The sequence below is a fragment of the Phyllostomus discolor genome, chromosome 5 (assembly GCF_004126475.2).
Source record: "Phyllostomus discolor isolate MPI-MPIP mPhyDis1 chromosome 5, mPhyDis1.pri.v3, whole genome shotgun sequence".
Lineage (NCBI taxonomy): Eukaryota > Metazoa > Chordata > Mammalia > Chiroptera > Phyllostomidae > Phyllostomus > Phyllostomus discolor.
The window spans coordinates 168481649-168623820 of NC_040907.2; the positions used below are offsets into that span (position 1 = coordinate 168481649).

A 142172-nucleotide genomic window follows, 5' to 3' on the forward strand; every position below is an offset into this window, starting at 1 on the left:
TGTGGACCAGGGTGGGGTGGCTTGGGAGTTTTGATGCTCCTTGTCCAACCTCCAACCCCTCCAGCGCAACAACACAGCCACAAAACCATGGACTTACATAAAAGCCGTGGGTTTGCTGTGCAAAAGCTGCTCCAAGCCAATTCCCCAATTCCCAGACCCCTTTCCAGGCCAACTTCAGACCCTCGACTCCCACTCTGAAGAAATTCTGGAACCATCCATGCCCACGCCCTTCCTTCTTTCTTAATAGTTAACATGCTCCTCTGTAGCCGCGGAGCTGGCTGGAACTCTCCTCCCAAGCCTGCTTAGACCACGAGAGATCTGAAATAACCAAGAGGCCCTGTGTCACGGGGCCACCAGAACCCTAAATGTTTTGATTGTTCTGGGGAGCTGCGAAAAGCCCAGTCCACAATGGTGTGTGTGCAGACACACACGTGCAACCACAAACACCTGGCCCGCCGCCGCCGCCGCCCCAGGCCCCTTCTCAGGTTCTCCGTGGCCCACAGGTGCCGCGTAAGTCAGGGCAGGCCAACAATGTGCACCTTTCAAGGGGCACCACTCACACCCCTGCCTTCTCCCTCGCGCCCTCCCCAGCCTTTGAAAGGCTCTAGGCTTTCACTCTGGGCATCTGCCAGAGGCTCCGCTTCCCCAGAGCAGCTACGCACGCCTGGCTGCCTTTCCCAGGAGTCCCCTGCCTCTCACATCTCCTGCACTTGACCAGGCTCTCCTGCGTGCGGGTCAGAAAAATAAGGGCTTAGTGCTTGACTGGCTTTCAACCTTGTTTAGAAGACAAGGGAAACGCTGAAACCGGATCCAAGCATTTTTATTACCAGTCTCCATTACCTGTACACAGTTATTGCCTACGGAGATTTTTTTTTCCCCCTCCCGGATCTGTTTACGCGGGGAAGTTGCGTGCTGATTTATGGAGCAAGCGGTTGTCATGTCCAGCCTGCGGCCATGTGACCTTTAGCGATGATTTTCGCTCCGGTTATCGGGAAGCAAATAGAAGTCACACTGAGCTGTGTGTCTAGGTGAACTAAGGTGGCCCCAGCGGGAGCTGCCCTGGGACTGACCGCCTTTGTGTGCCCAGAAGGGTTCCCAGAAGGATGTGTGCCTGCTCTCTCGTCCGTGAAAGTCTTCATGCGTGCAAGAACACCGGAGCGGTGGAAAGTGAAACCGGGCGCAGACGGCTGGGAAGCGAGGCCCCCGCCCCTGCCCCCGAGCGCGGCGTGCCAGCCCCACCCAGGCACACTGGGCGCCGCTGCGCTGCAAAGGGGCTCCTTGGCTGGAAGAGATCAGATTCACTTCCTGCCAAACGAGCATCCTTCAGCTCCCAATGTCAACCTCTTCCCTTCCCTCCTTCTGGAAGAACCACATTGTTTATTTAGCCTTTGGTTTGCGGATCTCTGTGGCAACTCTGTTTGGAAGGGCACCGGGCGTGTTGCTACACGGCGCTCTGGGGGAGAAACGGCGCCAGGCAGGCCCGTTGAGACACATCGCATCGGCCACTAACTGTCTCCAAAGGATTTGAAAACATCCCGCCTGGCCAAAGGGTATTATCTTTTATGACTTTCAGCCCAGAACGCTCTTTCAGGTGGACCCCAATCTTGAAAGCCTCACCCAGTTTCAGGAGCTTGCTACCTGCTGCTGTGCTTGCCCACAAGTCACCTGCATGGGCCTGGTCCAACTGGGACATCGTTACCTAAGCCAGCGGTCGCCAACTTTTTCATGAAAAGCAATAGATTGTAGTATTTGCAGCCTTTGTGGGCCACGCGGTCTCTGTCGTAACTACTTAACACAATACCTGATACACACACAATGCATGTGTGAGCGCTCGGATGTGTGCCAATAAACCTCACTTACAGGCTCTGAAATTTGAGTTTTATATAATTTTCACATGTCACCAGCTGTATCTTTTTTCTTTTCTTTCAACCATTTACAAATGTAACAGCCTTTCTCAGCTCACAGTAGTAGAGGAGCAGGCGCCGGGCTTCCGGGCACGTGGGTCTTAGCTCTCCCGCCCCCAGTCCACGTACCCCAAAGCAGGACAGGCCCCCGCCCCAACCACAGACCCAGCCCAGTGGCATAACTGCCCTTTCTGTGGTTTAATGTTCAGACTTGGCCTTTTTCTTTCACGGCTCTGGCTACTGCTGGGTGGCAGCCAGCGACAAACCAGGACTTTCCGTGCTCTGATCGAATCCAAACCCACTGCACGGCACCCAGAGGGTGAGTCTCGTGTGGAGTCAAGACGGTGCCAGGGAGGCATCAAGGTGTCTGGTTTCCTCTCCTGCTGTGTTAGTGCATACAAAGATACACTTCACCATCTTCCAGAAGGGCAGCGAGTCAAGGCACCAAGCAACGATAAAGGGCGGCCCACTGCCTTCTCCCAGATACACCCATGCAGGGCACGCTCAGGAATGAGAGAGACAGACAGACAGACAGACACACCCCTGTGGTCGACCAGAACCCCTATCGACCTTGCCCGTGGAAGGGACAACGTTTATTCCAACCTCCCCACCCTGTCCGGTAATGCGGCAATTTCACAGCGTCTGCAGATCCTGTGGGACCGCCCCTGCACAGCCCTCAATCACAGCCCTTGCAAACTCCGCGTCAGGCCTCCTCGGGTTTTTCCATGTGGCATTTCCTTTTGTCACGGTACCCATTTCGATTTGCTTGGAACAACAGCCCCTGCGGAGCCAGAGAGGAGCTTCCCCGCTCGGGTCTGCTCTTCCTGCTGTGGCTGGTAGGCACTGGGCTTAAAGGGGCACGTAGGCCACTTGCCAGCTGGGTGGGTGCAGTCCTGCGAGTGCAGCTTCGTCCTTGAAAGCTCATACTGGCACTGCCTGGCAGTGTGCATAGAGCAAATCCTTGTTTAGAAATGAAAAAGGGGCCCTGGCTGGTGTGGCTCAGTGGATTGAGTGCTGGACTGTGAACCAAAAGGATCGTTGGTTAGATTCCCTGTCAAGGCACAGGCCTGGGTTGCTGACCAGGTCCCCAGTAAGGGGCACACGAGAGGCAACCACACATTAATGTTTCTCTCCCTTTCTCCCTCCCTTCGCCTCTCTCTAAAAAATAATTATTTTTCTAAAAAAAAAGAAAAAAAAACTCTGGCTGGCGTAGCTCAGTGGATTGAGCATGGGCAGCGAACCCAAGTGTCACAGGTTCGATTCCCAGCCAGAGCACACGCCTGGGTTGCAGGCCATAACCCCCAGCAACCGCACATTGATGTTTCTCTCTCTCTCTATCTCCCTCCCTTCTCTCTCTAAAAATAAATAAATAAAATCTTTTTTTAAAAAAGGATTGTAACAGGTTAAATGTTGTAAACACCATTGCTTGAGTTTTAAATATTTTGATCATTATTTTTCCTGACTTAAAATGTATCATTTTTTTTATAAAAAGAGGGGCAGACATGACCCTCAAGAAATTCACAACTGACTCACAATTTCATAAATTTCTTCAGTAATGACAATTATAAATTGCACGCGCACCCATTTTTCTTTCAGTGTCTCTATCTCCACAACCGTGTGCATGTCTGTATCGGTCCACAGGGAGGCAAACCGGCCGCTTGCGTCTGCGTGCTTGGAGCGGGCCCTGCGTTCGGGCCTCCCCAGGTGAGGTCTCAGGTAAGCCAACATGGCGGATGTTGTTGCTGCTGCTCCGTATCAGCTGCAGGTGTACAGCACGGGGGTCAGACAAGCAGAGACTTTCCAGAGTGTTCCCCTGCTAGTCCCAGTGCCCACCTGGCACCATGCAGAGTTATTCTGATGACTCCATCAGGGTCCTCTGCCCCTTTCCAAGTACGCCTTGCTGAGGATTTTGGCACAGGCGAGATGCAGGACCAGTGCCCTCAACCGAGGAATTAGGAGAAGGGAGATGAGAAAGACCAGCCCGGAAGCAGCCGGTGTTTGGAGCCACAGAAAGGGGCTCTCTACCTGCGCATGCACTTCCAGCCCAATCCTGTCCCTGAACCGCCGCACGCTCCCGGAGGCGGCCGTGCGCCAGAAAAGAAACCCACCACCTTTCAAGTCAAAGGTCCTCAGAGGATGGCCAGGCCTGCAGGAGCCCCTAAACGGCTGCCGCTGACCGTCCCACGTGCTGTCCTCTACAGCCCCCGCTCCTGTGACCCCTGAGACAGGACTTGGAGGCCATCCGCAGGGGCCCGTCCAGCTCCCTGGCAACCCCTAGGGAAAGAGGACACGAGAAGGGCCCCATTCCAGAATGTCACTTAAGACTGGACGGCCTCGCAGTCCCTGCCAGCCAAGTCATTTCCAGGCTTCCTGGGCATGAAACGTGAGAGAAGATAAACTTTGCCTTCATCTTCAAAAACATCAGAAAATAAATAACATCCCAACGCAGCCTGCACGAGGAGAGCTCTAAAGTGCATGCATAAGCAATGGTGCATTAAGGGTCCTGGTGGGTTGCTCGCTAGACTTTGTTTGGAATAAAGCTGGGACACAGGGTCGCGGTGCCCTCTGGAATTCCAGCCAGGAAGAATCGCTCACCCTTTGCCTCACGGGGCACGGCTTCCTTTTCTCAGCCAGGAGGAAGGAGATGGGACGGATCCCCTTCTCCACCCCTCCGCTCCGTGAGGCTCCACTGAGCCCTGTTTGTTCTCGTGGCCACTTTATAAGTATGACAAAGCCAGGCCACGTAACTGAAGTACACCTTCTCCTAGGAAACCCAGGAAGGTATTGTGTATCTTTGATCCGGGATCTGAATGCATGACATCTCAACTATTAAATTAGGAGGACATTTCACACCCACTGGGAAGGTTATAATAAAAAATACGGACACATAACAAGCACTGGCAAGGACGTAGAAAAATTGGAGCCCTCCTACATTGCTAAGGGAGGATGTGGAATCGTGCAAGCACTTTGGAAAACAGCCTGGCGGTTCCTCAAAAGGTTAAACAGCTACCCCGTGACCGAGCAGTTCCCCTGTTAGGTAGACAGACGCCCAAAAAAAAAAGAATAAAAACACGTGTCTGCACAAAACCTGTACATAAACCTTCATAGCAGCACTATCCCTGACAGGCAAAAAGTGGATGCAACCCAAACATTCAACAGCTGACTAGTGGATAAGCAAAACGTGTATACGGCCACACAGTGGGATATGATTCGGCCACAAAAAAGGAATGAAGTGGTGGGGCAGGCTGGGACGCGGACGAGTCTTTAAATCGAGCTAAGTGAAGGAAACCAGACACAAAACGCCGTCTACTGCACGATCCCGTTTACATGAAATGGCTAGAGCAGGCAAATCCACAGACGGGAGGCAGACGGGCGGTTGCCAGGGGCGAGAGGAGGGGAAAGTGGGGAGTGCTTGCTCATTGGTGTAGAACTTCTTGTTGGGGGTGGTGGTGAGCGTTGTGCAACCTTGTAAGTACACTTTAAAAAAAATCACAAATGTACTCATTCTTAAGGAGAAAAAACTATGGAGCACCATCTGCCAGAGCTGCAAAGAGCTCCCCCAGGTAACCCTCGGGGTAAGGCCAGGAGGCTGGTGGTCCCCAGTTTCACAGTTGATAAATGAAGGTCCAGGTAGAACCCACAGTGTGTCCAGTATCGTCCAGCCATAAGACATCAACAAATCGAATTCTGTCTCAATCCACCACCCACTCTTTCTCCTACTACCGTGGAAGGTTGCAGTCTTGTTGATGAGTTTTAGACCGTTTCCCAGCCACGCAACCCTCGGGAACCTCAAGGTTCTAATCTGTCATAGCAGAGACCTCTCTGCTCACCCCACCCCACCCCCGCCTTTTCCAGAACCTCAATGATAACTTCAAGCTGGCAGCCCGCCTTCTTGTTTCCAGAACCGGTGGTTGGACATGGGTGGCTTCCATCCACGGCTGTGAAGTCTCTGCAACATGTTTTCCTGCCACTGCACGTTTTTGTTTCCTGGCTGGGATCCAAGACCTGCCCACAGACTCTGGGGGAGGGAGGTTCCCTGAGGGCAGGTGGGACGAGTCGTGGGTCAGGTACCTGGTCCCTAGGGACCACCGAGAACTCTCCTGAATGCCCTTCCTCTCTGCCCTCCTCATCCTGCCCGTGGTCGCCACCAGATGAACTCCCCAAGGCGGCCCCTCGAGGGCACCCTTCCCATCTGTGGACGGCAGGGCCAGGCACTGCCCCTCCCCCACCAGGACACCCCCAACTCGTTCCTTGCGCTTGAACTAAACTCACGTTAGTGTCAAACGAAAATTCCCATGGCTGTCTTAGGTCTGGGAATGGGAAGGGCGTGGGCATACCCTCCAGGATTCTTATCATGCCTCGCTTCTGTTTATTTGGGGAAGTCTCAGGAACAAAGGGAGTACCTGTCCCACCTTTCTCGTGGACCACTCCGCCTCCTTCCCCTTGATGGCAAATCTGTCTCTCCATAGAATTCTAAAACTGAGGAGGCCAACAGTTAGTGGAAGATTATAATCCACATGGTCTGCTAACAAGTCATAACCTACCCCTTCAGTCTCAAAAGCATGGACTCCACACTACTGATCTCCAAAGAAGAATGAACATGGGCGTGAAACCCTGCTTTAAACACACCTGCGGGCCCGGCCAGTCCATCCTCCACCCTGGGCAAGGGGGTCCCACAGGGGAGAACGCCCAGGGGCCGCACAGTGACCATCCTGTATGCACGTGATGGAATGCTGCATTCACTGACGACATCCCACACTGTGGGGTGGGGTCCGAACCCTGCTCCAGGGAGAGGAAGTGCCAGGCAGCACAGGGGACTGGTAAATGCAGAACCAAGACGCAAGACTACTCTCAGATGGCTGCCAAGGCTCTCCCTCTAGTAACAGCCCCCACCCCACAAAGACCCCGAAGGTGACCCATTTTGATCCCTGACGCCCCCGTGAGGTTCTCAGAGCGTGGGTGGCGTCCAGGAGAAGCCAGGCTGCTTCCGCCTGCCTGTGCTGGTGCGGAGACCGGCAAGCAGATATAACCAAGCCTTAAGACAGTCATAGATTCGCCTTTGTTAACAGGCAAAACACTGCTTCTCTCTTCAGAGTCTCAGTGGCATGGACACAAGTAATTACTTTAGAATTTGTTGAAGTTGTACGTTTGAAATTTGGAAGTGAATTCTCTCTGTACATTATGAGGAAGCCCATTGAAAGGATTCGAGGTCCCCCGGGTCAGGGTCTTCTGAGCATCTCCCCTCTGCAGACCCCCACCCTTCTACAATGCCTGTGGGGTGTAGAACCTCTCCCCCCCACACACACAGCCCTTCTCCCCTGTTCCCCGGGACCAGCGGGGGCCCCTGCAGCCCCCCAAAGCAACCGAGCCAGGGCCTGAACCAACCCCCTCCGACTCCCCATGGGGCCCGCCCGTCCTAGGCACTGCGGGCCCCCGCCAGCCCCTCTGGCAAAGTCACCCGTCTGTTCCAAATGTGCGCTCCCCAGCGCTGCCTTCCCTGCAGCCACACTGAGCAGCACCGAGGCCACACCCCCGAGCCCAGGAAACCATTGGGTGAGACACGAGTGTTAAAAAAATAAGCTGCGTGACATTTATTTTGTGTTGTTAACATTAATATCTGTAGAAACATCTTTATTGTCAGTATAAAAATTAACAGGTTTTATTAAATACTTTCTCCAAATTTCATTGACACGTAAAATCAGTGTATTCTGCATTCGTGGGGCGCGGGTACAGCAAAGTGAGCGATGTTTCGGAAGCGAGACGCGGTCCCTTCGGACAGAACGGGCGGGCGCGGCCCTGCTCTGTCCGGCACCGGCGGCGTCCGGCAGGGTCTGCCGGGGAGGTCCTGCCAGCAGCCGGCGGAAGCAATCCTTTAAAAGGATGGACGTATCCCCGGAACCATCAGCAGAAGGACTCAGTGTTTCAATTTTCTATGATGAGTCGTGAAGATGCTAAAAGGCTTCTCCAACGCCAATAAATCTGGAAGCCATTATCAAGACGCAGTGGAGGGAACAGGCTAATCTGATTACTGTGCAACTCCAGGGCGCAAGGCCAGCTGCCGGGGAGTACATTCCGCGATCCTCTCAACTGAGGTCCATCCTGGCGGGATGGATTAAGGCATCTTTTTAAGAGAGCGCCGGTCCCATTTGTCTTGGGAAGTCCAGTTCAAGGTCACAAGGGCCCCATGACAGAGCTGCACATGGAAACAGAACACCGGGTGAGCCAGTTCCTTTGACGTGGGCGTGGAGGTGGTTTCAGAACAATCGTAACAGCAGAGTTTAAGCACAATTCAAAGCCTCCGTTTCCCCAAATGAGTCATCTTCCGTAAATATTTCTCTCTTCAAAGGATCTGATAACTAGTTAAGTCCGAGCAGCAGATTAACTAGTCCGATACTACCTGCATAGAAATGCACTTAAATTACCAAAAAAAAAAAAACACCCCCCACAAAACTATAAATGATTAATTGTTTTGTATATTACCAATCCATTAATAAATTAATGTTATACCATTTTCCCTGAAAGCAAAAGTACTCTCCACCTCTGCCTGGTGAAAATTAAGAAACTCTGTGTAAGAACAGCATTTAGCAAATAGCTATATTTAAAAAAAAAAAAAAAGGGAGAGAGAGACCAATTTTCTAGGTGCATTGGGACATCCATTTAAAATCAATACAAAAAATAATTCCTTGTAAATATATAATATATATTTATACATAATTTGAATATATTTACATACATCCAGCACCTATATACTGCAACTGTGCTCTGTAAGTGTGTGCCGACATATATTTTTCTCCAATTCTTACAAAATTCACAAGGAAGGCAAAGCACAGGTTTGCCTCGAGTCCGGCTGGTCCACAGCCAGCACCCACAGTGGGTCACGGGCGTGTGTGGTGGCCCGTGGCCGCCCCTCGCCCCAGGGACAGTCCTCTTCTCCTCATGAAGGTGACACTTTTCCCTCTACATAAACTCTTTACATGTGTGGCGCTTACTTTTCCAATTATTTACTCCTCTGAGCCATATATACAAGCGGGGACAAGGAGCTCCTGGACGCACTGGCCTCCCTGCTCCCTAGTGTGGCTAGGTCCCTGCTGCCGCCCGCTTGGGGACGGGGGGAGGGGAGGGGCGGGCGGGGGACAAGCTCGCTCAAGTTTTAACAGTGCCATTTATATGTGGGAACTGAGCGAGGCATGGCTCGTAAGGCATGGGGTCCGGAGAGAAGACGGAATCGTCTCCTGAAGAACAAGAGCTCCTTGTGTCAGGGTAACTAGGTGAGTACTGTTCAAGAGGCTGGCTGAGGTCCAAGTATTCCTGAAAGAAGGGAAGAGAGACGTTTTATTTCATCTTGGGTCAGGATAACAAGGTGAATACGGTTCGAGAGGCTGACTGAGGTCCAAGTATTCCTGAAAGAAGGGAAGAGAGACGTTTTATTTCAAACACAGGCTCCTGAGACGCCGGGGTGGGAGGTGGGGCGGGCGGGGGCACCCCTGGAGGGTGGAGAGACCCAGCCCACCCTGGCTGCACCGCGCCCTCCTGGACACCCCAGCCCCGTCTACTCCAGGCTGCCCTTCCCTTCACAACCCGTCAAGGATGAACTACGGACAAGCAGGCACCTGGCTGACCTGCAGGTGCCCCCCGGCTGGAGCACAGGGTCCACATTCGAGCCCCAGCACAATGGAAAAGCCTATGATCGGGTTCCCAGGACCCTTTAAATAGTTTAGACCCCAAATATTTATTTTATGAGTTACGTTTTACTATTGCAGTTTTCTAGGATAATTTAAGGGGAATATGTCTTCATTCAGCGGGTAATTTCGCAGCTGTCATTCATTACTCTCAGAAGCTCTCTGAGTTCGAAATGTAAACAGGTTCACGAAAACCTTGGATACACTCTTGTCTATTAAAGCCACAGAGGACGGTTAATAAAAGTTGAGGAAAACAGAGGATGGCCCATGAGCTAAGAGTGGGTTTTAACATTTTTAAGTGGTCGGGGGAAAAAAAAAAATCTAAAGAAGATGCATATCTCATGGCATTTAAAATTATATGAAATGACAAAACCCCCATAAAATGTAAACACGAGGGCCCATCACGCCCTCGCCGGAACACAGGCATTCGTTTACACGCCGGCTGGGGCGGCTTTCTCGACGCAAAGCAGTCGACTTGTTGCGACACAGACCATATGGCCCCTCGGAGCTGAAAGTATTTACTGTCTGGCCCTTCGCGGAAAAGGTCTGCAGACCCTCGCTGTGAAGCTACGGAAAGATTTCGACATCAGGGAGCTTTGGGGGTCTCCCTGCCTCATCGGGGTGAGCGCCCCGGGGGGGGGGGTCTTCGGCTCCCACCCCTCCCAGGACGCCGACAGCCGCCCTGGGACGCACGGCTTTGCCAACAGCGGGGGCAGAAAGTGGCAGAGCGCAGCCTGGCCGGCCGCAGCGCGATCAGGAAGGAGCCCACAGAATGTTGGCCCCCGCGCGTTTTGGGAAGACAAAAAACCCCACTATAATTTATCACCAGGGCTGGCAAGGGAGAGAGTCCCCCTCGGAGAGTGGGGGAGGTGTCAGCTCCAACAACATCAGCAGGAACCACACAACTGGAAACAAGCAGGCCCGCCACATCAAAGGACACTTTTTGCTTACAATGATAAAAATGAAATTTCGTCCTAAATGGAACCACTTTTCTGGAGCATATGGTAATGATTTTCAGAAGGAAAGAAACTTCGATTTTTATATCCGTTAGACAATACGGGCATTCTGCTTTTTTATTTGAGGGGCGCTGGATGTAAATTTCAGGACGAATGGGCCCACTTCAAATGTAAACATATAAATATGGAGCATTGAGCATGGACATAAGATCATTAAAAGGGAACTGGAGTGCTTTCCCTGTCTCTAAATGAAGCCATAAATGTTTGGATCGGATAGAAAAAAAAATAGGAATATCAGTGAATTCCAAGTCTGGGGTTAAAGGAACTTATACTAGAAACAACAATTTTGGCAGGAGAATAAAGTTGATTTTTTTTTCTCTCCCCCTTGAACTGTTCCTTTCCTTTCAACTTGGGAAGGTCAGCTGTATTCATTTAAACGCAATCTCTCCCTTTATCAGCCACGGTCAGGCTCACAGGCTAATGCTGCTGGCTTATGGCTTTGTATCACAACAGTTGATTATCTTTTTTAAATCCCTCTACAACTGTTAAAGGTCTTAGTCAGAAAGAAATCAAATGTGTTGCTGTCCTCCTAAAATATTCAGGCAACGTGGCCTTTGCTGTTGTTCGGGACAACGGTGGTTGGTCTGGGCCTTTTCCTGTTCAAAGGGACATGCCTCAGCGACCTCACTGCACGTCTCAGAGTCCCTCACCACCACCTCCTCTCTGTCACAGGGTCTCCCTGGCCTACGTGGGCTCATCATCATCCCTCCTGCTCTGGTCACACGTGCTCGCCTCAGTCACAGAATCTACTCGATGTGCACCCGGCTGAATTCAGACGGTGAGTGACAGCTGATATAGATTATGCTTATTTTCTAGAAAATTAATATTGTAGCAAAAGGCACGCGTTTTCCCTGAAAAGCCACAGACGTGGCTCACTGTAAGAAACGGTGCCCATGCACGTGCCCACGGAGGGAGGCTGCCCGGGCCGCGTGGTGCAGGGATGCTGGACGGGGCGGACCTCGGTGCAGCCAAATTCATCGGTGCCTGGACATCCGCGGCTCCCCCACCGATGACCGGAATCCGCCCCAGCTCCCTCCCACGCACACCCCAAGCCCACAGCTGGACATTTCTTTCGCCTCCCTGCTCGCCTACACATGTCCTCGCGCTGGAGCGGGCCCACCCAAAAGCCACGGTGAGGGGCCGCCTCACGTAGGGCCCTGGGTGTCTGGTTCCGTGAGTCAGAACTCTCGAAACGCAGTTCCGAGAAAAACCAGGATTTGGGAGGAACACACAGCTTAACTCTGTCTGACCCCCGTAAAAAAACAAAAAACAAAAAACGATAAACCGCCCCGCAGACTCCAGCGGGGGAGTTTGCATGTATCGAGTCGGCCTGCTCCCGGAGCAAGGGCCCTGGGCTTCTGGGAGGAGCCTCTTACCTCGTTGGTCGTGAGAGTGAGGATTCGATCCAAGTCTTCGACCAGCTGCTTGAACGTCGGTCTCTGGGAGGGCACCGCGTGCCAACAGTCCCGCATCATCATGTACCTGGGAAAAAACAGATCCCCTCGGTGAGTTCATCTCCTGAGCCCAGGCTCGTGGCTATCACCCAGCCTTAACAGGCAATCTGGAGATGTGCTCTCAATGATGAATATGTATCAGAACTTTCAGGCAAGCCAATTAGAAAGGGGGTTATGCGCTTTCCTAAAATAGTCACTGCTTGGTTCCTCTCAAAGGCAATTTGATGCAGGAAAACACCTCCGCCTGAAATGTTCGAGGCAGGTGCCCAGACCACCGAGAAAGGCACGCACGCCTGCTCTGTGTTTTCAGTATCTCGGGCATTTCTAGGGTCTGGGCCTAACGCTTTGGGCTTTCTGTTCACAATTCTAGTGGACAAAGCTTCCTCAGTTGTTTTTTTTTTTTAAAATGAAGGTTGAAAACCACAACTTTAAGGTAAGGTTCTTCTGAACTAATCTGCCATCACGGGGCTGCCCATTAACTTCCTGATTAACTCTCGGAGAGACCCGGGTTCCCAGGCCTTATCTTGATTGCGGGTTTCGACAGACCTCCCATATGAGAAAGAAGGCGGCAGGAATGACAAGGAGCACAATCAATGCCTTTATGTAACGCGCTGTAAAGCGTGGCCATTCATCAGACGCCCACCGCACCCCAAGGAGCCCTGCTGGGATTACAGACACAAAATCCCCGTGCAACGGCACACGGCAGACAGCGGGCTCCAGGACAGTCTCTCTTCCTAGTGAATCTCGGTGGGGAGGGAGGACAGGGTCCTTTTCAAAGCGTTTATTTTGCGGCATGAGACACATGTCACCGACACAACAGAACTCCACTGACAGCGCAGGGTAGGTTTTTCTGGAAACCGGCCCACAGTTTAATAGTCAGATCTGGCCTTCTAAGGACGGCACCTGGACAAATTTTTGAGTCTCTGCATTAGAATGTGGGCCAAACCATAGGTCACTGGACACTTGTGCACTGGCTTCTGAGGAACTGCGGTCAATGTGGTCACACTATAAGAGCAGTTCCCACTGGTCACAAAGAGGCTGCAGAAGCGCCCGCTCTCAACGTGCTGTGACGGGAGGCGGTGCCAGTTCTTTGATCCCACTCTCTGGTGGGCAGCCCCACGGCTCTCTGGCCTGTGTGTGAGGGAGGGCCAGGGGTACATTCCTGTCACCCTGAGGCGAGCCAACAGCAAGGCACAGCACAGCGGTCCAGGCAGGTCACCCGGACCTCACTGTGAAGTTGGGGCCCTGGCCAGGCAGCTGGACACCCTCTGGAATTTAAAGCCCGCTGCATACACCTCAGAATGATGTCCCTCCTCCTTAGAATGGGTGCCATGACTGTCAATGTAGCTATCTGTCTATCTATCTATCTATCTCAGTTCTGGGGCTGAGCGCAGAAAGCTTCAGCGACTCTCTCTATAACACGCTCCGAACATTGGAGCCCTAGAAATCGGACAGAAGTCGGAAGCGCGACGGGCGTGGGGGGCCCATGGCGTCCCGGGACGGACGACGGCCCTTACAGTTCGTTGGTGCAGTTGGCAGGCTTGTCCATCCGGTGTCCTTCCTTAAGCAGCTTAAAAAGTTCCTCCACGGGAATCCCTGGGTAGGGCGAGCCCCCGAGAGTGAAGATCTCCCACATTAACACCCCGAAGGACCAGCTGCGACGAAGAAGGGAGAGAACAGAGCGTTACTAACCCACAGGGATTCCCGAAAGCCAGGTGCGCCCCGCTAATCAGAAAACGCCCGTTACTCCATGTGTTCAAAGGCCTGGGACCTGTGCCCACCCCCCTGCAGGGCACCCTAGGTGCCCCTGCCACCCCCACAGAGCATCTCCAAAACACGACGACGCTGGAGACCTTCCGATGGAATTTTCCATCGACAGACAACAGACAAGTGATGGTAAACTGTCCCGGTTTTTTTTTTCTCTTTTTGGTGGAGGTTTGGGACAGTTGGGTTTTTTTTCTCCCATCCCTCTCAGCTGTTCGTTGAAAATGTGGTGTTAGCAACATGCAAGTCTCAACTCCTGAGCTGCTGTCCGGCTCTTCCACTGTCCTGTGTGCCTGACCCCAGGGCTGCGCCCTCCCAGGAGGGACGAAACTGAGCCAGCGAGCTAACTCCGTGAGGTAGCAGATGCCCAGCGGAGCGCCTGCGGGCATGAAAGCTCTGGACTTCCCAAGGTCAGGCAGGGAGTCGGCCCCAGGGAGCTGGGACGGAGGAGCCCTGGGCCCCAGGGAAGTTCCCTCCAACAGGAAGGAAAACGTCTCCCAGGGCGCGATGTGCACCTGACCCCCGCAGGGAGCCACCGCTGGACTCCCTGAGCCTCGCTCGGGAGGCTGAAATCCTGGGGCGCTCAGGCTGAGAATCCTGCATCTATCTACGCCATTGTGGCTCAGAAACACACCCTCACCAACTCGAGTCGGAGAGGTTTCTGGAACAGAACCGTCTCCAGCTTGTGTAGAACCAAAGCAGGGACCCGGCACACGCGGGGGCGTGCTCGCTGCAAGGACTCGAGCACCCGGTCACCCCCTCCCTCCAGAGACTGCCGGAGGGGCCCCATGCTGAGCCCCAGAGTCCTGCTCACTCAGAAGACAGCTCCACTGATTTTAACTTTTTATTTTGGAGCAAGCACAGGCCCGTGGAAACTTGCAAACACAGTACAGAGGGAGCCTCCGTACCTTTCACCCGGCTTCCCGCCCCGGGAACACCTTTCAACCCAACTTCCGGATGGACCACCCCAAAACACCAGTTGGAGCCCGAGCCCGACCCTGACCCTGACAGCACGCTTCAGGGTATCCCAGTAGCAACAATGTATCGTTTTCACTGCAGTTCTGTAAGGGTCCAGGATGCTAAGGCAAGATCAGAGTGTCTTCCAAGGACGCACCGAGTGAGCAGGCCCTGCAGAGACCACCTGAGCAGCACCGTGCCCCACTGAGCCATCCCCCACTCCCCGAGGCCAAGCCCAGGGTGGGGGACGGTTTTACAAACCACCTCCTGGGGGGAAAGTGTCAGGAACCCTTCATGAGGGGAGTGAGGAACATGCCAACAGCCTGGCAACTTAGACGACAGCTGTGTAGCTGCACGTCATCAACAAGTTCAAGGGGCAGGACTTCCGCTCAGACAGGAGGAGCTGAGCGGTTTCACGTCCCATGCGCTTTGAGGCCGGGCAGACTAGTAACCCAGCACGGGTTTCCCCACCTACCACAAAACCCGCCCTTTCCACGGCAGCTCCCACACCGTCTGTGGACGTGGGGAATGCAGCAGGCACCCAAGAAGGCAAAGAAGGAACCCCACTTCTGCAACTCGACCCAGCGCAGGAGCCGGGGGCCGGGGGCCGGGGAGGTACTCACACGTCGCTCTGGTGTGTGTACACTCTGTCGAAAAGGGCCTCTGGAGCCATCCACTTGACGGGCAGTCGCCCCTGCAGACGTGGAAGAAATGAAACAAACCAACGGCATGTTGAGATCCGTTGACCTGGGCAGGCTCCACCCGCCTGCGCCCTGTTTTAAAGGCTGACGTTCATCATCTTCCCCGGTCAGCAGTCAGAGCAGCAATGAGCTCCAACGCGTCATCTGTGAGACGCCCAGGCTTGGGCACATTTTTAAAATGTCATTCATGGCCGCGGATCCTCAGTGCCATCATGGATCTCCCTGGCACGCAGACACACTCTGACCAACTTCCGGACCAAAACTGGCCCAGGAACCCTCAAGCTCTAACCTTCCCTGGGGAAGCTCCTGACAGCCTGACGCAGGTCCCAGAGGCTGCCGATTATTCTGTACATATGAGTTTGGCAGACACAGAAAGTTTCTTAAATACAGCCTGACTCTGCTTACTGGGAAGAGTAAGGGCGAAAGGACAGACAGGAAGGGCAGAGGAAGGAGCCCTCGTCAGTGCTTCCAGCTCTGAACAGCCGCCATCTTTCTTCTGGAACGTTCCGTGCCCCCCCTTCCCCCCTTCCCACCATATCACTGCCACGGACTTACGTTGGTGGTCTTTTTGTAATAGTCTATATTGTTGATGTCCCTGGCCAGTCCAAAGTCTGCTATCTTCATCACGTTGTTTTCCGTGACCAAAACGTTTCTGGCTGCTAAATCCCGATGGATACACTGAAACGGAGCGGGGGGGAAAAACCCATTTTAAACTGCTTCAAAAATAAAAAAGAACAGTATTCATTTCTCATACCATCTTAAGTCAAAAACTCCTATTTCTTTTATAATTAAAAATAAATTAAAAAAAAAACCCACCAAGGCCTCAATCCTTTCAAAGAGCACAGGCCAGCTAACCACATTCTCTTATCAGTAGCCGACCCCCGCCACGGGCGCCCCTCCTATGAGAGCTCGATCAGGTTCCCATCTTAGAACCTTTCATCCGACACTCGCTCTCCCGCCCTCTGCGGCCAAGCCTTGCGAAGAGCGGGCCGAAGCCCAGCGTCACGTGGTCTTCCCCTCCTGGCCGCTCCTCTACCAGCCCACCTGGGCCCACCCCCGTCCCTCCCTGAGCTGAGGAAGCGCTTCCGGGTCAGGCCCCAGCATCCTCGTCTCCCTCGACCTTGCCCTCTCTGCAGCCTCAGACCCTACTGACTTCTCGCTCATTTCTAAAAACTGTCCCCGGCCCCCGAGTTCCACCCCAGCCCTCTTCTCTCCCCACCTTCTCCAATTCCTTGGCCACCTCCTCGCTTCCTCTGTCCTCGGAGACAGAAGAACTGTCCCGTCAATTTCATGTTATTTCCACGTGTCCCCGAGGCTTCAATGCTTAGACACGTACGAAAAGATACGCAAATCCCTCTCTCAATCGTGACCGCTCTCCTGGGACCCAGGCCATGGGGACACTGCCCCATCGCTGTCCCTTTGGCACCTCAAATTCAAGGTCTCCACAACCCTAATTCTCACCCTCTTGGCCTCTCTCGGTCGGAGACGTATACACCAGGATCCTGTACACATTCCTCCCACGTGCTGCTGACGCCCACCACAAATACTGCTCCGATCCATCCATGCCACTGCATCCCTACTGCTGACCCCCGGCCATGGTCACTGCCAGTCCCTCACACCCACAGACGGCCACCCTGCCCACCAAACAGGCCCCCCTGCGCCCGAACTCAGCTCCACTGTACCTCCGGGCTGCCTGCAAGGGGCGTTTCTGAAAGAATCAACCACGTCCTGTCCTGGCTTGTGCCACGGCCGAGGACTGTCTGTCCACATCCTCACGACGCCTGGCCCCCACGAAGGGCCCGACCCGTGCATGCTGCACAGGTGGGGGCCAAAAGGCGGGAAGGCCCGCTCCGGGACAGCTGAGTTACAGTCCTGACACCCACTCTTCGGCCTCAGAAAGGTCTGGTTTTATAGCTTTGTTTTTCCTTTCTGCAAACGATATGCTTTGAAAGCTTTCTACGCATTTTAGTGGCACTGCAATTCAGGTACCAAGATTTTATCAGATGTGTGGTGACCAGGGGCCCCAATCATTGCCCCCACCTTCTTTGGAAAAGGTACGATCAGGGGAACGAACATCCCTAGCAAGCGCTTGTGTACACAGGCCCCCGGAAAAAGGCAATGATCCTACACAGGGGAGTCCCCTAGATTGCGCGAAGTGGGGCTGATTGTTTCGATGGGCACTCCGGGAAACGGCCAATTAAAGGAGGAGCAAGCCCGACCCTCTCTGAAACAGAAATCAGGCATTTTTTTCCTGCCCACCCCACCCCACCCCACATTTCCTCGTCACATATGCATCCATGGCCCCTGCATGGTGGGCTAGGATCAGAAAAGGGAAAGCTGAAAGCCCCACCAGCACACTGTGCCCAACCAGAACGGAAGCAGGAAACATGCGAGCCCCCAGCCGCCGCTGGGGAACCCCATTCCTGCTTGTGGAGGCCTCTTCACACTGAACCTCCAAGCCCCGCGCCAAACTCTCCGGGCAGGGAGCTCCCTGCCGACACCAGCTCTGTGTGCTTGGCAGGCGTGTGGTCGGTAGCATCCAGCCTCCAACGCGCTGGACTCCGACCACACACTAGGACTCCACTCAGACTCACCACAATGACAGCGACCTGCACCCTCTGTTCATCGAGGACCAATCTAGCACCCACCTCCCGCATCCCAGGGTGCTAGGAAACACCAAAGCCCACCCCCGGGGCTGAGCAAGGGAGGACTGGGAACCAAACCCAAGGAAAGGAAAATAGAGTCAAGCCGAATTCCCATCCCATGCAGAAATCTGAGTTGCTTTCTCTCCATTACAGAGCTGACTGATTGAGCTGAATTCCCAGTCACGCTCCCCCAGGAAGGAGCCAGAGAGCTCGCTCACCAGGTTTATCCTGTTGTTATTTTCTGCCCTTCCCTTTCAGATGCGGGCCTCTATCAGGCTTTATCACCACCCACCGGGAGGCGACTGGTGTGCAGAGGGAGGACTCCTTCCTGCCTCTGCACCCTCCACCTCCAGGAATGAGCCCTCCCCCTCCCTCTGTTTGTGGAAGCTGGTTCCCTGTGCAGGACCATCAAGATCTTCACCCAGCACTTCAAACCTGTTCTAGGTCCTTAAGTTGCAGGCAGCCATCAGCCAGGGGCTTTGGAACCCTGCAGAGCCCTAAGTACACAAGACTGGCCCTTCTTCCCATCCCCCTCCCATGAGTGAGCAAAGCCGGACCCAAGGCATCTCAGGGGTCCTCCCCTCAGACTAGAGAGAGCCAGGTAGGGATTACCTGAGAGCGGGATTGGTGGTGGGAAGAAGGGTGGTGGATGGAGGACCAAAGGCCAGGTATGCGACCCGTCACTTTGTAGACCTAAAGTCCCCATCTCCCTGCCCTGCCCCCTTCAAACAACTTCCTCCATTCCCAGGGCTCAAAACTCCAACTTCCTCCACTGGTTCCCTACACGCGGCCTGGAGCTTCTTGGTCGACACCTGCCCTTGAACAATTCTCAGACGCGTTCTAAACACACAACCACATTCCCAAAACCTTCTCTCCTGGCCATCCGCCCCCGACCACCCGCCATCTCTTCCTCATCCTGACAAGCTGCACCACCACCCAATCTCTCCAGCTGGAAATGCAAGAGTCATCCTTAACCATTTCTCTCCCTGTCCTACCTAAGCAATCCATGAACCATCCTGAGAAAAAAATGCTTCCCAAATCAATGCATTTCTCCAGCGTCTCTGGCGCCACGGCCCTGGCCCACGCCACCATCCCCAAGGAGCTTCCAACCGGCCGTGCACAGTGAGCTCTACAGCGCCACCCCTCAGAGGCTTCCCACGGTGCAAAGGGGGCCGTCCAGAGCCCTGGCCTGCGCCTCTAACACCCTCAGGGAGCTGGGCCTGCCTGTCTCCTGCCACATCGCATACCCTCCCCTGCTCCCCTGTCCCAGCACACGGGTCCCTCTGCGGGAGCGCCCACCAGCCACCTTCCCTCCCAACCCACCTGCCTCCCCACTGCTCCCAAGCCCGTGTCATTGGCTTCCTCCACAGAACTTTTCTCAGCTTCTTACACTCTGATTTTATCCCCACCTTTATGGTTGATCTCTCCTGCTGGCACCCACGGCCCCTGCTCTATGAGGTCAAGGCCACGGTCCATCCCGGCCACTTCACATATGACGGCCTGACCTAGGGCCCGAGGCGTCCGAATCAGGAAGCTCAGGGATATTCGCCGAGGGCTACTAAAACGGTCAGGCCAGGCCCCTGCCTGTTTGCATCCGTAACAGCACCTTCCTCCTCCTCCCCCCGCAGAGAAGGGCCGGGGTGCCGGAGACCAGAGGGCCCGGACAGGCAGCTACACAGAGGCCGCCCTCCCCCGGGATTTACTTGGGAATATTTCAAAGCGACAGAAAGGGTGAAATGGAACAAGGAAGATTCACGTCTGTCACTCGCCTGGTATGCTTACTGGCTCTCTCTCTCTCTCTCCCCACCCAACCCCTATACTCACACACACACACATACACACACATAATTTCTTCTATAGTGAACCACCAAAAGGGAGCTTGCAGACCTCGCTGATGCTTCACACCCACATACCTGAGCGTGTGTCTCCTACTTTCACACGACACCACTGTCTCCACGCCCCGGATTTAACACTGGCAGTGACATCACCGAACGCACGGTCCGTGTTCCGATCTCCCTTGTTTAAACGTCATTCGTAAAAGCTGTTCCCCCGCCTCCACCCCACGCAGGACCAAGTCTGGGATCACACACGGACACGCGGTTGTCTTTGCATCCAGAACTGCCTCCCCAGCACGTTTTGTCTTTCGTGACGCTGACATGTGAAGCCACGTCTCGTCACCCGTCCCACGTTCTGGATCTGATTGTTCCCTCGTGCCAAAGGCCCTTCCGGTGGCAAATGCCCCCGCCCCGGGGCACCTGCGAGCGCTCCCCGCTGCGGGGCACAGACCCGCGCCTGCGCTCCCTAATGTCTACGCACTGAGAGACTTTACGGGGAAAACTCTGAACAGGTCTTCAACTCTGGACTCCCTTGAGAGTGAAAAAACCAACACGACACAGGACCCAGAACATGTGGCCAGTCTGGCCGTGTCCCTATGAAGCCGCAGGCAGCAGGGACTGAGGCCCCGGCCCCCGCCCCCACCCTATGTGCACCGTGTGATCTGGCCAGGGCTGCCTTGCTCCCTCGTGACTGCCATGGCCATGACCCAGCCTGGCCCCCAGGTGACGGCAGGTCCACGCCCGCTCTCTTCTTTGGGGACCTGAGGAATTCCTGAGGCTGCAGTGCAGTTAGGAGGGGACCCCAGCTGTGCCCAAGGAGGCGGCTGGGCAACCCCCCACCCACCCCAGGGAGGGCTGACCACGAGTCTCGAGTCTTCCTAAATGCCCCTGGGGACATCTGGGCACCTGGCTCCCTGCTCTCGGAATAACTCAGATGTTTGGAGTTCCATTGCAAGCGGCATTCCTGGAATGCAAGGGGTTCACCTCAGGGGACCCGGCCCACTTCTGCCCGCAGAGGGTCATCCTGCTAAATCAGACAAAATAAACCCAGCTAATACCCGGGACTCAGTGTTCCTAAAATATCCCTTCTCTTGATCTTTATTTTTAGTGTATTTTAGACTCCAAGCCGTAAGCACAACACCAGACTTCTATAGCCAAAATCTCAGTCACCATGAGACAAGTAACGCCCCCAAACCAGAAGAATTAAAGGCAGCGTGCCCTAAACCAGCTGTTTTCTACCTGGAGGGCTGACTCCTGGGACGGTCACGCCCGGCCCTGTCTCAGCGAAGAGGCATCTACTCAGCTCCGCAGTGCCACTAAAGGACTGCACGGCTGCCCTGGCTTTTAACCCCGATGTGAGTAACGCAAGCAATGCTTTCCAGGCTGCACAAGACAGGCAAGGGCTTGATTTCTGCAAACGAGCACGTCCAAATCGCCTGTTTTCTTCAAAGACATTTCACACTGGCATCCACCCAACTGAGGAGAATGTGAAGAACTCACTTTCTGGGAAGCCAGGTACTCCATGCCCCTGGCCAGCTGGTAGGTGCAGGACACCAGATCCTTGAAGGTCATCTGCTCCTCGGGCACGCGGTTGATGTCATAGGAGTACTCCATCCCGGGCGGCCTCCGGGCTCGGAGGTACTCGCGGAGGTTGCCCTTCGAGGCATATTCGACTATGACGTACAGTGGCCCTGTGGCGGGGGGAGGGGGTGTGGGTATGAGACAAGCTCCCCAAGGCAGCGAACCCAGAATCTGCCCTCGGCCAGCTCAGCAAAGCAGTTTTACAGTCACTACCACCTAGGACAGTTTTGTTTCTGTCTTTTGGTTTGTTTCCATTTAAACACACAGCAAAGCACACACTAATAGACCATCTGCTTTCTAATCTCCCCAAAACGATGGCCAGTAACTGACCAAGAGAAATTAACCAGAGACACTGAGCATCCTTCCCGGGTCACTCCCGTTCTCATACCTGTGTGTCTTCTGGAAGGCACTGGCTCGAGTACATTTGCCCCTTGTAGCTCCTTTTAACTACTGTACATGCATATATGTGTCAATAATAAACAGTGTACCATTTTAATCTCATAAATGAACAATAAAGGTATGTAGCTCTACAACACCTTCCCCGGCACGTTATCCCTCTGCAGCCTGGTTAGGGCTGAATCCGCACCATTCCTCTGAGGCTACGCAGAGGCGCCCCCCATTTTTTACGGAGCTGCCCCTGACGGCACCTCACAGACACTGCGCTTTTCCGCAGACGGAACTCGGTGCAACCCTGCGTGGGGCAGGGCTGTCAGTACCGTTTCTCCGACAAATTGGCTCCCTCTGCCCCACATGTTGGTGATCCTCGCCATTTTCAGATGTTTCGTTACGGTGACACTTGTCGTGGTGATCTGTGAGCGGTGATCTTTGATGTTGCCAGTATGATGGTTGGGGGCGCCACACCGACAGAAGATGGCACAGTCACTAAGTGCTGTGTGTGTTCTAATGGCTCCACTAATGGCTCCGGTCACGCCCCCAACTCCCTCCCCGCTCCCCAGGCCTCCATTTTCCATGAGACACAACAATATGGAAATTAGGCCAATTCATAGCCCTACTATGGCTTCTGAGCGTTCAGGTGAAAGGAAGAGTCCATCCGTGAGGCCAAGTTCATTACTATCTGATGTTAAGAAAAAGTCACAGCCACCCCCGCCTTCCGCCACCAGCAAAACAATTACAACTCACTGGAGGCTCAAAGGATGGCTGGCCTTTTTTGGCAATAAAATGTTCTGCAATTAACATACGTACAATTGTGTGCTACTGCCCACGTAACAGGCTACCTTGTAGTGTGAACAGAGTGTTTATATGCACTGGGAAACCAAAATATTCACGTTGCTCACTTTACTGTGGTAGCCTGGAACCAAACCTGCAGCACCTCTGATTGATGCATGCCTGTCCATCCCATCTCTCACACACACACACACACCCTTAGCTCATCCCCCCTACAGGCTGCTTCCAGATTTGGCCATCCCAACCAGTGCACAAGGAGCCTTCCCGCGCACAGTGCCTTGCGCACCCAGGTGCGTCCACTTCTCCATCCACGCCCCAGACCAGGGGCTGGCACACTACCGCCCGCAGGCCAGATCCTGCCCGCCGCCTGTTTTTGTAATTAGATTGCTTTGGCTCACGGCCAGGCCCACTCATTTCTGTGGCTGCTTTCACGCTACAGCAGCGGCCACAGAGCCGAAAATATTTACAATCGCCTTCCACAGAGAAACTCCCCCGACCCAGGCACAGACCTCAAAGAGAACCTGCTGGGGCGAAGGGAGGCGCTTTTGAGTTGATTCACGATGGCCAAACGGGTTCCCAAAGCGCCAATTAGCCCTTCGATGAGAGGAGCGGGGGCTCTCCAAGCCGGAGGAAGACAATGTGTCCCTTTATCCCTCTCCCCTCTTCTCCTCGGTCCCGGGGAGCCCCGGCCTCTGCTGCCCACGGCAGGACCGGGCTCCCTCAGTCCCCGGTTTAAGAGAATGTGTCAACAAAAACATAGGACCTGGTTTTGAGAAATTCCTCCCAGCACTCACCACACAGAAACCTCAGGAGACTGCCTTTTCCCAGCACCTTCTGGGTTGCGCCCTGTGCAGAGCGGAACCCTGCGGGCCCCTCATCCAAAGTCACCAAACACCCACCTCTCCCCTGCCCCCCAGGTATGGTCCCAAAGTCCCCTTTGTGTCCAGGGCCAGGGGCACCTTCCTAGAAAGAGCTGGAAGAGAATTGGGTTGGCCAAAAAGTTTGTTCAGTATTTTTTTCCCCTACAATGGCTCTAGCAGTTCTGAGTTGTCTTTAACTTCATTTGAAATAATTTTGTTAGATTGTATCCTGACGGCTGTTGTATCAGCGTGCATTTTTTTAAAAAAACTTATCAAAACTGGTGATTGGGGGGGCAGCCACTTTAACATTGAATATGGAAGAAAACACTCAACATATTTGGCATATTATACTTTATTAATTTCAAAAAGAGTAAAAGTGCAACTGAAATGCAAAAAAGGATTTGTGCAGTGTATGGAGAAGGTGTCTGACGTGATCGAGCGTGTCAAAAGTGATTTGCGAAGTTTTCTCGATCCTACTGACATTTTGGCCGAACAATTAATTCTCTGCCGTGGGGCTGGCTGTCTTGTGCACTTGGGAGGAGGTGGGCAGCCCCCTGGCCTCCACCCACTAGAAGTCAATAGCGGGAGACAGATATTTCGACATATTCAAAACATCCAAATCAACACAGCTACTGGTAAAAATGAAAAATGTGTCTTTTGTTTTACAGAAAAAGACTAAACAGACGTTTTGGCCGACCCAGCAGATGCACTTGAGATGCCCTAGGAGCAACCCCGGAAGTCCAGCCGTTCCCCAGATGACGTCAACCCTGACTCGGAGGATTCCCAACAGAGAACTGGGACGAGGGCCTCTTCCCTCCTACTCACCGTCCTGAGTGCAGGCTCCGAGGAGGTTTATGATATTTTTGTGTTTCCCAATCATCTTCATCATCTCCATCTCGGACACCAGATCCGAAAGGTCCTTCTCCGTGGCATCATCTGCGGGCACCGGGCACACGAAACATCAGTGCGTGTCCCCTACCCCACCGGCCACCGGCCACCGCCGCTAGCTGCCCAGCACTCGGCTGAAACAGCATGAAATTGAATGTTAGAACCAGAAGACTTTCCAAACCATTTCCCCTCCTTTCACGGGTCGGGTGCAAAGGCCCAGACGGGGAAGTGCCCTGACCCGTGTCAAGCCGCTAATTTGGGGTCAGCGGGGTCAAAAGTCAGAACTGGAATGAATACAGGCCTCTGATGTTAAGGCCAATTCTTTCCCAGCAAATCTCACAAATGGGGAGCATTTTAACGGCAACGTGAAATGATTCCATCCTCCCGCAGACCTGAGATGCCTCAGAAAACCATGTTGAACTTCCCGGGGCCCGAAAGCAGCGGTGAGAACATCCGGAGAGGGAGACGAGGTATCTCACGTCACTACAGAGCTTCCCAGACCAAGGGCCACTGACTCCGGCCTGCACGGCCCTCAGGGCATTCACAGATGGGTGTGGGGGTGGGGGCAACCCCACAACTGTGTACAAAAGTGTGTGTGTGTGCACAGCACACACAGGCACATCCTGAGTGGGTGAAGGTCCATGCTGTCCATCTCCAAAATACTCACGCTTTATAAACCTCAGCTCTACTATCTCCAGCAAGAGTGGCTGCGGCCCTGAGTCCCTGAGCTCACATCGAGCTTCTAAAAGGTAACGAGACTCTTCCCAAGTGCCTCCCTTAGAGCTAATTCAACACAAAAAATTCTGGGCTGCCTTGAACGGTGAGATACGGGCACGGCTACGAGCCACGTGGCAGCAAGCTTCCGAGGGTCACACACGGCAGAGCAGCACGGCTGACTGGAGGCCGAGGGGAGACCCAAGCGCCTGCCGGGCGTGGGGGCGGCCCACCTGCACTCACAACGCTCAGCTCAGGGTGTTTTCTCCTCCAGGCTCCAGGGCCAATGTCCTCCTCCATCCTAACAGGGAGGGCTGACCCGGGCGGAACAGGAAAAAAAGGAACTCCCAGACCTCCCTTTCTGCTCAGGTAGCGCTAAGTTCCACAACCCAGATCAGAAGTCCTGCTGAGAAAGACAGGAAGCCTGGGCCACCCCCTGCTCAATCCTGGTTCACGGCCAGGCGCTACAGCTCCCTGGACGTGCAGACAGTGCAGGGTTGGATGGATGAATTCAGAACTGTGCAGATTCCCATGAATGCCACGAGACGGGGCAACTTGTTTCCACGTCCCAGAAGGCTCTGTACCATCGCCAATCCTATTGGTCCCCCTCCCAGACCAGCTCCTCCCACAAACGAGAAAGGAAGGTGTGATCTCTTCTTCCCTAGGCCTCCTTGCTCCCTCCAAAAAAAGCCAAGTGTCCTCAGCTTGTCCATGAACATTTGGGTCCAGAAACCCACATACCAACACTCATCTCCATGAACCAATTATATGTGAGCTGGTATTTTCTAAACACATGCAAATACAGGGTGGGGGAAAGCAGGGCTACAGTTGTGCGTGCGTGAAACACAGAGTTTGTTCTTGCATTACTATTTATTAAGTGTTGTTGCATTTTCCATACACAGGACTGTAGCCTACTCCTGCCCCACCCTTGTAGGGAGGGAAGGAAGAATCACAAGGAGCTGAAGAACAGCAATTGAGGCAGCTACCCTGTTGGCAAAAGCGGATTTTCTTTCTTAAAAGTGCACCCAGCTCAAGATAAATAGTCTGTCCGAGATGCTGATTTATACCGCAAACCCCTCCACCCCTGGGTCAGCTATGTGCTCTCTGACCCCCAGCCACGACAGAGTTCACATGCCACAAAAGGAACATTCTTGATAAGGCTTTCCCGCCCGTGCCCCACCCCCCTCGGTCCCCGCCCCCCCGGTCCCCACCCCCTCCCCACTCACCTTTCAACATCTTCACCGCCACGGTGATGGCCTCCTTGGGCTTCTCTTTGTCGATTCCCACTGCCTCAGCCATGACCACTTGCCCGAAGCAACCTTCCCCCAGGGGTTTGCCCAGCGTCAGCCTGGATGTGTAAATAGGAGGTTAGCGCGCGGCCTCTGCTGAAGGGCGCAGCGAGGGAAATTCCAGAGCCAAATACAAAAATCTCTCGGCGGCCTGCAGAGCACGGGGCATCTGTCATATGGAACTAATGAGACGCGGGGTGCACGCGCGCCCGAGTCCTTTTTCTCAGTGACGTTTCGGAGCGTGTCAATTACCGGCGGGGCCGCTATTACATTTCACACTCGTAGCCTGGATTTATTTTCTTTACGGGAGGGGTCCTTGCCGACGAGGGAGTCGGCTTTCCGAAGGGCTAACAAGGAGGAGCTTGTTATAGTGAATACTCGTCGTTCAGAATGTCTCAAGGAAAACCTTCAAGCTGCTCTTACTTTTCCGTCTTTCTCTAAAATCGCTGTCACTCAGACACCAGTGGGTTTTATGGTCACGTTCTGCAGCCAAGATACATGATATGAATCTTAAACGCATTCCAGGGAATCTCTCATTTTTCATTAATGGCAAAAAAAAAAAATCTGAAAAATTGGGGGAATTTTTTTTTTTTGGCAAAGCAATCCAGACATCCTTCTGACTACCCAAAATTAATACTAAAGAAAATCCAAAGGGAACACAACAAACTAAATTTCTAAAATCAGGAGCTCCACATGCATCCTGTTAATGGCCATATCTTGTCCTTGGGCATTACGGAAACCAGAAGAATGAGGCCGTCTTTGAAATACGTATGAATGTGGTTTTTCACTTAAGCAAAGCACTAAGCTGACCTCAGTGTAAACAGTATTTATGGTAAGTACACCAGCATTTGCAAAAGCTGAGCAGAAAAAAAAACTGAGGGCAACGTTTGCTATACGCTGAGGTCATTCCGTTTCTCCACTGAACTAAAATTAAATTTAATGTCTTGGCAGAAAACAAACATTTGCATTGGAAAAATGGCTAATTTATGTCCTAGTGCCCTGCTACTACAAGCGTAACAATCCTTCCTTTGTGTAACTTCTGCCTCCGATCTAATAAACTGCTCCTAAATAGCCTTCATTCATTGGAAACCTGCTCCACCTACGTTTGCGCTAAGCACTGTTTTGAAATGCTTCGCGCTCAGATTTTCCACACTCGGGGTCCCCTCGAGTGGGAGCGCACGGTTCAGCACACACAAGACTCCCACTGTTGACGGCCCTGTCACAGGTGGCAAAGGCTACGTACGGGCTGAGCCCGAGAGCGGCAGTTTCTTACGGAATGGTCCCAGCTCTCCAGCCCAGCCTTATACACACAGGAACGTGCATACGAACCTGCCTGCTTGTGTAATCACACCAGGGAGCCAGGAGGTCTCACGAGAGACACCCCCTTTCTCTCTCCCTCCACAGTCTACAGGTAAAGAAACCATTCCTTATGTTTTCCTCTGGTGCCTCCCTTGCAAATGTTCAGTACACAAGTCCTGGATGGATGGATGGATGGATGGATGATTGGTGTTTTCACTACAGTACACAAATAAACTGGGAATTACCTCCACCAACACTCTAACAGCATGCTATCTGTGCGATGACTTGGTTCCCGCTTACGGTGCACATCAATTAACGTCCCTACTTTGGCTGCTGGGGAACAAACACCGGTGTGGAGACCAGTGAATCAAAGTGACAGGGGCCGTAGACGCTACCTCTCCTTCCAGAGCTCATCAGCCAGTCTCTAGAAAAGCTTATCTCTGTAGGATTTCCAGATTCGTGCGTGAGTTCGTCTACAGTAATTAATTAAACACTCGGACAGAATCTCGGGGCCCTCCCACGGACCCCAGCGAATCAGGAGCTCATTCCAGTGGATTGGACGCAGCTGCGGAGTCAGCAGCCACCTTCCGTCACCCACAAGCTGCTCGGACCCTAATTACCACCAGAGGCCTCCCCCCCAAGACAGAACGGACAACTGACCCTCCCGTGGCCAGGGGACTCCATTTCAGAAGGTGGGTCTGGGAGTGGGTCCCTGCCTAGAAGACAGGGGCTGGGAGCCCGAGACCTTCCCCCCTGACCCTATGCCCAGCACCGCCACCTCGCTGTGCTTTGCGGTTCAGAGCTCGCAGCTCACCGACACACAAAGGGGTGCAACAGGAGACGCACACTCCCGGGGCCGAGAACTACGCTCAGTCCTGGGAGGGCTGTGCCGTGACCTTCCCTTTACAGTATGGCAGGCCACCGCATCAGGTGACGTGAGCCCAAAGCACAGGAACTTAAAGCCGGACCAAGAGAGAAGCCATTCCCTCCGGTGCCTTCATCGGCAGAGCCCAGGTGGCCACGCTTGGACTGGGCATGATCGGGACACCCCTGTCCTGTACCATCCAGTAAGGAAAACGTTATGGGTCACAGGAAACTCCATGTCAGATTCCGTGTCAGAAGCTTTTCAGCCCGATGCTACATTAATAACCTCTGAAAACAGCACACCGGATGCAGATTCGCAAGGTGACTTTCTTCGCCTAATTTCTCCAAAGAAACGAACGACAGAACAGTCGTGTCCGCAGTGACCTGAAGGCGGAATCCCAGAACTTTTTAATGAATGGGATAACCCTACGTGACTGGGTCTGACTCACCTAGAAAGTTAGAAAGAACAAAATGCTAATTAAGGTGCCATCCCATTGGGGGACCAGCCACACCTTAGAAGCTCCCATTTTAAAAACTATTTAAAAAAAGAGAGAATCAGTTCTTTCCTGGGAGTCAGTTACTTGGCAATACAACCTCACTCTTTTCTGACATCCTCACAGCAAGCCCTCGGCAGCTGGGGGTCGTAAGAAGGAAACGTCACCCCGATACCCCCATGCACACCTGAGTCCCCACGCACTCGGGGAGGTGCCCACAGCAGAACTCACTTATCTCTCGGAAACTCCCACTTCGGGTCCTCCGGGAGCTCGTACTCAGAGACCCCCGCCAGCATGGGGGTGTCTGCGGTGGAGGAGAGGCGTGTGGTTATCCTCACCAGCGGGGTGTTGGAGTTCATGGAGGAGCTGGACTCAGCAGAAACCTGGATACAAAACGCAAACACGCAGATGTAATTCTGGCTCCACCTGGGAAGGCTGGACGCCGGCCAGAGCCCAGCCAGACGGTCAGCTCTCAGGAAGGAAGATACGGGGGGGGGGGGGGGACCAGAAGCACCGGATTCCAACTCTTCTGCCCTCCCGTCTACACGGGACAAACTTTCATCCAAATGACGTGTTTCTAAGACCGGGCTTTCAAATACCTGTACACAGAGTTGGGCCAAAACGTGCCTGCTTTCCGTCCTGATTCTGCAAGACATCACCTGAGGACTCGAGACAGCCCCCAAGGGCTTCCCTGTTGCTCCTGGTACTCCCTGTGTTGAAGCCCCAATTAGTCCCCCTGGGGACCACTGACCATGAAATCCCATAAGAACCTTTGGACAGTGTATCTCCAAGAACCAACTCCAGGCAGGATTTGCATGTGAAAGGCACCCCAGTAGCTCCCAGGGCCTCTTTGTTCAAGGTTCCCAGGCACAGGGCACCGGCCCTGCCTCTCCACAGGCCTTCTGGGGACTGGTGGATATCCGGGCCATTCAGTGAAAAATCGACGGCCTCTTGGCAACTTTGGTTTTGGAAACAAGTGGGTTGGACACGTGGGACGAAGAGTCAGGGAAAGAAAAGTACGTCATTGTTCACAACCACCTGGGAAAGCTCCTCTCCCGCCCGGCGGCTTGAGGGGGCTTTGCTGAGGGGTCTCCCTCACCCTCGCCCATCTTACTTAGTCTGCACCTGAGAACATGGTCATTTCTCAAATACGCCGTTCCCCCCCCGGGCGGGTTCCCATGACGGGTCATGTGTGCAGAGCCCACCATGAGGAGGGCCACCTCTGAGGGTCCCTGCACAGTCTGGGCCAATCTCGGGCCGCCTGCACACCACCCTACTTGAAACCATGAACAGGACTTTGGCCCAAGACAGTTGGAGCATGGGGTTGACCATGACCCATCCAACCAGCTCACCTGCCCGCCTCGGGTCTGCGCCCTGCAGGATGGCTAAGGTTGACGGGCCTCCCCAGCTGTGCCTGCAAACCCGTTTAAAGCAAGGAGCAAAGACTGAGTGCAGACAAGCAAACCAATGATGGACCTTCCTGAGGGGGAGGAGCCTGGACCACCCCCACCTCCCCGCCAGAACACCTGTACTTCCCGGAGAATGTCGCCCTATCCGGAAAACCTCGCTTCTCTCCCTTGCAAACCCGGGCTGCCGTTTCCAATGGAAACCTGAAACCATGACCGAGAATACACGAGGGGAGATCATTTTACAAATAGGAGGACACTGGTTTCGGCATTAAAATCGAGAAGTAGCAAAATCAAGAGTTGAGGGAGAGGTTAGAATATGTCTATTTCAGAACTCTGTGGGCCCTTCGCATTTTTTAGTACCATGCATACAACTCTTTTACGTTTTTTAAAAAGTAGTTTTTTGACAAAAATGTTTTTTAGACTAATAAAGATCCGAACCGAGGCATGTCTCCAGGGCGGGGGGTGGGGGGGCAGAAAACGAGGAGCATATGCTTAAAATATACTGGATTCTCCAGTGGGTTAAAAACGGCGAGATGAGACTGTTTTCGTCTCTGTCCTGTGTGCCAGGAGGGGCTCGGTGGCACCTCTGATCCCTGCCTGGGGGCACCCGGTGACGGCCCCCATCTGAGCCGCCAGCCCCGACACGAGTTTCCTCTGGTAACTCTTTGTGAGTGGGACCCCGCGTGGGGTGGCGGCACCCTGACCACCTGCACCCATGGGTCTGTCGGGGACCCCACCCCAGGTCTGACGCTCGGTAACTTGAGACCAGCCCTTCAGGAAGTCTCTCGGCCATCCTAAAGCTGGAGCTTCCTTACCTGTCCGCAGGAAAGCGGAGCCGTTTTCCCCACACCGCGACTGTGGGGTGAAACTCGGTCACCCCGCCTGGTGGTTAGTGCTGAGCCTGGCTCTGCCTAAGAGCTCCGTTAGTATTTGCTACCAACGTCACAATCCCTTTCCTTAGCACCTTTGTAGAAGCACACGCTGCCCAGATTCAAGGGTCCGTATGACGGCACCTCCCTCTGGGGACCCGGAGCGCCCAGAGCCCAGGCCTGCTCTGCACGAGAGATGCTGCTACACCGTGCACCACGGGGAAGAGGGAAGACCCGCTGGCCTGCCAGGTGGCTGCAGAACAGGCCACGCCTTGCTGGGCTGGGAGCTGAGGGCCTCGGCTCTCAGCCAGGGAGGGCAGGGGCTGCAGCAAATGTTAGAGCAAACCCAGGAGCCACACAGGACCTGGGAGCGGCCCCAGGACAGGAGCTAAGCTGCAGCAACAGGACGTCCTGGTAACAGACGTGGCTTGGAGGCAGCACAGAGGAACTGAACATGCGGTGACAAGGTTACTGCTCTGCAGCCGGCCTGGGACCCCAGAGGGGTCCTCTTCGCCCACCACCCCCTGGCAAGAGTTCCCACACGTGTATCTCTTCCCCCAAACGGACGGTCTCAACAAGGCTTTTCCGCGGAAGCTGGTAATGGAAAACCTTTACAAACGCGGTTGCCGTCATTGTTACTGAAATTTAAAAATCGTGTTTAGGAGAAGGACTACTGATGGAGATTTTGTTCAAAGTATAGAGGTTTACATCCAATGGATAAATCTGGAAAAAACTTCTGTAACACACACACACACACACACACACACACACAGAAACAAGCGGGGGAAGAGGTAAGAAAATGCCCAAAGTATCAGGAACGACAGAATTCAATCGCCCTGTCTACGGAGGTGGACCTTCATTTCACCTCCATGCATTCTGACTGGGCCTGTAAAACCCCTCCGGGGCTGCAGAGCACAACTGGCTTCCTCCTCACTCGTGTTACCCGGGGCGCGCACGCAGGCCCGGCCGGCGGCAGGACCTCTCGCAGGAGGGAGATCCTTCCGAGGCTCGGGCGCCGCATCTCGCCGCAGCGTCTCCGCTCCACACCAGGGCCCCTCGAGGAGTCCCCGGATCCTGCGACTAATTCAGCACTATCCGACTATTACTTTCTTCTTTCTTTTTTTTTTGCACAAAGTCATCATCTTCCCTGTCAGATACTCTTTTTCCGCCCCAGGGTTTCCTGTTTATCCAATTTAAAAATATTCCATTGATGGTGATAACGAAGTTATTCATACACAACCAACGCGAACGCTCTAAAGTAAACTGTCTCCCCGCTCCCAGACCCTGGCTGGCGCTGGCCCAGCGCGCACTGCAGGCTCCACTCGGCCCCCTCGCTCTCCGGAACCCCTTCACCCTGCGCCGTAAATCAGGCTTTTAACTAAATGTGCTTTTTGTGTATTTCCATGGCACATATGGGAGATTAAGCAAGGAAGTGGTTCTCTTTTTTTTTTCTTTTCTTTTTTAAAGGGCCACCAAGAAACTGTGTTACCTCTCTGCACTAGACGGGATCGAACAGCCAGCGGGGACCCCGCCGAGAACACGGCCGGCAGAGGCGGAGATGCCAGGGCGAGGGGTGAGGAGCGTTTGTGTATTTACTCCTGAGGACTGACCCACGTCCCCAGGCCCCCGCTGGCCGCAGAAACTCAACTCAGGCTGGGGATCCACGTTCCCAAGCCGGAACGCAAGGCTCTGGACTTACCATGTGTCTCCCCTGAGCCCTGCCCACCACTCCCCTCCAGCCGAACCAAAGGCTCTCCCCCCCACCTCAGCCAGGTGGCTAACACAAAGGCTCAAGGGGCTGCCGGGCTTGGATCTGTCTCCCTGCCCTCACACAATGCAGGTAATGAGGTAGTTTGCCACATACTGGCTGTCCTCCCTTCGCAAGTCTCTGCCTCACCCAGGACTCGCAGCGAACCTATCAGAGCGATGGCTCCCACGTGCCGGACAGACTGGCTGTTTCTAGAAGGTCACATCAGCCGAACTCCAGGTCAGTTCTTCGTCAAGTTCTGCCCGAGGCCGAGAGAACGGCCAGCTGGGGGCCAGGCAGGGCGAGGCACCCACAGGAAAGGGCAGGTTCCCGGTGAAGCCACCCATGACCACGCTCATTACCCGAACGCTTTCTGGGGCCAGCGAGCTCCCATTAGACCGTCTGACCGACCGAAACACGGGACACGGTCGGAGATCACGATGCCCGGCTGCTAGGTCGTAAACGAGCTTCTAGAAGGAAAACGGCCCGTCACGGGACTTGGTGCATTTAACAACCACTCATGCCCAACCCCGAGAACTGGCTCCTGAGTCACCCACGCTGACCCCGCTTCACCTTGGTCCTGTCTGTGACGCCCTTGGGAACAGACTCCCGGCCTCAAATGATCTGTCATAAAACACGACCTTGATTGCTCTCGATTCTTCTCTGGTTTTTAACCTACTGTATCAGCGACCAAAAGGGGACACTGAAGTCTGAGGGGAAACTAAAATACCGAGAGCCCCGTCTGAGACACCAACGCCCTGCACGCATGTGCGTGTCTTCTCCCCCGGCAGGTGGGCTCCTCTGCCCGTGGGGACAGCCCAGTCTCTACCCTGCCCCACGGAAACCTCTGGCCCCAGAGTGAGACCCTGATGCACTCACTGAAAAGCCGACACGATGGACCCAGCCCGCCCACCTCGTGCCTCCTGCACAAACGCCTTCAGGTCCCTCCGCACCTCTCCCCCACCCACCCACCCGATTCGTGGGAAGCACGGAAAGGGAAGCCTTGTCTTAAACCCGTGGGTGTGCGGGGGCTGCCTTGCAAGGTCCACGCTGCCCACGCGCAGCCCGCTCTGGGCTGGGCCCCTTTCCACGGCGGTGGCAAAGGGGGGCGGGTGGAGGAGCGAGTGGCTGGCGTGGTGTCCGAGCCCCGGGCACTGAGTGCGGGTTCACAGAAAGATGCCACGTGACCCCCTTCCACCAAAAAGTTGTTTCTTTCTCCAAGGGCCACAGGCCATGGAGAGTCTCAAGAAGCCCACGGTGACCGGGAAAGGATCACACGGAATCTCTTCTTCAGCCACGGAGAAAAAGACTTTTGACAAAGAATAAACTGACACGTCTTCACCGGTGGATTCAGCACGGATTCGTAAATGTCACGAAGGAAACACTCACCACGGAGTCAAGAAAAAAAAGAAACTTCTCTTGTCCTAAAAACAATTAATTGACTGAGTTGAGTGACATGCTGTCTGGTGCGTGTCAGGGAGGGGTGAGGGTCAGGGCCGAGAGGACGGAATTCGAACTCCGCCCCAAACGCCCAGATCGCAGCCTGTGTGACAGAAGGGGCTGGGCCGACGCGGCGACACACCAGCATCCTCGACGATGCCTGGGGACGAGCCATCCCCAAGGCATCCGATTACGGGCTCACTTGTCGCCAGGTAAAGGCACGCTTGGCATCCCTGTGGTATTTTCTCTTTCATCAACCTATCTGCCGGCCTTTCTGGGGATTCCATTCCAGCCACAGTCCAATGACCTCTTTTATCCAGATACCCGATAGGCATCTCTCTCTCCACCAGCGGGACCGTGGTGCTCACTGATCAAGTGCTCTTTGTGAGGAGTCTCGCATCCCATGGGGACACTCAGGAGGGGCTGAGATGTGCCCCCCCCCACCCCAACGAACGGACCTCCCAGAGACGTGCTCCTCTGGGGGCTGGAACTTGCCCACCCTCCTCTGCTTTGCGTATGCACCCTGATCCCCCGGAAACACGGGCAAACGAACCCCCCACCGCCCCGTAGCCCCGGGGCCCTTGGCGGAGGTCCCCCAGGCCACGTCTCACACGGAGCCTGGGGAGACCAAGCACTCAGGAAGCTGTGACACAAGGAGGCAGGAGGGAGGGAGAAAGCAGGAAGAGGAACCCTCAAGGTCCCTGGGGGGTGGGTAGGAAAGTGACCAACGGAGGTGGAGGCAGATGTGACACAAGGCCCAGGGCCGGGTCAAGGGCATTTTAAGGGCATCTGCCTCTTTTATAGTAAGCAAAAAGAAGAGCATGTTGACAGCGGCAGGGAACAAACGGTAAAATAATTCTGAGACGATGGTCTGGCTGCGCGGCTCACAGGTGCCCTCCCGAAGGCAGCCGTGCTCCCTGTGAGGAGCCGACACTGGTACAGGTGGGCCGCCACTCCCCGTTCTACCCCAAGGCCGGGGCTCATGACGATGGCTGTAAGAATGGCCCAGTGGCCACCGGAAAGGGGAGGGTGGACAGGAAACTGCTGCCAAACCTGCTGCCGCCCACCTGGTCCCTAATCCTTCCTGACGCCTTGTCCGGAAGATGGCACGGCCACCTCAAGGCCCAGGAGGGGCAGGGCCAGGGCTAACCCAGGTTCTCCGAGGCCACAGCAGAATCACCTGTGGTCTCGCATAAAATGCAGATTCCTGGCTCTGGGGCTGAGACGAAAGACCCTACAATCTTAACAAGTGCCCTGTAAGTTCTACCGATATAAACCACTGGATCAGAGCCAGTGCATTAGCCATTTTACTTGCTGTTTCTTAAAAAAAAAAAGAAAAAGAAAACACCTTTATTGGAACCAAGTTCCAAGTTATTTTGGAAACACTTTGCTTTCACATCTGTCTTTTGCTCCCACCCCCCTGGGCAGAGGGCAGAGACATTTCCTGTCCCATCGGCTTCGCAGGGCTTGGTCTCAGGCTCTGCATCTTCCTCCGTCTCCCCACAGCAAAGTCGGACCAATCTGGAGGCACGCACCAGCGAAAAGGAACCACCAAAGCCCACGCACAAGGCTGACGACAAATCTGCTGCCTATTCCACACAGAAATCGCCCCGGCACCGAACTGCAGCCACGCTCGCGGACAACCAGCAACAACGCAGTACATGCACACAGTTGCATTTTACACATCGGAGCAGTGGAGCCAAGGTTCAGTCTGGGGCACAGGTTTCTGACCTTGACTTAAAAGAAATAAGTAAATACAAACACACAAACAAAACCTAGAGTCCCTCCCTTTCCAACAAGTGGCATAAGCCTGTTCCAGAAACAAACAAACAAACAAAAAAGCACTAGATCCCAGGGGACAGAAGTGGCCCATGCGTCAAAGAGACTGCCGCTCCTGAGGTCGTCACACACACGAGGCCCTGCCTGCCTGTGCTGTTTCCAGCCCTGCGGATCCGCCCTCTGAGTCTCACGCCCTTGTGCTTTCCTGCCCGGGCACCTGGACCCCACTGACCCCACTGAAGCGTCAGCGCCCAACTCTCCCAGCTCTGACCGAACACTCATCGGATGGTCACAAGAAAGCACGCTGGAACCGCTCGCTCGGTGAGGCTCACAGAAGCGGGGGCATCGAAGCAGGGGGACAGACCAGAGAGCTGGCTGGGGCGTGCGGGAAGAGTAAATTTCTTCAAACTCTTTATCTACTTTCTGTTACCTGTCTCCGCAAGGGGATGCGCTTGGTGAGCTTGTGCACGGCCGGCTGGCTGCTGAAGTCCGGCTTCTTGGTGGTGGTCTTCATCCGGCACACGATGACGATCACCACCATGCAGGCGATTAAGAAGACCCCTATGCAGTAAATGGCTATCTCCAGGTAGTCTGGGGAGGCCGGGATCTCCTTTTCTCTGACGGGCGCTACATTGCAGGTCACAGGGGTGGGACAGAGAAGCAGGCCAGAGTTAGGACACCGGCTGGGCGCATCCCGGCACAACCGAAGGAATCAGGCAGTAATGAGCATCCCCAAGGATGGGTTTCCCAATGACTCGGTGCCGCGGAGTGGCACGGGCCCGGGCCGGCTGTGCGCCTCTCCCAAGTGAAGGGGGAGGGCCCGGGGCTCCTCGCTCCACCCCCGGGGCCCAGGCGGCCACTGTCTACAGCCTCGGTGCGCCTTGCACCCCAGTGATAGTGACAGGCCGGCTGCCATCTGGCACAAAGGGCAGGCGGGGAGGCCACAGACATTTGGGCAGAATAGGACAGCCGGCCACACCCACAGTAACGGGACTGTGTTCCACGCTGGTCTCCGAGCAGGCCACGTTCTTAAACGTGAACAATGCCCACTCTGTCCCCCAAGGGACAGTGCCTCCACCTTATGTGGGGTAAGCATTTCCGCAGGAAGATGGGACAGGCTGGTTTACCAGAGGCGAACACAGTTCCACATGAAATAAAATATTCATCTAGTAGGTTGGCCCAAAAAAGTGTCCAATTCTTTAATAATAAACAAATGCATTCATTTAACATGAAGACAGAATTGCTTATACTATAGAATCATTACGTTTGCATCATAAGTGGTAATATTTCTTAATAACTACTAAAATGTTTGTGCATCTGGTTATACGGATACATCACAACTTTTAAAGAAAAAATAGAAATGGTTTTACGTGTGAGTAAAATTATTCAAGTTAGAACATTCTCACATCAACTTCCAATCAAGTCTGCTCCCTCCTTAGTCCTCAATGGTCAACCTATAAGCAGTGAATTTCCAAACAGTATTTTTCTCAAACTGCATTCTTAGTTAATGGGCTGGTGCTGTCAGGCACCCTGGTTACGGAGTGCCCAGCAGCCACCTGCAGAATGCAGTACGGCCAGTAGCAGCAAGCTCAATATAAGAGGCATCTCACTGTTCCGAAGCAGATATTGACATGGCAGATTCACGACAAAAGAAAAAAAAAAAAGATGCAATGGTATTATTTAAAGCTTACACATTTTAATCAGAAAAAAAATGCTTGCAAGACAGTCAAAACTCTCGGCAGCACAGCACAAAATAAAAGGATCAATTCACTTTTACGACATATACAATAAGCATGCAGGTAGGTACTGTACTCTAAAAATAAGGCATTCATGGCTGGGGGGGAACACAGTCTATGCGGTCTCACAATAGCAATGACAAAGCGGCAGATGCATCGAAGGAGACAGTGATTTTCAAGAACATTTGACCAGGATAGAGATATCGGTTAAAGATTCAAGGCAGCAGCAATATTTAGGCAACGGGGCTTCCCTGATGCTGATTTCTCTGTAGGGCGGAAATCACATCAAGCCCACGAAGGCGAGAGCATGCTTTGCAGCAAAAGCAAACTGACAGCCCGTTCTATTGCCACATGCAGCAAGCCACCGATTCCCAAGGTAGGTACCACACTGCTTCTGTACACCCTACACGTGGGGGCCTCTCCCCGGGCACCCCGACATCCATCCATCTATTGACATCTCATTAAAAATGGGAAGTGGAGTAAAAATACATAGGGCAGTTGAGCACAATGGAATTTGAAATGAGCAAAAAATTACTTTGAAGTTTACAAAGTAATTTCAACTTCTCAAGAGAGCCGGGGATGGGTGAATTGAAACATTGACTCGGGGACTCGCTGAACACACGAGATCCCTTTGGGTTTCCAGGGTGACATGTCACTCGATCATCAATGGGAGTACGGGATCACACTGTAACTGAATTTCCAAGGCAACATTTCGATCCCCGGGGGATGGCTTTAAACATTTTTTAAAAATCTTTATGCAAGGCTAAAAGGGGCCATTTCTGAGAACAGAAGCTGTGTTCATTTTAGGGCAATCAACCAAGAAAAGGAAAAAAAAAAACCCACGGAGAGAAAGAGCAGTATATACCTGGCAGGACTGTCAACCATGCAGAGTGAAAGGATATCCCAATAGAATTACCCGCCAAGCACGTATATTCCCCAGCATCCTCAAAAGTTACATTCCGAATATAGAGAACCTCAATCTCTTTGTCCGTGGTATTAACACCGGCGGCCTAGAAAACAAGGGGAGCGAGAGACACGGCTAGAGGACACAGGAACGATTGCGGAGGGGGCCACGGAACCACGGGGCGTCGCACCGGGGGCTCCGGCGGGTGCCGGCCGCGGGCAGGTTCCGGTCGCAGCCCATCCACGAAGCCCACAACCGAGAGACACGGAGCGACACGGAGCAGCTCACCTCCACAGGCCCGTCACCACACCAGCTTGCACCACCTAGACAGGCATGCAATCACACACATGGAAAAACAGACCCACAGACGTCCACTCGCTGGGCCACGGCTTTGCTCTGCTTTGGATTCAGGGGGGCTTTCCAAAAGTAGGGCACCCCCCCCCCAAAGGCCAAGTTGGGTCCTGGCTCTGTGGGCTGCAGACTCCCACCCTGAGAAAAGGGTGGGTGTGTTGCAGTTAACTGCGTTGTCAAAATCCTGCAGGTGAGTCCAGGGGGACCCCCCCACACCCCTCTGGCCCTGTGGGCACCGGCCAGGGTAGGAGGCCACCTTGGTTACCAGGCTCTGGTTACTTTTATTCCTACGTAACCACCGCGGCAGGTGTTGCATTGAAACAAAATGCAAGAAGGCTTGATCTTGGTGGCCAAGGAACTGGGCATTTTCCTTTTTTTTTTTTGGAACATCAGCATTTGAACACGAGTCATGACAAACTCAGAAAGTCAACCTGCTGCCTTCCATACCTTCCGGCCGTACGTCCATTAAGTGGACAACCCCCAAATCTGAAATAGCAAGGTCAGAGACGGCGTCTGATGAGTTATCAGTCACACGGCCAAGGAAACAATGCCTCAGCGGACCACGCCAGCATTTCTCTAAAAACTGGGGGGCGCGGGGCCACATGAGTCCTGCTGATCCGAAACACCGCAGACTCAAGAGGCGTGCAGGTTGAGTGTTTCAAATGGCATTTACGGGCAGTAACGACGGGAACGGTGCAGCCCAAACAAGACGTACTGGAAGAAATGACTTAAACACCGGGTGGGGGTGGGCTGGGGGGGGACCACCTCGAGAAGAAACGAGAGCAAGCGTTTGGAACATCGTGGGCATTTTTCCATGGCGGCCGGCCTCACACCGGCTGCGTCACCGAAGGAAGAGTATGATGAATATACCGAGTCCACAGAGTTATCCTACAAGCTGCCTGCAGTCTCCCAAAGCACCAAGTCTTTCCAGCTTCTATATCCAGCCTTCTTATTTAAAAAAAAAAACAAAAACAAAAAACAAAAAAAAACAAAAACCAAAAACGTTGTTACCTTGCTGTTTGGGCAGGACAGTGAGCCAGGCAGACTGGTTGGCCTGCCCTATATAATTGGAGACCTTACATATATACTCCCCAGCGTCGGCCTCAGTCACATTGAACAGAGCCAGCACTTCTGCATTGGAACTATTTATCCCCGAGTGCTGGAACAGACACAGAGAACAATGTAACGGCCAACCGGGAAGGACTTCGCCCTGTCTAGGGTCCCACCACCAACACACCACAAGAGAACAATTTCCGTTGTATGTGTACAGCGGCAGGGAAGGGCTACGGGTTTCGGAAGGACGGTGTAAGTTAACGGTGGACAACGGAAGCAACCCGGTGGACAGGGGTGAGAGGTTGTGATCCACACCTAGAAGGGGTGAGCCGTTCCCCGGGTTAGCCGCCCTTCCCCCGCTCTTTGCACCCTGCGTGTTCTCGGCTGCGGAGAACACCTTTACAAGTGGAAAAGTTGTTAGTTGAACCACCTATGGTCTTATTGGAAGGCTGTTCTTTCTAGGGCCTTCTCAATGAGCAAGTCAGTGTGGGAGGCAAGCGTGGGGGTGGGCTAAGACGTGGCCCAGGCTTAGCTTGCCATCACCATCCTCAACAGCAAGACAGATCTACAAAATAAAGAGGCTGATGCTGTTAAAACAGGGACTTGCAAGAAACAAGTAAGAAATGCGAGGAGACATTCTCCTTGTCTGACGTTCCGTAGGTTCATAACCACCTTCTCAAGTTTATTGTCTAAATCGCACGTGAGTGAGTTTCAGTGGCTAAGGGGTTTCTTTGAAAAGGAGAATCTACACTGTTTCTAAAAGGTGGCTATGACAGTTTGACCTTCATGTCATACGAAGGTTAAAACAACATCAGCGCTTACAATAAATGTCGGTCCTACGCCTGGAGTTTACAAAGTTCTTTCCGGCCACTCCCTCCCATCTGCCCGGCCCGACTGGCCCTGGAGGGGAGATGACTGCACGACCCCCACTTCTATAGATGGGCAGCTGAGCCCACCCATCTCCCCAAAGCTCTCAGGGCTGATCAACAACTGAACTGTTCTGCCCCCAACCCCAGCAGTCCCCTCCGCCACCCTGAAGTCCCCTTCTGAATTTTCACTAGCAAGCCTCCTGATCTCCCACTGCCCCAACACCCTCTATGCTGGCCCATCCAATAAACGGATCGTCTTCTCCCAAATCCAACAGGGAATCCAGGAACCCAGGGCCCAACCCATCTGGGAGACCCCCCCCCCCCCCCCCCGCCCCGGTCGGCATTCTGAAGCCAGCACCGACGGCTTCGGGAAGCGCTCACCTTCAGAACCTTGAGATAGGGCAGCCCATCGGGCCCATATTTACTGCCGTTCTTTTCCACGTGTTTGATCCACTGGATGTGGGGCTGGGCATCGCTGTAGACTTTGCAGACGAACTCCACGTCTCCTCCGACCACGGTGGAGGCGTTGGCGGGCAGTCCGGCTTGGAGGATGGGCCGGTGTGGCGATCGCTCTGAGGGAGAGAGGGGAGAGAGGGAAAGGGGGGGGGGGGGGAATAAATAAGTTGTGTTGTCCAGAAGGCTGGTTGTCAACTGGAGCCAAAAAGGTCTCGAGCCTGCTGGCTGACTCCTTTGAAATAACATGGCCACCCGACGCATAACAAAGAAAATGACTTCAAAGGCGACAGAGAGAGAGAGAGAGAGAGAGAGAGAGAGGGAGAGCAACCCTCGTAAAAAGAGTCCTTATTCAGAAAACTGAGGAAAGAATGTATTAAGTCTCAAGTGGTTGGTAGTCCAAGGCCACCTCATGAGCAAGGGAAAAAGCTTTAGTCTGACAACCTGAAAAAAAAATGGCAGGGGTATGGGTACCTCTCCATGTACACTGCTGGGGGGGAACATCGGAAACTCACCTTGACCATAAGCCAAACACCACCAGCGAGAGGCAAGACTTCCTTGCACGTCGCCCCGAATACCAACAGTGGCTCCTGCATGCACAGTGTCTCCCACTACATTTCTAAGATGCCCTGAGATGACGTTTATCACGTGTGTTAAAGGAAAATAAACTAAAAGCTAAAGCCCAAGGTTATGAACGGACCAAACGAACAAACGGGTTTCTCTCTCTGCTATGGAATTGACTCTATTCATTCTCTTTTCTCCCCCCCAAGTCATTTCCTTGATAAATATTAAGCGCTGCCGTGTGCCAAGCGCTGGCTGCACGAGGAAGCGGCCCGTGGTTTGTTCAGATGTGGCACCGAATGAAACTCACGAAGAGACAGCAGTGCCCGAATCCGGCGGCGTTTCAGGCGGCCTTGAAGGAGGCCCCGTGCGGGGTGGGCTGGCCACTGTGTCCCACCCTCAGCCGCCGCCTGACCCCTCTCTCTCTCCCTTTCTCTCTCTCTCTCTCTCTCGGGAGAAGGCTTCTCTACAAAGGCACATCCTTTCTAGCCTCACGTCTGCAAGGGTCCCTCTTCAATGCACAGGTGGCCTCTGCGGAAATACTGGTGCCGGGTCCTGGAGTGAGAGCCCCTGAAACCAGGGCTCCCAGGGACCAACTCCCAGCAGACCAGCCAGCTGAGTGACCTGGCCCACCAGGCACCCGCACTGCAAACCAACAGGAAGCTTCCTGCGTGGCAGCGGGGCCAGCAGCCAGCCAACCCACCCAACTGACCATCCACATTCACACACATCAGCCCATCCCCACCCCCCTGCGGGGACCAGCCACCCTCCTCCTCTCCCTTCCCAGGGAGTGGGTCCCACTGCCTTGAACCTCCCCTTCAAAAACTGCCCGGGGACAGGAAGAGCTCCGCGCCCCCCCCCCCCCCCCCGCGAACACACCAAGGATGTCTCCCTGCTGCACCTGGCCTCCCCGTGCACTGGCCCGGGAACAGCCACTCAGAATGACAGATATCCAAGTCTTTCTACATCGGAGCCTTTCAGCTTAAAATGTCACTTAGTGGAATGTGTTGGACAAGAGCCAGACCATATGCAAATTGATTTGACTGCATAAGCCTGTTGCTGGTCTTTAAAAACTAAAAAAAAAAAAAAAAAAAAAAATGAAGCAGCAAAAGAAAAGGTTCTTGCATTCCAGAATCTCCCATCACTTCGCAGAGACGCCTACCTACATTTTCACATTAAAAAGATAAGGATGGCAGAGCCCTACAAAAGTCACTCATTTGCCCCAATATCATCACCTGGACAGGCTGAACGGAGAACCTAGAAGAAGGTGGGACTCCTGAGTTTTGTAGGCAGCAGGTCGCAGAGCTGGGATCCCTTCAAACATCGCCAGAAACCCTCACGCTCTGGTGAACACAGCACCCCAGGACCACTGTGAGCCTCCCACTCAGGCCCGGAGAGACCGGCCGGCTTGGGGCTGGCAGGGCTGGAGGTCTGCTTCCCCCGCCCCCCAGCCCGCCCCGTCCACAGGAGAAGCACGGGGGTCAAGTCCGTACTCCCCCTCCTCCTCCCAAGAAACTCAGCAACACGAGGGGCTGTCCCCGGGGCTGGACACTGCCAGCCACGCTGACCAACTACGCCTCTGTAGCTGTGACACAGGGGTGTGGCTTATTCCTCCCCGCAGAGAAGGGGATTTGAGGTCCCCATCCGCCCTCTGGCCCCGTTTCCCACTTTCGTGCCACGTGTTTGCGTGTTCAAATACAAATATTTACAGTGGACCTAAATATTTATCCTTAGAGACAAAGGTACTATAAAATCTTAAATGTCACCAGCCAGATCGACGGAATTTCAAACCACATCGCCTTTCTTAAACACGCTTGTTTCGAACAGAGCTTTGCACAAGCAAACACTGTGCATGTAATACCGAGTCACGGTGCCCCGCGAACAATGGGCGCTTTCATCCGGCCCCACGTCCCGGCCCGCGCCAGCCCTCAGCAGGGCGTGGAGTCGCTGGGGCGGCCCTGTGAGGGCCGGCCCGCTACAGGGCCACAGTCTTGTTTCACTAGTGCTCAACGTGTCGCTGAGCTCCAGTTCTTCAGTTACTGCTATTCAGACTATTTGAAGAGGGGGAAAAAAAAAAGAACTTTGCAATGGTCTAATGCTATTGCATTTGCAAATTACGGCATGCCGAACTTGGCGGCTTGCAGTCTTGAATTCACCCTCTCAAACAGTCTCACCTGCTACAAAGTAACCTCTGAACCACTGCCCTCCCCCCCTCAGCCCATTCTCACTTCGGGTACAGAAACCGTAAGGGGGATCCCTCTGTAATCGAAACCTTACACCATCTTCCAAAACTTATTACAGCTGCCTTTGGTATAAACGAAACCTTAGAGAATGTTATTTAAAATGTTTTTAAAAAGTCAGTAGGCCTCATGTTTCGTTTCTCCACATCAGGCTTTGATTTCCGTTGCAACCTTATTCTCTGCCCCGAACATCTTGGAAAAGGTCCCAGGTGCCAGCTTCTGCGGAGCAGGGCGCTCCTCTTCCCAGCTCCTCCAGCGAGCACGCTTCCTCAGTGTCCGTCAGCAGCAGGGGATGACAGCACCTGGACTCCCGTTTCAGCTTCCAGAAAACCGGGGGGAACTCGGGGTGCAGCCGGTGGCTGGGGGAGCTGGCTGGGCGGCAGGTCCTGCGGAGGTGGGCATAGCAGGCAGCCCCCCGGGGCTGGGGGCGTGGAGGTCCTCCAGCAGCTCACGTGCCCCCCAGAACCTCACAAGGGCGTGGGCGAACCGAGCCCCTCAGGCCTGCAGTGCCTGGGGGCAGCGGGCTGATAGAGAAAGACTGGTCAATGCATTGTATCTCTGGGTGGGAGAATCCCACCCGGCGCCTGCTCCTCTCTGCTCCTTCCTTGTGATTAACAAAACCCCCATCTTCTCCACCGGGATTCACAGTTTCGGGCAAGGTTCTCCTGCAGCACGTGTACCTCTCAGCTGTTCCGGAAAACAGACTTTTCTTTTTACGGGGGAGCGAAAGAAATACACGGCAAACAGAGAAGCCGACGAGCACCTCACCCTGCAGTTTTTAAAAACATACACTCGGAGTCCTGCAGGTTACAGATGCACGGTCCCTGGACCTAGGAGGGTGGGAATCTTTACAGCGGCGGTTCTGCGGGCCCTGTGGTGTGGATTCCAAATTAAGACGGAGTGGAAAGCAGCCCGCAGGGTGTGGCTGCCGCCGATGGGACAGTTGGCTGCACGGCTGGAATGAGGTTCCACCGAATAGATGCATAGTAAACACAGGCTGAAGGGCTGGGAGAAAAACCCTCTCCCCCGCGCTCTCTCCCTCCCTTCTGTCAAGGGCTCCAAATGAATCCACTTTGCTAGAGCAGAGGCCCAGCTGCTTGGAGCCTAAATATCGAGACCTACTCTCTCAAGTTCTGCTCTGTGTGTGAGAGAGAGAGAGATGGAGAAAAATGCCTGAGTGACAAAGAATAAATCATTGTTAATTGACCATTGAAACTTTATGACATGCCAGTCCTCCCCTGGACATAACATGTTTGCTCATAAGAGATCTACAGCTTTTGCTCTGACACGGCCAAGGCCATAAAAAATGGCCAGCGAGCAGAGAGGCCTCATGTCCACAGGCTGGGGGGGGACTGCGGCTCCCAGGGTCGGAAGGAGAACCGGGTTCTTAAATTACACCTGTAAATTAATCAAAGCCGAGTTGCTGGTTTCCCAGCACACACTGTTCCTCTGAACTACCTCTCCCCAAACAGGTAAGCAAAGCGGTGCTGGCCACAAAGGACCGTTTCAAAGCTGTGTGTCTGGCAGGAAAACACCCAGAGTCGCTCCCAGTGCCCAGTACTGATCAGGTAACGGCGAGCCTCCTGCTCTCCATTCAAGGCGCGCAGAGAACTCTGCCTGCCCTGCCTTTAAATTAAAACCAACATTTAATTACCCTTCCGCTAAAAGGGCAGTTTCTTAGCAACTCCGAGGGGCCGCCCAGAGAAAGGACCCTGCGATCTGGAGGACGAGGGAGATCCACCAAGAATTCTTTTTCTAAAGCCCAGCCTTTTTTTTCCCCCCTTCTCCAGAGTAGGCGGCGGTTGCTTTTGTTGCCTAAAAACACACTAAACCAGTTAGCAGGAGGCAGGGCTATTAGGGGAGGCCCCTCACAGCCCTCTGAAGTCGGAGGATCCCAGGAACCCGCTCAAGACCTCCCACTAACTACAATTAGTAGAATGAGTTCACTGCTTTATCAAGCCGCTGCCCCATGCACTCAAACCAGACAGGCTAATCTAGCAGGGCTCTGGGTCCGGCTTTCCCCTGAGCCTTCCCCGGCCCCTGGACACCTGCACAAAAGGAGGTCGGAACAGAAAACCATCAGGAGAAACAGGCGAAGTTAGGACACAGGGTGAGGAGGAGGAGCACACGTTCAAAAGAGAGCCCAAGCGCCCACCCGGAGATTTCTGGGTTGTCATCTTCCAGAACAGACGGGTGGGTTGGGATGCTACGCACCTGGATTTTTTTTTTTTTTAAGAAAAAGGGCATTTTTGTAGCAACTGACTAGTTTGCTGGTCTTTCTCCATCCTAGGCTTGGTCTCATCTTCCTCCTGCCTGGACACCTGATTCGGGAAAGTCCTGTGGAATTGACCTGGGAATCCAGCTTCCCCCAAAACACTGGTGTCTCGGCACAGAGAGGAAAGTCTGAGAAATGAGCTTGTCTGGAGCACCTTGAAGTGTCCTCCCTCGGGCACTGAAGTCCCTCAGGGACTTACGGAGGCTGCACCCTGTGAAATGCTCGAAGCCAGACACCACCACCGATTCCTCTGCGCTTGCTCCAGGAGGCCGGGCACCGGGAAGGCCGCGGCCGCAAGGCAAAGCGCCTTCCCTCCTTAATGCCATAAGCAGTATTACTTGGCTGGGGGTTGAGTGGTTTCTACCAGTCGGGTGTCGATCTAGGTCTTCTTGGGCAAATCACAGGGGCACGGCTGTGTGTTATCTGCACCCCAAAGGTCTGCGATGCCCGGGGCGCCGTGCCTTCAACAAGTTCAACTGGATCTGAAGACTCTCTGGTGGCCACAAAGTTATGCCAAACGTAGGTTCAAAAATGCCTTTCCTTCTGAGACGACGGGGAGCTCTGGGGATGGAGACTGGGGACGGCCACCCAGCCACGGGGATGTCCTTCACGCCACTGAGCCGTACACTCAAAAATGGTTACAACGAAACATTTTCTATTAGGCGTATATACATTTATATTAGGTGTATTCTGCCATAAAAAAATTAAAAAAGAGAGAAAGAGAGACAGCCCTAACTGGCGTGGCTCAGTTGGTTGAGCAGGTAGAGCACTGTCCCGCACAGTGAAAGGTCACTGGTTCAATTCCCAGTCAGGGCACATGCCCTGGTCCCCATCGGGGCACAGGCGAGAGGCAACCGACCGTTGTTTCTCTCCCTATCTCCCTTCCTTCCCCGTCTCTAAGTGAAAAAAAAAACTTTTAAAAAGAGAGAGAGACCAGGCAAAGGTGACAATATGCATGACAGAGTGAGCAAGATATATTCCTGGGGTCACAGCAAACCTGCCCTCCCAAGGGGTTAAGTATATTTACGTTGTCCAGTTCACCAAATGAGAGCTTTCTCCCCGCTGACACCAGGTCCCTCCCTACATTGTGCTCGGTTTTCACTGATGTAAAACTCAGGCACTGGCGGCCCCAGGCCCCCGCCTGAGGAGATCAGGCAAACACAGCTGAGGGCGGTGACCTGGGGGGCTGCCTGCCAGAGCCTCGGAACACCCCCCCCACCTTTTGCTGCAGGAGGTGCAACATCTTTCAGGAATGCAAAATGTATCAGCTGGTGTCTGCATAGCTGGGGTTCTCCACGGGAAGAGTATCTCACACACACACACACACACACACACACAACACACAGTCCAGGCAGGAATTAAACCAACCCTCAGGTTACCAAGGCTGAACTCGGAACTAGAGTATATTCTCTCAACGATTTGCGAAGAAGCTAAAAACCAGAGCCCTGGGGAGTCCTCAAAGACAGCAGCCCAGCACGGAGTGAAGCGCTTTAGGTTGCAGAGGTTTTGCTGAGATCTATGAAAAAGGGTCCGGTTAGTCTATCTCCAGAAATCTGTCCTAGGAAAAGTATTCCCCCAGACGCCCAACAGAGGGGTGTGTACAAACTTGTCATGATGGCCTCCTTTGTAACTGGGGGACAAAAAGATGTAGCAACCCAAATACCCACCAACAGGAGAATGGTTCAACAGAGTATACTGTGTCCATGATGTAGCAGCACATGGGTCACAGATAAGAATGAAGTCCGGACAGAGAGGCACGGACATGGAGATGTCCACAGCACTACTGTAGGCGGGTTTCACCGACTTTCACCACTTACAAATAAAAAGTCTCATTTCCAGAGGAAGTTTAGAAAACTCCATCAGGCTAGTCTTGCAGAGGTTTTTTTTTTTTTTTTTTTGAGGTGTTTTTTTTCTTTGGTGCCCCTGGGGTGGTTCGAGCAGAAGCAAAAGCTTCCAGCCCATCTGAGCAAACAAAACATGCCTCCCTTTGGTTGCAACCACAGGAGAACCTGCAACAATAAAACCTCATGTGTTTTCTTAGCGGCAAACTCAGTCGCTGAAAATTAAGAGTGACTGTAGCCAGTCCCAGCACCAGGCATCACCCGAAGAGAAGCTTCCAGAGTTGCCCAGCTCGTTCTCATGGGGCCCTGACCTGAAACCCAGCCCCCACGGTCCAAGTCCACGCAAGGGAGGCCCACGCCAGCCCACACCCTGCTGAACCGTCAGCGATGCCTTCACCCACGGGGCGGGTGTCTTCGTTTTTTTTGGCCAAAATGTGAAACAAGAGGACCAAATCCTTCACCTCTCTTCTAGCTCAGCCCAGAGTGCATACTGCACCCAACGAGACAAGGACTTCCTTTTTCAAATAAGGTACAGCTTCCGAAAGATCCTTCCAGAATAACAGCCAGTGCCTGTTTCTATGATACAATCTGACCTTTTGATTTGGACACGGATTTGGGAGGGACAGAATCCCTACAGGCCTCATTTGAGAGGATCCTCTAAGGAGGAAATCCTACAAGGGAAAAAGAAAGAAAAAGGGTAATTCCTGTCAAGATCCAGGACCTCTCTGTCCCTGCTTGTCACCTTCTCATGTGGCAGTACGGGGTCTTCTGGGCTGTGACATGAGAACTCTTAAAAAGGGCAAGGCCAGCCCTGGCTGGTGTAGCTCAGTGGATTGAGCACGGGCTGCGAACCAAAGTGTCGCAGGTTCGATTCCCAGTCAGGGTACATGCCTGGGTTGCAGGCCATGACCCCCAACAACCACATATTGATGTTTCTATCTCTCTCTTTCTCCCTCCCTTCCCTCTCTAAAAATAAATAAATAAAATCTTAAAAAAAAAAAAAGGGCAAGGCCTGTGTTTTACTCAACTGACTACCATATCACCCTCCAGGCCAGGGGTGTCCAAGTCATTTTAGGACTGTATTAACGTAACTACTCCCTAACAGTTAAGCCAAATTCCACCCTCGGGCCTTGTGTTTGCCACCTGCGCTCTAGGTGATGTGCGGGGGGGGGGGGGGGGGGGGGGGGGCTGCAAAGATAAGAGAATTAGTTGTTACAATGCCGTCAACATAGCTGATTCCCGCTCTGGTGCTCTGCTCTGTTCTCTCACTCCAGACCACAGCGATGATGTTCTCACCTCCTCGAGTACCTTTTCCCAGGACAGAAACCACCCCCCGCACCCCCACACACATAGCAACACCAGCACCCTCCACTCAGCCACTGGGTTCCCCACCTCCCGCCTGCACGTGACCTCACAGCGGTGGAAGAAGATAGTGGCTCTGGAAGCCACCTTTCCAACTCGCCTGCCCTCTAAGTGGGGGCCACATCCCTATCACAACATCGGGTCATGTCTGCCCTCCCTGCTCCCTGGCGGTGGAATTAAACCAAGCGCCGAGACCGTGAGCACGGCAGCAGGGCGTCTAAGGACGGGGGACCCATAAAAGGGCGCTGCTGGACGGATCCTCTGAAAAGGCAAGAACACGACGGCATCCCGACATTGACAGCGCAAGGAGAGTGGGTACAACAGGTCCCAAAGGGGGTCTCCCACTCCATCGAGGTGACGACGGTTCACTGAAGCTGCATGAGTGAGGTTAGAGAGAAACTCTGAAGGTTTCTTGCTTCCAAATTTGCAGTATGTTAAGGACCACAATTTTCCAAGTACAAGTAACTCGCTGAACTGTTTCTCTATCGTTTCCACTCAGCACACGCTGAGAGAAATCTTACTAAGTCACAGCTCACTCCCAGGCACTGTGACGGCCGCCGGTGAAGCTCCATCTTCGCTCCAAGCTCACCTGCCCACGCCCTGAAAGCGGCGGCACTCTCTGGCCCCACCCCCACCTGCGTTATTTCCAGGTAGGGTGACGAAACCCTCTTCTTACAAAACTCTGTAAGACATTAACTTGTCTGTAACACTTCTACATCCTCTTCGCCCACACCAATGTCAACGACGAGGCAGATCTTCGCCCCTCTGCCCAGCCACCTCGGCCAGGCACCCTTCCAGAACACACAGCAATCGATAAAGCTTCCTTCCTCTCGACTGTGGGGCAGAGGGCAATGGACGCTCGGAAGAACAGAGTTGAAATGCTGACACTGCAGAGTTCTAACATGCCCCATCCCCACTGGCCAGCGTGTGCCCGCCCCAACCCCAGGGGCTGGCGCCCACACGCCCCACTGTCTCTCAGCGCCTGGGAGGGGTCTCACTTCTCCCTGGCTGCCCTGCAGGAAAGCCCTCGTTAGCCAGTCAGTGCGCTTGGGGCGACGCAGACGCCCAATGGCCAGCTTTTGCCCCCTGGAACCTCCGTTGTGAAACAGGCACGAAAAGCTGCTGCTCTGGAGCAACCAGAAGCTCATTACAACAGCAGGTACCAAAGGAAGGGCTGAAATCTCTGGAAGAATGGAGAGGAATGCGCCCTCCTTTAACCAGGGCTGAGCTATGTGCTTGCGTCTCAGCCTCAAGGTCCAAGAGGTCTGGGACCACCCAACGACAGCCACCAATGACCACGCGGTACTGTTATTGAAAAGCACTGTCCTCCCAAAAGGTCCACAAGGGAAGTGTGTCATCACTCCCATTGCACAGATGACAGACTGAGGCTCAGACATTCCGTGATTTGCAAGGCTGCAGAGCTAGGCTAGCAAAGGGTGGAAACAGAATTGGAACCGTCCTCCCACGTCACCTCCACCGGAACCTCCAGGGGGCGCTATCCAGTGCGGGTGGAGCCCCTCGAGGGCTGAGGAGGGGGCACTCGTCAGAAAGGGAAGGAGGGAGTGGAGCTGGAGCCACAGAAGCGGCACCAGGACCCAGGACTCTGCTTCCTACCCAGTCCCAGCTCCGGCTCCAGGGCGACAGGTTCGCTCCGTGGCCCCCTTTGGAGAGGCGTTCAACGTGGCCACCGTGTGGCCTGGCTGAAGTGTGGCTTTCCGTCTCCCTGCGGCTAGACTTCACAGCTCCTGCGCTGGCTTGCAGAACGAGTATCAGCATCAACCCTCGGTCTCACACGCGGAGGGAGAGGTGGAAAAGAACTATGTGGTGGCGAGATCACGAATGTGGACAACGCAAACGAGGCTGGGCCAGGAAGTCGGGAGGTCAAGGTGCTTCAAGTTCAGAGCCCCCGGGGCTCCGTGGAGCTGAGGCTGGGGGTGGGGCGGGGGGGACTCCATGGGGAACGCACGTGCACTGCAGCTCGGAAGGCGAGGGCCAGGCGGTCGGTGCGCGCCGACCTCCGGTGCACGGTGTAGTGCAGGTCACAGCTACCCGCCGGCCACCCCTCGTCGCACAGGGAAACCGCAGCTTTGTGCAGAAGCCCCGGCGGGACGGAACCCAGGACGCGGAGCGGGGTCTTCTGTAAGGAGCGAGTGAGCAGGGACAACCTAATTTCGACACCTTCGGTAGTAAACCCGCTGATGAGTTAACAAGGCCGCCGCTTCTCCATTTACTGAAACGCTACTTGGTGCCACAGCCAGGAAGGAGCCCAAAATCCCGACTGGAGAAGTGCGGCTGGAGGACCCCTCGCTGCCTGGGTCCCTCGCTTCCCCTCCGCTCGCTCGGGGATCACACTGTGGCCTCTGTCTCCCCGGGGCGGGGGCTGCCCTGAGTGGAAACAACTGACGAGACTTCTCCTTCTCCGCCCGGGGGACGGGCTGCCAGAATTGTGGTGCCAGGTGTCGAGAGCCCACAGCTGGGCTTATCAGTCAGTGCCCAGACCACTCCTCCCGAAAACACACCTGGGGGGTGTCAGCACGGGGACAGATTCCTTCGAGTGTGCAGGTTGCGTCCCATCATGTCTGGAGCTCAGTTACAGGGGGCTTATGTCCAGGGCTAGTTGATGGCGCCATTCTGGTCTGCTGCTGAGCAAGCCCGGGCTGGCGGGGAGGCCGGAGTGATCTACACACAGCCGGAGGGGATGCCTGGCCCCAGGGCGGCCGCCACCCAGCCAGAGCCGCTGTCTGCCACTCACAGCTCTCGGCCTGGGGGAGGGGCAATTTCTGGAAAGTTAGATGGATAGAAAAGAAGGCACGGCTGCCCTTGGCAAACCCAGAGGCTCTGTTTCCATCTCCACTGCACGCTGTCCCCCCAAATCTTGGTATCTGGGACCACAGAGACCTGGGCGCCCCCAAAAGGAAAAAGCTCCCAATTCAAAGCCCAAGATTCTACGAGTAAGAAGGAGCATCCAGTCTTGTGAACACTTCCATGTCCTCCACGCTTTTTTATTTTTTATTTTTTTTAGCAAAGAGCTGGACAGGGGCTAGAGGCAAGAGCAGACCTCTTTAGAGTCTGGCTGCAGCAGCGACGGGTGCTGGTCGTCAGCCCGGCCAACCGGAAACACAGACGCCAGCCTGTGGCCCACGGGGCGTCCGGCTAGGCTTTGAGGAAACCCAGACGGAGGCCCCTTCATCTGGGGCTCCTTCAAGTCCCTGGCACGCCGCTCACCAGCCATATCCCCAAACCTGAATTCCCCCAACTGCACACGGGGCGAGGGGGTGCAGGCAGAAGCCAAGTCAGCGAACGCGGAGCCCTCAAAACCTACGACCCTCCTCCGTGAGTCCAGCCGCCCCGTCCGCACTGCAAGGGCAGCCCAAAGGCGGAAACCTCCGCAGGCCACGCAAACGCTGGCCGCAGGTCGCTGCCCGCTGGCCCCACCGTGGCGTTCAGTCCAGCAAACTCTGCACCGAGTGCAAGAAAAATGAATGAAGATGCTTGGTGTCAGGTGGGCACAAGACCTACTGGGATGACCAGCCGCTTTGTGTATAAATGTCTCATCACCACGCTGCACACTCGAAACTAATATAGTAATCTGATACGTGTAGCTGAAAAATAAAAAAAAAAATCTATAAAAAAATCCCCACAGACCTCCCAAAAAAAAAAAGCATCCGGGTTTGGCAGGGAGGACGCCCGTGGCAGGCCAACTAGGTGTCCACTTGGCGTTTTCATCTGTTCAGCCAACGGAGTCCCCGTCACCGGGGTTATGGGTTGAGCTGTGGCCCCCGAATGATAAGCCCTCAACCCAAGAACGTGGCCCTGTCTAGCCAACAAGGTCCCCGTGACGAAGGATCTGCAGCTGCGTCCACGCTGGATGGAGTCGGGGTGGGCCCTGAACCCATGACAGCTGTCCCTAAAGAGAAAGATGGGGGCAGGCGTCTGTGAGCCCTACCCCGCTGGCCCCCCGACGCTGGCAGGGGCGTGTAACGAGTTCTCCCCCAGAGTCTCCAGAAGCCACCAACCCTGGGGACACCTTGACCTCAGACTTCTGGCTTCCGGAACTGAGGCAGAATCCATTTCTGTTGCTCCGAGCCACCGAGCTTGCGGTCACCTGTCACTGCCAGAGGAGCCCCAGGGCCCTGAGACAACCAGCACGGGAAAGAGGAAGTAAGTGCCGGCAGTCCAATGCTCTGGAAGGGGAAAGAGAGGCTCAGGAAAGCGAAGGAACCGTCCGATTCGCTTGCTGCCCCGGAGCGCGGGCTGCCGGACCTGCTCCCCTCTCCACGACGCACACCGGGCCGTCTTTTACTAACGTTCGTGAGTCCTTCGTGTTTGACACGCAAGGATCGTGAAGCCCAAAGTTAAGTGACTTATCCGAGGTTGCAGCCTCCGGGTGGCGGGGCCCCAGCCAGAGTCCAGTGCTTCGGCCTCCTTCCCCGACAAACCAGGGCGAAGACTTAGCGCCTCGCGGGGCCGGCTCTCCCAGGGGAGCCCGTTTCACTAGCGCCACAATTACCGACATGAGGAACTTCACGCTCGTTTTCCCCTGCGAGTAAATGGCTGAAAAGTAATGGTGTCAATTTTAATGAGGATCTCGCCAGGCCCCCACAAGGGCTCTCCCTCCAACCAAAGTGCTTCCCTCACCCACCACAATGGTGCCCTGTTTAATTCCCCAACACAAGCATGTCACTTAAATTACACGGCTTTTACATGAAAGCGCTCATGGGAATGCCTCGCCGCGGAAGAATTTCAATAAAAAGGTCTTCTCCCCCGTTTCGATGCTTCGCCGTATCTGAACCACAGGCCCAGGTATCATAGCAACAGAAATAAAACCTCGTGGAATGTGAACTCTCGCTGGTCCGGCCCGATTGTCCGCGGAACAGAGACGCAGCCGAGAAGCTGTGAGCACACAGCCATGGATTGAACTTGGGCCCGAGGGCCACCAGCGCCTCACGGCTCCAGCCGGAATCCCTTTGTTTCCACGGCCGAGTCGTGCAGAGTGACTGCCTGCCAGCCCCGGGAGTCTCTATGAGGCGCTTTCGCTGACTCAATTCTTACTTTATTGGTGCTTCTCAGAGCAATTACCGGGGTTCTGAGCACAGACGAGAGTATTTCACGCCTCCATCTTCCCTGAAACGTCTTATATTCTACTGACTTTTGGCTTCTATTTATAAAGAGGGTTCAGGGCTCGGAAAATTATTAGGGCTGAGCTTTCATGGATATTCCCAACCAGCATTGTGTCATTATTGGCCCGCGTCTCGCTGGGCGAGCTCCCAAGCCGGTGACATAATCGGGCCTCTCTCCGCATTGCTCCGTGAGCTCCGCGCTGCCTGCACACCGCCCCGCTGAATCACGCTCTCTTTTCATCAAGGCCGACTGCCCGGGGATTAGCATTCGACAGCACAACCCCATTCTTCAGCAGCCCGACTCCAATCCAGGCCTGAACGCGACGAGAGATCCCAGGGTTTGAGAGAGAGAGAGAGAGAGAGAGGGAGAGGGAGACAGAGAGAGAGAGAGGAGAGCTGCCAGACAGCTCCAAGGGGCAGTAGGGTGAGGGGCTTTTGAGCGTTCTACATAACAACTCAACCTAAAACCTGCTCTGGGCAAGAGCCCCCCAGCTGGCCGAGGCAGCCGAGCTGGGACTCCGGACTCCGGGAACGGCCTCGGCCAGCGCCCAGGAATGATCGGTGGGCCTCAAGCGAAGCCGTGATCCCCCCCAACACTGCTGCAGCACGGTTGTTTTATTCCCACAATAAATTACCTGTTTGGGGGATTAGGCATTTAGAACGGCTAGCCCCTCATTTTTCTTCCCTTGAACAGAAACGCTGTCACGTCCAATTCAGGAGGCACGAGGCCCCGGAGTGAACTCTAAGTCACGTGCTCTTTGAACGACCGACTTCTAGTGCGTCGGTGCCAAAGTGCACAGGAACTACGGGAACCAGTCCCTTCTGGTCCCGAGGGCTGCTGCTCCGCGTGTGTTCCGTGGGGTCTCTGCAGAGTGATTCCCCCCGGGAGACATCCCATAAACACCTCTGTCTTTTATGGACATCCACGGGACCTCTGTTACACTAAAACTGTCTCAATAACCCAAATAAAATGTTACAAATACTTTTTTTCACCGACTCCTTACATACTAATGGAACTAAGACCGTATTATGCTTTCTAAGACAGAGTTTCGTATGGCTTTAAGTTACTTTGGCTTGATAGGAAATCAGAATGGTTTTCTGCCTAATTTTCAGTTTACCTAGAACTTCAATTAACCACATCTATGCACTCTGGCGAAGCAGGCTTTGGGAAGGCTTTTTAATGGCTCTTCAGGCAATACAAGTATCTTGAGGTGTCTCCCTACAGACAGCCTGTGGTCTGTTGATGGAGGAAAGTCTTGTTCATAGACACACAGTGGGCGTGGGCCCAGCCCTGCAGAATCACAAAGGGAAAAGCCCTTTGGCAAAATGAGTCAAGGGGAACTCTGGGGTGAGACCTCGGCAGGAGTCAGCAGCCGCCGCATGGAAAGGGACAATCTGATTGGGTGGCCAACAGTGAGGACTCCAAGCCAGGTGACTGGAGATGGAGAGTCAGGGCAGAAGGCAAGACAGAGAAAAGCATGGCTTCTACCAAACACACACACACACACACAAAAAGATCTCAGCCCAGCATCCCTGCAACAACATTGACACGGGTCCTCCGCCTAGTTCCATATGTTATCCATCTTCGTACAAGACAGAGAAACACCCTCTCTTAATCGTTTATGACAAACCCCATTGTAATGGGCGAGGCAGGAAGAAGTCTGAGTTCCCAGGGTAGGGGTTACGTGGTCCTAAGACATTTAACTTAAAAAGCACGTTGATGAAAAGGTATGTGTGTGGAAGCCCACATACGGACCTCCCTTTCCACGGAAGCAACGGCTGCTCTGGACGGACGCTGAACTGGCGGTGCCTGATGACTTGCTCCTGATGGAGGTGAAAACTCCTCCAGCCCGCGGCAAGCTCAGTCATCGTAACTGGCGGGCTCATCTTGGCTCTCCAGCCCGCATCACACAGCTGCCCTTCCTTGCCTAACGGTGCCTCTCTTTTAACAACCAGTCCCCCTAGAGCACAGCCGTGCCCTCTCCCTGCGCACGTGAACATTTGTCAGAGCGATCTCAGCTTCCACAACGTCAGCAGGTTTCAAACCATGTCCGTTTTATACATGGCGCTCGGGAGCCAAGAGCATCACGCGGAATGCGCACAACCTGGCTTATCAGGAAACAGAACATTGTGAGATGGCAGAAGCATCCTTCTCACATGACAGCATGTATTTAGAAAGAAGGAAAACCAGCGGACCCTCCTTAAACCGAAGGAGTCGAGCGCGGCAGGCTGGTGGATAAATAGCTGCCGCTCCGGGGGACGCAGACTCACCAACGACATCGAGGTGGTAGGTGTGGTTGATGGACCCGTACTCATTCTCCACCACGCAGGTGTAGTTTCCTTTGTCGGACGGGACCACGCTTTCCATGATGAGGCTCCAGTGCTGGTTTCGCACCTGAAAGAGACCGGAGGAGAGGTGGTCACGTAACGAGCTCGGCACAGAATACGAGGTACTTTGTTTTCTTCATTTGAAAAGTTGGGGGAGACACGGATGGTAAAGAGAAGACGCTCCCCTGAATCTGAAACCTTCCTCGTCGTGGGCACTCAGGATGGTGACAAGCAGAAACGACAATCGCCATCGTGGTGCAAGTCGAGCAAGTGGACGTGGACGTGTTCAGATGCCCAAGGGGGTGTGCCGTGAGGCTGTGAGGGCCCAGGTTTGGGGGCTCCGTCCGGAGGAGCCCGGGGGCCGGGAACTGAGCGCCGCTCAGGAGCAGAGCCCAGGGAAGGCGAGCTACCGCGCTGCTCACCCGCTCAGCCCCTCGGCACCGAGGAACCGCGTGCGGCCAGCACTGGGGAGCACTTTCTGTACACCAGGTCCTGCTCGGAGCACCCCTTCCCGACTCGGCTGATTCAGTCTCCCAAAGACCCCTTGGGGGAGGTCCTGTCATTGTTTCTGGAACCTCCTTCTGGATGGAAAGCCTCTCCCCCCCCCCCCAAGGCCCCCAGATGCTGTCTGGAATTCTCAAGAAGTTTCAGCTCTCATCTCTGGCGGGAGCTGAATAGATGCTACCTCTTCCTGAGAAATACACTCAGAATTCCAAACATGGGAGCAATGGATCCTTAGGAAACTTAAGTTGTATGTCCGTCTGTTTATAAACTCCTTGAGACGTCTCGGAGATAAGCCGCACATGGGAAAATGAGGCCCTGCGATTCCTACCCACAGGTCTGTCAACACACAGACAGACGGGACTCGGACGCCACTGCCTTGCTTTTAAAATATTTTAATCGACTCAAATTCTCAAGCAAGCACGATTTTTCCTTATGAGGACCAAATGCAGATTTCATCTTTTGGGTTTAAGGTTTTAATATTTCTCTCCGATTCCAAATCATTCTTTAAAGGTATTTGGGACAAGACACTCTGGAGATATGGAAAGGGGAAAAGAAAAGAGAAAAAAAAAAAACCCAGGGCTTGCTAATTTTAACCATCGGCTCAGGAATTCCAACTGACCTTCTGAATGAGTCCCCAAGCACTGCAAGTGCTTCTGCCCTAATCACATAAAAACCGATAATGCCAGCAGAGCCTTCGCGAGCACACGAGCGACGCAAGGAGCTAAGCCGGAGAACAAAGCCGTCCCGTGAGGGCCCCGTCATCGGAGCAGCTGTCCACTTGGAGAGCAGTGTCCGCAGGGGTGTGACACTGCAGGGGCGGCCAGAGTACAGCCCTCTTCATGCCAGGCGTCAGCTCCACGCACGCACGCCGCTACTGCAGAGTGGGTGGGGCTCGAAACCACGATCGCCCTGGCCGGGCAGCTCAGTTGGTTAGAGCGTCACCCCGATACACCAAGGTTGCAGGTTCAAACCCTGGTCAGGGCACGTACAAGAAGAATCAACCAATGAATGCATAACTCAATGGAACAACAAACTGATATTTCTCTCCCTCTCTCTCTCTCTCTCTCTCTCTCTCTCCCTCCCTCCCTCCCCTTCCCTCCCTCTTCCTTCTTCTCTCTCTAAAATCAATAAATAAAAAGTTAGAAAAAATAAAAGGCAATACCAGGATGATAAAACAAAATATTAAACATAAAAAATAATAACAATAAGACCGCTGCTCTGGCCAGGTGACTCCGTGGGTTGGAGCATCGTCCCGCACACCAAAGAGCTGCGGGTTCAATCCCCAGTCAGGGCACGTACAGAAGGGAACCAACGGATGTTTTTCTCTCTCTCTAAAATCAATAAACATAGCCTCAGGTGAGGATTAAAATTAATAATAATATCATTGCTCATTGTCAACAGTCTTAGGAAGGATAATGGGTGAGGGGAAGGCTGGAGTCTTCTTAACAAGAGCACAAGCAATGAATTTAGACGGAGTTCTGCGCAGACACTCAGTCACTCCGTGTCGGCTGCTGCCTGTCACCCAGCCCTCCATGGGGATAACCACGGAGGTAGTTCCAGAGTCCAACGCCAGGGAGCTGATGGCGGACACGCCCCCTCACCGTCACAGGTGGCGTGTCTGGCGGTGAAATGAGTCTGAAGGCAGCAGACCTGCTCTCTGTTCCCGCTGGGTCGTCGGCTTGTGGCACAACCCAAACAAGAGGCACCTCCTCTCAGGAAGGGTCAGCCCCTTCTGTGCAGAAAGCATCCAAGGGGTTTCTCAAGGAGAAGACACGGGTGCTAAGTGTTCCCGCGCCATCAAGACTCTAAATCCTGGCCCCTGGGTGCTGCTGCCCCGGAGCTGTGACCTCAGTGCACGGGAGGCAGTGCTAGCTCCCTAGTTCAAGGGCAGTGGGCTACAGCGAGACCCTCCTTCTCCCCAGGCTCTCAGGAGCATCAGGAATGGGGCTCCCCTGGCCTCGGGGGGACCAGTCACATGGATGGGCAACGCGGGGGTGAAACCACAGGCCCCAACATCACCGAGCCCCATGATCCAGCCTTTAGCCCTGCTGTAAATATTCAGTTCTTTGAGCCCTTACTCAAATGTCATGCCCATAAGCCCTTAATCAGGGCTAGTGCCTGTTTCTGGACCCCATCCAAACAGTCGATGTCTTTCTCGCGCCTGGACCCAGACTTGGCACACAGAGCATTCCAAATGGAGCTGAACCTCAACGGACAGGGGCGGTGCCGTCCGCCTCTGCCCAAGACATTAAGTCTTGGCACAGGGGGCCTGCACCCAATACCACTGCCATTTTTAACCCAGGGCCTCGGGGCCGCCCAGCCTCTCCCTGGGGCTACCGCTTTCCACGTCAGAGCACTCTGCAAGGGCAGGTGCTCCCGAACAGTTACTTCCTGCAGACGCACTGCAGGCACCAATAAGTTAACATTTATAAAGTTCTTCCTCAGCCCTGGCTGGCGTAGCTCAGTGGACTGAGCTCGGGCTGCGAACCAAAGTGCCGCAGGTTCGATTCCCACTCAGGGTACATGCCTGGGTTGCAGGCCACGGCCCCCAGCAACCACACACTGATGTTTCTCTCTCTCTTTCTCCCTCCCTTCCCTTTCTAAAAATAAATAAATAAAATCTTAAAAAAAAAAAAAGAGCAAGTCCTGTTCATTAGGTATTCTGTGCAGGGAAATGGGAGCCACTTCCTGGCATGGAAAGGCATGCTTCCCTGCTTTAAAAAAAAAAAAATTATTTCTCAACGAGACACATATTTACCAAACAAGGTGTTCCTGCCCCTTCCAGAGACCTTAGTACTCAACCAATATTGCCCCACGCAGGACTGTTAATATTTATTTTTTTCCACCGCCGCTCCAGCAGGCTACCTTGACACAACCAACTGCCAATCCCCAGTTTTATGAGCTGTGGCACTTTCCCAATGGGTGGCCTCAGAGGCCAGCTACAAGGGGACTGCTTGATAACTTTGGAGGGGACATCCTCCCCCAACGGTGGTGGCTGAAGGAGAAGTGAAAGCTAGCCACAGCCACCCCATCAGGGCAGAGAGCAAAGGTGCAAAGAGTCTGGGGTCATTTCAGTAACTATTCCGTGTACACCTGCAGAAAGCACCCCGAGACTACAGTGTAAAGATCCTCTTCAATGTGTTCTGAATTCCCCAGCTTTCCAGCGCTCCGTCCTCTCTGCCCGTGGGGTCAAAGGCACACAAACCAGCTTTGCTTTCACGGAAGAGGAGCATAATACCCAACAAACACGGGAAAAGACAGGGAACCTCATTAGCATCCAGGAAATGCAAATGAAACCAATAATGAGACCCTGTTATTCACCGGCTAATTAACAAAAATTAGAAAGATCAGCGCCACCAAGGACTTGGGGAGGGTAACGGAACAGAGACTGGGACAGAGAAAGGAGCCATAAAGGGAGACAAGCCTTCCTCTAAAACCATCCGGCAGTGCCTATTAAAACTAGCAACACAGGTTTTTTTTCTGACCCAGCTCATTCTACCTGTAGACACCTAGCCTGCCGAGAAAACAGCAAGACGACTTCAAGGCACGTGGACAAGGCCGTTGCTGCGAGCACTGGGCGGAGCAGTAAAACCCAGGCATCCGACGAGGAGTCGTTCAAACGCCTCGCTCATCCTCTACGAAAGGGAGCTCATCCCGACGGAAGAGCGCACGGCCATTAAAAAGTGAGGCGGTCTTATGCCCCCACCCGGCAAGACAGCAACAGTTACGGAGAAATGGAGAAATAAGTGGGCTGCATCTACACGTGAATATTCATGCTCCCGTTTTGTAAAAACAGCACACACACACACACACACACACAGCACGATGGTGTGCATAGGCCTTAATCTATAAGCATGTCTGTACACGCACAGTTCAAATGAGAAAAAAAAAATGTATTAACATACTTTACATAATTAAGTGGTAGGATTGTATTTCTTTTTTTCTCATTTTCAATTTCAAATTCCAACAGAGACTCCATACACACACACACACACACACACACACTGCAAAAAACAGCGCCCCAGAGCTCCGCGGGCCCCCCTTCGGCAGCGGGGGAGCCCCCACAGAGCACGTGGTCCTGGCCTAGCCGGAGAGGGGAGGAGCCCCGCACCCGCCAGCACAGACACAGCCCCTCCCAGCCCCGCCCACCGCCCGTCTGGGTGGAACTCCTCCTCAGGTTCGTCTGCCAAGGAACAGAATGAGAGCATGAGGCCTCGAAACTATACTCACTAAAGGCTTTTTAAAATAACATTTCAATGCCAAAACAAAGCAGATCGCGGCGAACGGCCGAGACTCCCTGACTGGTGACACGAACACTGGATTCCTCCAACATTCCACACCCATCACCGCCAAGACAAGAGGTGGCCCAGACAGGTTTTCTTCGGAATTCTTGTGCTACCTAAACCTTCCCAGGTGCCTGTTTAACCCCCAGCTACCTTCAGGTGACAACTGGGAATGTGGATTTCATTTGTATGAAGACACCAAACCACCCAGGTGAAAGGTCCAGGTTTGGATTCCACATTGCAAAAAAAAAAATCCAGACATTTCCAAATACCCAGGTGTTCGATAACCAGGCGAATAAACATCTAGAAGCTGGAAGGGAAGTTCTGCTCCGTGCCAAGCCGATGAGCACCGTGTCCGTGTGCTGACGGGCACTGCCAAGGTCTCCCTCCACAGGTGTCAGGGCCCGGAAAGGCAGCAAACCCTTTCACCGTGGCCTTCACCGGGGTGCCCCATGGACCACAACTCGACAGAGACCAACTGCCATCACAACACATGAAACCTCCCTCTCCCGGGCCAGACCCCAGGGGCCAGCAGGTGCCTGGGGATTCCCAGCCACCCCTCCTTGGATGTACACGCCAGAACTGAGCTTACACGTGTCCAGGGCCGTGGCCCCGACGGCCGCTTATCACCACCCAGATGGGGAGGGAGCCAACACCTGTTTAATGCTTAACCGCCAAGAAGTTTGCTTTTCAGGAGGTGTCCACAGGACAGGGCGGGGCGGGCTCTGTCTGGGCAGCGGGAGAGACTCTTCCCCTCCGCTCAGCTCACCATCCATGGACCCTCCAGAGGTCACGGGAAGTGAACGGCCAAAGGCAAGGCTGTCCTGTGAGCTGTCGGCTCCCTGCAGACGCCCAGCAAGGCGCCCTGGGCGGGGCAGCGTGCGCACAGGGTGCTCGCTGCAGCTCCACCCCCGGTGCAGACCCGAAGGGGCTGACAGCAAGGACTCCAGCGGGTGTGTGGGTGCTGATGTCCAGGGCTGCGTCGTGCACAGCGGGCAAAAGGCACAAACAACCTGAGCGTCCATCCACAGGCAGATGAACCCATACACAACATGCGGTCTCCCCACGGGACGGGATGTGACTGAGCCATAAAATGGAACGGAGCTGATTCACGCCACGACCGGGCTGAACCTTGAACGTCTTCAGTGACGTAAGCCAGACACGAAAGGACAAACACCCTGTGCTCCCACCGGAGACACCTAGAGCAGAGGCGGGAAGTAAATGAGGGGTTTCTGGGGCCTGGCGTGGAGCGGGAGGAGGGACGGGACATTACGGCTTACTGGAGTTACAACAGAGGTTCTGTTGGGGGAGGTGGAAGAGTTTGAAAAATAAATGACAAGTTTTATGTTACGTATATTTTACTGTAATTAAAATAGCCCCAAGTTTGCGCGCAACAGTCCACCTTGGCCCATCTGATAGCAACACGCTCTTGGGAAATGCTTCTCATTTATCATAGCTGAGCTCGTAACACATGGACCCGCATGTGAAGAGAGCTATTTAGTAAGAGCTGGAGTACAATACGGTGCAAAACTGCCTGAGCCCAAGCAGCAGCTCCCGCAGCTAGGAGCTAGGTGACAAGGCTCATTTATTAAAAGGGGCAAAAAATGACAGCGCCCACTTCTCTGGGCTGTGCAGGGGACCACGTGCACGGAACACTGGAGGCAGGTGACATAGTCAAGACACAGGTAGGACAGTCAATCCATGCTGGCTTCCGCATCACAGACCTCATGATCTGGGACTGAAGCTGAAATGCTGAGAAAAAGCCGAACAAAATATCAAAATATCGACGAGTACGTTAACAATGATATTTCCAAATAAGCAGACTTTGGGGTTAAGCATAACATCGAATCAAAAGTCTTTCTTAAAGATGAGCCCTGGCTGGCGTAGCTCAGTGGATTGAGCACCGGCATGTGACCCAAAGAGTCAGTGGTTCAATTCCCAGTCAGGGCACATGCCTAGGTGGCAGGCCAGGTCCTGCTGAGGGGTGCACAAGAGACAACCACACACTGATGTTTCTCTCCCTCTCTTTCTCCCTCCCTTCCCTTCTGCCTAACAATAAATAAAATCTTTTTTAAACCTTTAAAATGCTATTTAAATAACCTAGACAATGTAAACCTAATGAACCTACTCACCAAAGCAACCAGTTCAGTTTTGAGTATAAGCAAGTAGTTTTTTAAGTTGTCTTTTCTCAGATCTGCAATAGACCTGGAAAATAATGGTCTCCCGAGGGGCTCCCTCGGGAGGGTCTCCCTCTGCTCTGCCGAGGGGCTCTGTGGGAACCCCCGGGTGCCCAAAGCGATGGGCTCCAGCACCAGTTCCAGGGAGAGATCTGCCCCGGCGTCCCTCTGGGTTCTCATGGGCTGAGTAATGGCGTGAAAGGCAGTTTCCGAGAATACTCTTCCCTTCTGGGTGTAAGTCATTAGCTGAGAAGGAGCTGGGAACTGAGGTGGTCTATTAGTTATCTCAGTCATCCCCTTGCTTTTCTGCATTAAATTGTAATAACTGTTCAGAGTCCCAGGAAATATCTAACGATAAAGGTAACCTCTTTATTTTAAAAAAAAATCTGTGCTGCCGTTTAGGATGAAAAATGGTCAATGCTGCACCATATCATGGTCATGATATGGGGTTGGCCAAAAAAATAAGCTTAGTTTTTTTTTCCCATACTATGGCTCTGGCAGTGCTTAGTTGTCTTTAATTTCATTCAAAACAATTTTGTTAGATTGCATTGTGACAGCTGTTCTTATGAGCATGCATTTAAAAAAAACTGGTGGCGTATCAAAATGGGTGATTTGGGGGAGCAGCCATTTTAACATCAAAGACGGAAGAAGATATGCAATATTTTTGGAGTACTGTGCTTCATTATTTCAAGAAAGGTAAAAACACAACTGAAATGCAAAAAAAGATTTGTGCCGTGTATGGAGAAGGTGCTGTGGTTGATCGAATGTGTCAGAAGGGGTTGCAGACTTTCTTGGTGCTATTGTCATTTCAACCAAATACTCTCTGCTGTGGGGCCGTCTGGTGCATGGGAAGATGGTTAGCAGCACCCCTGGCCTCCACGCACTGGAAGCCAATAGCAACATAGCGACAGCCGCCATAGTCAAAATACCCACATCAACGAAGTTCTTGGTGAAAATGAAAAATGTCTTTTATTGTATGGAAAAAAACTAAATGCACTTTCTGACCAACTCAATACGAAATCAGTCTGAGAGCCGGAAGGAATCAGGGGTTCAAGATGATCGAGCCAATCCAGTCACTTTAAGGGCAGGTGACCAGAAACATAGTCACCGAGGCCGGTGGCCGGGCGCCCTGTGGGGCTCAGGCACTAGTCCGACCAGGGAGGCACCGTTCTGCTTCGAGTCGAGCTCTATCATGCTACAAAAGGAGTAACGTCCAACCAGCCTGTGCCCACATGCTAAGAAAAACAATAATTCCACTCTTAATCGCCTAAGGACAGCACAGCGTGAGTTCTTTGATGAGCAGGACTGAACTGCAGAATCCCAAATGGCTCTATCGGTCATTTTAATTAAATAAAATGAGCTTTCTGTCCCATTCCATAATTCCCTCTGATTGTGTGTGTGTGTGTGTGTGTGTGTGTGTGCTTTTTTTCCCATTCCCTTCTGCCTTCATTGGCCACGTTCGCGTACCATTTCAAAACAAGCTGAAAGGCGATGGATGAGGGCCAAGGCGCCCAGTGCATAAACAGGTAGAAAGAACGAGGCAGGCAGCTGGGCTGCCAGAGCACCGCTGTGGTTTATGGGATGAGATGTAGGAAGAAAAAAAAAATATATCACAGAAATAACACACACTTGTTTGCAGAAACTCTCAGGTCTGGCTTTCTGGAAAAACACATCTTGGAAAACTTGACACCTTGCTCCTTCATTAACTGCAGCGGCAGCGGGCGGCAGTCACAAGTGAGAGGTATGGGGACACATCAGACCCCTGCGTGTCCACGGGGTCTTCTGACTTTGGGGGGCGTGCCGAGCAATGGAAACTACAAACTGTCCAAAACAGAACGCCCTCAGTTTAAAGGTGCAGAAGCACGGTTCTTTAAAAGTTTAGGTAGGAGGAAAAGTTTATGGCGCTCATACGGAAACACCCGAGGGGAAACTGCCCGTCGGAGGCCCTGCTCCCGCCTCTGCTCAGTGCACACACCTGGAGGAAGGGGCCCCGGGAGCCAGGCAGCACAGGCCTGAGCCTGTGGGTGGGTGGGTGTCGGTCTCTCTGGCCTCCCACGACCTCACGGACTGGGGGTCTGGGGTGGGTCTGACAGACTGTTCGTGCGGCTTAAACTTCCGGTGACTACATACTCCCAGGAGATGACAGATCTCCGTCCTGCCCTTTCAAGTCCCAGAGGCCTCTGGGCTCAATGATGTTTGTTCCCACGCACTCAAATGCCACCTGCCTGTCAACTCCAAAAATGGCTCCAACAGGAGGCAACCAGAACACTTGGGTCATCTGTGCCTCCACGAAGACGTGCTACAAGTATTCTGCTGACGGCTCCTCATTTTACTTTTAGAGCAGGGGTGCCCTTCATTCAGCGAACGTTGTCATCGGTAATTAAAACCGAGCTGCCTGCACCTGTTCAAAATCAAGCAGCGTGCTCTCATCAGGCACCCGCAGCCTCCCCGCACCTTCCCAATCACTGATTCGATTCGGAGCTGCAGAAGGCTCCTTCCCCGTAATCATGAGGTTGGTCCTGTCTGAGACCCGGAGTTTCCAGAGGCTGATCATCAGCCCTTGGTACTTATTTCCAAGGGAGGGAATACGTTGACCACTGGGATTTTGACCATCATTCTTCTCCTTAAGACGTATTTATTAATAAATCGCGGGAACTGCCTCTGTTACGCTGCCAGAGAGCATCTGGTGGTCAGAACAAGCCCAGAAACCACGACGTCTGACAGCGTAGCTCTTCCTCTACAACCAGCATCACCGAATGAAATCTTTGTCTATTCTTTCTTCGGGGCAGAAAAAAAAAAAAAAAGCCAGCCTTCCAATCTCACTGCACCTGGTCTGAGGACTGAACTCAGAACAAGGCGACACATCACCCTCCTGCTTCTTCCTCTGGGCAGGAGTCGTGGCAGGCAGCTGAGGTATGTCCCCTTTCCCAGGGTCAGGGCACCACCTGCCCCCCCCAGCAGGTGCCACACCGAAACTCCCCGACACGTGCTCTTAGAAACTTGCTCTTAGGCTTTCCCTACCAACTCCTGGATGCTGGCTTCCAGACAGCGATTTTTCAATGCTAAAACAAAAGCCAAACATTTTTGCAGAAGAGAACAATTCTTTAAAGGTGAGTAACCACGTGTGGTATTTCAGCAGAGGGCTGCAGGGCACTCTGGGTGGAGAGAAGCCCGTTTAACCACAGCTGTGGTGGGCAGGGGCTCAGGTGCCGTCGAAGGTGATTTTGGCGGAGTTAAATGCAGGTGAGAGGAGCGCCAAGAAAACCCTTCCGGGTCTCCCGCTGCCACTGGGAGCTCTCTCCTGTCTGGCTCTGCAGGGCCTGTGGTCTGGGTGGAAGCGTCCTCTATCGTACCCACTGTGCAGGTTTCTCAGATGACTCCCCCTGGGATTCCCGTGGCTCCTGATAGTCATACCCTGGGGACATTTCCTTGCCTAGCGACTTGCTTCACAGTAGCAAGCAGCGAAGTGGCGGGAGGCGCTCCCCTGCCTAGGTCCCAGAAGGCGGGCGCTGCTGTCTCCCGCACGCTCTCTCCCCGGCTCTTCCTGCCTGCTCACCCCTGGGAAGCCAGCTGCCATGGAGAGGCCCCGTGGCAAGGGCCGGGGGGCGGCCAGTGAGGAGCTGAGGGCTCCTGCACCCAACAACCTGCAAGGGAGTGTGGTCCTGGCAGCAACCACATGGGTGAGTCTGGAAGCAGATCCTCCCCACCCCACGGGATCCCACAGAGGAGAACCCAGCCTGCACGGAAACCTTGATTCCAGTCCGTGAGAGGCCTCAATGTGAAGGCCCAGTAAGACGCCCCTGCGCTCCTGGCGGCAGAAGCGTGTGATAATAAACACGGCTCTTTAAAGCCGCCACCTCTTGGGGTGATTTGTTACCCAGCAACAGGTAACTAATACGTGCATTCATGCTCCAAATGCACCCAAGAATTTCATAATAAGGTTCCTGAAGTCTTCTTTGTGTAATAAATTCTTTTTTCTCTCTCTCTTTTTAAAGAGAGGGGAAGAGAGGGAGAGAAACATCGATCTGAGACAAAACCATCCATCGGCTGCCTCTCTTACATGCCCCAACCAGGGACGGAACCCGCAACCCAAACCCGTGCCCTGACCAGGAATCAAACCGGTGACCTTCAGCTTTGCATGACAACGCCCACCCACCGAGCCACACCCGCTAGGGACAAATTCTTCAAATTCTTCCACTCTGTACTAAACAACTTGGCAGCTCCGCCTCTCTCCGTCTGAGACACCCTTCCTCCAGTCTCAGCCCGGAATCCTTCCCTTTCTCTGAGCGTCCCAAAGAGCCAACATCACCTCTCCCTGCACGTCCACAGGGCAGCTCGCGCCTCTGACTCTACCCCCATCAGTGCCCTGACCGTCAGCTTTCTTGCCTGCCTTCCCCGTTGGACAGGAGTCCCTCCGAGCTGGACAGGAGTCCCTCCGAGCTGGACCTGTGCTGGACGCCGAGCCTGGGACGGCGCCTGCCACAGCGGGTGCTCAGTCAGCACCTGCTGAACGGGTGAGCCGAGGCCTGAACGGCATCCACAGGCATCGCCAAGGAGCCGGCTGTCCGATCCCACCCCCCAATGAGCGAGCGGTGAGACTACAGTTCACCGCGGTCCCTAACGGGCTGCTGAGCACCCGTGAGGGCGGGAGACAGGGAAGGGAGGCTGCTTCCGTCGTCTCTGCGGCTGCCCTCTTCACGCGTCGCAGTTCCCTCTCCAGCCGCCAAGGCAGGCCCCTCCGCGGCTCCTGCAATCCTGCCCGAACTTACGCGGCAACCACACTTACGCTCCTCACATTCTGCTGCAGTTTTAGTTTTATAGACCATAAAGCATATAGAAAACAGACTCTCAACTTTCGACCCCTCTGTTCTCAAACGCGCCTCCTGGAAAGAACAATGCAAATGGGGATTGTACTCGAGAATTACCCGCCGGCCCAGGCTAGCTTTTTTTTAAAAGTAGCAAACATGGAAATGACCGATTACGACCATCACTGGGTTGTTTGTAGTTCCTTCTAGTCCCCGGCGAACTTCTGGGGACTTGCAAAATGAACAGATAACAACGCGTAAGACAAAGACTATTTTGAAAGCGTCACTCTTCTACCTTGTAACCTCCAATGCGATGCTCCTGTTTGAAGTCCTTGCCGTTTTTCAGCCACCGCATCGTGGGTGTCGGGTGCCCCCCGGCTGGACAGCGAAACTTGACTGTGTTGGCCGCCGGCACGGCGTGAAGCCGCTTTTCCATCTTATCCGTGTTGGTCCAGTACGGAGCTCCTGTTTGGGGAAACAACATCACGAGGTTGTTGGACAGAGAACTCCAGGCCCCACCGCTCAGCTCCTCATACGCGCGATCATTTTATTCTGTATGCAAACGATCCGATGTTTTCCAACCCTGGGGGTAAGATTTACGTCGGGAAAAATTTTCTGACATCGGATCCGGCTGGAGGCGCCTGGACATGGACCACTTGCTAGTTTAGGGTTATTAATGGGGGCGGGAAAAAGTAGCTGAGGTACCTTCTCTCCTTGCTCTTAGTGCCAGAATTTAAACGTGGATTGAATCATGTTTTAAAAGGTTACTTTATAGACTCCGTGACAACACATACAACAGCTGAGTCCTCCCGAAATGTAACATTTTAGATGGCCACACCCAGGAAATGATCGCACATACACACTAGTCAAAACAAGCTGTGCTCGAAACCCACGCCAGTGTATCCGTGGGAGCTGCACTTTCCAGGTTCGTCAACAGTGCAACAAACACCATCCTGGACAGACAGAATTCTCCAAGGCACTGTCCCTTCCCTGGTGTTTTTTTTTATGATAGCCAATAACCAAATATATTTTAACTTTCTATACGCAAAAATGTGTTTTTTTCCTCTCCAGTGGTGATGGTGAATGCCATAATTCTACCACCATGTCTAGGCAGATAGAATTAATAGGCGGCTACAGATAAAAGTTTAAGTTGTACCCTCTAAACAGCCCCAAAGTCACAGGTATGAGTGACTTTTAAACTCCAGAAAGGAGGGAAGTTTTTTAATTCATCTAATGAAGGACAGTTTGTCTACAGGAGAGCCACAACATCCACCTGAAATACTGCTGTAAATTACCCATACCTGCAACACCAGCTAATGACCACTACTGACTGAATGTCCTTCATTTGACAAACAGAGCCCTAAAAGCTCTTACACGTGTAACACATTCATCCTGACAACAGTCTGACGAGACAGACATTACTGCGATCCCTGTCTGCAGACAGGGAAACTGAGGCACAGAGACATTTTAATTAATCTGCCCAACGTGACAAAGGGAGGAAGAGATGCAGCCAGGAACTGAGCCCAGACAGTCCGACCCCAGAGCCCACGGTCTCTGCCCCCACTCCAGCCCGCCCACTGCTGGCGAGAGCCAGGGGCTCCCCGGGCTTGGAACCCACACCCTGCACCGGCCAGCCCCAGCCAAAGGCACGCAGCCGCCTGTACGCCTGCCCAGAACTCCCACTGAAATCTCACACAGCATTCAACTTCTCACGTGTATGTCTCTGCCTTAGGAAGCAGGGAACCAAAAATCCCAGTAGCCCCCTAAAAGCATCCTTTAATGAGGCCCTGGACATTCTAGAACATTCCAGAGCACTGGCCTTCTAGAAGGCAGACTCAGAACGGCTTATTTCGGATGACGATGATTAGACGGAGCAACAGCACACACACTGCCCACAAACCAGATGCAAGAAAGCTGGCCCGGGCAGGAGCGTCGTCCCTGATGTGCATTTAGACGGCTCCCGCTCTGTCCTGTGGGTGGCGCTGCTCGCTCCTGGGGTTAACGATCCCCTTCCCTCAATGGTCAGGCTTCAGCAGTAGAATCAGGAGCTGGAGTAACTGCACCCACAATTCCACCCACTACTCCCACCTGCCTCACCCCTGCCCTTGAACCTGCCATAGAGGGCAGCGCTGGGGTCTCTTCACAAGGGCACGCTGTACACCCTTTCCCTCCACTAGCGGCGGTGTCCACGTGACCCGAGACAGAGCAACGTGACGCAGAACGGGTCACCCACAAACACCAGAGGGAGAAAGGCCTCGGGGAGGGAGGGGGCGAGGCGGGCCGAGGGAAAAGGCAGGGGGCTGCACTCGTTCCTCGAACCCAGGCACCTTGGCAACTTGGTAGCCCTCTGGCTTCGGAAGGCGACGGCCCAGAAACACAGTGTATTCTTCTGCAGGGCTCCCCGGGGTGTACACGATTCCTCCGCAGCACAAGACACCCAGGGCCCGGCACAGACCGAAACAATGCCAGCCACCTTTAAGGTTACGAGGTTCTGCTTAGGAAAATCCGTCCACAGCCACAGCCACGAAAAAGAAACCATTAAGAGCACAGAATAAATAATGCGCTTTGTCGCCACACAAAGACAGTTACAAATCTGGCCTAGACGAAAAAGCGTCCCTCGGGTGTCTGCACACATGTCATTTGTTTAAGTAAACACAAAAGCCTATTCACACGAATCAGCTAAATGTTAACGTAGCGGTGCTTCCAGAGAGGATTGGTTGGTTATAGCGGATCTTGTGGAACGTCTTGTCTGTCTTACGTAAAGGAAATCAACAGGTGTGTGCTTACAGGCCATTAGGCGGGATTCTGATGTTCCCTAAAGTGTCAAAAAGTGGGAGGTAGCTGCAGGCTCTGGGAACGGTGCTCCGTGGCTCTGCCACTGGGCTGCGCCGTGCCGACAGTGTGAGGCCGCAACCCACGCACAGGATCACCCAGATGCCACGGGCCCACGCAGACCTGGCAGCCAGCACCTCTGGCTTGGCACCTGAGGAAGGACTTCAGGGCGAGGGCGAAAGGATTTTGCTGGAATCTCTGGCAGGTGGCCACTTCGCTGGGGTGAAATTTCAATCATCACCACCACACCTATAAGATCTGCTCGTGCAAAGCGGATCACACAGCCGTGCAGCAGGTGGTCTGGGCACCCAGCTGCCGGGCTACTGTCTCCGAGGTCCAGGGTGGGCGGGGCCCTCGTCTAGTCAAGAACGTAGAGACAGATCACCTACAGGGCTGTCACTCAAAACCTGAATTTAGCCCTGACTGGTGTAGCTCAATGGACTGAGCATGGGCCTGCAAATCAAAGGGCCGCTGGTTCAAATCCCAGTCAGGGCACACACCTGGGTTGCGGGCCAGGTCCCTGGTAGGGGGCACACAAAAGGCAACCACACATGGATGTTTCTCTCCCTCTAATTCTCCCTCCATTCCCATAAGTTGTGACTAAACAGAAAGGGCTGTCAAGCCACGCTGCCACGTTGTTGAGGTTCCCAGTGTGACAGTGAGGCCCCACCCTGCCTTGGGCGAGTGCTGACGTCACACAGGCATGATGCTCTTTTTTGACTAGGGCCTGCCTCTGAGAGGTGGAGCTCATGGATTTTTTTAATGGGCACGACGCTGAAGGGGAGGAATGATTTTATTATTTTACAACGGCTCTTCCTGAGATGAACCAGTGTTACGGGAAGCTTGAAGAACCTGCAAGGTGTAGAAAAATAATTACACTGTAGGAATTCTGTGCTTGTGTTTCCTTCATCAGCGGCCTCCTGTCCTCTGCAAACTCGCCATCTTCAATAGTTCCTGCTATTTCAGCAGCCTAGACGCGTGGCAATGACAGGGCTCCCCCAAAACACAAGGCAGTAGGTGAGAAACGAGGACCAGGCTTCCTGGGGAGGCAGGCCCCTGTCATACTGAGGCTGGGGATCAGCATCCATAACTGTGATCTGGAGAAGGAATGCGTGTAAATCAACCACCTACAAAGGTGGAGATCACCTTGGCACACGGGAGGTGCTTGGTACAGATGTATACTCAGCCACTTTATTTAAAAAGAACCTGCGAGCCAACGCCACATCATGTTGCTTGAAAGAAAGGTATGGCACCCACTTGGTACCCTTCCCTGGCGTAACCTCAGGGAGACAGGAGCTGAGGGGTAAAGCCAATTCACAGAGGGGGAGCGTGAGGTCACCCTCCCGTGGCAGGAGGACGAACTGTACCCAGAAGATAGGTACGGCCCCCTCTGCTCTGGCCTTCTCGGCTCTTTGGATGGAGCATGTAGCAAAAGAATGATGATGCTCTTAGTCACCATATGCTAATGAGGAGGTTAAAGGAACAGAACCCGCCAAAATAAATAAATAAATCTAGTCCTCGGGGTGGAGTACACCGAGCCACGCTCCTCTCCTGAACCGAAACTGTCCCGGTGGGTGTACCCGTCAGAGTGAAGGGCCCGACTCCAACCCAGCAGAGGTGTCCCCAAGACGCGGCTGGTTGAACGGGAGACGCATGCATAACCCAGCAGGGACTTCTTCACGCAGAGCTCCCTCGACACAGACTTTCTTCGCCAGCACCGCCCCTTCTTCGAGGGGCCGCCTCCGTGACTTACGTAAGTTTGCATCACCAGGCCGTTTCCACTCTGAGAAATACTCCTTCCGGTGTCTGCTGGCCAACAAGGGGAGAGCACCTGGGAGGCACAACTGGAGTGGACTGTAGCCTGTGGCCTATCGGGGGGGATGGGCGGGCGGGTGGATGGGTGGCTGGATGGGCCAGATGGGCAACTGTCAAAAGCTTTGGCTATAAAACGAGGCAGCTGAACCAAATGTTTTGATAAGGTCCCTCCCAGTTCTAATGCTCTTTCCAGGTATCTCTGTTCTGGGCAGATATTGATTCTGTCAACAAAAGGGCAGGAGGAGAGGATTTATTCTGACCCTGCAATTTAAACTTAATGGGAACACGTAGGCCGCTGCGCCCGCCCCTACAAAATCCCCTACACGTCTGAATGCTGACCTCCGAAGTTTATGGTCTCCCTCTCTCTCTCTCTCTCTCTGAAATCAGAAAGAGAGAACCCGGCCCAGCAGTTTAAAGGAAAACATGGAATCATATTACCACTGTACCAAAAGCGACCTCAGTGACCATCTGGCCCAACGGCTGATGGGATCAATGTCACCTAAAAGGTTAAGTGATTTGATCAAGGTCACGCGGCCAGGGGCCGGGCGGAGGCTACACCAAGTCTCCAGCTCCCTGAGCAGTGCTCTTCCCGCCGCTCCGGGCTGCCCTCTGAACTCTCCCATGGTAATTAAGTCAAAAGTTCAAGATTTACGTGAGCCGTGGGCGCTGATGACTGCCAACTGTATTTTTATTGATGCAAAAATAAAAAAAGTAAAAAAAAAAAAAACAACACAGCCTGTTTCAACTCCTAGATTAAGTCTCACAAACTCCCCAAAGCCCCACTAAGGCCTCTGTCTTAAGTCTATAATTAGGGCCTTTAAAAATATCACTAATCAGGACATTTGAATGCTCTGACCCCGGGGTGGAGGGCTGTCTCGGGGAGCCCCCGCCCCCCGCCCCTCCCTCCATCCTCACAACAGACCACAGTTCATTTGTTTTCGGGTTTTCATAAATTAAGAGAAAACAAATCTAACAAAATATGGAGACGTGAGTGAGGGTGTAATTGTGAGGGGGAGGTGCTCAGAGAAATCTCATTAAAAGAACGAACTTGCTGACCGGTGAAGCATTTGGTAGGAAAAACACGAAAACAAGCCGGGCAAGTGCAGTGCCTGAGTCCCCTGGGACACCAGTTGCCCCATGGGAGTCTCCAGGACCCGCCTTCAAAAGAAAGCCCTCCCCTTGCTGTTGATGCTGTCTGATGGAGGGCCCCCCCCTACCCCGAGAAAGAAAAGCTAATCATTCAAGACTCCCGGCCACAACCCCACGCCTGGCCTTCCCGCTGAAACACCCAACCCCATTTGTGATGAGCTTCCCATTCCATGAAGGAATTCCAAAAAAAAAAGAACTGTAAGAAGACTGTGTGCACTTTGGTTTTGTGTGTTTGTTTTTAATTCTTGGACACCTCAACATAACTAAGAAACCACCCTTTACCAACTTAGAAATAACGTCTACCAGGTGAACATCCCAAGTAGAGCAAAGGTGACTAGAAACCATTATCGGCAGATTCATCGATGAAAGGAGTTTGAAACCCCAAGGCCAAGAACCTCCATCTTCCCTCGTTACTTCCAACCAAATCTGCCTTTCTCCCCGACACACACAGGTACGGGCATCGGCTACAGGTCTCGACAGGCATGACGCCAAAATGGGAAACCGCCTCCGCTTGGTAGAAAGAACCGCTCCGGCGGCAGGAACCCCGTACAGCTGCGGCGCCACCAACCCCCTCTGGCCGAGAGGCCCCCCTGAGCTTTCTGTCAGTCACGATCGTCCCATCAGCAAAGTCTCAGGCTCTTCAGAAACATAAACCCCTTGCACCCAAGTTGGGGGCCATGAAGATCATTCCCACCGCATGAACATCCATGTCAATGTATTCCCTGCCAGATAACCCAAGAAGACACCTAGAACAAGGACTTGTTCTTGTAAATTATGCTTTCCTTGGCTAAACGTGTAGAACCGGAACCTTGTAAGCCTGCCACCAGGATGCATTTCGAAATCTGAAACGGCACGGGATTTGAACCGGCAACCTCATGTCCCGAGAAGGGCTGTGTGTCACTAAGGGGCACGTGCGGTGACGTCACTTCCTGGCAGCCTGGCCTCTAATGACATCGCGGGATTGTTCTGCTCCGGGAAGTGTCCAGCGCCAGTAAGACGTGAGGTCACCAGCTAGTCAGCTGCTGAAACATGGCCTGAGTATACCTCTCACACCTGGGATGGAAGAAGGGGGCTTAGGAGAGTGGGGCAAGTTAGACCAATGAAATCAGCACATGCGGGGGGGGGGGGCTTTCTGACCCCAGAGCAGCAGGACGGTGATGGATGATGCCGTTTGTTAAAACGGGTCTTGGGGGCCACAGTGTGGAAAACCTCGAGAGAAGACGAAATTAAACACGCTTCAACTACAGAACACTTCAGAGCCTGGATGCTGCTGACGGGGGCCGAAGTCTCCGAGAAGGGGTCCCGGCAAGAGGTGGCTTCCAAGTCCATTTCAAAACACAGCCCATTCTGGCCGCAAACTGCTGTGGACCAGCTTATTGGCTTAAAGCGGACGGCCGTTTTTAATGAGACCCCTCATCAATGATCAATGAGACGTGTGTGAGGACTGTAGCTCCACCAAGTATTTATTCTCCACCCGGGGCCGGTCCTGGCCGGCCAGAGGCAGCCCACTGGGGAGCCGGGTCTGAAACGCCACGTGACGATGCACGTGAAGAGGCAGATCCCCCAAGCCGAGAGGCCGGATCTCCTTGTGGGAATGAGGACACTTGCCACAGGAGCCTATAGGGGGCCTGGGTTTCGTCTGACTGAACTGAATATATTGCCAAACACCCCTGCTGAAACCAGGTCAGGCCTTGGCGTTAACAGACACCAGCGTCGTGGCCAACAGTCAACAATCCTGCCTCCATTGTGCCCATTGCTCCACACTTTCTGTACGTACTCTGCAGAGAATCTGCGAAGACCCCTACCTGGCAGACAGGCTTGCCTTTCGATACTTAACCACCAAAATAAGTTAAACCATCATCGAGCATACCAGCCGAGGGAATAAGCAACAAGGTATTTCCAAGCCTGACATACAGACCTGACATCGACCCACCCAGAAAGAGGAAAAAAAAATCTTCAGAAAAGCCCAGCGATGTCACTGTCAGCACGGGGTCACCGGCGCGCCGTCTGTTGAACGTCACCGAGGAGGAACTCTCAGACACGCCCCAGTGGCGTTCCCAGACCATCAGAAGGCGCCCCAGGAATCCGAGCGGACAACAGGCATTTTCCAGGTGGCTGGAAATGCCAAGAATGCGGTGCTTCTACAGTTTTCCCTGTTAATCGGGTCAAGCATTTGACATTGGAGGTGGCAAAAATCGTTGCAATGGCAACATCCCCTTCCCCGCCTTGCCAATGACCCTGGCCCTGGCATTCCTCTGTCCCCACGGGCCGCAGCTGCTTCATCTCAGCCGCCCCAGGCTGCACCTGTGAATCAGACCAGCCTAATCACGCGAACAGATGGCAGAGGCCGAGTAGCCAGCTAAGAACGCCGGCCATCGCTTTAAATCACGTCTAATGTTTCACAGGCACCATCCAGAGGCGGCTCCCGACAGCAGTATCTCCCGGGGACAGCTAACACCGGCCCTTAATCACCGCCCAGCACCCCTTTCAGGGCAGGGCCTGTGTCATCCGAGAGCTAATTACCAAGAACCCCGGTTGCAAGGTGAGGGCATGGCGAGTCACCCGATGAGGGCTGGCATTCATGAACTGGGGCATGCCGCTACCGGGCCCTTCTGCCTGGGCACTGGGCAGTCGGGGCTCAAGGTCAGGGCGCAGAGCTGCAGGTCCGAGGCAGGTCATCCTTCCGATTCATGAGTCAGGGTTCCGGTCACTCGGCCTGCTTGTTGTGTCCCCACTACCTCGCTGTCCCACGTTATCACTTCCCAAGCATTGTGTCAGGGCATCATTGACCGTCTAGTGCCGGTCCCGGCCATGGTACGGGCCGGCAGGATGGCGCAGCTCCCAGGCACGCCAACATGACCAAGCTGACGGCACCAGCCGTCTCCCAGTCAGCAGCCATGGTGCCCACGGGTGGGTCCCACTGCAGACAGCAGTGCCAGCCTCCACGCTGCACCCCCGTCGCCACCCTGGGCACTGAACGAGGGGCGCTGTGATGGGACGTGCGACAGGCCCACCAGGAACCGCAGCTGTGCTGCTTGCTCCCTGATTATGAATTCCCACTCCATCAAACAGGAATAGCTCTTCCCTCCACCCTGTTGGGGTGCTGGGGGCTGCCAACGGAGCCAGCAGCCCACAGAGAGGCTGCCCACAGCAGGACCTGGTCCTCACTGCCACGGTCATTCACTGCCTCCCCTGCCGGAGCCAAAGACCTAATAAGAAGCGAGTGATGTCTTCTGATGCACCAGGGCGTTATTATTAAAACACAACAGCCTCACTAGAAGGTAGGCACAAATCACAGTGGAAAACACCCTCACTCGCCTCATTACCCACCGTTTTATGGGCAACCGCTCGGACAGTGCACTCCTGTTTGAGGCAGATCCGTGCACGTGAACCCCAAAGCCAGGGGTCCTCCCACTTGAGGGTGCATCAGGCTCACCCCCACGGTTTCGAACTCCGTGGGCCTGGGGTGGGGCCTGAGAAGTTTCATTTCTCATAAGTTCTCAGGGACGTGTGCCAGGGAACCGAGCCCCACGCTTCCTCTTGCCAGAAGCGAAAGACCATATAAACCAAAACGTCTCCCTTCCTGACCACACTGCTCGGTCCTAGCAGACTCAGGGACAAGTCCAGTTCCCACGTAAGAAGAAACACGTGACGGCAGGTGTTTGACGAGATCGGCGTTCTCTCCTTCCCCTTAAAAACCCTGGGCCTGTGTTTAATAACTAGTTGTCTTTATTACTTAGGCCTTGTTTAAATTGATTTCATGGACTGAAATCCTTTTGAGGAAACATAGAATATAAATCTAAACAACAAACGCCAGTGGCGAGCACAGCATCGCTTTGGGACCCTGCCAGCCACGGGACTGGAAAACACAACCAATTCTCCGTATCATCTTCTTTATTGTACGCTCGCAAATCTTTTTCTGAGCGCTGTCCAAATAGGAGCGCATCTGATTTTCCTAACAACCCATCAGATGTTGTTGTTATTCCCATTTTACAGTTGAATAAACCGAGGCACAGGTGTTCCATGACTTGCCCAAGGTCACCCAACTTGCAAGCGGTGGCAGGCTTTGAACTCAGGCTCAAATCCGTAGCTGCTGCCCGTTCCGAGCAGCCATGCTTCCTCATCAAGTAAAGGCCTCCCGTGTGTCAGTGCTTGGTATTTGCCCTTAACGAAGCCAACGGCATTCATCGGCCCCCTTTTCTATGGGCCAGGGAAGGCACACTTTCCTTCTTTCTGCTCCGCATGCGACAGTATTTTAAAAGCCGTGGCTTCTCACTCTCAACACCACCCAGGCCATTCTTGGTCATGGGACCATCCTCTACATCGTAGGATTTTTAGCAACCCCTCTGGCCTCTACCCACGGGACGCCACTAGCACCCCGCCCCTGTTATGACAATCAAACATGGCCCACTGTTCCACAGGACGAACGGCCCAATGCATCCCAGAGGAGGGAGAAAAAGAAGAATCCCCTCCCACCAGCGGAGTATCCCTGGGGTGAGTATGGCACCATCGATGGTTACAGAGAAAACCAGGATGTTCTGGGGGTCTGCCGTGTCCCCAAACAGTGAGAAACCAGAGGGAAAGAGAAAACCGAGGAAAGAAAAGTCGTAACTGCGCTCACAGGAGAGCGGTTTACGGACACGACAAGAAAGGACAAACGGACAGTAGCGGAAGGTGTACAGCAACACTGGTTTATTCTCAGAATTGAAAGTCAGGGGAGTAGACACAGCGGAGAAAGGGGAGGGGAGGGTCAAGGGCGGGGCCTTGCGAAGAGTCGACAGGAAGACAGGTTAGAGGCAGGGCGTCCCACCGGGCTCTCCTCTCGCGGGGACCTCCGGGGGGACGGCTGCTACTTACTCTTGTTGTTACTGTTCTCGCCGATGAAATCCTCGAAGCCGTCTGTGTCGTCCTCATCGTCTCCGGAGGAGATGGCATCTGCGTGCAAAACAACAGACCCGTGGTTGTGTGTCTGCCGAGCAACAGGCTCCCGGCACCTACAGCTCGGTCCCTCGGGGTGGCGGCGGCCCAGAACCCACGCGTGAAGCCGGAGACCGCGTTCGGTTAGATGGTCTCCGCGGCTTCGGTTCTCTCTCCACGAAGACAGTTGGTCTGTGTTAAGATTCTCAATGGTTTTCCCTTTCTTTCTCACTAATGTAAACACTCTACAAAGCTGGATATACAGAAACTGGGTTTTAAGCTGCAAATGGCACTCAAGTCCCCAGCAAACTCTCGGGCAGAGCGCTAACCAAAGATTCTTTCCAGCGAAACCTTTCAGCGCTCAGGGGGTCTCCCTCGAGGAAGGAATTATTATTAGTCCCTAGGAAAACTCGTTCCTGTGTGGTCTTCCCACCATTTACTGAGACTGTGAAAACAAAACTTTAAACTCGGCCAGCAAGCAGGGGGCCCAGGCAGCCCCCCTTACTGCATTGAAAGGAGAATCCAGGAGAGAAATTCAGTTTTAATCAAGGAAACCCGAAACCTTCAGCACCCAAATTCCATCCTATATTCTACATGCCATGGGTGCCGGTGGCAGGGGTTGGGGCCAGAAGAGCGTTGTTCTTCTAGAAAAGCGTGCTGTCTTTCAAGTATCACTTTGCACATGAGAACCCTGTCACCTCCAATGACCGGCCTCCCTGATACACCAGGTCCCGAGGAAGAACTTCAGAAGCAGATAAAGGTAACAGACTGTGGAAGCTCTGGGCCTGGCGCCCAAGGAGCAGACCCCACTAGGACGTCACCTGCCCGGTGACATTCGACCCAGAAAACGGCTACAGAGGAGAGAGAGCAGAGGGCTGGCGGGCCGACTCACCTGTGACATTCACCATGAAGTAGACAGTCTCACTGTCTACAGTCCTAGCAGCCGTACAAGCATAGAGGCCGGAGTCTCTAGGCGTGGCGCCTTTTATCTGCAAGTACTCCCCAATAAGCACTGTCCTATTGTCGGGCCCCAAGTGTACCCCATCCTTAGTCCAACTGATCATGGCAGCGTCTCTCAACTGGCAGCGCAACTCTAGCGACTCCCCGGGCACGGCCGCGAAAACTTCCGGTTGGGAGATTTGGTATTTGGTTGGCGGCTCTGCAGAAAGGTGGGAGAGAGAAGATGGAGACAGGTGGGAAAGGAGGAGCAGGAGAGAACGTCCATCCAACACAGGTCAGTTAGAGGCCCCCGTATCCCTAGGAGAGCAGTTCTCGTTTGCAAATGGCCCCGGCAAGGCTGGCCTCTCCCCCCGAAACCACCGAGACCCCCAGGAAGCCAGGAGCAGCCCTCGTTTGGGCAGAGAGCGGAGCGTGGGAAACAGGAACCAGAGGAAGCCCCCAGCAGAAGCGGCCCCGCCGAGTGACCCCACACCGGAGGGCTTTAACCACAACCCCGGGACCCAGCAGGGAAGGCTACTGTACGGGAAAACTTTTAAGTCCCTTGACAATCCGCAGCCCGCCGGCAAGGGCCTGCCATGCGATCCTGGAGAAATTCCCTCGGTGTGGCGTTTTTTTACGTGTCAGAATGTGCGTTTTACAAACTTCTTCACTCAACATGGCTGTAGGACTGTGTCCACACACAGGTGTGTGCACGCACGCACACACCCACTTATTGTGCTACAAGTTGCCTGTAGTCACAAACCCAGGCTTCCTGAAATGCTTCCCACTCAAAACCAGTGAGTGGGTCCTTCCACAAAACCACCGCCTGGGTTTTCGTGGGCTTGCGAGCTCAGATTGGAGCGTTGCTGGACTGAAGACTGAATTTGATGCTGGGACAAGCTATTTTTCCTAACATGATAAAAGCCTAGAGCTCGTAACACCAGAAACAAAATGTAAAACGCCCCGGACAGCAAGGAGGCGGTCTCCATGGTACATAAACGGACCCTGAAACAAATCCACCAAGTGTACTGCACGCCAACACCAACCCCCCCGCCCCCCACCCTCCCAGCCATTAAAGGCTCGGTCCTGCCCACCCCCACCACACACCCTGGGTTCCAGCCCCCTCGGGCCTCTGCCTGTGTCCCTTTAGGGCTACGGCTTCCTTCCTGGCCTCCCTGCTAAACACATTTTATCCTGCAAAGCCCAAACCCCTCAGTCCCCAGTCCTGGGTGAGGCTTGTCCCCGGTCACCCTGACCTGGAGGGAAGTGGGTCACCACCTTCCTGTCTCTGAAAAGACACCAAGACCCTGGAGAGAGGGAAGGAAGGTTTAGAACAAGCAGCCATCTTTGTGCCCCGCCCCTCCCTCGGGGCTGTCCCTGGGAGATACAAGGCTCGGATTGGAGCCTTGAACACAGAACCCCAGTCCACAGGTATGCAGGGCTGGAGGGCACTGTGTACCCTCTGTGCGCAGCCAGAAGGGACCATGAACCCTTAAGGGGAACAGCCAGAGCCACGGCGGGCTGGGACCCACGCGGGTCCGTGAATCCACTGGCTCCCAGTCCTCCAGGTGAGAACTGTGAATGGCACCCCAAGTCCCAGGTCTGGGAAACATAGAGGCTTCCCGGCTCTGGGACGGCTCCAAATCTGGACGACATCACGGTCGCTTGTCCTCTGAGTGTGGTCTGCATGCATCTCCCAAATCAGGTCGCAACGAAGCTGCTTCACCTTTCAGCCCCACTGCTGAAGGGTCGGCCAGGGCTGCACGCCCCTGGCGCCGGCATCGCTCCTGACCTCCTGACCTCCTGACCACTGCCACCCACAGCCACCACGGGACGACGGCCAGGGCCCCCAGAGGGGCGCCTCCGGAGGCATGCACCCCAAGAAGGGGCAGGTGTGGCACAGAACGTGAACAGAAAACGACAGCCCCAACAAAAGGAAGAAAACAGGAGCTGAGTTTAACATGCACCCCCATGCCCCCCCAAACAAGGACGGAAAGCCCGACAGACAGGCAGGTTCAGTTTCAAGTTTGTTCCTCCTCATTCAGCAATCATTTACTGAACACCTACTACGAGCCTCACTGTATTCCGGGTGCTCAGGCAGCAACAAGGAAGAAAAACAGCCCTGGCACTTAACAGTCCCTGCAATGAAAGGGGAGGAACTCTCATTCCAGTGGGCAGCGGAGGGGAGCAGACATAAATATAAAATCTGCAAAAAATACAAGGTACGGGAGGTGGTCATATACGTGTCAGGTGGAATACAGCAAGACAGCGGCACCCCCAGAGGAGGCGGGGGAGGGCTCTTTCCAGCGACGGAGCTGGAGGACCCCCCCAACCCCCGCCCCGACGGGCACACTGCCACACTCATTTGTTTCCCCAGTGAAAATGGTCCGTGGTCATCGTGCCGGGCTGCTGTCGCTTTGCGATGGCAGAGCCGAGCAGTTGCTCACAAAGGCCTCAAACGTTTAGGGTCTTGCCCTTGACACGAAGTTTGCCAGCGTCTCCATCGGACGGTCAGGGAAGGCTTCGCCAGAGAGGAGCGAGGGGCCAAGTGCCCTTCGAAGAAAGGCGATGCTGGGAACTCAGGTGGAAGGTGCTCGGGCTGAAAGCCCCGAGGCTGCTTACGTCCTGATGCGACTGAACTGAGTGACTAATAGCTAAGGTTTCCAACTCTGCAGACTGGGCAGGAAAGGGAAAGGAAAAGAAAAACGGGGACAAAGAGCACGAGATAGAGGAGAAAATAGGGAATGACCCCAAATCTCAGACCGTCTCCCCGCATACTTGAGTCCCAGCCTCATGCAATGTCAGAAGTGACGTGGCCCGAAAGGCCACCTGGTCCAACCATTTCAGTAGCTGGTTCAAGCAAAGACCAGATGTCATTTGGGTCCCCCGTTTCCCACAGCTAATTACGGAAAAGCACCCACAGTGTTAGAATGAATTTACAGGAGTTAGCCTGGGTCATGAAATAGTATTTATTGCAACTACATCATCGTATGATTACAAGTCACTGAGAATGTTATGGCATTGGCCTTCCTCTGAGTCAGAATGGGTCATCAAGCCATCATCACTGAGCAGGGAAGCGGGTGGACGCACATGGCCACACTTCTCTCCCTGACAGGAGAGACGGGGAGCCGTTCCAGCCCTGGAGAAGGAGAAGCCACGTCCTTGTGTCATGGAGGCAGAGGAATGCGCTAAGACTGTTTAAAAAGCAGAACAGAGGCCCTGGCTGGCGTAGCTCAGTGGATTGAGCGCAGGCTGCAAACCAAAGCATTGCAGGTTCGATTCCCAGTCAGGGCACATGCCTGGGTTGCAGGCCATGGCCCCCAGCAACTGCACATTGATGTTTTTCTCTCTCTTTCTCCCTCCCTTCCCTCTCTAAAAATAAATAAATAAATCTTTTTAAAAAAGTAACTATTGCTTAAAAAAAAAAAGCAGAAGAGAGAAGCAAGACAGTTGAAATTATGGGGCAGAAAAATCTCTCCCCACAAAGGTGCGGTTGTGATTTCTCTGATTTTAAAGAAAAACATTTGACTGAGAACCCTTTCCTTCACCTGGAACAGGTAAGCCGCCAAGTCCAGCTGAAACCAGTGAGCCTGAGCCGCTGGGCCAGCATCGCCAAGGGGACACCAGCCCCTGCAGATTGAAGGAGGAGGGCAGGGACCATGTCTTTTTTTATTGTTATTATTTAAAGAATGTATTTATTTTTAGAGAGAGGAGGAGGGAGGGAGGAAGAGAGGGAGGGAAACATCGATCAGCTGCCTCTCACATGCCTCCAGCTGGGTAGCTGGCCCGAAACCCAGGCATGTGCCCTGACTGGGAATCGAACCTGTGACCTCTCGGTTTGCAGGCCAGGGTTGGGACCACATCTTGTAAGAATCCAACGAGCCAACCAACACGAACCTGATCTTCCAAACTAGAACCCACTGGGCCCAGGAGAGTCACTATCACTGTCACTCTTCCAGGCTGAACACGCTCACCATGACCTTGAGCGCCACTCCTTTCAGAGGGCAAACAGGAAATACTTGGATCTGTCCACCCATAGATACAAGTTTCCTGGCGGGCTCCCGTCACGATGGCCCGGTAAGCTGACTTGAAGCACTAAAAGTGGTTTTTATTTCCAATAAAAGCAGGTCAAAACTGTTACCTAGGTCTCCAGTTAGAAAGGTAAGCTTTCCAGCCCTGGCTGGCGTAGCTCAGTGGATTGAGCGCGGGCTGCGAACCAAAGTGTCGCAGGTTCAATTCCCAGTCAGGGTACATGCCTGGGTTGCAGGCCACAACCCCCAGCAACCACACATTGATGTTTCTCTCTCTCTCTCTCTCTCTTTCTCCCTCCCCTCCCTCTCTAAAAATAAATAAATAAAATCTTAAAAAAAAAAAAAGAAAGATAAGCTTCAAGGACAGTAAACAATTCCCCAAAACACATCGCTAAGAGAATGATGTTCCTTGGCAAAACCGAGCCAGTAACTGCTACCGCGGTCAATTCAGAAAGCGCATGCTCTCCCCTCGCCTGAGTGGCCACTTCACAAAAGGTTTATCTGGGGGTCTGCGGTGTCCTTGGGGAACCCTGCTGAAGGAACTGGGCAGCCACACCGTGCCTCTCAGGAGGACCTCAAGGGCGTCTTGGGGGGAAGACAGCCATTGAAAGCAACAGAAAGGAGGGGAAGGGAGAAGAGGCAGAGTCCGGAAGGGTGAGTGGGGTGCATGGGGGGAGGGGTAGGATGCCACCAGGGTCCCCTCCCACGCCACCCAGCCTGCAGGTTCCCGCCTCAAAGACAACTCAGGCCACAGTGCCCAGAACACAGGCCTGGCCCGGACCCCGCACAGCTCACGGAGGCAGCTTGGTCCCTGCCCCCTCCCAGGGCGGCCATTGGGAGCTCTGGCTTTTCTCCCTCACCTGCATCCTTCAGGTGACGTCCCTGCCCACCCACTCACGGCCTGTGCGGCGGGACTTCCCTGCCCTGGCGCCAAGACAAAGCGCCAGCCCCCTCTGACATCAGCAAGGCCGCATCCGCCTGACCCGGCAGCCTCCCTGACCTGCTCAAGCCGGCCCCCCCACACTGAGGCACCCCCCTTTCCCGCCGCTGTGTAACAGATGACAGTGGACACAGAGCTGAGGGTTCCCTGGGAGATTTAAATAATGCCTTTTACAGCATTAACATTGCCCAGATTCACTTTTTTCTGGTGCCACGTCATGCTTCTAACCTTTCCGATGCAGAGGAGCGCGGAGAAACCCCCAAGGAGCGCACCCTCTGACAATTTCCCCGGCCCTGCTTGCACGAGGAGGGAAGATTCCAGAAGCCACTTGGCTACACAGCAAATGCTCTTTCCAAGGCTTCCACAGACAGACAGAAAATGTTCCTACGTATCTTTCATGCTGTGAATTCAAATTTGAAAAGTAGTGAGAAAGCCAGCACACACACACACACACACACACACACAGTAGGTTTGGACATTTCTCTGTCCATTACCCGAAATGGCCAGACAAACAAGTCCCTCTGGGGATCAGGGTAGAAGAGGCCATGACCTCATGTCTTCGAGTGATGTCACACTGATGTCACCAGCCACAGGCTGCATGAATCCTCCCGTGTGGATACACACAGGGAAACAAATTCTCGCCGTGTGTGTGAGTGTGTGTGTGTGAGGTGCACTCTCGTGACATCCAGAAGGCGGTGGCTTCCTTGACTTCATCGCACACACACCTGGCTGAGCGCAAATGCCTCGCCAGGGTCACCCCGAGACCGCCGCGGCGGCGCGGGAGACGGGCTGGAACAGTAAGCTATTTCAGGTAACACGTTCCGTTGCCAAGCCAGCGATAGCAGCACTTCACACTGTCACTTTTTATAATGTTTGCCCATAAACTTTCCCCATGTGGTTTTTGAAATGGCGCCCGAGCGCAAACAGGGAACAGATGGGAACCCCGTGTCCGGCCTGTCCGATCGCTTTGCGGGGAGCGGACGGCAGATTTAAACTGTTGGGGAGACGACGGCAGGCTGTGCGAGGGGGGCAATGCTCTGCATCCCGTTCCACAAGTTAGGCCCTTTCTGGGGTTTCCTCGGGACGGTGTCCTTTCAAGTGTCAAGGTTAATCGCAGCTAAGAAACGGGGACCCCGGCTTCAAGGGTGGACTGGGGTCACCCCCAGAACGAGTCCCTGGGTGCACCTCCCTCTCAGAAAGTCAAGGGAGTTCAAACCCTCAACACATTCCTGCAGAAAGGGGAAGAAAGGAGGAAGGAAGCAATAGAAATCCAGAAAGAGATTCCTAGCCGGGGCTGGGTGGGGAGGGGGGTTGGGCGGGGGAGAGGGCGAGACGCCAGGCAGGTGCAAGTGCAGCGGAGGCTCCCCCCCCCCCCCCGGCAGGGGCGTGGGCTGCAGAGCGAGCCCGGGGCTCTTGGCACAGCCTGGAGCTCCCACGGCAGCTCTGGGGGAGCCTTTCGGGTGGGGGCTGCAAGGCAGCCTCAGTTTCCCAGCGCCACCCTCATCCTCGGCTGCCCGGTGCAACAGAAGCGGATGGCCCCGCTGTGGGGCTGCCCGTGTCCCGACAGAAGAAACACAGAAGGAAGCTGCCGATGTCCCTGCGATGTCACAGTGCGGGGAAACCCGCGGCAAGGACGTGGCAGAGGATGCTGCCGGCTCCGGGTCACCTGGAGCCACCCTCCTGTTCTTCCAGGTGGCCTGCAGCGGCCATGCCCCAGTCCTGGGAAGAACTTTTCACCTGGCCGGCACCCAGTGTCCTGTCCATGGGAGTGGAATACGGACTTCTTGTGCACATGGCACCCCTGGCATGGAGGGAGTCTGGACAGACGGACAGACAGACAACCGGCATTGCAGCAGTTTGTCAATGACTTCCAGTGTCGGGGCTCTGGGAAGAGAGGAACCCCTACTTTTCACTGGCACATTCTGGCCTCGCTGGCATCAAAACTCTCCAACAGAGAGAGAGAAAGCTACGGAGGTGCCCACCGTGAACTCGGAAGGGACAGCCCTCCAGGGCCCCAGCTCGGGGGCTCTGCAGACACGTGGGCAACGAAGACAGCGACGGAGCCGGCGGCTGCAGCTCAGCCGTCCTCAAAGCTCCCCCCCCCACCCCCGCCCTACAAGAACAGACTGGCAGGAGGAAAACACCCTCACATCAAACGGAGACCTTATAAGGCATAGGTACTACTTGTTCCTCATACTCTGCACAACATAAAAGATGAAAGGTCTCCACCTCGAGACACGCTGCCAGCAGGAGGACAGAACCCGAGAAAGTCAGAGCAATGGAACGCAGGTCAGCGAGCGGGCTGAGCGGCCGCTGCACTTGCTCCCCCCCACCCCCCCACCGGGCGTCAGGGTGCCTTGTGGACACATGTCAGGGCTTAAACACCCCCCTCGTCAGGACCACAGGGCTGTGACCGCCACTAATGGCCACCCCTGCCACGGCAGCCTGACTGTCCCAGAGAAAACTCCAGACCCACTCCCATTCCTGACAATCGGGTGGAATAATGGCTAATGCTTCGAACATGGTAACCATCACAAATTATATATTTAGGCACACCCGTCATATAATTTAGGTCTGTCTATTTCTCAAAGAAATGGGGCAAACAGCTCTCCAGGCTCGAAGGGAGAAAATACAAATGTAGAAATAGCTCAGTGCTGAAGAACACACTCATTGGGGCGGGGGGGGGGGGGGCGGTCACCAAGTAGTGAGGCCCTGTTTGGTCAGCAGCCCGCTCCCTGATCCTGACGTTTTCAGCTGGGGTGGGGGGGAGAGACAGAGGGAGAGGGAGAGGGAGGGAGGGAGGGAGGGAGGGAGGGGGGGAGAGAGAGAGAGAGAGAAAGAGAAAGAGAGAGAGAGAGAGCGAGCGAGAGAGAACAGGAGGGCAGGTTCTCTCCCCGGTCACCACACTTGCACCAAACTCTCATATTCACAAGAGCAAAATCCCCGCAGGAGCAACCGGAAGTCAGACCTCAAGAGGGTCGACGGCATAAATCCCTTGATGCTCCTCCCTTTCTTTGCTCCACTGAGAACTTCAACACTGAGCCCCTTCTTTGTTCGCAAAGCATGTCCCAACGAGCTGGGCCATGAGACGACCCGGTGCCCGGGATGCAGAACGTGGCGGCGCTGGCAGTTACATCGGAGGGGCCCGCAGCCCCAGGTCCGGTGCGCAGTGAGGGGACGAGGCGCTTGGCCGCCTGGCCCTTTGGGCCCCGGGCCTCCGGCCTTCTAGAAACACACTCGCCGGACAGGGCGGAGGAAGCTGGCAGTTCTCGGGGTCTTCAGGGCGTCCGAGGGCACAGTGTCCTAGGGGACACCGACCTCCTCATCGAAACGCCAGCCCTGCCGACCTACAGGGGCCCCTGGGAATCTCCTGTGGTACCCCCCCCCCCCCCGCCAAGCAGGGAGGGAGTTGGGGGGCGGGGTTTGAACCTCACAAGGAGTCCAAGGAAGGAAGAGGATTTGCCTTGACTTTTATCAACCCAGTCTTTAAGGTCAAGGGTGGCCTTGCAGAGGTGGCTGAATGCAGGGGATCTCCGGTTCTGAAAACCTGACCCTCAAACCTGGAGCACATTCGCGCCCATGAGCTCAGACGACAGCGCTCAGCCCCGCGCAGACGGCAGTAAGCTGCCTGTCTTGTCAGAAGCTCTTCCGACTCCCACAGCTGCTCCCCGAGTCCTCCATGGACACTGGAGTGTTAGGGCTCCAGGCTCGCTTCGGTCCCCTCCCTGCCGACCCTCCCGAAAAGGCTAGGACAGGCTGGGACGTCAGAAGCACGCACTCAGAACAGACCCGAGTCCCAAAGGGGCCACATACAAATCATGTGACCTGGGACGAGCCCCCTCGACCTTCTCACCACGTCACGGCTCTTCACCCGCAAGCTGGGGGCCGTGATGAACGAGACGGCTCACAGAAAGCGCCCGGCTCACGGGTCGGCCACCCACCGGGAGGCCTCCTTGCCGAGACCGTCCGTCCCCGGCGGCAGCAGGCTCGGCCCGGGGGAAAGCAGAGCCGTCGGCGAGGCCTTCAGCATGGGAAGATGGGGTGTCAGGCAGGAGGAACCTGCTGCTCCAATTCTAGAGTCTCATCGTGGAGTGCAGTGCCTAACTGCCCGGTGTCATTCTGCTTTCTGCGTGGGGTGTGTGTGTGTGTGTGTGTGTGTGTGCACGCGCGCATTACAAACAGGAACGAGTCACAGAGGTCTTGTTGCCCTTCCGGGAGCCTCCTTGCCCGCCCCGTATCTGTGGACACGCAGAGGACTCCACCCTGGCCGGCTCTTCCGGTCCTTCCCCTACACGTGCTGCTCTCCCCCTCCACCCCTGCAGCTCCCCTACCCCCACCGCCCTTGTCAAGGCCTCTCAAGCCCCTGCTTGCAGGTTCACATTTCTACCTGCCCCAGGGAATGCATCACCTGGATGTCTGAAGAGAGTCTTATCCAAAACAAGCAAGAGACCTTAAGCCTCCTCCCCCTCCTCCGCCTCCTTTGGCCTCTTTCTTGCTGGTGTCAGCACAAAACATCCACCCAAGCGGTTACCAGTTGGCTCTGACGCCCCCTCCTCTCCCTCTTGCCCACCATCCCGCCGGCCCCCACATCCCGGCCCCAGTTAACTCTACCTCCGAAACAGCTCTCAGGCGCGAGCCAGGGCCGGGTCTGCTGTCTGCTCCAGCCCTCCACCGTCTCGCCCAGTGACTTCCACAAGCCCCTGGCCCATCACTCACAGTTCACCCCATGGGTCCACTATGGACCACCAGAGTGGTCCACCATTCACTTCTGAAAAGTGACTCTAACCTCCCCTTTTAAAAAAAAAAAAGAAAAAAGAAAGGCCCTGGCTGGCGCAGCTCAGTGGATTGAGCACGGGCTGTGAACCAAAGTGTCGCAGGTTCGATTCCCAGTCAGGGCTCATGCCTGGGTTGCAGGCCATGGCCCCCAGCAACTGCACATTGATGTTTCTCTCTCTCTCTTTCTCCCTCCCTTCCCTCTCTAAAAATAAATAAAATCTTAAAAAAAAAAAAAGAAAGAAAAGCTTTTAAAAAAAAGAAAGAAAAGGAAAGAGGAGAAAAGGGCACAGACCCTTCCACGCGCCGGCAGGGTAAAACCCAGGAGCATCGCCCACACTGAGGCCGTGGCTGCTGCCGGCCCCAGGTCCACCCCCACGCTCCCCCCTCACACCCCGGGCTTGCCTGCCCACACAAGCACTGTTCCCTCTCCCTGCACCCCCTGTTCTGAAACTCCCCGCCTGGCAGGCTCCTACTCAGCCTTCAAAACCCAGCTCAAACATCGTCTCCTCTGTGACACTTCCCCATTCTCACCTCTAAGAAGACACTTGGGGCCCCGTCCCTCCATCGAGTACCTACACAACCAGACCCAGTCTTCTTCCCTCGCCCGCCTGTTTAGTCCAACCGAGGGCTTCCTAGGGGGGAGGGGGGGGGGGGATCAGTGCAGCGCTCTCAGACTTCATTTTGCATGAAGACCACCTGGACAGTTTGGTGACCCAGCTTCCCCCCGGCTCCACTCCTGAAGTTTCTAGGTCAGCAGGCGTGGGGTGGGGTCCGGGATGCTGGAGTTTTCACAAGTCCCCAAAAAATGCTGATGGCACCGGTTCGAGGGCCACAGTGTATGGCCGTCAGCGGCAACACCCAAGGACAGGAGTCTGGGATGAGCCCCGTCAACCTGGGCGGCCCCTTCACATCCCTGAACTTCAGCGTCCTGGTTTTATAGAACAAGGAAACGCCAACAGGCTAGCCTACGGCCAGTCAAGGTCGCCACAAGGACGAACCCACAGGCTCCCTGGGAAGGTCTTCATCAACCTTCAGGTGGAAGGCACATCTGAGGGGACACAGTCCCCTGCCTGCCCGCCTGCAGCTCGGCCCGGGTCAGGGCGGGCCCGGGTCTCCCTCCCTTCCTCTCTCTCTCTCTCTCTCTCTCTCTCTGCGGGCTGCAGATTAACACTAACTGATCGGCAGGCTGTTTTTCCCAACCACGTGGGAACCTCAATTCGCATTCCTCTGACTTTAAAACAGGGTTTTCTTCAAATGAACAAATCTGTCACTTCGAATATACGTGCATTACCTAAGCAGGGATTTCTGGAATGTTCCCAAATAGAACTAAACACCCAAGGATCTTGAGAGGCTCATCACTATCAACACCCGTGTACAGCACCTGTTTGATTTCTCCACTAAGGGAGGAGGCCCGTGGCTTGTTAAATACCATCTACTACTCACCCCGCCAGCAAATCTGATAGTATCTGTGTGGGGGGCATGTTCCCCCCCACAGCAGTCCCCTGAGAACAGGATCCCAGCAGGGCTCAGGGCTGACTTCTCACAGCCCCACGGCAAGCAGGGAATAACCCTGAACCCCGAACCCCAGAGGACGGGTGGCCAAGGGGCCTCACACAGCCCACACGCTTCAGGACCTGGGTTCCAGCGTGTGGGGCGCTCAGCCTGCTGTCCGGGGAGCATGTCCCAAACCAGCACTCTGACCACATTCCAGAAGCAAGTTTCCAGGGGCCTTCCCACACTTAGTGTCACCTGTGGCTCCTAGAAGCCGCTGCTGGGCACAGCGCACCTCCCCAGTACTGACACGAACAGTCAGCCCTGGCCAGCTGCTCAGCGGGTTGGAGCGTCACCTCGATACCCCAAGGGTGCAGGTTCAGTCTCCCTCGAGGGTGCACTCAGGAATCAACCAATGAATGCATAAATAAGCAGAACAAGAAACCGATATCCATCGGTCTCTCTCTCCCCCTTCCTCCTCCTCTCTCTCCAAAGTTAATAAATCAGCAGTCCATCAGAGATGTGTACTCAGTGGATACATTTGCCCTGCAACCCCCTCAAGGGTCAGACTGACGCCCAAATCCTATTTAACGTTTTCCCCCACCCATGGAACGGCCCCTCCTCAGTTAAGAATTTTCTGAATCAATGAGTACTTTTAAAGTAGCCCCAGGGACAAAGGAAAAGGGAAGGGGGCGGGGCTAGAGTTATGCCAAGAGGACAAGGCTGCCTCCTGCTTTTTCAGCCGGGGGGACTTCGGGGCACATTGTTCAGGGCGCGTTGCCTTCAAGGGCTCGGCCTTTCTTCTCTCCGAGGGACCCAGTGGGACCCAGTGCCGACACTCACTCGGAGCTGGCAGATGTGCCCCGACAGGTCCCCCAGCTGCCCAGCCGCATCGCAGCCATTTGCAAATGAAGGGACAGCAGCTGGATGCTGAGAAACAGATGGCCCTCCTCATTTGAATGGGTTTGATCTGGCAGCTCAGGCCTAGGCGAGTTTGGGCCTGGCCACGTGCTAGGGCTCACAGCGGCGGCACAGACGCTTGGCCCGAGGGGTCTTTAGCGAGCTGCTGCCAGAATGACCTCTGGAGAGGTCTCCCCGCGTAGAGGGCAGGCAGAGGGGGCGCCTCCCCAGCTGGCTCTGCCCCAAAGGGCCCAGAGAGGCAGGTCGAAGCCACGGGGATCTCTTGTTCTCCTGGTGACTTGCAGAGAAAAGGAAAATCCCCCCCCCACCCCCCGGGGGGGGATCCTGAGCCACAGGACTGAAACCACGTTAACTCAGGAAGTTTCAAATTAAGATAGGTGCCACCCGGACTAACCTTTCTCCCCCGCCCTGGGCCCCTTTTCTTGGCAAAGAGGTAAAAGCTCCGAAGAGGTAAAAAGCACCGAGAAACAAACAAACGTGGAAGAGCCCCTGGCTCTCAGCGGGGTGGGTCCCTATCAAAACCAGCCTGGGGGGCACCTGACCTGGGAGGGTCCCTCCGGACTCCCAAGCACCTGGGTTGCCTTCCCATGGACTGGGCGCACCTGGCCACCCTCCAGAGAGAAGAGGGTCCCCAGGAGAGGCCTCCAAGAGGCGAGCTGCATCACTGCCCAGCCCAGGTCCACCTGGGTCCCCTGGCCACCCCACCCTCAGGCCACCTCCCTGGCCTGGCAAGAAACTGCTGCCCCGGGAAAGAGACAACAGAGGAGGAGGCTGACAGGACACACGCAAGTGCGGGCTGCCCGGGACCACCTGCTCTGCTGGCACGCCTGTAAGGGCGGGCACCTCTAGTAACAAGCTGACAGCAGACGGCAGTGCCATCTCCCAGACAGGGCACGGGGCAGCCTACGGGGCTCGCCTGGCTGGTGCTGACTAGGTAGGGCCGAGGCAGCACGGTGAGTTTGCTGAAGTATTAAGGCGGGCACCCACCTCCTTGAAGAACAGCCCCCTGGGGGCGCCCATAAAAATTTTTAACGTGGCACAGACCCCCTGCCCACCCAAGCCCGGCCTACTTCTTCAGGCTCCTCTGACGCCCCGCCCTCCTCTCCAGCACACTGGCCTCTTTCTTGGGGGTTCCCCGAGCCCCTGTGAGACACGCCACGTTCTTCCTTCACAGCACCTTCGCCTGGGACTGGACCTGGCCCTCGTGTCTGCAGCTACGTGACAAATGCCTGTGTCCCCACTCAAGAGGACTGAGACTGCTCTTGGCTCGCCGCGCTACCCCCACAGGACTGGCCCCAAGGAGGGTCTCGAAAACCTCGCCTGGGGGAACACGCTCAAAGAAGCCACAGGAGTCGTTGTTGTCCTGCGGTCCGAACAGCATGCTGTACCGAAGACCTCGTGTTCCCTGCCCAACTCCGGCGGAAGCTGTCGCCGCACCAGGACCTCGAGGTTAGGAGGGAAAACTGCCCTGTCTCCTTCCAGCCAAACGTTCTACAATGGCCCGGAATGCTGGTGACCCCTGGGTGTCTTCACTCACCGTGCCAGTGACCCAGGGCCACTCAATGTGCCAGTGACCCAGGGCCACTCACCGTGCCAGTGACCCAGGGCCACTCACCGTGCCAGTGACCCAGGGCAAAGTGCAGGGACCCAACCGGCTCCCTCCCGCTCTGCAGCTAGCTGGAACCACTCAGCATTTAGCTTTTCTTAAAACCACCACACTGAACTTTGTTTGCATGAAAAATGGGCTCTTCTCCCCAGCCCCTTCTCCCCCAGGACGCCCTTCCTAGCTGAGGCTGGAGGAAGTGTGGGTGTTGCTGCCCCTCCTGCGCTCTCACGCTTGGAATTTTCCTTCCCTTCTTTTCCTTGCCCAGTCCCCGACACCAGAAAGGCCAGGCGCGCACTTGTCATCCCCGTGGCTCCAGGCTGCGGGAGCCCCAGGTGCACGAGTGTGTGCAGGCGGGCGTGGGCCCAACCGCAAACCAGAAATGCTGAGGGAAAAACTTGACACGGAATCAAAGGGACAATCAAAAAGGCTGAACCTTGGTAGGACCCAGGGCCAACCACCAGAAGCCATCGGGACAAGGAACACGTGGGGGTGGCCCGCCTGTGTTCCGCAGAGGCAGCTGACGAACCAACATCCAGAAACCTGTGGCCAGCCCTCCTGTCCTGAACCCCTGCCATGCGGCTGAGCCTGGGTCACCACCATCACCGGGGCCTCAGAGCAGGCTGCTTCCCGTCTCCTGGGAAGCAGAGAGGGCTGGCTTCTAACCAGTCAGCGGCACACCCACCGCTGCAGCCCATTCCAGGAGAACCACAGACTGGTGATAACTGGAACGCTTCTATTGCCTGTGATGTTTCTTCAAACATCTTTAGGGGAACGGGGTGGCTCTGCTGGGGGGCGGGGGGCAGGCATGACAGGTTTAGGAAAGAGGGCCACAAAAGACCCTCCAGCTCAGGAGAGAGGAGGAGTCAAATGGGAAAATTTTGTTGCACCAATAAATTCACCCAAAGGCCTGGGCCCACACACCCTCGCTAACCGTGGGGTCTTATAGGAACCACGTCATCCCCAAGAGCCTCAGTGACCTCGTCCATAAAATGGGGCTAGAAATCCCTGGGGCCGGCTGGAATGTTCAACTTAGAGATGGTACATGGTGAGGTACCTGGCACAGCATCTGACACGTGGAACACACCGTGTTTGCTGTGTAGGATACACACCCACGGCTTTCGTGTGCATTATACTCGGGGTTACTATGCCCCTTACTATACCCATGGTATGGAAACCATTGTGCCTGTGTATAATGCTCATCCTTATTTTTCCCTCAAAAACTTGGGCAAAAAAGTGCACATGATACACAGCAAACTAATGGTTATAAACAGTAAAGAGAGTTGCCGTTGCCATCGGCTTTGTCCTCTCCCAAGAGATCCCCACGGGGCACAGCATCTAAATGATTGCATAGCCCCCCACCCTCCCCCCTCCCCCAAGCACTGTGGGTCCTGGAACAATTCCCTTGACCTTCCTTCTGTGCAGACCGGGAGCCCAGTTCTCTGGTCAGCCTGGGCGGAAACAGCGGGGATGGCCGCCGCAGGCCGTGGGGCACCCCTCACTGGCCACCACCAAAGCAGAGGTCGACGCTGCACCCACCTCACCCCCAACACTCCCAGGGCCTCAGGAGAGCCCATGGGAACCCGTGGGAAGCCTCAAACAGAAAACTCTTCCCTTGCCAAAACCCCCTGCTCCTCAAGAAGGAGGATGTGCCCCGTTCCCGTTGTACAGCTGTGTAGCTGCCACGGACTTCCTTCACGGGGTTGGGGGGGCGGGGAATGAATGTCAACCCTGAACCGTGCGGACTGCAAGCAGCAAGGCATCCACACTTCTGAAGGCCAGGCTTGCAAACGCCCAAGAAGACAACAAGAGTTGAACAAATCCAGGGCCTAGAGCTTCTTTTTATTTTAATTAATGCAACTGTAGATTTATCTTTTCGTACCGTAGGGCAAACACCTTTGAAAGGTTGGCTTTAATTCCTGTATCAGGTTTTTACCTTGATGAGGAAGGGGGGTAGGGGAGAGCGGAAACTATCATTCACTGAGCACCCACCACAGGCGGGGGCTTTACATGCCATGTGCATCTAACCATTACATTCCCCCTTCAAGACGGGTGCAGTGCCAGCCCGTGTCTGATAAAGAAAGGGAGGCTCAGAGAGGTTGTCTAACTTGTCCCGGGTCACACGGCACCAGGAGAGAGTGGAGAGGCACAAACGCAACTGGCCCGGCTCCGAAGGCCACGTTCCTTCTGTGAGCTCCTGAGCCTGAAAAGCACATCACATGCCACTCAAAATGACTGTATTCATTTATATATTTTTTAAAAACTTCAGATGCAGCATTTAGGTTAATTTTATAAGGGATTCTTGGTCTTTTAAGGAGTTGAGTAATTTTGAATTTGGAACATTTATCACATTAGGGTAAACATTCCAGTTTTCTCTTTCAAGGCAAGGTGCTATATAAATCATACCGATAAATATATCCATTGTCGCCATTCCTCAATCTGTCAGCATTTTCCTTGTGAGCTGTCTTTGGACCCCCTCATATAACACGCTCACCATCACCCGAAACCCTACATATTTCTGCACTGCATTCGGACGGGACTTGGGACTCGCCATTTTCCGGCTGGAGCAGGGGTTCGAGGACAGAGCATGCCGCAGCTCGGCTCCCTGATGTGGTCACGTCCAACCCAACCCGAGGTTTTAAGTATTCAATTCCCAGGAAGTGGCGGAAGTCCGGAGTGGGGCGTGGCCCCACCCGCCATGGGAAAACGCCGTCCATCGTGGGGCAAGTTTCCCCGCAGCGAAATTACCGGAAACCTGCAAGTGTGCCTATTTCACTGGACAGGCGCTCTTCAAGGGTCTGTCCCGCGGATTAAATATCCCTTTGCATGAATACAGAAAGGGTAAAATCCTGAAGTTAACATTGGCGGGGGGGGGGGGGGTGCGGGGGAGGAGGGGGGCAGCTGAAGTCTGCAAACAGCACACACCACTGGTGTGGCTACCGCGTTAGATTTCCCATCATGCCCTAAAAAAGTGGCCTTTGTTAATTTCGGACGGAGGCACCTCCAGGACATGCTGGCCCATCATCGAGAAGAGCCCAGCAGCTCGCCCGAACAAACTTCTTTCAAGAACCTGACCTCTGGCTCCCTTCCCTACCCCATCCTCACATTCTCTCATCCACCAACTACACCTGGCTGGGTCACTCCGCGCTCACCTGGGGCAGCAGGAGGACGTGGCCAGTCCGTGGGGACTCCCAGGCTGCCAGCAAGCCTTGAGGCTTCCCGTGAAGATAAAACATTCTCCCCCAAATGGGACATGAGTTATACATAGCTTTAAAAACTCCAGTTCAAGAGCCCCTGTTCGGGTCAAAGCTGAGTCCTTAGGGGTTTGCTCATCTTGGATATAATGATCAGAAACCCACATCTCGGCTAAGGCCAAACTTCCAGCCCTTTCTACGTCAGGCTTGACGCTCAGCCCTATATAGGCTTGAACAAGTCACCGCCGGTAAAAAGGAACTACGCTGAGAAGGCAAGACAGAGAGAAGGAGGAGGGGCTCCGGTGTGACAGGCGGGGTTAGCAACGTCAAGCCTCTCCGTGCCAGGAGAGCGGGGAAAGCAGAGCCATCTATCCGTGCATCCCACGTGGACACAGCGAAAGTATAAAAACAATGCAAAACCCAAGGCCAAAGTCATCCTCCGAGGAGGACAGGGTAATAATAAAAGACCACGGGCATTTATGCCGAGCCACACAGAGGCCACCGGGTCGCAGCCGCCTGTGGGACAGTCTAAAGCATTCTCAAAAACACGACCGCTTCCCTGCCTACCAAGACGAGTCCCCTCGCTGGGAATCCAACCGGGACGGTGCCACGTGGCACGGGCGTTTCCTACCTCGTCTGACACACGGGCACCCCACGGCCGATCTCCCGCCCTTTCCTTTAAAGGCTACACTCTGATGAGAGGGGGTGGTGGCCCTTTAACAATTGCCCCTAAACACCCACACCAGACTGCAAACTGGAGGGGCTGCTAGATACATTTTATGGAGAATGTGAACATGAAACAAAACGTGTCTTGTTTCGACACCACCTCGGTTATTTCACGACCGTGTAATTACTCGTTGAGTCTAGTATTGAAAATATCTCTGATTGGATGGTGTGTGGGGGGAGGGGGGAGCGGGGAGGGGGGCACTGGTCACAGAGGAGGCGCTGGGTGTTTGAAGGGGTTAAAAACAAACAGACGGAACACACCTCATTCGGTCGGAGGGAGCCAGGACAGAAAGTATACACACATACCGGTTCCCCGGGCTTGCCAATTTTTTGCTCTAGAAGTAATATTAAACACAGCTCTTTGTCTATGAATTGTGAAATACTTTATATACTAATAAGGAATGTGTACCTCATTGTGTGTTTAACTGCGTAAGCCTGCGTTTGGTTTAATTGACCAAGAATAAGCCCTTGTCCCTAAGCTAACTATCCAGTTACAGTCAGCTCTTGAACATTAACACTCGCACTGAGGAACAAAGACGCAGATAATACAAAACAGAAGATTATTTTAAATCACTCACTCTTGGTATGCGGATATATTCTTTCTTCTTTTCTTTTAACTTGCAATTAAATGCGTATGGCTGATGTTATGGCATTTACAATACTCTTACAAAGGGCATAAACCATACTGGAATAATCTGACTTGTGGCGGGGGGCGGGGCGGGGGGACTCGGACTCCGAGTGGACCCCTCACTCAACCACTCCGCTGGTGAACTTTGGACCAGCTCAGGTTGGTGCGGGACAGCACCCCCTCCTAGAAAGCTGCCCCAAAAAACGGGTTAAAACAACAAAACAACAACAACAACAACATGCAAACTACTTTCTTCTTCCCAGGTCGTTGCTTTTCAGAATCACACTTCGTGAAGGGTGGGAAAGCAATTAAGGGTTTGGGGCTGGAAAAGCCCTTTTATTTTGGCTCCTACTGGGCTGGTGTAAACAAAGATGTCATTAATGTCAACAATGACTTAATTAACCCGGAGTAGGTGACAAAGTCAGGAAGAACGGGGAGGGGAAAGTAAGAGTTGCCTCCTCCCGGGGGCAATCAGGCTCGACTATCCTTTAAATAACTGGGCTATTAATCAATGGGAACAGGACTTGGCATTGAGGACTATCCTCCATTGCCTCAATAACCGAGTTTTCGCCCTCCAGCTGGTCCCCGACAATGAATGGCCAATTGAAAATATCCATTTTTAATTTGGAATATTAACAGTTAAAATCTTCTAGGGACTGTTTTCTTCAGACAGCTGAGTAGAACCAACCCTACTGTTACCATTTCGGAAAGTGTCCAGAAGACAGATGACATGATATGATGCTACTCGACATGACATGATGACATGTGACGCATGATACGATGATAGGTGGTATGATATGATACGTGGTATGATATGACGACACACGATACAAGCACAAAGCCGAGCTGACCAGAAAGAAGAGGGTCCGCTAGGGTAGGGCTCAGGCTCCTTCCTGGAACTTGGTCACTTTCTTCTTTGGACACATTTTTCTCTGGTGTCCGCGCCCAATCGGCATTATCTAAACCTAGCTTCCAAATTCACAAACCAAAGAGTCTTCCAAGATAAGGCCTTGTGCAATGCAAGGTCAAGGCTGAACTTGTTGTTGACCAAGGCTACAGTTACAGTACCAAGGAGGGCGTAAATGGATGGGGGGGGTCAGTGTCTCCCCCAACCCCGTCCCTACCCCCACCCCCCACCCGGGTTCCCCAGACCCAGCATGACCACGGCCTAAACTGGAAGCACCTCAGCCGCCTGCTTCCAGTTGTTACTAACGCTTTACTCATCAAAATTGATTTCCTTCCTAACCACCTCTGACACCAAAGCACAACTCCCGAGATGCAAGAACTCGTCTCGGGGCTCCTGTGGGCCGTTGCCAGTGTTGGGCTGGCAGACCGGCCCAGGGCAGACCCTGCAGGAAGCAAACACAGCTGCCTGGACACAGGGAGGGCCCCCTCCATCTCCCAGCAACTCGCCTCGTGGCCACTGACAGGGAGCTCGCTGGGGAAAATGACGAAAACATGTCCCGAGGGCTTACTGGATGCCCCGCCCTGGGCCCTGGACCGACTGCTCTTTCCGCTCCGGCAACCTTTGGAGGAAGGCGGTCAGAAGGCTTCTGAGGCTACTAATACTCGTAGCCTCAGATGATGTTGTGTGATATCAATAAACAGACCCTAAAGCTCATCTGATCAAACCCTCAGGTAACAGAGAGAGAGAGACAGAGGTCCAGGAGTTTATACACATTTCCAAAGCCTCCTCTTTGCAGGTTTTATACTTTCCACGAAACCTTTTTCTTTTTTTTTTCACCTCTCACAACCCTGATGCAAACGTCATAGAAACTAGGAACCCAGAAAAACGCACAGAGGGACCTCTGAAAACATGACCTACAATTGTAGGGGATTCCTGGGCCTTTCCCCAGCCCCAGAGGCATCCTCAGGTCCCAGGTGGGGGAGACCAGCTGTCAACCACACACTGCTGGACACAGTTTCTGCACAAAGAACCGTCCCTGCCCACCCTCTCTCCTCGCCCTGCCTCTCCTCCTCCTTCCTGCATGCACACACACACTTTAAACTTTCTTCAATAATTAAAGACGATAAAAGCAGTCCTTCAGGACCATTTTACACTTTACGCTGAAACCAGCTCCCCACAATGCTGCCCTGAAAGCCTAAATGAGAAATGACAGTTCTTTCCTAACCCGGGCCGTAGCTGGGACCACGCCGCTGGAAACCCCGGCTCAGCGGCCTCCGTGTGCACCAGACGCGCTCAGGGGAACACCAGCAATTAGGGAAACATCCATTTTAATTGTTAGCGAAACGAAAGAAGTGCAGGCACAGCGTTCGGACACCAGGCACCTCTTAAGCCCTTTGAAAATGCATCGCCGTGGCAGGTCGCCGTTGCGCCTGTGTCCCAGCAAACATCACGAGGAGGGAGTCCCGTGGGTGTCGCAACGGAGCCCGGGACGCCGACTCTTACCAGATCCACTTCCTGGAGACGGGGAAGCCACTGCGAGGTCACCACACCTGTTTGTTAAAAGCCTCCCTACCTGTGTTGTAGGAAGGGCGCCGCCGGTCCCCCTTGAGGTCACCTGACCACTCTGGGCAGTGATGTGCCTCCGTGTCAGGAGAAGATCTGTCCTGTCCTCTCACGGGACTCACGACAGGGCTCGCGTGGTGGGGGCGGGGTTCCCTCGGGACCCTCCTTCCCATCCCCTCCCGTCCTGGACGGGCTTCTCCTGTCCTCTTCCAGCCTCCCTCCCCCAGTACGTTTCCAGAACAGCCAAGCTGACCCCCGACCACTCAGGACCCCGGCGGGCGCCCAGAACGGAGCAGGCACCAGGTGGGCTCTCAGCACTCAGGTTCATTAAGCGGCGATGAGTGCTGAGATCTGCCGCTTTATTCTCGGATTACCACTCGAAAAATAACGCGGCCACCAATATTCTCTGCTGATGACAGATTTCCACGCTGCGCCGAGTAGGGGCCCGGCTGCTGGCGGCCCGCAAGGACCTGGGAAAGAGGGTCCGGTCTGCCCAGTTAAGTGACTCGGCCCCAGTCTGTGCTCACAGCCGCCCTGAGGCCCTGCAGATTAAACCCCCAACGCCGGCCGACCCACCCAGTGCGTGCCCTGCCGGAGCCGGGAGTTCTCACAGGTGTGGGAGACACCCAGGCACGCTCGCTCTCATATTCACCTAAAATAGAATTCGCCGCTCTGTGACGTATTGCTTAAGTGTGGTGAATCACAAGGCCCCCCCCCTCAAAAAAAAAAAAAACCTAACATGTCAAGGATCTCTGGGGCTGAACTTCAAAAGCTCGTGTTTGTCCGGAGACAATGAAATGAAAACGTCAGCATTTCAGCTGTTGGCAGTTTCCCTCCGTGGCTCCTCGGGTCGGGAAATGGCAATTCTTCACAGCGTAAGCGAGACCCTCCCTGCGGGAAGGCCTCTCGACCACCGCAGGGAGCTCCAGCTGGCCCTGATCACACGCGCCCTTCCTTCCACAGCTCGCCTGGGCGCTGGAGAAGGGCGAACGGCCGGCCTCCCCCTCCCAGCACAGAGAAGCACGCACCCCGAGAAAGCACCAAACCCAACACTCTGCCTGCAGTCTGACATCCAGAACCTTCTCTCCCAACTCCTGACTTGGGGCGGGAGGAGCGACCCCTCTCCCTCGCTCCGAGAAGACTCCTCTCCGACCCAAGGGCAGCTGGTTCTAAACCAGGCCCGGACCTAAGTGCCACTTCCCCAGACAAATCCCAAAACCCACATGGTACTTGCAGAGTGACATTAAAGAACTTACCTTCCGGCTCTAACGTGGTATCCTTAACTAAACTGGAGGGCCGGGCCAGGGACAACGTTGCCATGGTGACCACAACCAGGCAGACGCAGCGGCCCCAGCTGACCATGGTTACAGTGCCAACGCCCCGTCCTCTTCCATATCTCCATGTGGACGTTAATCCCATCTGCACACTTCCCCTGTGCGCATGGACCGCCAGCAACGCCTTCAGCCTGCGGTGGGCTCAGGGACCACGGTGCTGCCGCCGATGGTCCTGCCGCGGCTTCTGCTGCAGCCTCTAGAGGAAAGAGATGCGGCAAGTCAGTGTGGTCCTCCCCAATGCCTGCTCATCAAACCCAGGGGGGCTCGAACCGGCTTCTCCATTATCTGTGAGTGCCCTCCTTCCTGGCCTCCAAGTCCCAGGTGTTTTTTCCATCGCACAGGTCCATGAAACGAGTGAGGCTGGTCTTGGCAAAAGCATACTGTTTAGGAACCAAGGCAGGAAGCATAGCTACAGGACAGAGGACGCAGGCCACAGATCCGTGTGGCCACTTCAGCTAAGGCGGAGGGCGCTCTGTCCTACCCCACGTCACCTTCGCCGCCCTCCGAGAGCAGAAGCCGCGTGACCTTCGTTTCAAGGGCAACGAGAAAAGCGAGTTAACGGGGCTCGGGTTGGCATCACCAGCCTCGTTCACGTCCCCTGGGCCACGTGGGCTTTGGAAGGCTGAACCGCAGGGCAGGGAGGCGGCTTCCAGAATTATTTCTGCGGGCTGGAGCTGAGCAGAGCGCCCCACCCGCACTGGAGCACGAAAAGAAAGGAGGACAGGAAAATGTAAAGAATCCCAGGAAAGCTACCAAAAATTCCCACCAGTTTACACTTGTCAGGATTCATTTTCAAGTGCAGAAACACTCTGCAGTCTTTCACCACGCGGCCACTTGCGGGGTACGCACGGAACCTCGGTGCATTGGAAGGGGCTGATCTACGGAGAGACGTGAAGCCCCAAATCCCCCTCCACGGTGGCCGAGGGCAGCCCGGGCCCTGGGGTCTTCAACCTACACAGAGCGGGTTAAAAACGGAGCCCCGGCGAACTCTGGTAAACAACGTGGGGAGTTACCCGTGACGATGCCATGCCAGTGGCTGGCGTAGTGTGCGATTGGGCCAGAGACTTGCACTGTGCTGACCCATTGGCTAAAATCTCAGAGTGGAAATTTTACAAGGGGGCGCTCAACCCAGCCTTCTGTTCACCCGTGCAATCCCAAGGCAAAGAGAATTTTCCAAGCTTAGCGTAGTCAAAGAACTTTTGCATTTGTTCAGTATCAATTACTAAGGGTAGAGCTGAAACACACAGACTTGAACGAATTTGATTAAAACAATCAGGTTCTGTGAATGCTATGAATGAACCACATTTTCTAAGACGGGGGATGGGAGGGGATGAGACCTTTCATATAAAAAACTCCTCAACCCGTGCTTTTTGCATGCCAGCTTGATGTTTCAAATTATGACAGGGGATGTCAACACTGCCTGCACCCCCCAAAAGCTTCGTAAGAGAAACGGCTGCTTTTAGCCACAGCTAGAGGTTAAAATGCGTGGGGAGAAAGAGGGTGCCGCACCATCTCCAGGGAGAAAAAAACCCTCTGCTTCAAAAGACAGCACACGTGAAATGGTGTGCTTCCTAGCAAAAGAGAGTGTGTGTGTGTGTGTGTGTGTGTGTATACACACCCTGTGTTTTCAGATATAGCTGGAAGGGTTGCTTTTTTTCCCTCCCAACTTTTCTTTCCTCTTAAAGCAAAAAGCCTCAAAAGATAATTCCGCATCTATTTCCACATACACGTGGGAGGTAAGTACACAAACATTCTCACTGATTGACGAAGCATTTCCAGAATGCATGGGAATTTTCTGCCCCTGACAACTTCACCCGCAACCTTAACTCCTAGCAGATCTCAGCCCAGGCAGCTGCCCCAGCCCTGACCCACCCGCCCCGGCCCCAGAGGAGCCTGCTCTGCTCTCCGCAGAGCAAGGTGGACAGCGGCCTGGGCTCCACACCTCAAGCCGTTCATTCATCCCATCCGACTGCACCAGAACCTGGAATCACAGCCAACTCCAGGGCCAGGCCCCACGGCGGCCCCCTCTCCAGACCTCCGGAAGGCGGAGGCCTGAGGCGGCGGGTCCGCACGACCCCTCGCTGGAGTGGACGAAAGCACGGAAGGACCTCCTAGATGGGATAATTAGATCCCGGGGCTCGGTGTTGGGAACACAGGCCCAGCATGCCACTGGCGGCCACAATCCCGGCTTCCTGCCTTCAATACCATAATCCTTCCTGGAGTCTGAGCCTCAGTGAAAGCCCCAGCGTGTTTATTTTTCCCCTTGAAAGGGAACTCTCTTCTCAGCCCGGCCGTGGGAGGAGTTGTCATCCTCCCAGTGATGGATGGCTCTTCACCACCACCCGCTCCCCTGGTCCACGATCCCCTCGGCACAAGCCTGCCCCCGGGAGACAGGCAAAGTGGCAATCGAGAGAGCCTGAGTTGGGGAGTGGTCCCCATGTTCGGTCTATCCTAGGCTCCTCAATTTACCAGAACATTCCCAAAGTCCCGCCCCACCCCCCAACTCCAAAAAGGCAAGCCAACACTGTGCCCGCCTTCACTAGCTTCCACCTCTAAGCAGGTACGTCTGTCCACCGGAGGGCTTGCCCATGCGGCGCTCTCCTGCGCTTTGTTCTTGGGAGATTTCACAGCAGGAAAGTCGGCAGTGCTATGGGGTCGGGGGTTGGGGGGGGGGCAGGTCCCCACCCAGGGCGCAGATCTATCTCCAGGCTCAAAGCCTCCCTGGCACTGCCCTGCTCCCCAGGGCTGAGCAGGAGGGGGAGCAATCAAGGGGTCTCATGGGGAGGGGGGTGGAGTTTCCTCAACAGACTGAAATCTCAAGAAACACACATGTAAAACACAGGCGGACCCAGAACGGCCCGCAGCGCTCTGCGAATGCGGGCAAGCCCGTGCGAACTGGCGGCAGCTCTCACCACCACCAACTCGGTTTCATTGTAGCATTTCTTTCATTTGTTTGCCTGGAATATCCTGTTTTTCCCCCTAGTCTCTGGGCGCTAAAGAGCTCAAAGAAATCTGCATTTTAATTGACATTCCAGGGAAAGGGAGAGGGGCGCCTGATTGCTTTTCTATTCAAACTAAACAGGCTTTTCAGATGAAAATGAGTCGAGGCCAGAGGAAGATTTACAGGGATTTGGGACCAAGGGGACAATAGGGTTTTAAATGTTGATAGCGTTGCACACCAAACACATAATGGGTGCCCCGAGTGTGAAAGCAGGTTTGCCTTTAAGGGCAGGTTTTATTGAATCGAGCGAGAAGAAGGAAGGCCGGGAGAAGAGTCTGCGAGGGAGCCGGCTGCGAGGGGACCGTGTAGCCCCGTGGTCCCCGGGCCAGACCCCTGCATCTAGCCCTCGGGCCGGGAGAGTCGCTGCCAGCGTCTGGCGGGGGCCTCGGCGAATTCCCCAGCGCAGCCCGGTCGCTGAAAGAATGAGCGCGCAAGTTAGAACTCGCCTGCGCTTTCGACATCTCTGAGCGGCAGCAGGCAGCGAACTCGAAAAAGTCGGTCCAGTTCGCCCCCTAGCCCCAGGCGCGCTGCGGGCTGCGGGCGCCAGGCGCCAGGCACTGAAGTCGTAGAACCGAAGCAGCTCCGGCTCGCAAAGGTGCCGCCCCGATAGCATCGCGAACCCTAGGGCGATGTCGCCCGCCCAACTCCAGCTATTCCCTCCAGGGGAAAGGTTTCCCGCCGGGGCCTAGATGGGACAGGGCGGGCGTTCCCCGGGCCCTGGAATAAGGAACCCCAAAGATGCCCTTCTGAGCCCCAGATCTGCGGGGCTGTGCCACCAGCGAGGCAGCCCTGCCGCTCGTCCGCGGGCTCTGGGGTCGGAGGACCGCGCCTGGCCGGTGGGGCTGAGCCCGCGGGAGTTTGACAGGGAGGGGGGAGCCAACGGCAGGGGCAGATGTCAGCATCTGGATGAGGGTGGTAGAGGTAGAACTTCCCAAACCCCGGCCGCCAGCACGCACCCAGCTCCGCCATCACCCATGCAGCCACAGAGGGAGGGACAGGGAGCAGCTTCCAGTGCCAGTCCCCCGAGCCTTCGGCTCGGAAGACGGTGCACCCCGCGTCCCGGGCGCCCACGGCGCCCACTCTCCCCTCCGGCGAGAATCCCGAGGCACCCAATACGGCGATTACCTTGAATGGCAACGCTCCTCGGCGATCGGTTCTGCCCCTGCGCCCGGCGTAGATCAGGATGGAGCCAGCGACAAGCTCCGGGGAAACTCCAAAAAGGAAAAAGTGGTTCTGGGGTCCTCGCCGGCGCCAAGACTCCGAGGCTTCACGAGAGCCCCAGACTGCGGAGGAGCGCGGGCATGACGCCCGCGGGCTGCCCACGGATTTGGGGAGCGAGAGGAAGAAAGGACTCAGGCTTGGCTTTTCCTCCACCAAACTTTGCTCGCAACTTGCGAACGCTCAGAGCGCGCAGGAAAGCTGCGGCCTCGGGGCGCCCGGGCCCCGCCAGCCTGGAGAGAAGTCGCCGCGCCGGGCCAGCTACGCCGCGCGCAGACCTCGCGGCGCCCCAGCTTTGTGGCGGCCGCGCTCGCTCGCTCGCTCGCTCGCCCGCTCCGCACCCGCAGCCCGCCCGCTCGCTCGGCTCTCCGCCGCGCTCTCCACCGCCGCCTCGCCCGCGCCGCCGCTGCAGCCGCCGCCGCCCCCTCCCGGCGGGTCACGCCCCCGCTGAAACTCGAGCCGTTTCCTGGACCGCGGCGCCCGCTCTGCCAATCAGCGCCGCGCGCCCCGCCGCCCCGATTTGCGCGGCTCCGGAGGCCCGAGACGGCAGCGCGGAAGACCACGATCGGGACGAGAGATGCGGCAGCATCTTCCGTGAGTCGGCCCGGTCCCTTCCCGCTCCTCGGCAGTTACACTGACCGACGGTTTGCCGGCGATTGCGTTACGTTGCTTAGTTTCAAGTCGGAAAACAAATGACAGAATAAGTGCCCTAACCCTAAAGAGACTAAAATACCTCGACACGAAATTGGAGGGAGAAATTTAATGCAACTGAAACTTGGAGAGGAGAGGAAGCAACTTGGGAATGTTTGCAGGACATTCACTATTCTGCCCTTCAAAACAACAGCAATGAGAGAAGAGACGAGTATTTATGGAGTCCCTCCTACGGGTAGGGCACGCTGAATAGAATATTCTTTTTAACCAGCACAACCACCCCGCAGAGGAATAGTTTCAGCTTCCGATGAGGAAGCGGAGGATGGGAGATGGTACGCATTTTGTCCGGGGCCACGCAGCTGGTTACTGGCAGAGCCTGACTTTGCATATGACTCTCTCAGAAAAAGTAAAAACCTGCCACCCAAAGTGTGTTGTTTAGTAATATGTATCTGGACTAATAACAAGGAATCCGAAAGAGTCTAAAGACTCAGTTCTACTCCACGCAGCTGAATGACAAGCAAATCACTTCCCCTCTCTGAATCTTACTGATAGATTCTTCCACTGAACTCCAGGCTGTGACTGGTCACATTCCCTATTTCCATGTACGCTGTTCCCTTGACTGTGTCTGTGGGATCATTTATTTTTTCATATAATTTCTCTCCCTCCTCTGTCATCTAGCTCCTAAGCAGTCATGCTTAGGTTCAAGAGAGTATAGATTTTTTTTAAAAAAAAGCTTTCATTTGTATCCCTCCGAAAAGGTCATTAAACCCAGAAGTGCTTTAGAATGCTCTTGAGGCCTGCAGACAGGTGGACGGAGAGAACCAAACAGGCCTGGAAATTCGGCTCTTCCCACCCTTGGAAATGCGGTTGTTCATGGGTCGCCACCAGCACACGTGTCCTAACGTTCATGAACATATTTTTTCTTTCTTAAGATTTTATTTATTTATTTTCAGAGAGGGAAGGGAGGGAGGAAGAGAGAGAGAGAGAGAGAGAAACACCAATGTGCGGTTGCTGGGGGCAGGGGCCTGCAACCTAGGCATGTGCCCTGGCTGGGAATCGAACCTGCGATGCTTTGGTTCGCAGCCCGCGCTCAATCCACTGAGCTACGCCAGCCAGGGGCTAACATATTTTTTCAAGGTGCCACATCATTGGAGAATCATTTCTCTTCACGATCCATCACAGGAAAAGTTTTACCTAAATTACTTAAAAGCCAGGAATGTCAAATCCATTGAGAGACTTTAAGCAAATGGACATGAACTTGCGTGGTTGGAGATTTGACAGCACAGACGACAGTCTGATTCTCAAGCGAAAGTATCAGTCCGTGTGATTGGGGGTATGCGTTGGCCCAGTCTTCTGACTCGAGGCAGTCCCAGACCTTTTCGTGAATGGTCCCCTCAGTCGGGGGACCCTCCGAGACCCACTGCCACCTCGGTTGCTGAGAACGAACAAATACTTGACAAGTTCTCAGACCCCGGGTCACAAAGAGAGCTGTGAACGCCCGCCTGCCCGGAACAGAGGCCGGCCCTCACATCCTTCCATTCGCCACCAGTGGGAAACTCGAGTGTCTCGGGCAGATCCTTTCCCATCCCGGGACAGCATATCCATCAGCCATTGAAAGTGCTGTGAGCACATTCTCACATAAATTACCAGATCAGGAAGCCCTCGTCCCTGAGCCCGGCCACCGAGAGCTTTGTGTCCCCTGAATAACAAGGAAGCCTTCCCCTGAACATGACAAATAAGAACATGGACTTGAACGTCCAGGCGCAGTCTACAGAATCCATTCTTCACCGGGAAGAAAAGACACCCATCCATCACAAGATGCTTTCCCCTTCAGAGTGTCCCCTTGGGAGGGAGTGCGGTCCGCAACAGCAAACTCCTCCGTTTGGAGAAAAGCACAAGCATGTTTGGAATTTAAAAAAAAAAAAACCACCTAATTCTGTCATCATATTTAGGCTTCAAGTAACCTCAGAGGGTCTAGAGCGGCTTTCACACCAGCGAGGCTTCTGAATGAGAAAATAATCTCTTTGCAGTTTTTTTTTCTCGTCCCTCTTCCAGTGGCTCGAACCCCTTGTGCCGATGGCCTCCCGTGAATGGTGTTGCTAATAAGCCTATTAATGAGCTTCCACGGCCGAGTGTGAATAGGTAAATAGGCCCCAATCTGCTGAGGTTCGGGGCCGAGGGCAGGAAAGCCAGCGAGAACTAAAGGTGACAGTTTGAACTGAACTCGGAGCGCCAGCACCAGGTTTCGGCTGAAAGACCCGCCAGACAAGGCCGCATTCACAGGCCCTCCACCCCCCACCGGGGACCCTTTTCTTCACCATTTTCTTCCCTTTACAAAATGTCCTGAGTAGTCACCACCCCTCCTTTTTTTTTTCCAAAAGCCCTCAAGACGCCCTTTTTTTTTTTTTTTTTACTCTAGTGATGATACACCAATGCATGGGAGAAAAGTGACACCCAGCCACCAGTGGTGCGCAGTCCCCAGGGACCAATGGGGCCACTAGCCCATTGGTGACGGGAGGGGAGCGGGGAAGGGGGTGGGGCCTGCACCTCTCCCCTTCAAAGATGTGAGGTTTCTCTTTTAATAATTTGTTTGTTAATGGGTGGCTGTTCCTTGCCTTAGATGAATGAAGGCTAATTAAGTGCTAATGAGTCCTTCTAATGTGGTTCCGCGCTCTCTGCAGAACTATGACTTTCTTCAAGCTTTAAGCGACATCTCAATAAAGGGCAAAGCACAAAAGAAGCGTTTGGAGGGAGAAATACGGGACGGTCCAAGGGGTTATGGTAAGAGTCGGCACTCCTGGGAACTTACAGCTTCTCACTGAGGCGGGATCTGGGTCCCGGCACTGAACTTCACCGGGGACTCTGAACTTTGAACTGAATCTCAAAGCCTGGAGACAGAATCCTTCCAGAAGTCCTGCTTCACTCTGAGGCGAAGGGGCTTCGGTTCCAACCGACGAGGTGTGGCTCCCTTCACTCAACGGCTGTGTGTGACCTCGGGCAAGGGACGTCAGTTCCCTGAGTCTTCCATGTCCTCAGGTGTCAAATGAGGAAGATAATAGTACCTGTTCTGAGTTAATAGGATCACGAAGAAGACTGAGTGAATTAAGGTTGGACAAGACTTTTTTTATTCGGATGCCCCTCTTGGTGCTAAAGAAACTCTTTGGCACATGGGAAAGGCCACGTATTTCCAATGATGACTATTAGCTCATTAGTATTAGTTCTTGTTATTCCTCCTCCTGGGACTACTGGGAGGACTGAGGTGAAGACCCTAGAACCCAGTGATGCCACCTGCATGTTATTATGGACCTGGTTTTAAAACAGGGTAGGGCTAGTGACTTCTGAATTGCCCATCCCCCACCCCACCGCGCTGCCCCAGCTGAAAGGCCTGGTGGTGCCTACACAAGACTCACCTGGGCTGAGATGGGGCCTGGGCAGGTAGCCTGAGCCATGCAAATGGCCACCGAATGGAAGGCAATGCAATGCTCAGTGGTCCCCACTGCCCCCTGCGGCAGTCCTTGGGGGGGGGGGCAGGCAGGCAAAGGAGATGGGGGTGATGCCAGGCAGAAGGCAGTTTTAACACTGGTGAACAACTTATCCCCCTCCCCCCAAGAAGAGCTTCTTTAAGAACAAGAGGAACATCTGGGTAAAAATGGCCCCAATGCCCCTGCCCTTACGGTTGACTGGATTTCCAAGGGGCTTGAGTGACGTGGATGAGTCTCCCAAGGAGATGGGGCCCCAAGGTGAGGAAGTGTGTGTGAAACCATCACACCGACCCCACATTTTACTGGGGAAGAAAGTGGGGCTGAAAGGGGGGGGCCTGAGGGGCTCAGGGCCACCCCCCAGGTCAGTGGCTGGGACACCAGAAGTCTGGTCTCCAGGTCCCGCTGGGACTCATCCCAGTGGCCACCAGAGCAAGTCAACCGCTTTCGCCACTCCTCGCCAGGTGAGGCTCTTTCTAGGTGATTCCACTCCGTGTCAAATCGAAACACCTGGAGCAGAATTCATTGCCTCCCGAAATGTTACTCTCTCAAGAGAGCGGTTACCCGCTCACTGTGGGTTTAGTCCAATGCTTTCTCCAAGTGCTCCAGGGAGTTTGCATTTCCAAGAAGCTTCAAGTTCAGGTGCATAAAACAGGTAGACATCTCCTTCACGCACCTGCAGCCTTCAAAATAAAGGAAGACTTAAGGCCGACATTTGCGGTTCATAAAGTGATTCCGAGTGATAATATAAAAACAAATGGAAATGGAGAATTCTGAAAACTTGCTAAAGGCTGAGAAATCAAAGCTGAACAATCAGCCCCACATATATGCTGTTTACGACTGGGAGACCAGGTCTGGTACTCGAAACACAGTGAAGGGGCAACTCGGGAACCTCGACTGCATTCTGGTTCAAGAAAAGCAAAAACTGTAGCCCTGGCTGGCGTAGCTCAGTGGATTGAGCACGGGCTGGGAACCAAAGTGTCCCAGGTTTGATTCCCAGCCAGGGTACATGCCTGGGTTGCAGGCCATAACCCCCAGCAACCGCACATTGATGTTTCTCTGCTTCTCTCTCTCTCTCTCTCCCTCTCCCTCCCTTCCCTCTCTAAAAATAAATAAATAAAATCTTTTAAAAAAAAGAAAGAAAAGCAAAAACTGTTATAAAAAGAGAGTGGGAAGGGGGCTATTTGGGGACATTCTCCTCTGACTCCAATAATGGTCCCTGGTCATCCCCCTCCCCCACACCCACACCCAGCTGCAAGTTCCTGCTCAGCCTCTGCCAATCAGAACGTGGCAGGGGACACTGACCAGTTCACTGATTGGCCAAACCAGACGGATGCGATGTCCAAGGCAACGCCCAAGGTCACAGGGCGTTGGACAGGCAACACTTTGCAGTAGAAGTGGCACCAGGCTCGGGCACCCAAGACCTGCGTTTTCATCCCGACGTCATCAAAATTCTGGAAAATTCACTGAACTCGCTCCCTCCGCCTTGGCCTCACCCTCTGTCGCATAATGGAGGTCTCCTTCTTGGAGCTGAAAAGATAAATCTGTCCATGATCTCCAGCCCCTCCAAGCGTCCCCTGTCTCCAGAGAAACCGAGAGGTGGTCATGCATCACCCAAGAGCGGCCGGGTTGCCGGAAGTCAACACCCACTTTACAGTTCTTTGAAACCATAGTTCTTTGAAACCATAACCCTGCTGCCAACCCCCATCCACTGGGAAAGTCCTCTAATCCCTGTCCCATTGCTGCTTAAGGGCAATTTTTGGCATATCATTGCCTGGCTGAGGCTCCCAGCCCTCCCACCCCCCCCCAATGTGCAGTCACCACCTCCACCACCACAGCGCCTCCTAGCGGACTGGAGAGGAAACATGCACGTGGTTTTAGTTCTTGCGCAAACCAGGAAGAGAGGCACCGTTATATCCTGTGGCCACCTCTGTTCCCTCCCCACCCACGCCCACCATCACTGCCTGGACCTCTGCTGGCACTCTCCAATCTGGCAGCCAGTAGCCAGTGTGATCATTTCAAGTTAATTTAGAATCGAATAAAACGTAAACTTCAGCTTTTCAGTAGCACCAGCCACATGCTTTTGTGCAGGGGGATGGGGGGGGATTTGAGAGGGAGAGAGAGACAAAGAGAAATATCACTTTGTTGTTCCACTTATTGATGCATTCGTTGGTTCATTCTTGTATGTGCCCTGACCTGGGATCGAACCTGCAACCTTGGCGTATTAGGATGATGCTCCAGCCAACTGAGTTGGCCAGGGCAGCCAACAGGCTTTCAAGTGCTCAGTGCCACACAATGCTAGGGCCACCAAATTGGGCGTCACAGGTATGACAAGAAACTGTCAATGTAGCAGAACATTCTATGGGACTTCACTGGAGATTCCCCCCCTGCTTCCCCTCTCTCCTCCAACAAGATCACAGCCAGGGACACCCTCAGGAAACTGCTCCTGCCTTTCTCCCCCAATATCCACAGACGGTCCCTCATCTTGGGCTGCCAGCAGGGTTTAAGGACCAGAACTCTACTGCTCAGATGGGAAGCAGGCCGGAGATGCCCAGAACAGGTCTTTGGTGGACAAAGACACCATGATTGCTGACAGAAGGAAGGTGTGTTGGTGCTGAAGCATCACCTCCCTGTAGAGGGCGGCATGGTGGGGGAGGGGCAGTGCTGGAAGCAGCCCTGGCCCCCGTGCCAGTACCTGTGGTCCCCAAGTTCCCCTCTGTGAGGACTGCAGCTCCCTCTAATCCTCTAGGACCCAAGTCCCTGCGCTCAGAGCCCCGAATCCAGTGGAGGGGAAAGCCCAGCTGAACCAAAGGAGCAGAAAGCCTGGTGAAATCGACCTTGGGGAACAATTTGGGGGAGAGGGGTCAGCTGGGAACCGCTGAATCGTCACACCCAGGGAAGCCCAGCCTGTCCCCGGATTCCAGGGCCTGGCACCCTGCCTGGCTAGTCCCCCGCAGTGTTTTGGGCCGCCTTGTGCCCAACAGGCTTGCCACAGATACTCGTTCAGTGTTGGTGACTGTAGTTTAGCCTCTTTGGGGGTCTCCCAATCAAGGCCTCTGGGTACACTCACACAGGGTCCTGCAGGCAGTCGATGAGGTGTAGGTAGAAGTGAGAGAATAAATGCTGTTTCCCGGCTGGGCTGACCCAGCAGGGTGGTGGAAGTTGCCTTTCTTGCCATGACCCGGTTTGCAGGGTGTCTATCTCCTCCATATTGGTTTCTGCGTTTGGTGCGTCACGCTGTTTCCCGACGCTGCGTGTCTACATTGTCCGAACGTGAAAAGAAGTTCATTTTCATAAACCAAAGGGGAGAAAAGTGATGCTGCCAGGATCCCGGCGGACTCGGCGAGGAGACGGAGAATACAGCGCAGGACGCATCATAAAACCACGAGCGCACGAACCCTTTTAGAGTCCCAGAGCTCCTGTATTTTGTCTCCAGCCTGGGGAGAAAGGCCGTCAAGGGGGAAGCAGTTTCTTTAACGGATTCTAAAATGCAGCGCTGAGCGAAAATTAACTCCTTCGCCGGGGGGCTGGAGGCGGGCTTGCCGCCCGGGGCCAGCCCCCCAGGGAGCAGGTGGCTCCAGGTGAGGGAGGTCCCCGGGCTCCCTTTGTTCTCCGGGGTTCCGCGCGGGGAGGCGAGCGGCGGGCGCCGGCGCCCCCGTGTGGCCGAAGGCGTCCGATGCGCGCACAGGGTGGATGGGGAGAAGCGCGGTGCCAGGGCGTGGGGAGACCCCGCGGAGCGCTCGACGGGGCCACCCGGCCGGTAACCGGCCGGAGGGAGGGGCGATCCCGCCTGCACCTGGCCTCACCTGAGGTCGCTCAGTCTGTGTGCAGGTGGTGAGCGCTCAGCGTCGAGGCGTGTCTGCAGCAGGGACCCCGGTGTTTGCCAAAGCACAGTTAGGACGGATTGGCTTGCCCCATGGCCAGGGCTCCACAGCAAATGATCAATACATTTTATTTAACAGCCCACATTGTTTCCAGGCTAGAGGGACTCAGACGTCGCCCTTTGTAGCCCTGTCCTGATCCTGGCCTTATTTCCTGCTAGTTCCCTTCGCTGCGCAAAAGGTCACGCCGCCTTTCTGAGCCTCTGTGTCCTTACTTGCTGGCTGGGAATGTTGGAGGTTACCGTGTTCAGTGTTCCTCTCTAATAGCCTTGATCCCAGCAGCAGCAGCCCAAGCTGTCTAGGGCAGACTGTTCCCTCACTTTCCCTTCACAATACCACGTAGAAATTCATTCCAGGGTTAGCTCCTCGGGACCATCAGCAGAGTTTTTGTTTCATTGGGGGGAGGCACCGTTTTGTCCTGTACTCTGGGGACAAGGAATGGACCCATCTGTTTTCTTGGTGAAGCTCCTCCGTGTGGACGAGGGATCAAGATATTTGTTAGCCTTATGTTGTCTAAATAAAACAAGACGCCGCTTCAGCACACTGCGGGGTGAGGGGTATGCCAAACTTAGCTGATAAAACAGGTCACCCAGTAAAATCAGAATTTCAGATGGATAATGAATAATTTTTTCAATGTGAGTATTCCCCCATGTTGCATGGACAAATACGGTGTGGGACATACTCACGTGAGAAAGTTGCTCATTGTTTACCTGGAACTCAGGTTGACCCGAGTGTTCTGGGTTTCATATGACAACTCTGCGCTGGGCAGAAACCAGTCCCACAGGCAGGCTGGTTGAGGCGAGTCCAAGAAAGATGGGCTGCTCCTTCTCCTCCTCCCCCCGCCCCTTTCTCCTCCTTCTTCTTCAACTTGGGAGAGAGACAAACATCGATTTGTTGTTCCACTTACCGATACATTCATTGGTTGATTTGTTCTCATATAGGCTCTGACTGGGGGTCAAACCTGCAACCTTGGTGTATTCGGGACGACACTCTAACCAACTGAGTTACCGCGCCAGGGTGGAAGATGGGCTTCTCCCCAGAGATTCCTGGGAACTAGCTGCCTTCTTCCACCTTGACCTACTCGGGGAAAGCCCTCAATACACATGGGCAGGGCAGGCCCGACTGGAAACCCTGCAGCATTCTCTCCCTGGACTTGGTTTCCAGGGTCACCACGCGGCAGACTTGGGCCTATTTTGAACTGATCGATCTATGCCCTAACAGAGCTTTTGAGTGTTTGGTGGTAACGATAATAGTTACTATAAAGCCACATTTCCTGCTGAATGCGGCAGTAAGCAGGGTGTCACCTCTGTGCTGTCGGGATGCCAGGATGGGTGGTCATGGCGTATGAGCATGAAATGCATGGCTGTCAGTCCCCACAGTGAAGGATCTCCACGCGCCCCTCCCCCAGGCAAGGATACAGGCAGTTTCACCGCGAGCCCAACAGGCTAGTCACTACAGGCACCCAGCAGCCGGCCCCTGGCGCCTGCCCTTGGGAGGAACCCTGGCCACCATCCACCTCTCAGAGCCCAGTGACCACGTCCCCCAAGGAATGATGTCTCGTGGGTCTTGCTGGTTCCTGCTTTCCGGCCCAGGGCTTGTGTGACTCTGGGTGGGGGTGCTGGCCACAAAGCCTGGGGTGACAGCCTTCTCTGCCCTCCTGCGGGGAGCTGATTGCCCAGCAAAACCTGCAAAGATGCGGGGACCATCCTCAGTCCAAAATGGGGGCAGACAAACCTCATGCTACAAACGTGCCCCCACACATCCGGCCTGTTGTTCTGGCGGCTTTCCAGGGCTGGCCCCTGCTCCGCTGCCGGGCTCCGGTTCTCAGGGCCGGCTTTCTGCTCCCACCTTCGGCGTGCCTGGCAGTTTCTCTGGACCCCACCCGTGTCTGCTGTCCACTTACCAGCCCAGGAGATCACAGATCCTCACTGCTTCCTTCCTGTCCCCTCTGCCAACCCATCATGTCACATCAAGTGACACTCTCTGTGTCTGGGCTGAGTTTACCCATCCTTCACCTTTGCCACTAGTCCCTTCAGCTTCAGAAAGGTAAGCTGCGGGTACTGGGTTCAGTCCCACCTGGGTCCCTACGCCCGCTTTCCCACTGAGCAGCTTTCTGACCTGGGAGAAGGTTACCCCATGTCCTCTCTCTGTGCCTCGGTTGCTACTTCTGCTTTGTGGGTGGAGTATTAGTGTCCCGCTGCTGTTGCAACAAATTACCACAGGCTGAGTGTCCTGGAACCACACAGATTCACCGTGTCACAGTTCCGTCGCTCGGAGGGCTGGGTGGGCTCAGCTGAAGTGAAGCTGCCGGCAGAGCCATGCTCCTTCCTAGAAACTCAGGGGGGAGAACCTGCTCCCAGGCGCACACGGGCTGGCGGCAGCACGGGGGTCCTTGGGGCCGCAGACGGAGCTCAGGCGCTGTCTCCTGGCAGGACGGGGCCTCCTCTCTCAGCTCCCTTCCACGTCCAGAGCCAGCGACAGCAAGCACGTCAGGTGCCACTCACCCTCTGAGTCCCTCTGACTTCTCCCTCTGCACTTCTCGGCTTCCTGCTGGAGAAGGTTCTCCCTGCTTATGTCATCAGAGCGGGCCCACCCAGCTGGCCTCCCTCTCTTGGTGGCCTCTGGCCAGGTCCTGGGGGTGAGAGAGTGGACGCCCTTGGGGGGCGTGATGTTCTACCTTCCGCAGACGGAGTAACGGTGTCGGAGGTAAAGCAAGGTGTTGCCTTTCCCAGGCTGTTGGAACAAAGTAAAAAGTAGGTGGCTTACAGGAGTGCACTGTCTCCCAGTTGAGGTGTCTGGACGCCCCACATCAGGGGTCAGCTGGACCATCCCTCGGAAACCTTGGGGAGAGCCCTTTCTCTCTTCTCCCAGCTTCTGGGGGTGGCCGGCGTTCCGTGGCATTCCGTGGCTTATAGCCACACCCCTCCAATATCTGCCTCCGAGATCACTTGGCCTTTTCCAAATGTCTGTGCCCCAATTGTCCCTTTCTCATAAGGACACCAGTCATATCGGTGAAGGCCCACCCTAATGAGCTCATCTTAACCGGATTCCATCGGCAAAGGTTCTACTTCCAGATAAGGCCGTATTCACAGATGCCAGGGCCAGACTTCAGCCTACACGTGGAGGGACGCAGGGCCACCCAGCACAAGGTCGTGCCAGAAGAGCACCGAGCATAGGGCCTCACCCTGGCCGGTACTTGACCAGTAGCAGCCGCCGGCATCAGCCAAGTCTAGACTCACCACTCTGGGTCCCTGTGGGCCTGGACGGGCCAGCAGTGCATGGGTGGGCGGAGCCTGACCAATCGACCTGCCTTCCTGCCTGTTCCTTTCCCGCCTCACCTCGAGCTCAGCTGCAACCCCGGCCCTTTGCTCAGGCTTCTCTCCTTTCCTGTGACCCTGTCTCCCTTCTCTTGGGCCGCCAAAATTCACATCCTGGCCACGCTTCAAGCCCCACCGGTGCGAAGAGTCGGCCCCTCAGGCACTGCGCCCATTGGCAGATTAGGCCGATTAAAGAAGGAGAACAGAGAGGCTGGCCTCCCTGGAAACCCTGCTGCCCAGCTGGCTGGCCAAAGGGCCTCCCATTGGCAAATGCAGATGTGACACTGCACCCCGCCAGGGAGGAGTGAATGTGAGGCCAGGCGCTGACTCGGTGGCCCGAGGGTTCAGAGGAAGAGTCATTTTCAGGCAAGAAGCTGCACCCTCTGTCTTCCCGGGTCTGATCACAATCCATCCCGTAAACGTGACCCGCTCTTCCTAGAAGGAAAAAACAGTGACATCCAAACCCTCTTGCCAAGCGAGCCTCCCAGGGGCCAGCATTCTTTGGGGGGTCTGCGTTGCACGCAAGACTCGGTCCTGGCTGATTCCCCACCCCACCCCGCATGTTTATTGTTCTTCCGTCGGCTCGCCTTCAAGTGCAAAGGAGGAGAGGCTTGAGAGATTCCATCAGCGGCCCAGGAATCTCGCTCCGTTTTTTTAGTGCCTCCACGTTGGATAAATCTGAACCCTCGCGGACCCGGAGCAGGCCCCGGCCTCAGCAGCAGCTCTCGGAGGAGACCTCCAAACACTCCAGCATCCTGACCTTGCCTCGTTTCCGGAAACACTCGTCCCCCAGCACAGGGGAGAGCAGAGCCAAGAGGACAAGGGACAGCTGTCGCTGTGGGGGGAGGGAGCGGGAGAGACAGGCAGTCTCGCCTGGGGTGGAATGGTGCCCCCGAGGGGAGTCACCAGTGCCCGCCCCCCCCACAAGACAGTGCCCCCGCAGGCTCTCACCTTCGGCAGGAGGGTCTCCCCGGGGCCAGCCGACCATCTCTCCATCGAGAGCGCCTCGCCCAGGGCGTGGGTAAGACAGGACTGTGAAGCCACCTCCACTCGCAGTGCAGACTTGGTCTCCAGCCCCCCAGGGTCCCGGCATGCAGGCCCTCACCCCCCACAGGCCTCACCCCGAGCCTGGCCGAGGGCAGAGCCCGCAGCAAACAGAGTGGGGAGCCGCAGCCCCATGTGGGGGTGGAGGGGGGTTTGGAGGGGGAGGGCGTTTGCAGCTGTTTATATGATGTGTATCTGGTGGATAAATAAACTTCATTTTCCAGGGCTGCCAATCTCTAAACATGCAGAAATACACACTCGCTCGGAAACTTGAGAAAATAAACAGACGGGGTGATGTTTGACGCTCCCTTGCATCAAGGCCCAGGGTCCCCGGCTGCTCTCCTCCCAGCCGGTTAATAAATGGAGTTCACGGGCCCCTCCTCTGGGCCTGCGTGTCAGAGTTCCGCTCGGAGGAAATGCATCCTGTGTGCCGTGGGGGAGGGGGAGTCCAGGCAGCAGACCCTTCCAGGGAGCCTCCCGGCGGGCCCATGGCACAAGCCGGGGGACCCTGCAGATGGCCCTGGAGGTGGCCACGGCCTCTGCTCCGCCTACAGCAGGTGAGGTCACGGAGGCCAGGTGAGAAGCCGCCAGGGGCCTTTAAGCTGGGGTTGCCTCTCTGTCATGACTCCGAGGCACCTTAGACCCCCCGAGTCTGCCCACCTGCTTGCCTCTGTCCTCTTGTGCCGGAGTGAGGGCAGGGAACTCCAGGTGACACTGGGACCAGGGACGTCACCACCTGTGAAATGAAAGGTGGGTGACCAAGTTTCCAAGGACCCCTTTGGCTCTAACATTCAAGGACTCTCCAACCAGGTGCGGTTTTCATTGGAAATGTATATCCTGGCCGAACACGGCACTTTATAAGAGATGGAGAAAACCTGTTCCCAGCCCTCAGAAATCTCGTTAGCAAGCCCTTCTTTGGGGGTCTCAGGAATCCCCTGTTGCCCATCCCAAAACACAGTGGCTTCCAACAACAGGCAGGGGCTACGGTCCCAGTTCTGCAGGTTGACTCGGCTCAGCTGGGGCAGGATGGCGGGGTCGGGCCCTCCGCACGCATCTGGGAGCTTAACCGGGCTGGAATGACCACTGTCTCTTTTGCTCATGTGGCTGGCAGCTTGTAACGACTATCCTCCGGGGGGGGGCTCAGGTGGGCTGTCCACACAAGCCCTAAGTGCCCCTCTCTACAGCCACCCCTCACAGCACAGCACGGGGGTCCAAGCAGGAGCACCCCAAGTCAGGACAAGCCCCACGGCACCTCTTCTGTCACATCCCATCCATCCAAGCAATCAGGCCAGCCCAAGTCCAAGGGCGGTGGGAAGAGGCTAACGGGAGGAGCGGTGGGGAATGTGCAGCCATCTTTAACCCGCCGCAGGTGGCTGCTGGCGGGGGCTGGAGAAGACACCCACAGGGCTGCATCGTGAAGGTGCCGCAGACAGCAGCTGGTGCTCCCGGGACTCCCGGCAGCCTGGGCGGAAGGCTCAGTCGCGCCCCGGATGTCCCGGGTGGACACTGAACCGGCAGGGAGGCCAATGGCTTGGAGGCACAGGGTCCTGAAACGGAGAATGTGGCCACCTTTCCTTCTGTAGCCGAGACACGTGCCTCCCTGCCTCCCGTGACTCCCTGGCCCGGCAGTCCTGGTCTGGCCACGTTTCCTGCTCTTCTTCTGGGTCGGGGCACACCCGGTGCAGACAGGAAGCCCCCACTGATGGCGAAGCCTGCCTCCGTCTGGGAGGGAGATCAGACGAGAAACCCACTTCCTGTCGGCACCTTTCAGTCCTAAGCTCCAAACAGATTTTTCCGACACCTGTGTGCTATGCGACAGTGATCTAAATAAAGTGGCGCCTAAGCCTAGGGTTTAAGTCACCTGCAGTAATGTACATCTACATAGATGGGGGGCGTGTGGGAAATGAGAAGCACCCACGTGCTTTCGTTTTTTCACTCATCTCTCCCATTCCTGCCTGACCACACACACGCACACTGCAGGCACGGCCGTAGCCCGGCAGGGACCTCTGGGCTGGGCCCCTGTGGACCCCCTACAGACCCCAGAGTCCTATCCATGCCTAGGAAAGGCAGGGGGAGATGGGTGCAGGCGTCAGAAACAGCTCTAACTGCCTCCCAAGCAAGGACTGTGAAACCCACACCAGATTTCCAGAAAGCGAGTTTCTCCAGCACAAGGCTGTTCCAGGGCACTCGAGGGCCGGGCCATGCTGCGGACGGCAGCCTGGGCCGCGGGGCCGCCACCGTGCCATCGTGACAGACGGTGTGCCCGTCAGCTGCCCCCGAGTACTCTTCCACTTGCTTTTGCAAGCTGTTCCCAAAGCAAATTTGAAAACAAAATGAGACAGAAAAGACGGTCTGTCTCCACATCAAGGCTTCTCTGGGAGGCGGTGGAGCATTGGATAAAAAAGCTTGTGTGGACAAGCACGGAATAAATTACCAAGACACTCCAGGCAGTTCCACTGGCTTGAGGATCTGTTTGTTCAGTCACTCTGTCAGCATTTATGGAGCACAGGGGGTGCCAGGGACAGAGGTGAACGGGAGATGCCCCCGTCAGCTGGGGACACAGGTGTTCGATGAGTACTTACAAGTGGGGACAGGGCCGTGGAGCAGGCCCGCACTGCAAAAGCGAGTCAGGTTCCTCGCTTTGTGTGTCAATAAAAAGCCACAACAATTTCGATGCTGCAAAGTCCCATTCGAGAAAGTAGCACACTGTGAACCCGTGATTGGGGCGTTCACACGGTCTGCTGCCATGTTTGACTGACACAGTCTAACATTCAATAAAATGACCCAGCCACCAAATGCCACGCCAAGGTTTGTCTGAGTTTCACACCAGTAAATGGACTTGGCCAGGGAGAAAAATAAACTGCCCCTTCGGGACTCACTCCCAAACCCATCGTTCGAGTGATTCACTGTCCCAGTCAGTTCAGGCGGAGTCTCCATTCTGAAATGAAACCCTTATTCATCCGAGGAGGTCGTTGGCTGTAGAAGTCGGGGGCGGGGAGGGGCAGGGGGAGAGCCCCACCCCCACGAGCACCTGGTGGGGGACCTCGGGCTGGCATGGCTGTGCTCCCTCTTATCTGGAAGCTCGGGGCAATGAACACCACAGTTATGGATGTCCTCGAAGTCGGGTTTCCGCCCCAGGTTTTAGTGACAGGTGTGTCCCTAGTAAAACGAGTATGACAGATACAGTGCTCAGTGACTGGAGGACCCCTCTGACCAGCCCGCACCCCTCCGGTCAGTCTGTGCGTGTCACACATGTCTGCTGGGTCAGCCAAAAGGGCCGTGCAGTTGTCTCCGTAAGATGAAAGGCACACTTTCATCTTCACCAACAACTTCATTGATTGGGGTATTTTGAATGTGTCGGCTGTCTCCCACTATTGACTTCTAGCGGGGAGAGGCCAGGGGGACTGCTGAACATCTTCCAACAGCAAAGGATTATTTGGCCAGAATGTCAATAGCACCAAGAAACTTCGCAAACCACTTCTGACACATTCGATCAGTCTCAGCACCTTCTCCATACACGGCACAAATCTTTCATTGCATTTCTGTTGCATTTTTACCTTCCTTGAGATAATAAAGCATCATATGCTAAAAATGTTGCATATTTTCTTCAATCTTCAACGTGTAAATGGCTACACAAAAATTCACCAATTTTGATAATTTTTTTTAAATGCACGCTGATAGGACAGCTGTCACAATACAATCTAACAAAATTGTTTCGAATGAAGTTAAAGACAACTAAGCAGCCCTGGCTGGCGTAGCTCAGTGGATTAAGCATAGGCTGCGAACCAAAGTGTTGCAGGTTCGATTCCCGGTCAGGGTACATGCCTGGGTTGCAAGCCATGACCCCCAGCAACCGCACACTGATGTTTCTCTCTATCTCCCTCCCTTCCCTCTCTGAAAATAAATAAATAAAATCTTTAAAAAAAAAAGACAACTAAGCGCCACTAGAGCTATTTTACGGGAGAGACCAAACAAACCTTTTGGCCAACCCAGTGGAACAAGCAGTCAGCTCTAGAAGCCTGGAGCTGACCCAGCCTTGAAACACACCGATGAGGACGCTGTGCTGGGGATCTAAAGGAAGCCCTGGAGAGCCAGTGCAGCCTCTCGTCCTAGGGACTCAGTGCAACAGGAATGGGTGTGCAGTTAAAAAGAAAGACCGTGGCCGGGAGTCAGAGAGAAGCCTTGCACAAACATCACACACAACCCGTGTCTAGAACAGGGCCCGACACACAGGTGCTCCCCCGAAGGGGCCGTGGGCAGACACAGAACCCCTGTCCCGCCTTTCCCCCTCACCCCCCTACTCGATCCCTCGTTTCTGCCCTTGATCTGCAAGGCGCTGTGTGGAGCCACCCAGCGGCCCCCGAAAAGGCTGCGCTGTCTCTTTAAGACCCTGGGAGGGCTCCCTGGTTTTCTTTGGCATCAGGGTTGGGCATCGCTGGGAATCTGACCCACATCTGCGGGTGATAAAGCACAATTATCAAGCAGAGACCTGCCCTGCGCCAAACACACCTACTTAATTGGTGCTTTACTTAAGCTAATGTTTCACATTATTGCGGCCTCCCCGAAGCATCAAGTTAAAAAGGCAAGTCTCACTCGCTGCCGCGCTCCTTGAGGTCTGGAGGTGCCCCGTCCGTACACGTGCGCCGAGACCTCCCATGTGTGCGCCGTGGGCTCGGGGCTAATTAATGCCGCTTTTACGTATGAGCAAGAACCACCTTCACGTGCAGAGCTCTTTGAACTTGTTCCTGGAGACCTCTTCTGAACCCTTCTGAACCGCGGGGCTAGAACAGAATAACAGGCGCTCTGTAGCTGTGTGTGGAGGGGCTGGACAAGGCCGCGGCAGCGAGGCGTGGTGGCTGTGAGAAACGGAGATGTCGGCGTCGGACGGACCGGGATCTGGGTCTGAGCCTCTGTTCTGTCACTATTTTCATGAGCTTACCGTCTCTCAGAGTAGGTCTTCACGAGCGAAAATGACTAAATAAAGCAGCTTGACAATAAAAGTATTAAATGAAATCCTATTGATAGAGCGCAGTATCTGGCAGGTAGTAAGTACTTAAAAAATGTTAACTATTAGCCCTGGCTGGAGTAGCTCAGTGGATTGAGCGCGGGCTGCGAACCAAAGCATCGCAGGTTCGATTCCCAGTCAGGGCACATGCCTGGGTTGCAGGCCATGGCCCCCAGCAACCGCACATTGATGTTTCTCTCTCTTTCTCCCTCTCTTCCCTCTCTAAAAATAAATAAATAAAATCTTAAAAAAATGTTAACTATTGAAAGTGACCGGGTAGCTCAATGGGTTGGAGCATCGTCCAGAGACACCAAGGTTGTGGGTTCAGTCCCTGGTCAGGGCACGTACAAGAATCAACCAATGAATGCATCAATGAATGGAACAACAAATCAGTATTTCTCTTTCTCTCTCTCTCTCTCTTCCTCTCTCTCTAAAATCAACAAACATAAATATAAAAGAAGGGAAAGTGACGATATACACCGCTGCCCAATCAGGGACACTTTGGTAGCAAACAGGCCACTATGACTGATTATGTCAGAATAGCAGGCGTCCACCAGGGCTGTCCCAGGCACGTGAGAGCCCTGCTGTGACTGCTGAATGCACGTGCAGCTGGTGAGCGCTGTGGAGGTTAAGGAGAACCTGAAGTAGCGTTGCCTGTCAGGAAAATGCAGGGTCCGGGTCCCATCGGCTCAGACCCCAGACTCAGGTCACACGTAAGCCCCTCGCCCTAACGCCACTAGCCCTACTGAGAGGCACTGGGAGGAGAGGGGCTCTGTCACCCCAGTTCTGCAAGGCCCCGTTTTGCAGAGGATGACAGTGAACCTCAGAGACGTTAGGAAACTTGCCCAAGGCCACACAGCAGTCAGTGCAGGTGCTGGGGCTGCAGGTGGTCTCCCGGGCCCCTTTCCCCTGACGTGCAAGACGTCAGCGGTGGTTTCCAACAGCACGAGCGGTGGTGAGCACGCCGATGTCGGTTGTGATAGCGACACTTCCTTTGGTTCCCACGTCCCCTTTCGGCGTGTCTGTTTCAGAGCCCCCCGATCGTCCTGTTGGTTGGTGCCCGGCGCAGACATCCGGTCGGGGTCCAGTGGTCCTTCACCTTGCCCCGGGACACGTCTCCATCGTCACATACTTACCTGCTTCTCTGTCTGTTCCTAGAGACGGGGCCTGACAGAGAGACGCCGTGCCCAGCCCAGTGGTGGGGCACTGCCTCTTGCACACGAGCTCCTGACTGTCATTGATTGTTCCCGGTGTCTGTCACATTGCCGCCCATGCAGTGAGAACTAGCCGTGACCCCGCCCTCTGCCTGTCAAGACACGGAAACCTTAAAAAGAGCCCCAAATGTCCCTGCCGACATGTCCCACCGCCAGTGAGAAACGCTGAGCGACGGCCCGCCTCCTGAATAACTGAGCCAGTTTACGCCTCGCGGATGCATCCCCCAGCCTTGTCCCTCCTGCACCCGTTCATCCCTCAAACCCTGGAGAATCCGCTTCTCTCGCGCCTGCCACGGAAGCAGCCGGCGCCTCCTGACTCGCAGGAGCCAGCGGCGAGCATCCCTTGCCAAGGCCACGTCTGGCAAGTTCCCGTGGATAGCTTGAACTCGCCCGTGGCAGGACTATTCCCACCACGGGAGTGGCAACCTCTATAAATCAGCGCTTTCTCTTTGGCTGGGAAAGCCAGCTGCTAGCGTCTGCCAGCACACCGCAGCACAGGTGACACGAACCCTGCCCGACGACACATCACAACGCTCTTCGTCTACTCAGCGCCCCCCAGTGTCTACCTGTCCCCTCACCTCTCCCGCCTTTCCCTGGCAACTGCGGGCAGTCAGCTCGCCTCTGTTCCAAAAGAACACGATCTTTCACTGCCACACTTGCCCCCAAATGTGTCCGCTTAGTATGCTGCTTGTGAAAGTGCTTACAGAACTTCTTTCAGATCTGAGCCTTACACAGGACTTTCCTTACTGAGAAAAAAAGAGCCAGTGCCCCTCCACTGCCCCCTCCCATGCCCCAAACAAAGTGTGATCATCGTTTTTTAATTTCCAGCACGCCCTGGGTCTTGTCGGGGGCTTACATATGGACTGAGTTTCTTTTAAACAGGCTAGAGTTTCTCAGCTCGCAAATGGGTCTTTAAGGGCCTGACTGGGGCGAAGGGCACACCCCACTTTCCTGGCGAGGCTGCCAGGAAAAGGCAGGGCTGAGCCTCCGCCCACCCCCAGTTAGAAAGCCTCCTTGTGGAGAACGCTGATGGACGGAATGAAGTTCCAGCCCGATGGTTCCGGGGGTGGTCACAGACTGTGGCAAACCCCGCAGCTGGAATGGGAGCTGCGGTGGTGCAGCCCACGTGGTGGTCATCCACGTGGTGGTTGTGAGCTTCCCTCGTGAAAGCCGCATGTGAGCACGGCCTCCATCCCCGTCAGCTTCCACGCACGGGGCTCTCTGGGTAAAGACACATGAACGCTGGGCTCCATCTGGCTTTCTCCATGTGCGTTTCTTTTTTCTTTTTCTTTTTTAAGATAAGGGATCCTTTTTTTAAGATTTTATTTATTTATTTTTAGAGAGGGAAGGGAGGGAGAAAGAGAGAGAGAGAGAAGCATCAATGTGCAGTTGCTGGGGGCCGTGGCCTGCAACCCAGGCATGTGCCCTGACTGGGAATCGAACCTGCGACACTTTGGTTCGCAGCCCACGCTCAATCCACTGAGCTACGCCAGCCAGGCTTCTCCAAGTGCATTTCTTTACGACGATTAAAAAAAGAAGAACAAAGATCAAGGGTTGTTTTTTTGTTACCTTGAAGAGGAGTCTTATAGAACTCTTGCCCTCCCTACCTGTCCCAACGCTGAGAAAGGACTGTTGGGGTCCTACATACATTTCCAGGAGAAAAATATTAAGCCTCTTCAAGCAATAAACGGATCACTCCTTAATTTAGCTGTAACATAATTATTTCGGAAACCAAATGCAGAGATGGGAAAAGCTTACTGGGAATAGGAGGTCACTGCAGTGGAGAGGCTGGTTTTAAGACAACTGATCATGCAGCAGCAACGTTCTTAAATGTCTCTAAACTATTTGCTCGTAGTACCAGAAAAAAACAAGCAACGAGCAGGCCAGTGCCTTCCCATTGCGAACTCATCCCTCGGGGCCGGTTAGGCCTGCGGGTTCCTTGAGTCTGATTGAGGAAGGGCTGGGCGGGACTGTGGGGGGCGGAGCCACATTTTGGCCTCCCAGGTACCGGGGAGTAGGATGAAATCGATCATGTTCCTTTGTTCCTTCGGTGTTGGCTCCCTTCGGCGGGGAGGAAAATCTCAATACCCATCCGCTCCCCCTGAGCGTCAGTGAGCCAGAAGCCTGGGGAGCATGCGCAGTCCGGCAAATTCTGCTCTTAGGCACTCGTGTGTGCGTGACTGATTTGGGGCCCAACGCGAGCACACCCGTTCTGTTCGAAAGTGCTACCCCAGTTCAGTGTCATCCGGTGTCACCCTCCAGTACACAGGCGGCTTGCGTTCACCGAGTGCGTGTTGCTGCCAGGTGTAACCCCAAGCCCCGCACACACGTCTACGCTTTATTATTGTGGTAAAGTGGACATAACGTGAAACTTACACTAGACAGGAGTGTGCGGTTCGTCGGCGTTACGTTCATTCACGTTGTTGTGCAACCGTCAGCGCCACCCACGTCCAGGACGTTTCCGTCTTCCCAAACTGCACCTCCACTCGCGTGAAACTCTACCGTCCCGTCCTCCCCTCCCCCACCCCGGCAACCGCCGCTCTGCTCTCCGTCCCTGTGAAATTGGACTACTTTAGGTGGAATCATACACCATTAATTCTTTTGTGTCTGGCTCATCTCATTGAGCATGATATGAATTTCATAGAATTTTTGCACGTCATAAAACATTCTTCTTTTGGCTTTTTCCATTATTTCAAAACATAACAAAATTTTCTTTTCTCACCAGCCGTACAAAAGCTAGATTTAGCCCTGGCTGGCGTAGCTCAGTGGATTGAGCTCGGGCTGCGAACCAAAGCATCGCAGGTTCGATTCCCAGTCAGGGCACATGCCTGGGTTGCAGGCTACAGCCCCCAGCAAACGCACACTGATGTTTCTCTCTCTCTCTCTCTCTCCCTCCCTTCCCTCTCTAAAAAATAAATAAATAAAATCTTAAAAAAAAGAAAGCTAGATTTAGCATGTGGGCCAGCGTCTATCAACCCCCGATGTAAACAAGGTTTTCACAGGTGCAAGTCCAACCCTCTGCTCCTGACAGATGCTTACACTAAAGCTCAGAGAGGCCAAGCAACCTGCCCGTGGCGGCACGGCCACACAGTGAGGGGCCTTACGCAGGTCAGAAGCTGGGAACCAATGCCCCCGCTTGGGTTCAAGAGCAAAGGAATAAAGCGTGGGCCTCCCAGTCGATCGTGGAAAGTGGCTCCACGCTGGGTGACTTGGGTGGAGGGGGCCCTGCTGCTGCCGAGCTCTCGGGGCGGGGGGGCCTCCGCCGGCTTCCCACCCGGGACTCGGACTGGCAGCGCATGGGACACTCTCCTGGGGAACAACTGTCACGCAGGCACTCGTCCTTCTGACCCTTGCTCCCGGCAGACGCGCGGGGCCAGACCGTGAACAGGCAGCTTTATTCACCCAAACCCTCCTTCCTCGGGAACGCGCGCTACTTTTACATGCGGTGACTTGCCAGCTGCTTAAAAGACACATTTTAAAGAATAACAAACACTCCTCTGTTCCTTTCTGGTGGCCAGGGGGCCCTCAGCAAGCCCAGCCTTCCTCCGGCTTCCTTCTCCCCACGTCAGCCAGAACTCACACATGTGGGCCTTTCTCCAGGCCGCGACTGCTGGCGCGACCAAGGGCCAGGGAGCGGGGGGGAGGGCCCCGTGAAGGGCAAGGTGGGCCCTCCCCACGGCCACCAATCAATCACGTGAGTCAGGCTGGGCATCCTGTCTGACATCTTCAACTTCAAGGTCAGTGCCAGGGAGAAGGGCGAACAGAGCTTACGTGCAGGGAAATACATAGTTCGGGTTCCTTTTCAACAGCTGTCTTTCAAAAACCGGAAACAGAGACCATACAGGACTTGGCCGGGGGCATTCCCACCTTCTGCCGTGTCTTTCGGAGGGTCCCGCCCCTTCCTTTTCACAGCCTCCGCCCTGGAGTCGGAGTGGAGATGCCAGCTCTCTACATGGAGGGCACCTGTAGCCCGGGGCCTTGGCGTGGCCTCCGTGGTTTTGGAGTAAACTTCCCTCTGTGACATTATGAAGTGGATCCTGGGAGGAGAGTGTCCCCCGCAGGCCTCCACTCAAGCAGAACGCAGGCTCCCCTCTGCCGTCTAACAGTCACCTCCTTTTTACTCGGGGATCCTGGCTGGCCGGTCTGGTGGGAACCCACAGGCAAGTGCTGCTGTGAGCTCCCGCCTGGACTTCCAGCCTCAGAAAAGCCTGCAGAGAAACAGAATTTTGGACCAGTCTTTCAAAATTTGCAAGCAAGAACCCTTCTGTGTAGCCAGCCTCATCTTTGGGACAAAAGTGAATGGCTTGGGAAACCCCAGTTCTTCACCAGTAAGACAGTTGAAGAAACCCAGGGGATGCTTTTTTTAACAAGTCTCGGGGACAAAAGCAGCCACCTACTTCCTTCTGGTGGCACTGAAATTGGGTCAGTCCCCTCAGAGGGCAGTTTGTGGTACGTGTTCAACATCTCTTCAAAATGTGTTTAGATTTTGTCCCAAAACTTTATGTGGAAAGAAGCAAGGGCGGGCACACAAACTTTCTTATAAAGCTCCTTCAGTGCAGTTGGGGTTGCCACACTGAGAGGCGGAAAACTGTCTCCACGGCCAAGAGTGAATTAACTAAAAGTAAGGAGCCAAGTAACAAAGCAGAGCGTAACCACGAAACTTTAGGGGAACGTTTCAGGGCAAGGAGGATGTTCCTGGGAAGTTAAGAAAAGCGTATTGCAATACAGTGTGGTATTGTGACACTTTGTGAAAATAAAGAAAAGAAATCTCAGCTATTTATATAGAAAAGCATCTGGAAAGATGGCATCTGCCAAGGTGTCAAGGGAAGCTGGGAAGCTGTTTCCGAGTCGGTGAGATTGTATGGCTTTTCTCTTTTCTTCTATTTATGTTATCGGGCTTTTCTGCGATGCTCATGCCTTATGTAGAATACGGTTATTTTCATAATAAAGATGAGTACACCAACAAGACGAGAAGCAGTATCTGCGGCAAAGCAGCAGCAGCACACTGAAGACGGCGCAGGCGGAGCGCGCACACACGAAGGCCTGCGACGTGGGAGATCACGTAACAGACGTGACCTTCGACGAAGGTCATTCGATCGCTGGTTAACAGAGACACAGAAAAACGTTCAGCACCATTAGCAGGGAAACACTGCCAAATTAGTAAGTGAGAGGGGATCATTCTCCAATTTCCAATTAATTAAAGCACTCACGTTGTTTTAAAAAAAAAGACTCGTTATTCCTGGAAAAGTGTTATACGTGTGCTTTATAAGAAGTGGGAAGGGCTCACAGGAACAAACTTAAAGGGCACATGGTCATAAACTAAGGGGAGGGTGGTAATGGGAGGGAAGTGGGGAGGGTGGGGGGGAAGGATTGGGATTAAAAAAGAGAAAACTGTATTTGAACAATGATTAAAATATAATAAAAAAAAAGAAGTGTTTACTCAACATGAATCATTCGCCCTGGCCAGGTAGCTCAGTTGGTTAGAGCGTAAGTCCCCATACGCCCAAGGTTATGGGTTCAATCCCCAGTCAGGGCACACGCAAGAATCAACCAATGAATGCATAAATAGGTGGAACAACAAATCGATGTTTCTCTTTCTATTTCTCTTCCTTCTTCTTGCTCCCTAAAATCAATGTCAAAAAAATGTTTTAAATAAATCAGATGAGCCCATCAAAGGCTGAGGCTGTGTTTTCATGTTTAAAAATACATACATTCTTATAGATTCCTCCAAAGTTTTAAAACACCGGTGATTAAAAGCCATGAATTAGAGTCACTAAAGTGTTTTCAAATTTTTGTTTTATTTATTTATTTTTAATTCTTAGAAGAAATTGGCACTGGCACTCACGTGCCCCCACCTCCCGTGTCTGGGGGTGCATTTTATTCCCGAGGCCTTCATTTGCATTCACCCTCTCTGTTGGCTGGGCTCGCGCCCAGAAGACCACGTGGGCCCCGCCCTCTTCCCCCTCCAAGGTCTGCCTGCTGTTCTTTGGCTAAAATGACAACTCGCATCGGTTTAATATTCTTGGATTTTGCTTTCCCTCCTTCAGAAGCTTCTAGACATTGCTCCATTGTCTTCACTTAATGAATCCGGGACACCTGACTTTTTCCCCTCGTCAGCTTCTGTCTAAGAAGTCTTTGTTTATCCTCCAAGTTCAATGGCTTGTCCAGGATACAGCTCAATGTCAGAACTTACATATCATGTGTTCCCGATGCCCTTTTGATCTAAAGGTTTGTACTTTATCTCTGAGGGTTTCTCTCCCTGGGTACGTTTTCCCGGATTTCATTGGTTGGGTCCCTTCTTCAGAGATATCGGTTACCATTATCTTGGGTCATCTTTGTCCCCCACAGCTATTATTATCTCCTCCTGTGGCCTACTGTAATCCACTGCCATCTTCGCCTTTTTCCTGCGTATTTATGACGGGTAATCTCAGCAATCCTTCCATGTCCATAACTCGGCGTTTCAGGGGTGCCTTTGTCACTCCTTACTTCTGCTGTATTCTCACCAATGTTGCTTTTAAACTTAGTGTGTTTCCTCTGGTTTGAAATCTTTTAAAATTTCACTCATTATTTTACACCATCTCATTTGTGAGGTCTTGATTTATTGTACGCATAGTCTTATCAAGTTCCTCTGTCATTCAAAATGTTCATAGGTAGTTTCCAGAGTATATTGTCATTTATGGCAGGGCCTTCACCTATTGTTTTTGTTTGTTTGTTTATTTGTTTTGCCAGCTCTGTCTCACTTCTCTCATTCACTGTTGCCCACTGCAAGGTGTTTGCATGAACTGCTCTGTCCGCACCTCTCTACTCTGAACAGTGGGAGAATGTTCCGTGACCACCCCCTTTTCACATGAGCTGGGGCTCCCTGCCCGCAGGCTCCACTCTGGGGGTGCACTCTACTGAGCTCTCCCCTCTTTTCCAGACTAGGCACACCGAGATGGGGAGGGGGCGGGGCATGGGGTAGGGAGTGCGGCCAGTGACCTTTCCTTGAAAGCCTGGGCGCGCGCTCGCTCTCTCTCTCTCTCTCTCTCTCTCTCTCTTTTGGGATGCTGCTGAGTGTCACACGTCCAGGTCTGGTCCATCCGGCCAAGGCCGTGTCTCACGTCTGTGGGTTTTGGCCTCCTGCACATGGCGAGCCTTGGCAATGCCCCTCCCCGGGTTTCAAGGTGACATTCAGGCCCTTCCAAGCTCAAGGGATCTTTTCACAGGGCTGCCTGTTCTTGCCTCATCTTCCAGAGATCCCGTTTCTCTCTGAATTGAAGAGTATTAGTAAAAATGCTGGATTTCACGTTTTCTTTTCTTGGAGAGAGAGGTTTGGACTCAGGAGCTGTACTCCATCAGAGTTTTCAGGTTCTTCACAAGGTCGTGACTTTTCTAGACACAGAGGGGATTCCTCATTTTATTTCATAAGAAGTTAGGAAGGATGTGTATATCCTTCCACCTTCTTTGGCCAGAAATCCCTCCGACCCTTCTCAGCACTTCGGTTGAAGTAAATCAGCTTCATCCTGCTGTCACTCAACTCAACGCTTAAATTCACAAACTCAGGGGCTGCTCTGCCCACCCCTTGACGAAGTGAGAGCAGAGCACCTCAGGGAGCCGGCTCCCCAAAGCAACACCGAGTTTCTGCTAACAGAAGAGGGGCCTGGACACAGGGCTGGCCGGGTCCTCGGCTGTTGCAGAAACTCGGCGCCAGAAGACAGCTTTTCTGCTCCTGGTGCACCAGCAGCCATCATTCCCTTAGGAAAACACGGGGCTTCTAATAAGATGTGGTGCGCGCGCGCACACACACACTAAAAATTGTACCTTCAGTATGTGATGGGTCAGTTTTCTCAGGAAATCCTTTTTGTTTTAAAGATTTTATTTATTTATTTTTAGAGAAAGGGGAAGGGAGGGAGAAAGAGAGAAAAACATCAACATGTGGTTGCCTCTCGTGCGCCCCCTACTGGGGACCTGGCCCGCAACCCAGGCACGTGCTCTACACTGGGAATGGAACCAGCGACCTTTTGATTTGCAGGCCGGTGCTTAATCCACTGAGTCACGCCAGCCGGGGCAGGAAACTCCAAGATACAACAACAAAGTCACAGCAACACATTCTGGAGCTTAGGTTAAAACAGGGAGGTGACTTTGAAGGGAGAGAGGGGTTTACAAACCACTGGCGTAGCCCTTACAAGGGTGTGAAACCACAGCTCAGCGTTCGGGCAGCTTGTCCGAGCACAGATCCGCCACTCACTCCGCAGAGGGAAGAACCCGTCGGAAAAATGCAGCGGAGAGCCACAGTGGACATCGGTCGGCCTTGCTGCTCAGGGTGCGGTCCATGGACCAGCAGCGTTTCTATCACTCGGGGACTTATGAGAAACGCAGATTCTCAGGCCCACCCCAGACCTACCGAGTCAGAATCTGCATTTTGCACAACTTCAGGGGATGGGAGCACTCGAGAACATCTGAGAAGCACAGGTTCCGAGCACGAACCCTGAGTGAGGTCGACCTGCCTGTGCTGGCGAGCCGTCGCTGTGGGCAAGCTCCTCAGGGAGGAAGCTCAAGCAGACGCAGGCTGCAATGAGAGGAACAGGAAATCGTCATTTCCCTGTCCCGCACCGTGGAGTGGGCCTCGACAGCGCTCCCTGGTGACTGATGGCCGCTAGGACAGCTGGAAGACCGAGGGGTGGGGAGGCTGTGTTACCGGCTGACCAGCCTGAGACCACCTGGGCCCTCAGGACCCAGGTCACCTGGCTAAAAACGGAACCATCAGCCCGCACAACAGAGAGGAGGCATGGTGTCTGGGAAGGAGTCTTCCCAGAAAATTGGAGCTGAGTAGAGTCCGACCTCTCGTTCCAACTCCCAGTCGAAAGGACGCATGAGGGACAGAGGAGCATGTAAATGACACCACCGAGACACAACCAGCAAAGGCCAGAATATTTTACAAGTAAATGGCGTGGGAGAAGTAAGTGGGAAATTGTTAGAGATTAAAGAAACTAAAAAACATCAACCAAAAGCAGTGTAGGGGGGTTGCACCCCAGTTGAAACATACCACCTGCAAAAGGACATTTTGGGGGGCCATCAGGAAACCCTGAACATGGATGATGTATTAGATGACATCAAGAATCATTTTGGGGGGCACGGTGATCGTATTGCGGTCACACACACAAAAAGAAAAGTCCTTGCCTGCTACGTAAACTTACATATTTACAGGTGGAATGACATGGTGCCCAGGGTTAAATTATTCTAGGAACCCACAGCGTGTGGGGAAGGACGCTGCCACAAGCTGTATTGGTCAGGGCTGACGTGGGCGATGGGCTCACGAAGGTTTGTTATGAAATTCTCTCTGCTTTCGTATCTATTTGACACTTTCCAAAGTAAAAAGTTTACAAAACAAAACAAACCCTTCTGGGCTTGTACCTTGGGCTACAACACTCCCTGGCTGTGTGACCAAGGAAAGTTACCAAACCTCTCTGCACCTTAATGTCCGATCTGTACATATGAACACTAACAGCACCTGCCTCGCAGGCTGGCTGGGAGGACTCAGGAGGCGACACGTGGGAAGCACGTTCGGAAACGCCCGGCACACGGCAAGCACTACACTGTCGCTGCCGGTATTCTGTATCTGGGTTCTGCTTCGGGGTCTGCACGGCACCAGACCAGGATGCGGCAGCTCCGAAAGCCCTGGGTCGGCGGAGTCCTGCGAAGACCCAGGTCTCACCTCACGGGGACGGCAGCAGATACGGAAACGGCCACCTGGCCCTGGTTCTGCTGGAGCCACCCCTGACCACCGGCTACCTGATGGCAGGCGCTGCGTCAACAGGCCAGTTCCACGTGGTGCTAACACAGCCCATCGGCCGCGCTCAGCGCTCAGAAACTAGTTGCTTGAAGAATCCACAGAACACTTCCAGAAAGTCATCTGGTGCTGACGACTTTTCTCTGTGGAGCTTGCCTAGATGCCACGTCTCAGTTTTTAGAGTCAAAAATGGTCCTTTCAGTAAAATGGCCGGCACCACACGACCCCGGACACGTGGCTAGCACAGCGAGCCTCGGAATCACCTGGAAGGCCTGGGAAAACGCAGGCGGCTCACAGATGTGTTTCCGGGCTCCGTCTCATGGTGGCCACACTGGGGCTCTGAATGACTGCACCCCTAAAGGAGCCTCGGGTTGTGCATCTGTAAAATGGGCATAACACATTGCCCGTGCATAACCCTATGGGAATTAACTGAGTTACCAACCTGCGACCCACTCGCTCCACGGAAGATTCCTGGGGGCAGCTAGCCCCTCCTCAGAGGTGGTTTCCCTGCCCCGACCTCTTGCTCTGAGAAGAAAGCCCTCATTTCCTTCTCACTGGCCTTGGCCTTCCCTCCGGTGCCTCCTCTTCCACTTGCCACCAACCAAGGCGGCCAGCCTTGTGCCCAGCACCTCTGCCTGGCTACCTGCCCGAATGCTCACCCGCTCCCGCCTGCCCGGGCAGCCCCTCCGCCCTGTGTGTGAAGAAGAGGAGCTTTTAAACGTGCTTCAGACTGGTTATTTCCTCCATGGCCCACCTGCCTCCCCACCGGCCCCCGGCCCCCAGCTATAAAATCTCAGGTGGCAGCTCAGTCCCACCCACCCTACACACCAGGTGGGCCTGAAACCCTAGCTGGGATGCGCTTTTGATTCCTTTTCCAAGAGCTTTCCTCTTCCTGTGAAGGAAAGGGAGAGAACAAAATCCATGATATCTGGCCCTCCACCCTATTTCCTGGAGGAAACTGTTGCCCCATTAATTGCGAGGAAAGTGCCCAAGGCCCTGTGGCCGCTGAGGGTGCGGGGGCGGGGAGCGGGGAGCAGAGGGCGGGCAGGGCTCGCTGCCGTAGGGAGCCGGGAGCGAACCCCTCGCATTCTCCTCCGTCTGCAGGATCCTCCAGACGCCTGGGCGCACTCCACGTTGTCAGCGACGTAACCACCCTCTGGTGGACGCTGGAGCAGCAGCTGGGGGACCAGATGGCGCAGGGCCTGGCCCAGGTGGCCCCAGGAGGGGAATTAGCCCCCCTTCCTGCCCCCGGCAGCACGGTGCAGCCCGTGCGGCAGTAACGTGATACCCGAAGTCACACTAACAGTCGACATACGACTGAGAGCAGAGCCCAAGGCAGGGTAGGAGAGGCCCGAACTCCCACCCTCTCCACACGCTGCCCCCTGCCGGAGCTCCGAACCAGATCCCCATGCCAACGGCTGAGGGCCTCCGGCAGCCTGGCTGTGCCCACGGGGCAGGAAGGGCAGCCTCCCAGCAGCAGATTTCATAGACCACGGGGGCACCTCCTGTCCAGCCCGCACCGGGAGAGCATGCCCGCCCCTGGCCCTGGGCTCCAGGAGGCGGAACACCTGTGGGCCCCTAGGAGAGCGAGGGCGCTCAGCCCAAGGAGGACGTGGGGCAGACCCCAAGCCACAGGACGTCCCCCTCTAGACCTGGGGCCATGGGATCAGGACAGGGAAGAGCCCTGACAATGCCAACCTGACATGAAAGGGACGTTAAGTCAGAGACTCCAGTGGATGGAGCAGCCCCAGGGAGACCAGATGGACCGGTTAACGGAGTTCGGTGAATGAGTCGTTGAGCCAAGCGCGGAGCCCTCCATCCACACAGAAGGGCTGTGATGGCTCGGGGACTCGGGACAGGCGAGTTCTGATGAGAGGAAGACAGAGGCGAGGGCTGGTCTGGAGACAGGGGTGCCAGGCGCTGGGGTGGGGACACTGGCCAGAGAGGAGCTAGCATGGGGGTCAGGGCTCTGGAGGGGAAGACGGAGGGTGGGGAGCCATAGATGCCTGCTGTGCGGGCTGGGCAGCTGCAAGTGACGAGAGTGAAAGGGAAGTGGGAGAAGAGGAAGGGAGAGGAAGAGAGACAGGGGAGGGAGGGGAGAAGCAGAGGAGGGAAGGAAGGAGGGTGGGACTGAAGCTCAGAGAAGCAGACACGCCGCCCATGGGCCCGGAGCAGCCTGTGCCAGCCCAGTGCTGCCGGCTTGGTCCTCAGCCTCCCCGGCCTGCCCACAGCCTTTCAATGCCTCTTCTGTGACTCAGGTACGAGCCCCAGCCTCTCCTCTGCTACCACGGGAGAGCCGAGGCCGCGCGCCATCTGGCACCCCACGCGGCGGCGGGGCGCAGGGCAAGGAGGCGGCCTCTCGCACTGGCACCAGAAGCTGCAAACAACCCCCTTATCACTGCCTCTTTGTGAGGGGACAATGGGGCCCCAGGCCGCACCGCCAGAGGGAGGAAGTCTCGGAACAATGACCTCCTGCCCCCCCCCCCCCCGCCCCCCGTGTCCTAGTCTGCGTGGCAATGTGGGGATGGAAGGAAGCCTAGTGTTGCGAAGTCTCGCTGACTCAGTGACCCGGGCAGGCCCATGTTGTTACCTGCCCACCGGGCCACCTCCTTACCCCACATCTGTCCAGCGTCCCAGTGTCCCAGCCCTGCCCATTCCAGCTCCTCAGCCGTCCCCTGATCTCCATGCCCCACTGTGGGCACTCCTGGTGACACCTGGCTTGTCTCCCGTCCGGGCTCCTCCACCACCTCCCAGTCACACATGTGTGGTCCCTCCTGCTTTCCCTCAGTCCCACCTTGCTCTGCCCCAGGCTCTTCTGCAGCAGCAGCCGGCACTGGCTTAACAATGCACATCATAGCGGCCAGCTTGGGCTGCCCGGACCAAGTGCCCCAGGCCAGTCGGGGGAGGCGGGCTTAACAGATAGTTATTTTCTCACAGTCCTGGAGGCCAGAGTCCAAGGTCAAGGTGTCAGCAGGTTTGGTGTCTTCAAGGGCCTCTCTCCCTGGCTTGCACGTGGCTGCCTTCTCGCTGTGTCTCCTGGGTTGGTGCATCCCTCGTGTCCTTCCTTCCTTCCTTCCTCTTCTCATAGGGACGCCAGTCCCATTGGATTAGGGGCCCACCCTTACGAGATCCTCTAACCTTAGCCACCCCTCAATCTCAAATACAGCTGCATTGAGGTTTAGCGCTTCAACACATGCAATTTGGAGAGACGGAATGCAGTCACACCGACGTCTCTCTGCATCACCAGCAGCTGCCGTCACCTCCCTCAGGCTCCTGGCCGTGGCCTAAAGAGTCCCCCGCACCGCTCCCCTTCTGGCTGAGACCACGGAGGGTGCAGAAGAGGAGAAGGAGAGAGATCCTGCCATGCCAGAAACCCATATGAAAAAGCTCAGGGACTTCACAGAGCTTAAGATCAAGCGCCTGAGAAAGAAGCTTGCGCGAAGGATGCTTCCAAAGGCAAGGAGGAAGCTTATCTCTGAACAAGCTAAGCACCGTCCCAAGGAAGGTAGGCACGTGTACAGAACTGGGGTTTGAATGGCTGGGATGACAGGAAAAGCTGGTGACTTCTGTGTACCTGCGGAATCCAAACTGGCATTCGTCACCAGGAAAAGAGGTATCGATGGAGCGACAGCTACCGTGGAGGCAATGCGACAGGGTCAAGGGTGCAGACCGACTGGGTGTGGGGGGGAGGGGCTGCCCAGAGGGTGTGCTCAGGAAAGACTGTGGGAGAGCAGGGTGTCCGGGCAGAGACCTGAAGGGTAAAACTGTGGGCAGTAGAAAGAATGTGGGGAGGAGAGATCCAGGCAACGTTTACAGCAAGTGCAAAGGCCCTGTGGTGGGCCCAAGGGGGGCTATGGCCCTGTGACTCCGGGTGGGACGGAGATGGGGAAAGGGACAGAGACGGGGGAGGGAGGGAGGGGGTTGGCTGGGCCAGGCCTGCGGGCCTCTACCAGCTGGGGAGGGAGCTGGGGGTTCACCGCCCCCAAACGCCCAGTGTGAAGGGGCTGGGGGAGCCAGGACGGTGGGAGAGCCGTGCTGTCCCCGGTCTCATTTACAGTTGAAAGGCTCGCTCCCCGCCGCCGTGGGGAGATGGAAACAGGGAGAGTGAAGGAGCCATTGTGCTCGCCCGGCCAAGGAACAATGGAGCGCTGGAGCGGCATGGGGCTGGAGAGGGGATGCAAAGTGGCTGAGTTTGGAATATATTTTGAAAACAGAGATGACAGGACTTTTGATGAGCTGTAGGGGGGCGGGAGGGGGCGGAGGGCCAAAAAAAGCGGAACTGAAGCAACTCCTTGGCTTGGGGCCTTAGCAACTGGGTGGATGGCAGTGCCAAGATGCAGGAGCCAGGGAAGGGGGCAAGCGAGGGCACAGCGGGGCCCAGGAGCTCTGCTCCTGACTGCACCCAGGGCACCAGCCAAAGCCCTGTCACCTGGCTTTAGATCCCCCACAACCTGGGCCCATCCTTCGCGTCCCATCTGGTCCTGCTCTGCCCCTCAAGGCAAACCCCGTGCACCAGCCAAATCTGTCTGTCTGCTGCACCCCTTGTAGATGCTCCTGTCTCCTACTCCATTCTGGCCCCGTCCACCCAGCTCTCCAACTCCCACACCAGAGCCCAGGTAAAAGCCCACCTCTTCCATGCAGGCTTCCTGGCAAGTCCTCAATCCTATGCTGTCTAGGTCTTATTGTCTGGTACTCAGCACATCCTGCCTGCGTTCCTGGTAGCTCTTCTTCTATCCTCCCTCCAAGCAGTGTCTCCTCCAGGGGCGGGGCTTCTGAAGGGGAGGGGCCTCTCCCAGCCCCCAAGGCTCAGGTGCACACGGAAGGGGTGCAGGTCGGTCCTGATGCATCTCAGATGTTCCCACAGTGAATCTGAGCATCCCTGGGTCTGCCAACAGCTGCAGCCATCGACTTGGGAATCCTTGCTCAGTAATCCACCAACCGGAACCACTAGTTAAAAATTACTAATTGAGTTATTTATGAAATGTGACATTTTTAAAGTATCTGTGAAGTTCTGGAATTCTCTTAAGAACATTCCAGAGCCTTTTAATCAGAAAAAATGCATCAACGAGGTCCCTCCGTCGCACAGATGGATGTGAAGCCAATGTAGAGCTCAGATGGAAGTTCTTTGAACTAGTTTTCAGGTCACATGGGCAAGGCAAAACGGGGAGGGGGGGGCCTTTTAAAGCCCCCGCCCCCACGTCTATGGGCTCCACGTGGTAAGGAGCAAGATGGATGGCCCTCCACGTCTGGAGCCGATGGGTTTGTTGCCTCTGCTCAGCCACAGCACACAGCCCTGGCTGTAGCCGTGTGCGGCAGCGTGGACTCGCAAGTGCGCCTGGCTCCCCTTCAACGCTGCGACGTGCCCCGCTGGGTCAGCAGGGACCTGTCCCGCTGCCTGCCAGACTGGAAACGTGCGGCTGGCTCTCCACAGCCCACTACCGTTTCTGTGGCGAAACACAGCCCCGGGAGCTGGAGCGCCTTCAAGAAAGCCTGTGCGTTCCAAACGACACCTGATTATACAACGAAAGCTCCCGTCCCTCCCAAGCACCCGCCGAACTCTGAGCCAGCTATGCACGCACGCCGTCGGCGTGGAAATCGAGCAGTTTCCCAGGATTAACCGTGGGACGATGGAGGTCACGGCGGGTCCACGGTTGGGGTCACCCGAGGGGTGCTCACCCTTGGTGACCTGAAATAGCCGGTGTTGGGGGTGGGGCAGCTGCGAAAGCACTGGCTCGCCCCGCCCTTCGATTTGCTCCGATTCCATCCAGGGGGCGAGAGAAGCTTGTCGACCCCTGCTTCCAGGTGCCACGTGGGGGTACAGCCAGCAACGAACTGGCGTGTCGGGGGGGAGCCCGGACATGGAAATGACCTGCGGCCAGGGCGGCGGCCATGCTTCTGACCTGCCACCGTGGGGCCCGGCTGGCTCCTCCCGTTCTCTGCTTCTGTAAAGTGAAATCAGCCACCGGCTTCCAGAGAAGGCAGAACCGAATTCAAACCCCAGCTACGGGACTGAGCCGCCTTTCCACTTGGGCACGCGGATGGCGTCTCCGACCTTCGGTTCCCTCGCCGGTGAAAGAGGGATCACACGGTCGAGGGCGGGCGTGAGAAAGGAAGGGGAGGAGTAAGTGGCGGCTCTGAAGTTCAGAGAACCACGCCTGGCACGTGGCCGTTGCTCTGTAAACGGCAGCTGCTGGTATCATGAAGCAAGACCCAGTCAGTTATTAGGGGATGTTCCGGGGTGCAGGGCCACCCCAGAGGGGGGAAGGCAGGTCTCCGTGAGGCAGCCACAAACACGGGCGAGTCTAGCCCTATTCCCACCCAAGGGTGTCGCGTTGGTTTTTTGCGGCTTGTGTCTGGCGTGCTTTCACAGCCCGGTGCTCGACGCGGCACACCAACCTGCCTGCCAGACCTCCCGGCCGGCGCCGTGCCCGCTGAGCCGCGCAGATGCCGGAGGGAAGAGAGAGGCATTGATGAATGGGAAGGAGACCGAGGGGGACTCTACGGGCCAGAGGGGTTTTTGCAGCCCATTGAATTTTGGAAGCCCATTTGCAGAACTCATCTGGGGACGCGGCCAGGAAGCCTGCCCACAGCG

The 142172-nt window shown here is 54.6% G+C and overlaps 1 protein-coding gene across 15 annotated transcripts; it reads right to left on the bottom strand.

Annotated features, from left to right (window-relative positions):
* Positions 1-7471: 7471 nt before the first annotated feature.
* Positions 7472-107590, bottom strand: FGFR2 (fibroblast growth factor receptor 2). 15 transcript variants are annotated; one of them, XM_036027401.1, is made up of 19 exons: positions 107128-107590; positions 102924-103197; positions 80841-81107; positions 79889-79966; positions 73821-73898; positions 69531-69700; positions 57410-57533; positions 41668-41858; positions 38975-39119; positions 36804-37000; positions 29361-29512; positions 26410-26531; positions 24407-24517; positions 21456-21646; positions 16031-16153; positions 15398-15468; positions 13571-13708; positions 11976-12081; positions 7472-9212 (listed from the first exon to the last, which is right to left on the bottom strand). In XM_036027401.1, exons 2-19 carry the CDS (start codon positions 103084-103086, stop codon positions 9048-9050), a joined length of 2592 nt encoding a protein of 863 aa, XP_035883294.1. In that variant the 5' UTR covers positions 103087-103197; positions 107128-107590; the 3' UTR covers positions 7472-9047. The 15 variants fall into 15 exon arrangements, with proteins under 15 accessions (XP_035883294.1, XP_035883292.1, XP_035883293.1 ...); XM_036027399.1 differs by having other exon boundaries at positions 36798-37000; positions 107128-107589; XM_036027400.1 differs by lacking the exon at positions 38975-39119 and adding an exon at positions 40376-40523 and having other exon boundaries at positions 107128-107589.
* Positions 107591-142172: the final 34582 nt, after the last annotated feature.

Coding starts and splice junctions, on each gene's coding strand:
- FGFR2 (XM_036027398.1), bottom strand. CDS start 103,086: ATGGGATTAACGTCCACATGGAGATATGGAAGAGGACGGGGCGTTGGC. Junction 81,108..102,923: donor TACCACGTTAGAGCCGGAAG/GTAAGTTCTTTA, acceptor ACCTTTCTGCAG/AGCCGCCAACCAAATACCAA. Junction 73,899..79,888: donor CGAGAACAGTAACAACAAGA/GTAAGTAGCAGC, acceptor TGTGCCTCCCAG/GTGCTCTCCCCTTGTTGGCC.